The sequence below is a fragment of the Physella acuta genome, unplaced genomic scaffold, assembly GCF_028476545.2.
Source record: "Physella acuta isolate Inbredline_101_S28 unplaced genomic scaffold, ASM2847654v3 ptg000436l, whole genome shotgun sequence".
Lineage (NCBI taxonomy): Eukaryota > Metazoa > Mollusca > Gastropoda > Physidae > Physella > Physella acuta.
This window is the reverse complement of record NW_026731955.1, coordinates 612-105346: the sequence shown is the minus strand read 5'-3', so window position 1 is coordinate 105346 and position 104735 is coordinate 612. Positions and strand designations below refer to the sequence as shown.

The 104735-nt window shown below is 34.9% G+C and overlaps 7 protein-coding genes across 35 annotated transcripts; 3 read left to right on the top strand and 4 right to left on the bottom strand.

Annotated features, from left to right (window-relative positions):
- Positions 1-8806: 8806 nt before the first annotated feature.
- Positions 8807-14765, bottom strand: LOC131942972 (uncharacterized). Its single transcript, XM_059302958.1, has 5 exons — positions 14661-14765; positions 12984-13271; positions 12004-12160; positions 10981-11130; positions 8807-10456 (listed from the first exon to the last, which is right to left on the bottom strand). Exons 2-5 carry the CDS (start codon positions 13149-13151, stop codon positions 10257-10259), a joined length of 675 nt encoding a protein of 224 aa, XP_059158941.1. The 5' UTR covers positions 13152-13271; positions 14661-14765; the 3' UTR covers positions 8807-10256.
- A 2204-nt stretch (positions 14766-16969) lies between these two features.
- Positions 16970-18646, bottom strand: LOC131942983 (large ribosomal subunit protein eL19-like). The gene is made up of 6 exons (XM_059302987.1): positions 18552-18646; positions 18129-18235; positions 17657-17791; positions 17453-17561; positions 17228-17338; positions 16970-17117 (listed from the first exon to the last, which is right to left on the bottom strand). Exons 1-6 carry the CDS (start codon positions 18554-18556, stop codon positions 17003-17005), a joined length of 582 nt encoding a protein of 193 aa, XP_059158970.1. The 5' UTR covers positions 18557-18646; the 3' UTR covers positions 16970-17002.
- Positions 18637-43675, top strand: LOC131942980 (protein argonaute-2). 19 transcript variants are annotated; one of them, XM_059302969.1, is made up of 25 exons: positions 18641-18708; positions 25589-25666; positions 26500-26553; positions 27601-27645; positions 29836-29880; positions 30062-30320; positions 30586-30706; positions 30980-31161; positions 31444-31580; positions 31696-31830; positions 31965-32052; positions 32188-32271; positions 32597-32660; positions 32752-32823; positions 33026-33073; positions 34262-34384; positions 35532-35654; positions 37255-37388; positions 37507-37691; positions 37779-37938; positions 38048-38138; positions 38749-38943; positions 39438-39674; positions 39817-40016; positions 41520-43675. In XM_059302969.1, the coding sequence occupies exons 1-25, from the start codon at positions 18681-18683 to the stop codon at positions 41626-41628; spliced, it is 2997 nt and encodes a 998-aa protein (XP_059158952.1). In that variant the 5' UTR covers positions 18641-18680; the 3' UTR covers positions 41629-43675. The 19 variants fall into 19 exon arrangements, with proteins under 19 accessions (XP_059158962.1, XP_059158966.1, XP_059158958.1 ...); XM_059302970.1 differs by having other exon boundaries at positions 18642-18708; positions 25589-25621; positions 41502-43675; XM_059302967.1 differs by having other exon boundaries at positions 18642-18708; positions 41502-43675.
- Positions 43676-44297: 622 nt separating this feature from the next.
- LOC131942965 (uncharacterized) lies at positions 44298-58309 on the top strand. 9 transcript variants are annotated; one of them, XM_059302946.1, is made up of 8 exons: positions 44298-44443; positions 46284-47016; positions 49284-49343; positions 49661-49905; positions 52655-52738; positions 53403-53521; positions 55164-55263; positions 55451-58309. In XM_059302946.1, exons 2-8 carry the CDS (start codon positions 46300-46302, stop codon positions 56520-56522), a joined length of 2397 nt encoding a protein of 798 aa, XP_059158929.1. In that variant the 5' UTR covers positions 44298-44443; positions 46284-46299; the 3' UTR covers positions 56523-58309. The 9 variants fall into 9 exon arrangements, with proteins under 9 accessions (XP_059158929.1, XP_059158928.1, XP_059158925.1 ...); XM_059302945.1 differs by having other exon boundaries at positions 55122-55263; XM_059302942.1 differs by having other exon boundaries at positions 53403-53608.
- Positions 58310-59723: 1414 nt separating this feature from the next.
- Positions 59724-70924, bottom strand: LOC131942974 (phosphatidylserine synthase). The gene is made up of 12 exons (XM_059302961.1): positions 70723-70924; positions 67829-67920; positions 67672-67716; positions 66431-66549; positions 65768-65926; positions 65160-65311; positions 64818-64877; positions 64533-64727; positions 64217-64282; positions 63836-63935; positions 63549-63614; positions 59724-63406 (listed from the first exon to the last, which is right to left on the bottom strand). Exons 1-12 carry the CDS (start codon positions 70887-70889, stop codon positions 63188-63190), a joined length of 1440 nt encoding a protein of 479 aa, XP_059158944.1. The 5' UTR covers positions 70890-70924; the 3' UTR covers positions 59724-63187.
- Positions 70925-75840: 4916 nt separating this feature from the next.
- Positions 75841-82925, bottom strand: LOC131942969 (zinc finger protein 271). 2 transcript variants are annotated; one of them, XM_059302955.1, is made up of 3 exons: positions 82837-82925; positions 78760-80679; positions 75841-78494 (listed from the first exon to the last, which is right to left on the bottom strand). In XM_059302955.1, the coding sequence occupies exons 2-3, from the start codon at positions 80662-80664 to the stop codon at positions 76911-76913; spliced, it is 3489 nt and encodes a 1162-aa protein (XP_059158938.1). In that variant the 5' UTR covers positions 80665-80679; positions 82837-82925; the 3' UTR covers positions 75841-76910. The 2 variants fall into 2 exon arrangements, with proteins under 2 accessions (XP_059158938.1, XP_059158937.1); XM_059302954.1 differs by lacking the exon at positions 82837-82925 and adding an exon at positions 82444-82630.
- Positions 82776-87828, top strand: LOC131942970 (E3 SUMO-protein ligase NSE2). 2 transcript variants are annotated; one of them, XM_059302957.1, is made up of 6 exons: positions 82776-82892; positions 84129-84292; positions 84981-85087; positions 86118-86262; positions 86659-86860; positions 87341-87828. In XM_059302957.1, exons 2-6 carry the CDS (start codon positions 84160-84162, stop codon positions 87447-87449), a joined length of 696 nt encoding a protein of 231 aa, XP_059158940.1. In that variant the 5' UTR covers positions 82776-82892; positions 84129-84159; the 3' UTR covers positions 87450-87828. The 2 variants fall into 2 exon arrangements, with proteins under 2 accessions (XP_059158940.1, XP_059158939.1); XM_059302956.1 differs by lacking the exon at positions 82776-82892 and adding an exon at positions 83202-83420 and having other exon boundaries at positions 87341-87827.
- Positions 87829-104735: the final 16907 nt, after the last annotated feature.

The following is a 104735-nucleotide window of genomic DNA, read 5'->3' as shown; positions in this document are numbered from 1 at the left end:
ATTACGAGGGATGGCAACTCAGGACATAGACAATATTTGTTATCCATTTTTAATTACTTAAACTTTTTATAATAGAATAGAATCTCGTAAAAAAAAGAATTGCACACCAAGTGAAAAGTTTCCCTTTCAAACCTGACGGTCTATGTGGCAAGTGAAGTAGAGTTCACTTGTTTCTGTGACCTCGGCATATGAAGAGATAGTGTGGTCAGCACTATGCCCAGCCGCCTTTACGTTCCCTAACGTGAGTTAGGTACCCATCAGAGTTGGGTGGACTCAGGGACGGTCTACTGACTTGAACTCCGATTCGAACTCGAGACTAACGGGTTAGCAGTCCAGCTCTCTACCGCTAGACCACTCCGTCCCACACCAAGTGAATGCCTAATAAAATGTGTATACAAGTGCGGGATATTATTAGTACTTTATAAATTTACATGCGTTTTTTGAGAAATCGGAAATAGCGTAAATTAGTACTTCCGGTCAACGAAAATTACTCAACATTTGACAGAAGGTAGAGAATTAGATCTTTTACTTACTTGTGAAATTTCATGCATCTATCTAAAATAGTACGCAACTTATAGGCTTTTGAAAAATTCAAAGTAGAAAAAGTACCACTTCCGGTTATCGGAAATCGCTCAAAAGTTGATCAGGATCTACGATTTTGATAAAATACTTATATATATGAAATTTCATCAACCTAGCTGTATATATATGAAATTTCATCAACCTAGCTGTAACGATACTCAAGTTATCGTGTTTACACACAGACAGACACACAGACACACAGACATACGGACAGAATTGCAAAGTCCAGTTTTTACGACTCGATAACGCATAAAACGCCAAAAGGTTTATATATTTGTATTTATACTTTTTGCCTGATTAAAATAAGTCCTCTATACTCCGGATGTGATGAAGGACTGAGGAGTAAAACGGTGAAAACTCTCAAAATTTCATGTTATTTTTGTGCACGATTACAATACTTTCTCTATACTTCGTATATACGAGAAAGTAAAAATGGTTATAGTAAACACTGTCAAGTACTATCAACATATCACGTTTTACAACAGCTTGAAGAGGATATAATTGGCAGCAATGTATTTAGTTATCTATAATGGGTCTTTGTTTTTAACTGAAAACTTTTCAACTAAACCTACAATAAAGGCTAAAAGGGGGTGTGTTCGTGTTTATACTTCCTACAGTTACACTAATAAACGAATACTACGCTTCACAAGGAAAAAATCAATATCATTAAGTTGGGACGTGACGAACGAGAGGGTGGGGAGGTGACCCCCTTCTCACCTGAGGGGGCGGGGTAAAAAATGATTTCACAAGATACAAATGAAATGTCTTATGAAACACGCCTCCATTGAATATGCTATTCTCATGGTTTCCTCCAGACTTTTTTCTCCGGGGCGACGGACAGACGGGGGGGAGGGGGGGGGGGGGGGGGGGACGGGACGGACAGACGGGGGTCGGACGGACTAAAATTTCCGGGGGGGGGGGGGGGTGACGACGGGACTTTTAAAAGCAGAGGCGTAGCGAGGGGGGGCGGGGGTTGCGGATCGCACCGGGTGACACCATTTAGGGGGGTGAGTGACACCAAGGCAAAAAATAGCAAAATATATAGAGAAAAAGTTTGAGGGGGGGGGGGTGCAAATCGAAAGTTCGAGGGGGGGGGGTGCAAATCGAAAGTTCGAGGGCGGGGGGGGGGGTGCAAATCGAAAATTGAAAGTTTGTCCCTGGGAAGAGTCGCTATATATAAATGCTGTCTAAAAAAAAACACCAAAAAACATGATGTGACGGACGTTTTTTGCAGCTTCAATCTATCAGAGCTTTAAAAACATTTGATGTATTGTGTGTCATACTATATCCGTCTGCATTATGCATTTAGAATTAGATCTATACAAAATGACGGGTGTGTTATTTTTTTTTGGTGGGAGGTGGGGGTGGAGGCGGGGGATGTGTTTAATAACCAGCCTAACTTAAACGCAGTGAGCCGTGTTAACACACAGGAAACTGAGGTCTGCCAATCACCGGGACAATGTCCGAAAGATCCCGAGGTTCCAGCCTGATTCTGCTGGCATCACGCAGACCAGATTAACTCGGGATTCTTCAATTATAACTGGCAAAGATGGCCGCTTGCACGTGTTGGTCGTGTCGAACCGGAAGTCTTCGTTGTGTAGGAAGATAGAGATATGTTTTATTTATTTTTTTAAATCCCCAAAGCATTTGAGAAAATAAAAAATAAAAATATTTCAAGAAATTGAATTCAATTAAAAAAACGACGTATCACTTCAAAATGCAAATGATTAATTAGTTAATTATGTTAGATTTAAGGCAAAGTTGTGGAAGCTAGATATTTAAGGTTTAAAAAAAAACAATAATTTTTTTTTAACTGCGTAGAACAAAAACTGGTGTCTTATATAAGGCCTAATAGCAATATCCATGTATCACTAAGGTTAGTATATCACATACTGATACATAGCAGAACGTTTAGAATTAAGTTTGTGCCTGTATCTAAATATAGTTTATTTGCCTCGGCCAGAGGCTCTCGACCCTTCCCGGCGCCCGGGGACAAACTTTCAATTTGGCGCCCCCGTCGGGAGCAAATTTTCAATTTGTCCCCCCCCCCCTCAAATTTTCGGTTTGCACCCCCTAAACTTTTCGATTTGCACCCCCTCCTAAAACTGCACAAATGCAGCTCAATTGACATTTTAATTTTTTTTTACAACCCATTTTGGCGCCCCCTAAGGTCGACGTCCGGGGACATATGTCCCCCCCCCCTGCCCCCACCCCCCCCCCATGGCCTCGGTAGACAATGGAAACACGCAGGGAATAGGGATCCAAGACGCATACCAGGGCATTCGATAACAGAGATCATGGGTTGTCCATGCATCGTAATCCCCCTCTCGGCCTTGGTGGGTTAGTCCAAATGAATGGTAAAAGTTTCAGTTGAAGAAGTCGCCAAAAGGAAACAAGAGTTGGTAATCCTATCGTCAAAGGGGCTCCATCCACTCCTATTTAATTTCGTTGTTTTCTTTCCTAGAAAAACAAAATTAGAAGGGGGCGTACTTCAATTCTTGGAGGGGGGGGGGGGAGAGGCGGAAGTGGTCACTGGTTTAAGTATATATATTTCCATTAAAAATTTAGTTGTTCTATTTAGTTTGTACCCCCCCCCCCCCCCCCCCCATCGAATATATGTCCTGAAAGTTGAAAGAAACTCTGCCAGGCAGGTATTCAGTCCTCCAAACCAAACTAAAGTTTACTTAACTGTTTTAAAATCATAGTAGAGGTAATAGAGTTAGTTCCCTTACGTTGAGGTCTGTTCTAGGTATCAGCAGTAAACAAAACAAAAAAGTTTAACAAAAGCCGATAATAGAATAATTAAAGACACGACGACTGTTTTTTTATGGTGCCTATTGTCAATAGTCATGTTGTCGGGTATAGCTTGAGTATAAAGGATGGTCATCATGGGGGGGGGGGGGTAAAAATGTGGTAAGATTTAATTTAAAGTACAATGCTAATTAGAAGAAAAAATTATTTTAAAAAAATATTTGCTAATTTAAAAAAAAAATCTATTTATGCTTAATTATTGTTAAGTACTCTCTCTTCTCTCCCCCCCCCCCCCACCCCTTTCTTCCATATTCCACCAGCCCCGACAGATAAAACACGAAGCGTCGAGCAAATCACGTGGATAAAGAATGGAGACAAATGAACATTTGTGGCATATACCCCATCTTCGACCACCCCCCTTCCCCTATCCATCCCCCTTCAAATCTACTCTGCGTGGAATAATAAATAAGAACGTACGCTAACAATATTTTATTAATTTCCTCTTGTATACTTTTGTCTTGCGAGAAAGGAAGCGCCTTAAGAAGGCAGGGATTAAATGTATCATGCTCAACGATCGCCTGCCGGCAGACCAAGTTTTTCATCAATTCAGCCCCATTTCCGTTACATGACTCAGATGAAACGGGTTAAAAATAAATTTTGAAAAGAATGATCGGACATTTTTTTGTAATTATATAATTCACGTGCATTTGGTAGGGACAAAGCATTCGTTTGATACATACCGTTAGTTGTTTGTATAATATTTGTTGGATTAAATATTTGTTGGATACAATACTTGTAGGATAAAATGTTTGTTACATACAATATTTTTTGACACATACTGTTTGTTGTTTAAGTAAGGTTTGTTTGATACAATATTTGTTGGATACAATATTTGTTGCATACAATATTTGTTGGATACAACATTTGTTGGATACAACATTTGTTGGATACAACATTTGTTGGATACAATATTTGTTGGATACAACATTTGTTGGATACAACATTTTTTGGATACAACATTTTTTGGATACAACATTTGTTGGATACAATATTTGTTGGATACAATATTTGTTGGATACAACATTTGTTGGATACAATATTTGTTGGATACAACATTTGTTGGATACAACATTTTTTTGGATACAACATTTTTTGGATACAACATTTGTTGGATACAACATTTGTTGGGTACAACATTTGTTGGATACAACATTTGTTGGATACAACATTTGTTGGATACAATATTTGTTGGATACAACATTTGTTGGATACAACATTTGTTGGATACAATATTTGTTAGATTGGATATACATTTGTTTGACACTTAGCCCTACTAATTTTTAAACTGCGCCAAACTTGATAAACACATAGGCCTAATGCTTGTAGCAGTAATACTTGTACTACTACTTGAACTGGTGAATACCCAATACGATGTTTCATGAGGATTAGCATGTATTGTCTTGTCTCCGTGAGGGTTCCTAGTCATATTATTACATCATGCCTCAACGTAAATATGATTACGCAACTTTTTAACCCATGTTAAGTTCATCCTTACCATATATGGACAAATCGCAAGTGAGCAAAACCCCCAATGTAGACAAATCCCATGTGGTCAAAGTTCCGCTGTGGACAAACCACTTAGGTCAAAGCACCTATGGTCAAAGCCCCTGTGTTCAAATACCTGCGTACCGATCTACATAATTAGCCCACATACTATTTTCTGTTAAAAAAAAACAACTAAAATGTACATTCGTTATCATTTTTTTTCTTAATAAATTATTATAAAATAAATACTTTTCAATTTTCGACGACAAAAATACATTTCTAAACGTGTTCGATACAGATTCAACTAATTTCAATTCCACGCCTAAAAAAATTACCTTCTTTTTAAAATAATACCAGGTATCCAATATCTGAAAGAGGCACGTTTTACGCTAATTTCCCCCGCTATTCCCACACAAATAACTCTGTGAGTTTTTTGCTTTTCGTTTATCTTTACACCAGGGGCAATGGCTGTCTATGAATGTATTGGATCAGATCACAGAAGGGCAGTGGCGTAGCGAGGTCGGGTGTCACCCGGTGCGGCACTTAATGGTGTCACCCCCCCCCCCCCCCCCCAGAGGCGTAGCGACCCTTCCCGGGGACAAACTTTCAAATTTTCGATTTGCACCCCCCCTCAAGTTTTCGATTTGCACCACCCCCCTCAAGTTTTTCTCTATATATTTTGCTATTTTTTGCCTTGGTGTCACCCCCCTAAATGATGTCACCCGGTGCGGTCCGCAACCCCCCCCCCTCGTTACGCCCCTGCAGAAGGGATCTTGCACATAACACATATAACACACTAAAGTCAGATGTTTGAACCACTCCTACCCATATACTATTTTATAACATTTCCATAGTTAACATAGTTACTCTTTGGATCTGGCGGTCAATGGGGCAGGTGAAGTAGAGTTCATCTGTTTCCGTGACCCCTCTACTTGAAGGGACAGTGTGGTCAGTTCTTTTGCCCAGCCGACTCTACTTTCCCTAAAGTGAGTCAACAAACCATCATAAAAATTGTCCTTATAAGATGACGTTATTATTGAGTACCACCACTCACCCCCCACCCCTCAAAATTGACTATTTATTTTAGCAGAAGAAACCATGTAAGGCTCAGAAGCCAGATGCTTCTTTCTAATTCTTCCACAGGCGTTAGTGAACTATTTTTTTTACTCTATCTAAAAAACCAATTTTTTATAAGCTGAACGAGAAATTAACACGGATCAGATTTCGTTTACTTTTTTTTTTTATCAAAGAATTATTTCGTTAACTTGAGAGTTTGTTATAGCTTTTTAAAATCCTTAAAATTCCCACTCCGGTAGAGCGCCCCCCGAAAACAGATCACGCAAGCTCTGATATCTGATGTCCTACCCCCCCCCCCCCCGACCCAACCCACTATTCCTTCCCCGCCCCCCACCGTTGTAAGTATGGAACAATTAAAGAAACTATGTGGATGGGATCATGCACATATAACAAAATATGACTTTTTTTACCACCCGTTTCCACATATATCATTATGTAAGACTTCAAGGCCACCCCAAATCACACATCCATTTTACGACCCCCCCCCCCCCCCCCAAATTCCCATATTCACGGTTGAACTTGGTTAAAAAAAATAACCGTTTTTTTTTCAAACAAATTATGGGAATCGCTTCATTTTATAGAGAATCGATTTTCTTGAGAAAAATTTCATTTGAAGCATTTGCTGAGCCGTATGCTGTGTTTGAAAACAGGCAAAAATAAGAATATAGTTTTTAAAAATCAATGCAAAAGTTATGTAAAAAAAATCTCTACTACCCCAAGCCATGCATTACATAAACAAAAGTATACAAACTCATTGTGTTATGTAGGCTACAACATACGAATTGTCCATAGTATGTGGTCAATAAATCACGTTACGTTTGTAGGGTTGGGTGTAGGCTGGGACCGACTATTTCAGGTGGAACGTGGGTGGTTTAAGAACATTAACATTGCATCTTTATTCATTATTTTTTTAAAACGTTTTCATTTCTATTGAGATTATGGCAGTGGCGTAGCGAGGTCGGGTGTCACCCGGTGCGGCACTTAATGGTGTCACCCCCAAGAGGTGTAGCGACCCTTTCCGGGGACAAACTTTCAATTTGCACCCCCCCCTTCAAACTTTCGATTTGCACCCCCCCTCAAACTTTTGATTTGCACCCTCCCCCTCAAACTTTCGATTTGCACCTCCCCCCCCCCTCAAACTTTCGATTTGCACCCCACCTCAAGTTTTTCTCTATTTTGCTATTTTTTGCCTTGGTGTCAACCCCCTAAATGGTGTCACCCGGTGCGGTCCGCCCCCCCCCACCCCCTCGCTACGCCTCTGGATTATGGGGTTGTACGGGAGGAAGAAGAGAAAAAAAGGGAGTGGTGGAATTTCTAGAAGTGATCTAGCGTAAAGGGGAGTTAATCCCGTTTCGGCTAAAAATTACGACTCCATTTATTATTATAGTTATCGGTGGCTAATATGGGGGATGTACGATGGTGTATTTCCGTTGGGTATGGGGAAGGGAAGTAAGGTGGTTTATTTCCATGGTATTTCTGACATCTACAACTACAAGCAAGGTTTCTTTAAACTCCCCGGGAAGGGTGGGGGGGGGGGGGCATCAATAATTTCCAGAGGAGAGAAGGCCCATATTTTCTATATCAGGTATATATTTGTTGTTTCGTCCCTGGAAAAAAAAACTGTCTACGAGCCATGTATGTACTTACATCTGTTTGTACCAGACTCGGGAGGTTGAGCTAGTATAAAAGAACATGTAGGTCTCTATATAAGGTGGTTGGGGAATCATAGTCAAATGTATTGGTTTATGAGGTTGATATAAGAGGGTGGTTCATAAGGCCGTTAGGCCTGGAGGTATATTTATGTTGTGGAAGTGTGGTTATATTTAGAACCACTGGCGTTAATATTTAGGATGGAGTTCTGAAATTTTGTGACAATAGTTGCCGCTAGGAATCAGAAAAAAATGTATTTAAAATGTTCAGTCTTTTTCGTTTATACAATTAAGCTGTGCTACGAGGGATATAAAATCACTACGCCAACTTGAAGGAATGTTAGAAGAATCCCCCCCTTCTTGCTGAGTCTGTTTAAAGGGAGGTAATGTCTCATTATCTAAGGTAATACTTTGGTTCGAACAGGAGTAGGCCCAATTTTGTAAAATAAATATTTTAAAAATTAATTTAAAAAAAAAATGTTAGGTGTCAGCAAACTTTTAGGATCTTCTACTACTTCTAGAGTTCTTTAAAATTTTTTTGAGAATCTGGAACAATGTGCAACATAACTTTAGATTGTGTCTGTCTTTTTTGAGACCACATGCATGAGTGGTATTGGCATTCAAGTTTAGGCTAAGTGTTAAGCCACAGGCTACCCGCAAAAAGGTTAAAATAGTCACTACTAAGTTGCAGTTGTTTTTTTTTTCAAAATAGGAAAATTTGTTTACATGAATAATATAAATTATATTACACTATAACTTTATTATTAAAAATAATATAGAACTTGTTTTTATAGCATTTGTTCAAAGATTAAAACAACTTTTGTTTGGGCACTCAAAAATTGTTGCAAAGATTAAATTGCAAAATGGCTTTTTTTCCCTATAGATCAGGGGTCTCCAAACTTTTCAGTCCGAGGGCCGCATTAACTATCAAATTTCAGTTGGGGGGCCAGTTTCTTCCTGGCATGTCTTTGATTTTTCTGGACAAAGTTCCTCAGCCATCATCAACAAACGTTTTTTTTTTCCGTGGGCAAAATGATCTCCGCGGGCCGGATGAGAGGACCTCGAGGGCCGCATCGGGCCCGCGGGCCGTAGTTTGGAGACCCCTGCTATAGATAATACAACCCACGGTTAGACATCATCAGTAGTTAGTTTCTATATCCAGATCAATCAGCTACCATATTATGCCAAATAAAGACTTGAAATAATTGGGTAAAATAATTTTATTGTAATTAAAAATAAACTTGGTTGTATAATGTAAAATTATTACAGAATGTGAACTCAGGTAGAATCAGGAATGCTATGTACAACGTTCTCCCTACATTAAAGATTTATCAGTGCAGACCAAGACTTGCCAAAGTGAGTTTTAGTTCAGATACTTCAAACCATGGAAAAAAGTTTTATAGTACAGGGACAGCACTTTCTGTTTTTGTGTTTACAATTGTTAAAAACAAATTGTGATAAATACATATTGTGTATATTATGTTTAAAAACATTATGCCTATATATAAATATGGTACAAATCATTTTTTAAAAAAAAATCACATAAAAATCTAGTGTAACAGTAGCTATTAATTTTGTAATTGTAATTTTATAATTACACTTTGTATTCTAAGCTAACTTTACAAGTTTCCATGGAAAAAAATTAATCTTAAAACAACAGTGTCTTTTGATTGGAAGTTTTCAAAAATCTAACAGTTAAAAAAAAGCACTTAAAATTTAGTTTGCTAAATAAAATTGTATTTTTTTTTTAAATAAAGGGTAAAAATTTGATTGGTATACATGTAAATAGCCAGTAACTCAGAAGCATTTACCTACAGTAGAAAAATAGAAAAACTGCTGCCAGAAATGTATTACAACACCAAAAAGAAATGACAGACACTGATGAATACAGTCATAGGGTACACATGGTACAACTGATCCAGATGGAATGTTCAAGTCAACAAATCAGTTATGAAAAAATATAAACTATACCATTTCAAATTCAGCAGTTTGTTAACTAATGTTAAAATCGTATTTACACTTCATAATAGTCCGTATTCAAAAACATTAGATACACCTATAAAATCAGCTAAAAATATTAGAAGAAGCCTACGATATTAATTGTGGGATTTTAGCTTTTCTAATTTTTCTATACATCTATGGTGAACATTTTTTTTAATCTAAGAAAAGTATTCATATTGAATTTTAAAAATAGCAAACTAATATGCTTGGTAAAGAGATGCCAGCTATGGGCTATAACAAAGTACAGTGAAGACAGTCTTTATTTTCCTTTCATTGTTTTTATATACAGATATAAGCCTTCCTGAATTACATAACTTTTAGACTATTTTATTTTACGGAAACAACTTCTGACTTGTGTTTACATTTAGAAAATTCTTATCTTATTTACAAAAGCATAATTTTTCAGTACATTTTTACTGCTTTCAAAACTATTTACAGTCAATTCAGAGCTGTTAACAATACAGAACATATCTACAAAAAGATCCACCCTCATGTAATTTTCACTCAAATCAAAAGGCACATCATGAAAAAAAATTGGCTAATATCATAACAACCAGTGTTTCAATTTCATGATGCAAACATTCAGGATACATTGAGGATCAATCTTTATCATTTATTATTTTAAAAATAAATGTTAAAGTTTACGGTCTATTAATTATTTTTCCGCAGGTCAACAATCTCCAGGATAAAAGCTCCCACTGACACAAACACAGCAAAGATCTCAAAAATGAAACAAAAATGAAACTCAAATGGTGAATCATCGTAGTCCTGGTCCAGGTATGGGATGGGGAACCTGTCTCGTCGTGGGTGACCCGCGGCAAACACGATGACCATGATCAGGGGTAGCAGGGCTGCGGGTTGAAAAAATGGCAACTCTAATTGAAGTAATAATTACAATAAAAATAATAAAACTTAATTTTTTTAACTGTTCTAATAAATCAACATTACTGACTGCCATGGCGGTGTGGTGGAGTGCTAAGTTTTTTGCTCTTGAGTTTTGCGCATGCCAAATTATAACAAGATTTAAAAAATGAACACAAGTATCATTTTGCAGACATAAAACAGTATTTTTCCCTAAATTTATAATTAATTCTAGAAGGAGTAATGATGTGTCCAGCCCTTACAAATAACGGGTTAAATCATTTTTAGCTCACAATTTGCTTACTCTAAATAAAAAAATATTTCTTAAAAACTACCACTGTATTGAAATATGTTTGTACATTTTTCTATTAATTTTATTTCCTTTATGGTAAACATTTTATACTCATCATAAAAACTAAGAAGTACAATTTGTATCTTGATATTTTTAAAAATGTGTTACTTTTCCAGTAGATATTGTTAAATTCTTTATAAGAAATAAGAAGAAATATTTTACCTGTGGCCAAAGTCAGTCCAAAGTTAAACCACATCAAGCCGCGAAACATCTTCCCCTTGGGGTGCATCGTGTAGAATAAATTGATGAGGAGGGCAGGAATAAAGATGACAATGGAACAGAGACACATGGCTTGTACTGCGGCATACCAAACTAGAAAGCAAAATGGTTATACAATTTAAGCAACTTTGGGGAAATATTTCTTATTTTATAATAGAAAAAATCTAAATATGTATAACAAAACAGTTTTAATAAACTAAATAATTTGTGATTGAGTATTTAACCATAGGCTGTTTTTTTTTGTTGACTAATAATAAAGGGACATAACTGGTTTAAAAAAATTGTTGTCTTTTTCTAAGCTAAACAATAACTAATAACAATAAAATGAGCTTAATAAATAAATAAGGTTGGAAATTATATTATAAGCTAGAAATAGATAACCTACATCTAAAGACCTATTCTTTATCTCAAATGCATTTTTAAAAAAGAAATTAAATGTTTTATAAGTTGAACATTTTTATAAATTGTTTATTTAAAAGCTACAAATTTAAAGCTTATTAAAAATAGTAAAATAATAAGAACAATCCAGAGATCTCATTTGTGTTCAAGGGTAAAGTAGTGTGACAATGAAAAGTGGTTTCCACCCTATTCCCTTAAGAAATAGATGGATCTACTCCACACTATGGGGGAATACTTGTAATCATGTGTAATCTACTCCAACATCACATAAGGGTTGTGTAGGCATATTTGTAATCATGTGTAATCTACTCCAACATCACATAAGGGATGTGTATTTGTAATCTTGAGTAAGTTACTACACACCACATAAGGGATGTATACTTATAATCATGTGTAATCTACATCAACATCACATAATGGATGTATACTTATAATCATGTGTAATCTACACCAACACCTCATAAAGGATGTATACTTATAATCATGTGTAATTTACACCAATGTGTGCTTGTAATCAAGGATAATCTACTCTATCACCTCATAATCCAAAAGAAAAGTATGACTCACATGGCACTCCAGGTCTTGGGTTAAGGTAGTCATAAGCTCCACAGATCCATTTGTTTTCCAGTTCAGCTCTGTAGCATGTCATCCACACACCTTCATGCCATGACATCTTGGAGCGTCGCCAGCCAGCTGCCCAGTAGGGGGCGCCTATAGCAATCACCTGCAAGAAAACATTGGCTTGAGTAGTCAAAACTTATAATCAGTTATTTCTTATTCTACTTGGTAAATAGAATGACCAGTTTAAAGGGAAATAATAAAATTGGTTAAAAAATATACACAAAAAGAAAAAGCAGCCAATTGGCAAAAAAACTATTATTGTTTTAATTATTAGGATTAGTGTACGCAATAGAAAAACCAATAAACACAGCAATGTTCTAGTTTATCTCTTTGCTCACATTAATTAGCAATATAAATAAAGAATCTATCAAAACTAAATTTCTTCCTTATTTTAATGAGGTTCTGTTGTTAATGGTTTAAATTTCTAAATTGAAAAAAAAAATTACTTTATTAATGTTTTTCTTATCTCATTTTAAAACATTGCCAAATTTATTAATAAATTCTTTCAGCACCCCCAGAATTTAAACAACTATATGATCTGGATGGATTTTAGTTTAGAGATTTTCAAAATATCAAGAATTCTTTTTTACATTTTTTTTTAACAAACCATACAACTTTTAAAATAATTTGACTATCTTTTATAAAACATGTCATTACTTTATCAGTCTTTAACCAGTCAGAAAGACTGTTGTTTTGTCTCTAATTTAAAAGGGTTACAGAGGCGTAGCAAAGAGGGGGCGGGGTACATATGGGCCGCCAAAATTGTTTGGAAAAAAAATTAAAAGCTCATTTTAGCAGAAGTTTTGCATTATAAATATAAAAAAATAAAGGGGGGGGGGTGCAAAATTGAAAGTTTGTCCCCTGGCAGGGTCGCTACGCCTCTGAAAGGTTAGGACATTTTATTTGAAAATTGATCAGAAACATACCTGTAATATACAGCTGAGAAACATTAGAACAGAAGACAGCTTGAGAAAAAGTGATCCATTTCCACAAGAGAAACTAATTTTTGTGTCTTCATCATTCACTTGATAGGAGGTCACCTTTGGTCTCTTAGGTTCCGCTGGGTCTACTGTGTATCCTCGCGGAGTTGCCATCTGTAGATTTCTAAGGTAGCGTTTATCCTAAATAAAGTTTTTTTTCCAGTGAAAAATATTTTATGATCACAACTTTAGAAGAGCTCTTCTCATCTCATGTAGACTGATAATATTAAATGGCTGAGGAAAAAAAATAAACAGTTGTATTGAGAAATGATTGTGGATCCATAAAATGTATGTATGTTTTGTATTTATAAGTATTAACTAGATTAGTAGATAAGATCTATATTTTATAGCAATAATTAAAAGTAGTCAGATCTACATTCATTTTTTTAAATGTATTATATTATTTGCAACATTGAGAAATGTAAGTAGCTTAAAATTGCAGTTAGGCTTCCTCAATTGTCAATGGAGGCGAGCGAGTTGACGAGATTCCTTCCATAATGTTGTTGTCATGGAATAAAAACGTGCTTTTTAGATTTAGACCGTAAAAAAAATAAAAAATAAAAACTTAAGCCTAAAATTAATTTAGAAATTTTATATTCTTAGAATAAATGCTATAAAAGTTGCAAATCCAGAGAACTTGAAAATAATTTGTTGAGTTTAAGGCTACATTTCTATTTATTTTCATCAAGCCTAAGTTATAACCGGATGTTTCACTTTCGTAAGACAAATATTGATTGGCTGTACAGTTACTTAGTGATCGATAACTATTTGTTTACAAAACTTTGCAGATCAAGTTTTTAAATTACAATGCAAATTTAAAACCCCATGACCTAGTTTTCTATTTTTAGCTTACAATGTGTACAATAAAATCTATGGCAGCCTATCCAATAGCAGGATGCCATGTTTATGTCGCCATTACACGTGAAAACCAAATTGTTTTTGCTTTTTTTTAAATTTTTATTTAGTTACCGAAAATATTATAAACATCAAATACATCCAATCTTTAGTAAAGTCCGAAAAAAACCAGATAGACAGGATTTTATAACCATATTAATTGTAAATACGCTGTGCATGATTTTTTAATGAATTTATACACCTCTCAAATACCTTTGAGACTTTTCTCGCTGGTGTCCATTAGTGCTCAAATCATTTGAAAAATGCATATTTGTTTGCCTACCATACTCATTTAGAGTAATGAGACTATTATAATATATTATAACTAGTACTAGTAGGCCTATTGCCTATATTTTACTTACTACACACACACACACACTATCATCTAGGCCTATTAAATTATTAATACCTATTATTCTTAACTTCTTAAGTATGGTAAACCATTGGAGAACAAATATGCCCCTATTGGAAAAAACACAATCGCTCATTGAGTCATTATTGCTATTGTTTGTAATGCAGTGTCTTTGGCGTGACAACACAATAAAATAAACTGATTCACTGAATATTACTGAATAAGTCTGTCTCTCAGCAATTCAGTCAGTGATTGTTGTTACATTTTGTAGGATAGAAAGTTAATGTGATTCGTGAATGAACTGCAATAATAATAGACCGAAATCTTTTCCCCATTTAACTACACTGAGTATTCTAAAAATCATTATCTAGATCTACCTGTTTAGTAAGGAGCCAATGTCACAGGCGATATCTCAAGAAGACGGTTAACTATCTCAGAGTTATGGCCACCTCCATATATAATCCAGCGTCGTTTCCTGGTTCACGCAGCGATATCGAAATGTTGAACTTATTTACGATTCCAATACCACGTTCTATTTCGAAACATTTTTGTTATACTATAAACCCAATCTTCGTTAACTGACTGTTAAGAACTGTTCAAAGGTATAATATCGTTAAAAAATACAGATTAACTGATTTGTAAACTACTAGAATCTGTCTTATCTAACCGTATGCCTTTGTTAATTATTTACATACCTGTGTAAGTATCGAGTATTTTAATATTACCTATACAAGTTATTGGTATCGATACTCGAACAGGTAAGAACTCTCATATTGACCCCTTTAGCTTACCTGTTATTGCGCCTTCTTTATTTAATAAGCGATTAAAGGAACAGATGTTAAATTTAAAACAAGAGATGTAGCCTTGCTTTTACTTTAACCTTACCTAAAAGCACATTTTCATATGTACGTTCTTCTAATGAACAATTTTTAACAGGCTTATAATAATAGACTATAGCCCTAATCTACGTTAAAGTAAGGGTCCATAATATTTTAAGTGTTACTATTATGTAACTGTGTTTTACAAAAAGATTATATACCAAACTAAAGAAATCACATAATGATATATATATATATATATATATATATATATATATATATATATATATATATATATATATATATATAATATAAGCTAATAACATTTTCATTTAGGTCTACGAGTTTAAATTATAAAACCATTCATAAATAATTAGCGACTATAGGTTCTAAGTAATACACTAAGTGAAAATTATGAGGTCTGGGTGGGGAGGGGCACTTATGTGCTGAATAGCCGATTTCCAGAGGCGTAGCGAGGGGGGGGGGGGGGGCGACGACATATGTCCCCGGGCGCCGAAATGGCTTGGAAAAACAAATTGAAAGTTTGGGGGGGGGGTAGTTTATCCCCGGGAATGGTCGCTACGCCTCTGTCGATTTCTCAAACATAACCACCACCCATCCGCGTAAAGATAGTGATAGTTCATATTAAGGCTTCTTTCAGATTTATTTACGCGGGGGGGGGGGGGGGGGGGGGAGAAGAGAAAGCTGCACGCTGGACTTTCCTGTCGGGGGCACACTCGTAAAATATTTTGTTTTTTATTATATTATATAAATTCTAAATTCTATTTCGTGAGGGGGAGGGTTTAAAAGAGAGATGAATGACTGAAAGAAACTGCATGGAAGGCTTTGGCTTTCCACAGCACCTTCCAATCAGACTTGCTTGCTTTTATTTTTTTTCCAAACTGCAGTAGGCCTGTCTCCACATTATATAGGCCTATATACTGTATATCTAAGCCAAGACTTGCCTTATTGGCTATTGTCCTTGTAGAATTTGTTTACAATTATGTAGTCAATTAACAGAAATATGATCGCTTCAATGAGGGTGGGGATCAGTGAACGTCAAGAGGTTGTCAGCACCAGGAGACCTTTCCAAGTGTTAACATCAAATAAAAAAATGTACTTTGAAAAGTAGTAGTAGTAGGGAGGTTTCATCCACAATGGTTACAGGTGACACTTGACCCATTAATGTTATTGGTGGGGATGTGTAGACTGTGTCTATCTTTTTTCAGATAAGCTCCGCTAAATAATTTGACATGTACTTCATCTTAATGAAGTGGGTGAAATTGGAACTTGCCATTAAAATTTGAGCTTAAAAGCTGCAGGGTTTAATTTTTCACAATATGCAGTTATGGTGCTTATCTGTAAAAGACTTGAAATGACTCCATGTTATGTGAATTTAGGGGTATCTATGCACGATAATGTAGCTAAAAACTGCCACTGGTCACAAGGAAATAACTTTAAGCAATGCTTATGGATAAATGTTTCAGAATGAACCATTACTTCAGAAGAAATGTATTTTACTTCCATGCAGCTCATTACATATTTAAATGAGTTGATCTACTTATTAAGTACCAATAAATGATGTATACATAGTTTGAAGGATGCATGTAAAAAAAAAAGGGCCTAATTTAACACAAAGTATTGCAGTACCTGGTACTATTAACATTTTTGGACTGATTTCAGACCTAGCAGTAGCTTATTATTCTAGCCAACATCAGCCAGCGTTTGAGCTTATCAACCTACAGAGGATCACACAATCATCTTCCAAAATTGAAGATGCCCCTGCCCCACCAAAAGTGTTCAACAGACACAGCAGCAGCATCATGAAAGGGGAAAAATAAAAATAAAGCACACAACAGAAGATCTAGTTACACTGACAGAATCTTTTAATTACAATCAAATTATTTCTTGGTATCATCAATATTTTTCAACAGCTCTTCCTTCTTCTGGGCAATGCGCTCCTCACGTCTACGACGAGCTTCCTTAACCTTCTGTCTGCGAGCCTCAGCCTGGTCACTGTAAATAACACACATACAATAGTCAGAAAATAGAAATCTAAAGTTAGCAGTACAACCTTTAATGGGGGTACAGGGAGGGGGGTAAAAAAAAAGAAAAAAGACAAGTACCTAAGCAGTTTGGATCTAGCCTTCTCTGCCTTTCTCTTGTGGATGAACTCCATAAGAACTCTCTTGTTCTTGAAACCATTACCTTTGCATTTCATATACAATTCATGGTACCTAGAAGAAAAAAAAACACCAATACATTAGGTGATATCTAGAAAAAGAAAAAATATCAATACAATAGGAAGGAGATTTACCATCATAAATATCTGATATAATATTTATACTTACAAGTGCTTGTCAATCTTCTTAGCCTCACGGTACTTTCTCAGGAGTCTTCTAAGAACTCTCATACGTCTGATCCAAAGTATTTTAGTGGGCATACGGGCATTAGCAGTACCTTAAAAAAATGGCATTCACATTAATGTAGAAAAAAAGGTTCAGTAACTAGGATATATTTGAAACAAAAAAATCTCAAGAAGTATTTTGCTATACCTTTCCTTTTGCCATGGCCCATGTGACGGCCTTTACGGCGAGCCTCTGCATTTTTGCGGACACGGGCACGAGAGTGAACTTTCACAGGCTTGCGAATAATCAAACCATCTTTAACTAGTTTCCTGATGTTTTGACCTAAAATAAGAACACACAAAAACAGACTGTAGACCATACATCCAAAAAACTTTTTTAAAATTAGATTTGGCTCATGGCACCCAAATATGACAAAATAATTGATAACTGTTGGGACATTTCACTAATATAACTAGATCTACTACTTCTTACAGCATCATTGACTTGTAAAATGTAAATGCACATGGATCTGGATCTTTATCTCTGGAGCTATGATGCTTCATTGATCAGTGCATATTGAACTATTTCATGTATAAAAATGAAGCTCTACACAGATCTAAATAAAAAACAAACAAAAAAACTAATATAGAGTTGAAATGCTAATAAAAAATGTACTCACGTGAATTAGCATTGGCAATCTCATTTGTTTCATTGGGATCTAACCAAATTTTGTTTTTGCCACATTTGAGCACCTTTGAAGCCAGGCGCTTCTGGAGGCGGAGTGTACTGAAATTACAAAGTTGAACACTTTAGTCAATAGCTTGTTAAAATAAGACAGAATAAGTGAATTCGAGAAATGTGTTATTTCTTGATTCCATGCCGCCATTGTAAAAAAAAAAAAAAAAAAACTCGACATGTCATCGGCCTCAGATAGGCATCAGTTTAAAATTGTATTTTTAAATAAACCATCCAACCATAAATGGAAATTCAGTTACAGTAGTTTAATAGATATGGTTTATGTTTGTAGATGATTATTTGGTTTAATAAAGTGGTGTGAAATATAAGACTATCTATTTAATTTAACACACAACTACATTACAACCTCATGGTGAAAGGCCCTACAGTGAAAAGGAAGAAAATGCGCAGCGGATGTAATGAGGCTACGCAAGATTTTGTGACAAAAAGTAGTCCGTATGGAATTCATATTTTACTTACGTGAAACTAATTATCCATGCTAAAATATTATAATACCAATATTGGTATGTATTGTAGCGTAAAGCTTTAAAAATGTCTTGAAATAAATAAATTTATACTAAAGACTATGCTACAAAATACTGAATAAAATCGGTATTGGCCTAGCAAAAATAGCCTAGAATCCTAGAGCCAATGTAGAGCTGGCCTATAGCCTAGGCCCATTATTCTACTTCTGTATTACCCCTACTAGAAAATATATACACATAACAGGTGGGGGGAAGCTCCAGTTCAAGAAACCAAATTATTAAGTTCTAGTCATTTAATTTTATTTATTAATAAATATCTGGTGCTATTTTATAATTTAACTTTTTTTTGCGGTCGTGTATCATTAATCAATACTAATACTAGAGACCATCATTTTGTGACGTCCACACGGAAAAAGGGGGGGGGGGGGGTGAAATTGGGGTCGGAAACATTGGACTATTTTTGTTTATGTGGACTGGGAGGATGGGTGTCCAATCCATGTGGGCTTCCACGCGTTAAATTAAACAATAAAATATATATAATGTTACAATAAACACAAAATTTGTAATCTGCATAGAGAATTTCAACATTTAAAACTGCAGTGTCCGTGTAGAAAAAAAAAAGCACACAAAACAAAGTTTAGCATGTAATTAATTCGCCGCATATAAGTTTGTACAACTGTGGTAAACTGTTAACATGAAGATGAGGTTCGTGAACTTGACGTGGTCAAGTTACAAACAAAACTGATCATTTTTTTTTAATTTACTAAATTATAGATAATTAAGCAGGTGCAATAACATTGCGGGAGAAAAAGCAATCGCCGAATGATCAAATTATATAAATTCAAAATAATTTAGACTGAAACTTATCCCCCAAGTTTAATTTCGCGCACCATATATTAATATGCATGCCTTGCGTGTTTTACGTAACTGTGGGGGTGGGTCATCGTACTGAGGGGGGGGGGGGTCAGACTTTAGAAACGATACAGCCTATATGACATACTTTTGCATTTAAAAATTATTTTAAAAATTTAAACCTGAACTATAGGACTTTGTCAAGCACATAGAAAATGTTTGTATGCACATAGTGATAAATAATTGTTGATTATATATTCTATCTAATCTTGTTTAAGCGTAATGACTACTTTTGAAATTGAATATACATTGAATATAAATATTATTTAATGGACTATACTGTTTTTATTATGATGAATAAGCTAATTATTCCAGAGACATGGGCATTTTATATGCTATAACTTAAAGTTCCAAGATAAGTAGGCGTATAAGTCAAAGTCGTAAGCATGATTTATGCGACTTACATATTCGAGCAACTATATCTATCGTATGTTTGTTAAATGTTAGGCCTATAACCCACCCTCCCCCCAAAAAAAGATATCGATATTTTTTACAATTTTTATATAGCTTACATTGTACTTTCATGCTCAGCAGATAGGCCGTTTTTAAACAGTAGAGATTTAATTTTTAGGCTAATAACTCGTATTGTGGAACTAGCTCTAATAGGCTAGGTCTAGTTCGTTTAGAGTTTAGAATCCAACTAACTTAATTTTAATATCATCTAATTTATGCCTATACAATACTATATATATATATATATATATATATATATATATATATATATATATATATATATATATAGGCCTACATCTAGAATTAGAATATGTATGAAATAAACAATCAACATGGTTTCCTGCTCTAGATCTAGCGCTCTACATACTTTTTATTATGTTAAATGGTAAAGAGTTGATAGACTAGTAGTTGAGACAGATACGAGTAGTTTGATTCGAGTAGGCCTAAACATTCTCTGGCTATATTACAGCCCCTAGATTTCTAAATCTAGTAACTAAAATGGCTATTAACTGACTTTTGTTCTACCAAAGCAGATTTTTGGGGTGACGTTAGGCCTACATTGATACATTGACAACGCTACATAATGAGTGTGGTGTATGATTCAGCTTCGTCCCACATATGCTAGGCCTAACTAAATCCTGATTTTACAATAGTAAAGACAATTTCAAATCGAGGCGCCGTGACCCATATTTCCATCGACGGAAGGGAACCCGAACCACAACATATTCACCGCCATGAATATTTTTACTCGGCGGTAGGGTAGAATAACTATTTTTTAATTCGATCCATTTTGATTGGATTCAGATTAAGGAAACTAAGAAATATGTTTCCTATACAACCAGGTAATTTCGCTTTCAAATTACATAGTTTAACATGGCGTCATAATCGAATAAATCAGAGTCTCTTCTTTGTTCTTGGGTAGGTAGTAGCATTGGATTAGAATTATTGAGTTTTATACCTTATAAACCTGTTAGTTACATAGTGTTAAAGGTAAACATGACATAGATACTTCATTTATATTTCTAGCTTAATTAGAAGCTGAGAAATCATTTTTTTTGTTTTTTAATGAGGCGAACAACACAAATATTGTAAAAGGGAGATAACACATAAAGCAAAAAAACAAAAACAGCAAAATGATCTTAAAAATTTTTTATTTGGAAATATTATATCACAATTTATCAAAAATAAAAGTTACAATAATATCAGCCCTGAAATAACACAGAAAATTTAATTACACCTATAGGCCTAATAATTTGGTATTATTTTGCGCATAATTAAAAAATTTAATATTAATACTAGGCCTAAATAATTTTCTTTCAAAATTTAAATTGTTAGGCCCGAGAGAGCACTATCTTTAAAAACTTAAAACTACATTGTGGCTATAATATTACAATACAAATATACAATTAAGAACCCTGAAACGCAAAGAATAATAGTTAACTAGGCTATACCTAATTAATGAAGAGGCCTAGCTTTTTATTTAAAGACATTTTTGATTTAAAATGAGGGGAAAAATTGTATCTTACCTCATGTGTAGGTTCTAATTTACATACAATACAGTCAATACTATCCAGTACATTATATTGAGCTGATTAAAACAATTCAATAGCTGGGTGTTTCAACAAATAATAATAAAATGAATAACTCACCACTAACTATTAATCAAAACTGAGGTCACCGTTTGCAAGATCCACAATTAGAGATTGTACAGGAATCCCAGTCTTCTGATTCAAAAACCTTCTGAAGTAATTGCAGTCCTTACCAGCCAAGTGCTGTCCCTCTAGGACTTTCTGCTCTGCTTCTGACTTCCTTCCCAGCCACTGAAGGGTTGAGTTCAGCTTTGCCTTCACCCTGAAATCCAGAAAACCCAGTGGTGTTTAGAGCTCAGCGCATCAGTCCATATATCCCAGCATCCTCTCAGCATGGATCTTGTGGGCAGGAGCTGAGTCCATTTTAACATTTCCTCAGAAGGGTCAGAATAGCTACCAGTCAAGTAAGGGGATATCTGCCGTTCCATAACATCCTGCGTAGACTGTAAGAGCACAGACAGGACATATCGCAGGAGCCTTTTGTCCACCAACAGATACTGGTGAACCATACCAGCCACTATCTTCTGTCCAAAAACATCCTCATCGGTCCGCTAGCAGCTTTTGGGGTCGAGCTTCATCACTTGATCATTTCTGGGGCTGTCTGGAACAGCACGCTCTGCAAAATTCACAAGATATGTGAAGAAATTTGTAACTTAATTCTGTAAAAGAAAAAATTACTTTCAGTAAATTGCTGACTTCTTTTTGAACATTTTATAATTCTATCACAAGGGAAAAAAAGGTTATTCTGTATAGTTATTCACTTTTCAGCTTCAATCTTCTACTATTTATTAAAGCACTGAGGTTTTGAAATGAGTATATATTTTATTATATATTATCTATTACAGAAACAAGATGGCAGCTGAAAAAGCAGCCTTACTGAGTTAGGGAAAAATTAATTTAAGTAAATTGCTGATGAGTTTTTTAACTTTTTATGATTCAGTTACAAGAATAAATGGTTCTTCTTAATTGATATTCTCAATTCTGCTAAAAGTCTCAGCTATTTATTGCAGCACTAAGGTTTTAAGATGAGTACATTTTTTACTATATTTTCTCTATTGGGGAAACAAGATGGCGGCTGAAAAAAGCTTCCCTACTGAGTTGAGAAAAAAATTAATTAAAGCAAATTGCTGATGAGTTTTTTAACTTTTTATGATTCAGTTACAAGAGTAAATAGTTCTTCTATATAGTTATTCTCATTTCTGCTAAAAGTCTCAGCTATTTATTGCAACACTAAGGTTTTAAGATGAGTACATTTTTTACTATATATTCTCTATTACGGAAACAAGATGGCAGCTGAAAAATGCTTCCCTACTGAGTTAGGGAAAAAATTAATTTAAGTAAATTGCTGATGAGTTTTTTAACTTTTTATGGTTTAGTTACAAGAGTAAATGGTTCTTCTGTAAAGTTATGCTCATTTCTGCTAAAAGAATAATGTTATAATTATAAATGTAATAGGTTCAAGCTTACCTAATGTTTCACTTGAAGTTTTCTTGGTAAAAAAAACATCGGAAAAATGAAAATTTTACTTCATTACAGAGCTGATCCTCTCCTGTTCAAAAAACGTGGTAGAAATGACAGGAAAAAGTAAAGTACTTTTTTATTTCCAAAAAACCAGAGAGTACCCCAAATATTTTTTTTAAAAACACAAAAATTTTTCATGGTGAGATTTTGGGAGTAGGTTGTCTGCCCCTGTCAGAAAAAGCTACATACTATTCTTGGGTGATTTTTTTTGTCTCGCCTTTTGTCCAAATCCTACACACTTTCTTTGAAGCAGTCACACACATAGTTGTCATGTCTGAGAAATCAGACTGTTGAAAGATCAATATACTATCCTGTGTCTACAACCTAAAACTGCTTTGTATAGGTTAGATCTAAATCCTATGTCTTTTTTCTTCCGCTTTTCATTAGGCTACTTTCTTTTCTATGATGGTTCAGTTAGGCTATTTTTTTTACTAAACTGTTCAACTGTTCCCAACAACCAACTTTCCTTTGTTTATTTTTTATTAAGCCTATTTGGGATAATTTTAGATACGGATGTCCAATAATAGACTCTTCCATAAAATAGATGTGTTGGGTTGTTAGTAGTAATTAGTAATAGATCTAGTAGTATTATAATCTCTACTAATTTTATTTTTTGAAATTAGGGTTAGGCGTATGGTAGGGTTAGGGCTAGGGACAAGGTTAGCATTGTTGACATTAGCCTCATTAGCCAGCCATATTAGTGTATTAAAATTAAGTTAAAGGATGATTATAGATACTGGTGTCTGATAATGGAATCTTCTTTAAAAAAAGGGGTGTTGGGTTTTTAGTAGTATTGTAATCTCGACTAATTTTATGGTTAGAAATTGTTATTGTTAGGCGTATGGTAGGACCAGGGTTAGGGACATGGTTAGCATTGACATTAGCCAGCCATGTGTGTTTTTAGTTAACTACCAGTAACCTAACACCCCTTTTTAAAGAAGATTCCATTATCGGACACCGGTATAAAACATTCTAAAAATTCCCCCGTCGGCTTAATTTTTCAATAAGTAGGCCTACTTTTTCTTTCACTTTCAAATGTATGTGCTCACAAATGAATATATTAACTACTTGCTGAAACTTTTGGTGCCTTGATACAAGCATGCATCCATTCATGACATACAATTTGGGGGGGGGGGGTGATTTTAAGTCCATATAGATGTCCACATGTTAAATTTTAAATCAAACAGTATGTTTCTGGGTTATAAAAGCAAAAACCATTCATCCTGCAAAATTGTACGGATTTCATTGGCAGTGGATCTGTTTAAAAGCACTCATTGAGTAATTATTAAGTTGCAATATCTAGTTTTATAAAAGTCTTTAGCACTTAATAACACCCTAACAAAGGAGGATTAATGAGTGCAAATTTGCATTAAGTTTGGTTATAACAATGATTTCAGCTGCCATCAAATATGTAACTTTTAAACAAGCATTTGGAAATACTTCAATAGATTAGGTTTAATTTGAAAATTAAAATTCTTAAACACAAGCACTCATTAATAACTGATCTATATAGATTATATAGGCCTATTAAAATTTAATTACATTTTTCAGCACAATCAAGGTTTATAATTATATGAGTCATATTCTAAAGCATTTCAGTTTAGAAATAAAATGGGAGTGATCTCCCCTAAACTTTCTGGAATATACTTTTATAACACTACGGGGGATGGCCACTCGTGATATTGACATTTTAATCTACTTAAATTACTTAAAGTTTTAAAAAATAGAATAAAATCTCGTAGAAACAAGAATTGTTCACAAATTGAACAGCAAACAATGTGTATATAATTGTGAGGAATAATAATACTTCATGTTTTTTTTTTGAGAAATCGCAAAAAGCGTTAAGTACTACTTCCAGTGAACAGAAATTTCTCAAAATTTGACAGAAGCAGAGAATTAGTTATGTGAAATTTTGTTTATCTATCTGAAACAGTACTCAAGTTTGAAAAACCAAAAGTAGAATTAGTTCCACTTCCGGAAATAGCTGAAAAGTTGATTCAGAACTACAAACTTGAAATAATACTTATATATTTAATTTCATCAACTAAGCTGTAACGTTACTCTAGTTATCGTGTTCACAGACATACACACAGATACATATACACTGACAAAATTGCAAAACTTTGTTTTTTCAACTGCGGGAGGTGTAGGATACAATACTTCCTCTATACTTTGTATACGAGAAAGTAAAAAATAGCTAGGCCTGTATAAATTATTTATAATTCAGTGTACATGAGCATCTGCCCCGTATGTTTTGGGCCCAAATAGGGAAAAGATGATGAGGAAGCATCTTACATGTTGTTATTAAAGTGTATTGAAAGTTAAGTTTAAGATAACTAATATTTTTGTGGATTTCCACATTGGGGTATTGTCTTATATATAGATGTCCTTTAATATATCCCTGTAGAAAATTGTAGATTAATGAAAGCTATTTTTTGTTTCAGGTCATGGTGGCAGCTTTGGGCAGCCCCAAGCTGGTGAGTCTTCCATGTTTTCCTACACTCATTTCAAAAGTGAAGATGGTGAGGTTTTGCTATTGAATTTTAGTGTATGGATGTCATATAGACCTACTTACACTGATTTGTTTGGGTTGTGTTAGTGTTGGCTCTAGTTGATGATTCATATTTCATATTCCATCTCACCATTCATTTAGTTTGTAGTTGTAGACTTGTAGTGCAATAAACATAATTATTTGAAAGTTTTATTTACAATTTTTAGTAAAGAATGTCAACTTTTGTTTGATGTAATTTATTAATGTAATTTTGTTAATGGTCAACTAATTTTAACTTAATTTATACCATTGAAGCATTTAAAAGAAGAAATTTTAAAAGATATTTAAATTAAGCATTGTTAAAAGTGTTAAAAGTATTTAAAATTTTCATTATTTGTTAACTTCCATTCCACTTTGCTTTTTCACTTTCCATTGTAAGCCACAAAAAATCCCAAGTTATTTATGGTGGTAGTGTTTTTTTTTCTTTTTTATTGTGTGGTTTGCTAGTTAAAAGATTTTAAGTTAAAAATCTAATATACATCAATACTTTGTTCTAGACTTAGATGCAAAATATGAATTCCTTATAATTGTTTTCTTCCTAATCTTTACAGTGATACATTTTTTACTTATTAATGATTGAACATATATTTTATTAGGTGTTATCAGCTATATTTGATCATTAGCATTGGGTTTTAATTAGTAATCAGATATGAATGGGAAACAAATGTAATACATTTTTAAAGAACAGAATTGTTGTGTTAAATTAAGATGTTTCCCTGTTAACCCTTTCTGCTTGTTTTTCCCATGTATGGCTGAGTTAGTTGCAATGATTCCACATTTTGGAAAATGTTTAAACATTTGCAGATGATTTCAGAAATTACCAGTTAGGACTGTATAGATTTGGCATGAACTATTATGGTTTGTACATTACAAACAAATAGTGTTGAAATAACTTGTTCATTATTCAAGTTACTATTGACACTAACTTTTTTTAGTAACAAAGTTCACATTACTAAACTGATGTTGAAACATTGGGATTAAACTGTAACACAACTCCTAATTCACATTCAGTTTACTTTAGAAGAAAAGTTGTCTTCTGATTTCTGTTTCTTTACATTGTTTTTCTTTTTGCTTTTTTGTGTGTGCAATTCTATGCCTTGAATGTTAGAATCAAGAAGCAGTGCTTTGTTGTTTGTTTGCTTGAAACCTTACATAACATAACATGTCAAAAACTGGTTAAAATTAACTATTACCTGATCTAGAAAGTTACAATGATTTAAAAGTAATTAAATTAGGTACCGATTAATATTTTTAGAATAAGGTATAAAGAAGTAACAGTCTGTTGAAACTAATTGATCTTCTATTATCACTTTCAAAATGTCAAATAGTAAGATTCATTGTAGTTGCTATTCTTGTGTTGTATGTAAAGTTTCTAGTAACCTTAATTTTCATAAACAGTAAACACATTTGGTTAACTTTTATATAAATACAAGAAGTTAAAACTTTTTAGTTCTTTTATATCTTTCTAACAATAACATTAAAAATTGTTTTTTGTTAATAAATTTCAAAGAATTGTTATTAATTTATAAAATTCACAAAGTACCTTGTAATACCATATTATTTGATTATTTACCCCTTAATTACCTACCTGATCAGACTCATGTTAGTTATTATTTACAGCATAGGTCCAGCAGATAATTACAAGCATTGTAAATTAATTACAAAATCTCTAATAAATTAATAACTTTGGCAATTTTTAAGCTAATAAAAACAAAACTATTGAAGTAAAGTTGGATCAAACTGAGCAGGAAAATTATCAACAATGAAAGTGTCTGCTTTTAAAAAGTTAACTTTTAAAATTACTCAGTTTTTAAAACTTGATAACTGTCAGGTAGTAAGTAGCTGAAGCATGTGAATGCCTTGTATTTAAGCTAGTAAAGTGTGGGTCTTTATTTTGTTTTTAAGGCCAAGGTTTGCCGCCCTCTTTCTTGGGACCGCACTTGGGCAATGGTAGGTATTGACATCTTACATCAGTACCCACACTTTCATTTGGATAAGTTCTCATTGATGTCATGATTTCATTTGATGTTGAGAAAATCATTCATACATCATTGCATTAATATAAATACAGTAGTTGCTAAAGTCCTGTAAATAAATCATTTAAACGTAAGAGCGCAATCATATCAAAACGTCATGCTTCCTCTGTGTTAATTTATTTATGCTTTTTGCCTATCTTACTTATTTAAATATTGGGCAATGCAGTTGGCCAGTGACTCATAGTCAGCTTTCTCGATCGTGAGCAATAATTTTATGTTAGGGGCTATTGTATAAATTTTATTAACAGAAAATGGTGCACATAAAAATAGTAAATTATTTACTTAAAACACTCTTGTATGTAATAGGTAGATAGATCAGTACTTCAACACAAATGAGTTATAGTAGTTGTATTGAAATGATTTCATAGTTATTTTAAAAATAAAACAGCTGGTTTATGAGAAGTGTACACACATATGAATGGTAGTGAAATGGAATAAAATAAACTGTTGCTTAATTAGTTGTCAGTTTGGTAATAGTTGCTGGTCCACTGTTAGTATATATCAAGATAATGCTACATGCTTCCAAATTTTTAAAAGGAGAATTAGACATAAATTTTAACGTTTTGATATTTTTGTACAGTAGTGTACTTTTTGCCACACTAGATACCTTTTAGTGTACTATTCAAATGACATTTCTTACAACTTTTATTCAGCCCCTTTTAGTAAGTTCTCATTGTATTTAATGTTACGTTTTGGAATCTAACATTGTTTTAAATCTTATATTAAAGTATTTTACATCTAGCTTTAAGAACACAAATTTAAAACTTAGTAAAGTTTAAAAAGATTTTGTAACATGCATCCACTCACAATGTATAGAGCATCATGCCTAAGGCCGTGCCTTTAAGCTTCAAATACCCAGTTTGCGTTTATCTTAAACTAACACATCTGCTTTTCTAATTTTAACTAAAATTTGGATTCAAGAACCCCAAGCATTTCTGTTCTGCATGCTTGCCTAACACAAATGCAATTTTAAAAATCTAGAGTTGGAATCTACTGTTCCTTCTAGATTAATTCTTTTATCATAATAGCTTTTGTGTGATTTATGAGTTCTATGTTCATGCATTTAATTTTTTTTTTGTAATGCTTTAGTTTTTGTGCTTTTCTTTCTTTTGCTTGGTAATTTTCATTTCCTTGTTTATCTTATGCACACACAAACCCAAGTCAATCACATGGCTAATAAAATTTGAAGACCACCCTCCACAAATCACATAAAAACACCAGTAACCCTGTGCTCAGTTCTGCTCATAACAGAACAGGCATGATTTCATAGACATTTTGTGGATCATGATACACAATTAAGATTTTACATCATTAGCTATTTAAATAATAACTAATGTTAAATTTGTTCACAGGTTGGCTAATAAAATTGATGATTAAATCTTATTTGATTCAGACTACTAACTAGGTCTCTTCTGGCTAGTTTTTACCAAGCCTACTTAACTCGAGTATATCTTCATCTCAACTCCATGAACTTATTTCTTTTGGAGTAAATTGTATTATAATTTATAGATTCTGCTTTATAATAATTTGCTGCAATAAAACAAGTTTTTAAGAGTTCTATCATGAAATACTGTTTTTCAAAAGCTAACAATAGCTTTACAATTCTGCTCATATACATTGCTTGCCAAATTAAAATTTATTCTTAGGCTTAAGTGCAAAAACCCTAATTTGTAAAGAGTAGATTTTATGATTCATCCATTGATACTACCAGAGGATTCATTAAATTAAAAACTCTTTTCAAGACCACATGTTTCAACAACAAAGAAAACCTGAATCTTCATTAATAATGGTGTTTAAAAAGCTTACATTTACATTACTGTTTGCTAATGTCTATTAAATGCTCAGGTGTTAAGCTGCTTAGACTTATCTGTACATATCACTCTGTGTATATTTCATACCACTTGTGTTCTATCCAGGTCACATGTTTATACTGCTGGCACTGACTTGAATGTTTAGCATAAACACTGTTTATAACCTTATCAATCTTGAACTTATTACATTTTTTTCGTCAATTTCAGTGTTGCGTTATTCCTCAATTATGAGGCCAGCAGAAAAGTTTTAATTTATAAAATTTTAAAATGTTTTATTTGTTCCTTGTGTGCAGGTCAGCCCGGTCTACATTTTCCATTTTCACAATTACCACAAGATGGTAGGTTTCAATGATTTAATTAATTATTAGTCTTGTATTCAGTTCGTACAATTAATGGTTTTTTTTTTTTTTGCTGGTTTACTTTAAAAAAATGATGTAGTAATTTTTTGTTAGTTAAATTTAAGTTTCTACTGCAATATTCTGAATTCATCAACCAATGTAATTTTCGTCTTGCTTCAAGTTCCACCTCCACCAGTAACAAACCCTATTGGCCCACCGGAACAACCACCACCTTCATTTGGACCAGCACCAATAGAAAGCTTTACCACCCCCATAACCCCATTAGCTGATTTTACATCTCCACCTAGACCAAACACAGGCACAGAGGGCAGGACCATTTCACTTAGAGCAAATCACTTTCAAGTGCGAGTTCCTAAAGGTATCATCCATCATTATGAGGTGAATATATCACCAGATAAATGTCCAAGAAGAGTAAACAGGTGAGTTGATTTGGTTAGTGTAGCAAGAAGTTATACAAAAATATGTTAATATAACATACTGAATAGTTACACAATGTGCTCTTTTACCCTAAAACAAGTACAGACTTTAGTTATTATAATTCTAACAAGAAGTTAACTGATTTTTTTTTACAGTTTTTTGTTAGTTACAATTTCTTTTTATCTTCCTATTACAAAGTTTACTCCTGAGGGTGTAACAATGAATGCTCAAACAGCAAAATATTTTTAATACAAGATTCTTTTTCAGAGAGATCATTGACACTATGGTGACTGCTTACCAACAAAAAATCTTCCAGGGTCAGAAGCCAGTGTTTGATGGAAGGAAAAATCTTTATAGCAGAGAGGCGCTTCCCATAGGTTCAGAAAAGGTAAGACTGCTGTCTATTGTTCTCATGCAAAACTTGTTAGCTAGTGACAAACTAAAAGCAAAAAAAATATGTATACACTAATAATTTATATTTTTTCTTTTAAACTTGGTGTTAAAAATTAATATTTTTCATCTCCTAATTTCATTAGCCTAATGAGCTTAGTTAAAATCTAACAATTACTGTATTGTAATATTTTTACTGCCCATATGTAATCAGCTTAGTTGAAAATATTTTGCCATCAGATGTTATGATACTGAATGTCATCTATCTTAGGTTGAACTAGAAGTTACCTTGCCTGGGGAAGGAAGAGATAGAGTTTTTAAAGTTGGAATCAGATTTGTGGGCCAGGTCAGCCTGTTTGCCCTGGAGGAGGCACTGGAGGGACGCACAAGACAAATTCCAATGGATGCAATCCAAGCGCTGGATGTTGTCATGAGACACTTGCCTAGTAAAACGTGAGGATTTATGCTAATTCCTATATAAACAAGCCTGATTATATATGAAAGGCACAACTATTATAGAAAATAAAAATATAATTTGTAATTAGATATGTAACACATTTGAATTTTTTTTTTCGCCTTCTAATTTAATTATTTTTATCTTTGTCTTGTACCTAATTTTTTTTTCTAATATCACATACTTTCACATATTAGCTTACCACATCTGGTCCATTTTTCTGAAGACACGTACATTTTATGTAAATGGTAAAAATGTATATAAATGTTAAAAATTTGCAGATACACGCCAGTTGGTCGTTCCTTTTTCTCACCCCCTGAAGGCTATGATCATCCTCTTGGTGGCGGTAGAGAAGTTTGGTTTGGTTTCCATCAGTCTGTCCGGCCTTCACACTGGAAAATGATGCTTAATATTGATGGTATGTCACCCAAACATTGATTCATAAATAATTATACTTTTGATTTTACTATTGTATGCAATCAAAATGAATTATTTTACAATTTTTAGCAATGCAATATTTATTTTCTCTTCAGTTTCTGCCACTGCCTTTTATAAAGAACAACCAGTTATAGAGTTTATGTGTGAAGTGCTTGACTTGCCAGATATTGGGGAGCAGAAAAGACCATTAGCTGATTCTCAAAGAGTTAAATTTACCAAAGAAATCAAAGGTAAGTATTAAATATATATAACTAACCTAATTATAAAATAACTAATTGACATACTACTATAGTTACTTCAAAATATTTAAGACAAGTCATTTAAATTTTTTTGCTGAGTTATCAATATTATTTACCTTTTGCAGGTCTTAAAGTTGAAATCACACATTGTGGAACTATGAGACGCAAATACAGAGTATGCAATGTTACTAGAAGACCTGCTCAAACTCAGTCGTAAGTATCAACTAGTGAGCTTTAACATCACATTTATCACTTTTACTTTCTTCTTAATAAAACCTTTTTTTTAAAGTTTTTTTTCGTCTTCTTCGTAAAGGAAATATAAAAGTTTGGCATGTTTAAAAATTTCAGATTCCCTCTGCAACTCCAATCTGGTCAAACAATAGAATGTACAGTAGCAAGATATTTTATGGAACGTTACAAAATGAAATTACAGTATGTTCATTTACATTTTAACATGTTGAATCAAATTCATTTATAAAACTTACATTGTTTACATTAAAACAATTATGTTTTTTCTTTATTTCTGTGTCTAGAATTTTTTAGTGATTTGTATTATATAGCACTTAAAATCATTAAATTAAATTAAACATAAAATTTTTACTTCATAATAATTTAGCCTTTTATTAATTATTAAGTTTTGTTTGCTTCCTCATATGGTGACTATTACTATAACTATACTTAGTTTTGTGCTTTTCAATTGAGTTGTTTTGTTTAAAAATTCCATTAACATGATATAACTGATATTTTTAATTAACAGACACCCTCATCTACCCTGCTTACAAGTAGGCCAGGAACAAAAGCACACATATCTACCACTTGAGGTAACTTGTTGTATATTTCTTCATGGCCATCTAGTTACAAACAGTATTAAGTGATAAAATCCTAGTAACTGCTTGTTTTAATTAAATTTAGGTATGCAACATTGTTGGTGGTCAGCGCTGCATTAAAAAACTGACTGATATGCAAACTTCCACTATGATCAAGGTATGTTGACCATTTATAATAAAAATCTTTGAGTTATCTTATATGTCTGGGTTATTAGAAGTTATACTGTTCGTTTTGAGGTGCAATTTATAAGGATTTCGATGAAAAGGGCAAACAGTTCCTGAGCATTGACTATTCTCTGCTGACCTATTTTTCTCATTTTCTTTGTGTTGTTTACAAATTTTATACTCACTTCCTACAGGCTACAGCAAGATCTGCTCCTGATCGAGAAAAAGAAATTAATAACTTGGTAAGTTTTAATGAATTGAATTTAAATAAATGCAGATTGTTGATCCAGTACTTTTGTACATAAAGTTATTAAAATATTAATTTAGCATATTAAAAATTTAATTAAATATTATTAATAAATATATATTTAAACATTAATTAAAATTGAAATACAATGTATGATATAAAAATTGTAACTGTTTTTAAATTGTCAAGTTGCTGTTTGTTTCAGTTCAAAGAGTGAATGTCTTTTCTCTGCAGAATCTCACCATTCAGATATTATGACAACTTTTTAACTCTACCATGTAGAAATCATTTGTTTTTCCTCACCTTATTCTCTTTAGGCCAAAAATTTTGTTGAGCTTTTGTCAGACTCAAACAATTTTAAAAAAAAATTTCTTCATAAGGAAGGGACATCAATTTTGCTGCTGACCAAGAGGACAGTTTGGATCTCTGGATTATTATTAAAATGGAATTAAACCTGCTATAGCTTTGTCCTTATTTCCTCTAGGTGGAAGCTGATGCATCTCTTAGCTATGATAGTTTCTCCTCAAGCTGACCACAAGAGTTTGACAAAAGCACTTGGATAAAAATTGTAGACTCTTTATCAGTGAAATTCCCTTTTTTCAGGATATGAACTTGCTTTCTTTTTCATTGAGATCAGTTATTTAATAAATTTTAACATTTAAAAAAATTTGAAACATTTCTACATTAGGTAATTACCTCTTATAATTAAAGGTATTTTAAAATAAAGAAAGCTAAAGAAAGCAAGGAAACAAATATTCCCTCTTTTTGACCAATCAAATGATTGTGCAGAGATGAGGATCTAATTGATTGACTATTAGAGCTTAGTACATTTGTCATATGGTTTCAACATGTTTAAAATTATTTTTTGAAATTTAACTATAAAGATGTGTAAAATTCTAAAAATTCTAGTGCCACTTGGACAAATGTACTAGCTTTCTATAGTCAGTGTGTGTGTGTGCGCATGCATGTCACTGTTAAGCAATACCACTCAATCAGATTATTTAAGGATGGCAGAAGACATTTAAAAAATTAACTCTTAAAATTTTAACTGCCTATCCTTAAAGCTTATTCTTTTGTTATCCATATCAATATTTTGTCATTGACCATGTTTTATGATTGTATATCATCTGGTCTAGTGCAAATAATAAGCTTGTAGGTCCACCAATGCACACCTCTCTAACAGGTTACCAAAGCTGACTTCAATAATGACGTCTACCTCAAGACGTTTGGTATATGTGTCAATTACGACATGACTGAGCTAAAAGGGCGTGTCCTGCCAGCCCCCAAGTTGCAGTATGGTGGCCGGGTAGGCCCACAAATACTACCTAATATTTCCTTAATGAGACTAACAAAAAAATATTTTAATGGATACTTGATTGTTAACATGGTTTTTTAACTAAACTGCTATTTCAAATTGACAAATTGACACAAGTATTTAAAAAGGAATATTTTTTTGTTGGTCACTTTCACTATTTGCGATTATTCTTGTAACGAGTCAAATAAGAATATTCCATGTACTCCTTTTATTTTGTGTCCCAAATCTTTAACAGTTCCATTAACTAGACATGAACTAGAGTAGACACTGGACATGGGCCAGGAGAATTGAGTTGCACGTGTCCAGTCTCTGCTACAGTCAGAGCTTGTGTCTGCTGTGCTGCTTTATCTCATGTGGTCACGTGTGTCTGGACCTGTCGCATGTTATACATTTATAACTTCTACAAATGCCATGGGTTATGGGAGGGAGAGGGCAGATTTTTTAAAAGTTTTGAAAAAATTCGACTTAAATAGAATTTAGCTAATAATTTAAAATGGGTTTTTATATCTCAAAAATAAATGTAAAGTTAAATCTTTGAAAGCAGTACATTTTAATACCAAATTCCCCACCATTCCTAGCATGCGAAATTAATATCCGCCTTACTATATGAGATTGCACCATAATTTTAACAATACAAACATCCATTTTAGACAGTTGTATCTACACTGCATGACAATGTCCAGATTTTCATTTTGAAAACTATATTCAATGGGAAAATGTGGTGTCACTATCTTTATTTTACTGTAGACTTGTGTCAGTCAAGACTTATTTTTGTTTGTTACTGTGGTAAGCTTTACATTCACTGGTCTGTACTGAGTGGTATTTCACAGGGCTTTTTTCATTTTTAGATTTTTAAAACAAATTTTTTTTCCTCCCACATAGATATCGAGCCAGGTTTATGTAGAAACATTAGTTTCTTTTTTTTTAAAATATTGCAACAAAGGAGATATTTGTAAGATTTTCTTTAGATCTGCCTGGAACTTCAGAATCTATTGAGATCGTACCTTCAAGATGGATCAGCCGACAGCCCTGTCTCATTATCACCTGTTTCCATCTAAATAAAATAAAAATCTCATTGATTATTTGCTCATAAGGCGGTGTTCGCGCTGGCTTTCTCCCTTTCTCTTCCCTTGGTCAGATCCGTAAAGCAAATTTCAATGCGGACCCTTATCTTCAAACATTTGGCATCAGTATTCACACACAAATGATGGATGTGACTGGCAGAGTCTTAAATGCTCCCAAATTGCAATATGGTGGAAGGGTAAGGAAAGAAAAACAAGATTTACCCTGTAGGGAAAAAAATCTTTTAGCTCCTTCTTAATGCAGTGAGTTAAAATTGTTGCATTGGTTATTGTTATACATTATTTTTGTGAAAACTAGTTAAAAAAACCACAGTAAAACCTGGCATAAGAAAGTTCATTTGAAAAAAAAAATTACTAATTCCTTCTACTTAAAGTGATATCTGATAGGGAAATTTAAAGTTTTAAAAACTATCTAAGGAACTTATTGTGCCTGATCTACTACATGTTTAATGCATGTTTTTGTCCACTTTTTTTACCTTGTCATGTGTTTGTACATTTTTCATTTTATTTTGGGAGATAGTAATTTTTTGATAATTACTATTTTATTTAAGTGGCCTCTTGTTCAGACAGAGACAGGTTCGGAATAACTTTAAATTTAAATGGACATTTTTTTATAGCTAATATTTATATAAATAATGAAACTGTGCCTTTATCTCCCATTTAGACCAACTGTATTTTTTTAGAAAATATTTATGCGCCCTATCTGGAAAGCAAAAATACCATGCGTGTTAGGATTTTAGTTCTTAATCAATGCGAATGCCTGGTTAAGAGTAGAATTCTTCGAAACAAATAAAAATGAAACTTCTAGTTCAGTCCCTCAGACTTTGTTGCTAGGGTGTTGAATAGGTATTAGTAACACAAACAATTGGTGGCTGAAACGTGTTTACTGTTGGTAGTTGATGTACAGCTAGAATATTTGTACAAAATGCTGTGTACCAGGATAGCTTTGGTTTTTATGTTGCTTATGTAGTTAAGCACATAATAAAGTTATGAATTATTCTACCACTAGAGCCAACTAGGTTTTGCTTGACCAAGACTTTTATTTTACTTCCACAAGAATCAGGCTACACATTGATTTTTAAAAGAAACAATTTCACTTTTTAACTAAGGCACAATTTCCATAACATTTTTATGTATAAGAAAAGGTGTTAGTGGTTATTTCCTGTTTGATTTGAAGATAAAATTTAATTTAAAAAACAGTGGAGAGAAAGATGTTTTTTAAAGCTTTAATGCTTTGCTAATAATTTAGATTTAAAAAAAAACCCTTGCAGACTTTCAACAGTAAGTCTCATTTGATTAGTATTCTTTATACATAAACAGTATACATAAATTGTAGCATTAATATTGCATAGTCATAAATTTATCTAACATGGCAATAACCATTCATGAGATTTTAAAATGTACTGGTAGTATTTTTAGTAACCTCTTTTGTTTAACATGTATTAACAAAACCCTCAATCCTTTATAACATGTAGGTCCTATATTATCATAACATGCTTTCTAAACTTGTAAGATTGTTTTAGTTGTTTAGAAAGAGATAAGGACATTTTGTTCACTTTTTTAAAAAGATTGCATATTTCTAATTTGCACGATCCTAAGCTGCATTATGTTATATTAGTTTGTAACAAGTTTAAAAAAAAATATTTTAAAATATTTGAAGAAATTAAAAAGTTAATGGAAATAACTATTATGAGCCATGATAAAATATTAAACATAAAAAAATTAAACTTAATGTGTATTTTTAAATAAACCTGATTGTGACGTTTTAACTATAAACAGACAAAAGCGCAAGCTATTCCAAATCAAGGTGTATGGGATATGAGAGGAAAACAGTTTTATCAAGGTATTGAAATCCGAGTTTGGGCCATAGCTTGTTTTGCCCCCCAGAGAACAGTCAGAGAGGATGCCCTAAGGTAGGTCTCATTGCTATTTGTTATTACAACTTCCAAAATATAAAATCATATAAAAAAGGCTTAGGTAACATTGTCTTAGGTCTATCAAACTAAATTATTCATGGCAAACTTTTTTCAGAAACTTTACACAGCAGCTACAGAGGATCTCCAATGATGCAGGCATGCCAATTATGGGTCAGCCTTGTTTTTGCAAGTACGCAACTGGACCAGATCAAGTGGAGCCTATGTTTCGATATTTGAAGAACACTTATCAAGGGCTGCAACTCATTGTGGTTGTTTTACCTGGCAAGACACCTGTATATGGTGAGGATTTTAATAAAATGTTTCATATTTTTTAATAAATATCAAAATTGAATTATAGTTAAAATAATTTTTTTCATCTCTCTTCAGCTGAAGTAAAGAGAGTTGGTGACATCTGTTTTGGTTTAGCTACCCAGTGTGTACAAGCTAAAAATGTGAACAAAACCACCCCACAAACATTGTCCAACCTCTGCCTTAAGATCAACGTCAAGCTAGGAGGGGTCAACAGTATATTAGTGCCCAGTATCAGGTAAATTAATCAAAATATCCAAGTGTCGACTGTCTGGATAAGAAAAAGTTGTGATTAAAATGTTAATTAATATCTTTCTTTTACAATGAACATTGAATATATTTTTCAGGCCTCATGTTTTCCGTGAGCCAATCATATTCCTTGGTGCTGATGTGACTCATCCTCCAGCAGGAGACACACTGAAACCTTCTATAGCAGCTGTAAGTGTGCTTATTATGATGTTATTTAAGTTTTTTACAAGCTTTTACTTGTCTGAGGTGGGTGGGTTTGTGGTCAAATTAAGTATATTATTATTCTATCAGTCATCTGAGCTATTTTTGCTGGTTTTCAAACCTGAAAACTGACCCCAACTATAAGATAGGGCAAATAATTGTTTAGAGATACTGTTAGGGTTTTAAAGAAAATAATTTTTAGTCGTAAGGGTTTGCTAAATTAAATTTAACCAAATCAAATGAATAAAAACTGCACAAGTTATTTTGTAAACTTGAGTATCAACTTATATATTTATCAAATACTAAAAATAGAGGCATACATAAACATCTAATGCCCCCTAAAAAATAGTTAGTTAAATTTAATAGTAAATTTAAAATATAACTACAATTTGTTTATTTACTTGTCTTTATTGTATTTTGAACCTTATCATTATAAATGTTTATTTAAATTTATTTTGTTTTTCAAGAAAGTTAGATTTTGTAATATTTACCAATATTAGGAACTAAAGGCAAAAAATTAATACATTGTTGCAAGTGTTTCTGTTAATGATTATCACATAATTATAAATAATCCTAATTATAATTTAAAATTTTGCAGGTTGTAGGTAGCATGGATGCACACCCTAGTCGATACTCTGCCACAGTGCGTGTTCAAGAACATAGGCAGGAGATTATTCGAGACCTTGCCACAATGGTCAAGGAGCTCCTTATCCAATTTTATCGCTCAACTAGATTCAAACCCACCCGTATCATTTTTTATCGTGATGGAGTCAGTGAAGGCCAATTTAGTACGGTTAGTAGACATACAAAATGTTAGTAGCAGTGCAACATTTTACAGAGTGGTAACTTTTCTGCATTCTAATGTAATCCTGCCTTTTCCATTTGTCAACTAAAGAATCCATACTTTCCTCACCCCACTTTTTAAAAAAAAATTAAAACTTTTTGCTGGTCATTTTTTTTTCTATTTCATTTTGAAAAAAAAAAAAAGCAAAAGGCATCTTTTATATTATAAAAAAACAGAAATATGCAGTTTTTTAATTATGCTTTCTGGACACTTGCTACATGCATCTCTGATTAAAGTAGCCCCTAATCCTAATAAGTAATGACGGTGAGACCTGTGATGTGCTAGATGGACAAAGTAATGTTGAGGCGGTGTTAATTCTACCTGCACAGATATTGATTGATATCAGTATTTTAATATTAGTTACATTTCTGATTTTTGCTAATATTAAGTAAAAGTGGCAATTATGTTGTGATTTGTTTTTACGACAAACATTTTTATTGCAGGTGCTAAGCCATGAACTGCGTGCAGTGAGAGAAGCATGCATGAAGCTTGAGGTTGACTACCAGCCTGGTATAACATTTATTGTTGTACAGAAACGCCACCACACACGCCTTTTTTGTGCTGACCGTAGGGACCAAACTGGTCGCAGTGGAAACATCCCTGCAGGGACCACTGTCGACCAGGGAATCACCCACCCAACAGAGTTTGACTTTTATCTCTGTTCTCATGCTGGAATTCAGGTAACATTGGAGTATGAAATATAGTTGACTCTTTTATGCTGTTGTAGATCATGTTTGTGTATTTAACAAGTGAACTGATAGATTAGCTGGAAAATATTATGTAAAGTATAGAAATTTAAATGATTAAATTTTTTTTATTTAGGGCACAAGTCGTCCATCTCATTACCATGTACTGTGGGATGACAACCGCTTTGGTGCCGATGAACTCCAGATTCTGACATATCAGTTGTGCCATACTTATGTTCGTTGTACCCGTTCTGTATCCATCCCTGCTCCTGCCTACTATGCTCATCTGGTAGCTTTCAGAGCAAGATACCATCTAGTTGAAAAGGAACATGACAGGTGCGTCTATGGGAGGTTTTTTAGTTTTAATTTATTATATTTTCCTAGATTTAATGTATTCGTTACCGCTCACATCCTAGTGGATCACGAAGTAAATTTCAAAATATTTTATGAACACAAATTTTAGTTTGTTTTGTTTGCATCTAGTCAGATTTGTTCTTATTGTGTAGTTACATTATACTTCAGCCCATTTACATAAAATCACAGTATTTTCTCTATCAGAATTATATGGTGATTTTCTATTCCTACAGATAGGTTAAAGTTCTTTAAAAAAATTAACTGCAAATGTTAGAAAAACATTAAGATAATACAAATATAATTGTGCTTATAGTAGAAATCAGTCAATTATTCAGTCACTTAGATGAATAATTCTTTTGGTAGCTGGTGGCTTTGTTAGACTAGTAAGACAATACTTATTGATGGCTATGAACTTAAGGCCAAGCATAATCATCAAATTAATTTTTTAATGTCCAGACATTGTTTAATGTGGTCAATAGATAAATTTAGTTAAGGCCACTGATACAAAATATAAGCTTTACACTGCAGGTATATAATAGGCTTTAAGTTATATGTCAGTAGCCTGTGATAAGAGGAGCATCTGTGACTCAACAGTACCCTTACTTACAAGTTACCTGTTCAACTCCTCTATTTATTTTAAATTTTATATGTACTTAAACAACCGTAATCATCCTTTTTTTTTTAGCTCAGCCAGAAGGTATGGTTTTGTTAACAATGAATGCTCTCACTATTCTTTTAAGATATTTAAATTAAATATTCATCCTTAGATGATTATTTAACACAAATACCTGGCACACATTGCACAGTATATACATTGTGATGCTAGAATCTCAATTTGGCACGCTGTAACTCTGCTGAAATTTCTTTTAAAATATACCAGTACTAAAGTAAAACTGAAATCACCAGATGTGGTTCACTTCCAAGAACTCTGCTCTTGTTTTAGCACCAACGTCAGAACACTGCTAGTAACACTCAACAAACACCAATATCTTCATTTTATTTACACATCTTTTTTCAGCTTTACTAGGATGCATGGAATTATATTGTATGAAATTATTTAAAACATCAGCTTATTTTTTATCATAAGATGAACTTGACTAACCGAATATGTTTTGGATAGTAGGACTAACACCTGCCAATGTTGGGCCAAGGGTAGTAAAAGCAAATTTTTTAGATTCACAATTGGTAACCTACCATTGTTAGGTTGAGGCTAATAAGAGGCTGTATGGTCTAAATGTAAAGTAAAGGATTAATACAATTTTTATATTGTCTCAAATTTAAAAATAAAAATGTCGAATGAGATAACTTGGCTTGGCATAGATCAATGTGATCTGTCATCTATTAGGGTTTTCTGTTTTGTAGCGTCACACACACTCTCACACCCACGTTTGTTGTGTGGTGTTGTAGTCCTTTGTCTTGGGTGGGGGGTCTGGCCCCGCCCCTTTTCTAACGACTCTCACGTACCAGTGATGACCTATTTTCCAGTGGCGAAGGTAGCAGACACTCAGACAACAGCGAGGACCGTAACCCACTCTACCTGGCGCGAGCAGTGACAGTCCATCCAGACACATGTAGGGTGATGTACTTCGCCTAACAGACAAGAACATGTTTATGTTTGTATGAATGTTGGGAAATTTAAGCAATAGAAAGAACATTTTAGAATTGCATGAATAATTTTATCTTAGATTTTATATGCTGGTATGAGTGCAAAAGAAAATTGTTAATATAATGATAAAAAGACGAATAATTTATTTACTCTATTCTTAGAAAAAGTTTTTTTCAAGAAGTTAACTCTAAAGTATTTTTTGCCTTGTTTGTATACAAGTGCAGCAAATGTGAGGCAATGTAGAATAAAGTTTTCTTTATTAATTTGACATCTATTAGACTTGCTAGTCTTGTTTGGTCACATTCATTGAATCTAGTTTGTTGCTCCACTTTTTTGGTGTGTCTCTTTTTGTCCATCTCTTTGTGACATTTGCAATTCTCAATTTTGCCTTGACTCGTTATTTTCATTGTTGGTCTCAATTACCACATATGTAGTGAAATCATTTTTATCCTGTTTTAACATGTATGCTGTTTAATTTTAGCTGTCATTTACTGTAATACTGTTGATTTTTTTTTTGGGACATGGAACAATATTTATATATATTTTTTGAATGTTTTGCTTCCCATGTTAGAAATCATTTTATCAAGTACCAAAAAATTCCTGATAGTGCTGTTTTTTAAACATGGATAGTGAATGAACAATTTCTTCTTTACATTATATTTCCTAACTTTTGCATTAAAGATCAAAAGATTACTACACTGTCTCTTTTTCATGAAAATATGAAATCCCTTTTTATTGCAAAACCTAATATAGCTAGTGAATCACAGTACCCCTACTCCAAAGGTTTTGTAAACTCTTAGTTATTCCATAGTCTTTCTGTGATTTGATTACCAAAACTCCATTAAGAAAACCACCAGATTTTCTAATCTTTTTGTATGTATAATTTCTTTTTATTATAACAATCATAAGAATGAAATTTGTTTATCCCATCAAGTAAATCCTCCCCAATAATTGGCATAAAAAAATGACCAACTTACTTGTATTTATTTGTAGAGCTTATTGATTTAAAAAACTCCATTTCTCAATGTTATTTTGAGCACCAACAAAATATCAATCAAAGAGAGAAGAGCAAAGTGTCATTGGTCTATTGTTCTTTTTCTTAACCACTTAACAATTTTTCAAAAAAAAATTCTTGCATATGATGATTAGATACCAGACATAATCTTGTATATTTTTTTTTGTATTTTAAAAGACAAAATCAAAGTAGTATTTGATTTAAAATCTCCAAAGTATTTGATCAAACCATCAAGACCTTTTTATATTATGGTAGTCTTTTCTAATACTGATGCCAATACTGTATAAAAACAACACTTAAGTCAAGTTTCTTCCACATGCTTAGGATTGTGATCTTAATTTTAAAAAAAAATAACACATTGAAATTATAAAATGTAAATTTTATCATTTGTATTCTGGATAGAATATCTTTTTCTTATTGCTCTTATTGTAGTCCAATGCTGCTTTTTATGTAAAAATCATGAAAAATGTCTGTTTAGCGAACTTTTAAACCATAATTTGGAGGTGGAGAGAATGAAGTGAAAGAAGGCTGTGACGAAATGACACATTATTTATCTTGTGTATTGTTGGATCATATTCTCTTCTGTAGTTTCTTACACATGTTGCATTGTAAACAAATTAAATCTTGATACATTTTATGTTAAAATAAGATTTAAAAGGTACAATATACTGCCATTATTACACCAATTTTGAGTACAGTTTTAAAAACATGTGCAAATGGAAAGGTTGAATTACTTGTGCCTTCCAGTTGTAAACAGTTGCTAGTTGTTAAATTAGGTTGTAAATGCAACTTAGTTAATGTGAGATCTCACACTCTCCACATGAGTAAGTTTTGTTGTGGCTAATGAAGTATGTTGTGATTTAAGGGGCGAATGTTGGTTTAATAAATGTGTTTTGTTGCTGATCAGAAGTCGATTGCATCCTGTCTTATGATCAAACTGATAAAAAAGCTTTTATTTTTAATTGTAGTCGTCTTTTTTTTTCACCGTCTTTTCTGTAATAAACTTATTGTTGAAAATGATGAGTATTTTCTTTTTTTTTCGCTAATGGGCTTGCACATTATAAATTAACCACATTCTGCCAATTTTAAAAAATTCTTATGGTTAGTTATAGTCAGAGCACTGTAACTATCAGTCACAATGAATCAACTGCATGTGAATGAAATTTAATTTTGAACCTTTCCAAAAAGAAATGCTTTCTAAATTAACTAAATACAAAGATCCAATTTGTTTTTTTCTTTTGATTAAAGTTTCAAAGATGTATGCCTTACTATTAGTATTTACATAAGCTTATAGGATAAGTTAAAGCCACTAATAGATGTGCTTGTGTATACTATTCTAAATTATATAGTTTATAGGCTACAGTAGATCTTGTAGTAGAATCTATTATTAGAATATTAAATCTATATAGGGGCCTACTATATAATGAACGTATTCACTTTTAAAAATCAGTTGATAAACAAAGTAAAATTAAAAAAAAAATTAGTCTATTTGTATTTAAAGAAATTGAGTTAGAAAATAAGACCGGATCGCCTGGTATATAGATCTATCATGCTATTTCTTGGTCTGTGCCTGTACTATAAGTTATTTTTTTTCGATAGGCTAACACTTGACCTGAACTTCCGGCATGTAAAAAGTAGTTCCGACATTAAGAAAAATGGCGGACACCCCGCTTATCGTCCAATGGTAATTTATGCTATACCAATATGACGCTTTGAAATTTTACGAAATATGGAACATATGGAGTGTTCCATATTGTTTTTCGAACTAATAAGCCAGCATCTCAATCTGTAAGTTGAATAAATGTAATTTTCCATTTCAATTTTGAATTTTAAAAGTGCCCCGTAATTTCGTAATGAAACTTAAAAAAAATTGTTCAGAAAATCAGAAATGGCAATGATGAACTGAAAACCTTTCTATTTTGCATTATTATTAAAGTTAGACCTAACTCATCGCCAATATAACGATACAAGTATCGACTCCTATTGACAAGTTAACATGGTACGATTGTCAATGATGACGTTAAACAGCATAAAGCCTACAAACTACAGATCCAGATTTAGAAGTGGTTTATCAAGAATTCTAGTTTGAGTACACTTGACCACTTTTGTAGTAATATGGTCTAGTAGATCTAGAATCTATTATAATCTACTCTAGATCTAGTCACTGTAGTAAAGATCTAGATCTAAAGCTAGATCTAGATCTATCTTCTAAATAAAATCTAGATCTAACTAAATCTAAATAACTTGAAGAATTCTTGAAGACTGAAGTAGAAATCAGAAATAGTCAATTTATTTTAATTTTTAGTCACCCAATTTGGCCCAATCAGCCCAATGTGTTTATTGAGTTTTCCTACTTAAATCAGTATCTATATAGATCTATATTATATAGATCTAGATCTAGTAGTAGATCTATATAGGCCTACTAGATCTAGATCTCTAGTCTAGTGCAGGTTCTAGAATCCAGCTATATGGTCACTAGAGTAAATCTAGAAACTAAAACTAAGTGTAAAACTACTTTAAACTAAAATGCAAGTGTCAGTCACTTGAATGAGATCAATTTTTATCTGTTGTTTTGTTGACTTCTATCAAGTTCTGTTTTACATGTGAATCCATATTGTACTTGTTCGTCTGACAACTTTTTTTTTTGACATAGCGTGAAGGGATTAAAATTAAAAGAAATCACTTGACAGTCACAATTCACTTAATGGCTAACGGGCCACAATATAGAAATAAATAGTATGTTCTTCACTGCAAGTAATTTATACATGATCAATACATGCCTGTTGGCCTATATGTGGGATTGACATGTTGCGTGATATTTGTTCATTGTTGCTCGTAGGGTTTCATGATTTGAAAGATGACGAAACTGATTCGTGTTAAGTCGCTCTGGCCCACTTTATTACTGTCTTACTGTCATGCAGTCATATTTGAACTGTCACAGCTAGTGCCATTAGCTCTTTCATCCGCACTGACAAAATCCGATTCCAAATCATGAGTTGGATGTGTGTCTTGATCTCCACCAAATCCCTGAAACTGACTCCTTAGGTTTGATTGAACCCAGTTAAGAACAATTGTATATACTCTATTCTGTAGTATAGCAAATTATATATGAAATCAGGAGTATTTCTGCTAGCAGTGTGTCACGTCAGATAATCACTTAAAATACTTGAAAGTAGTTATGTTAAGCTATTAATATTAAATTTTTGTAGTACTCAGGATTTGCATTCAGTAGGATTTTGCAGTTAAGTTTGATTAGGGATAGAGCTGCAGTGGGCATTAAAGTAAAAGTAAAGTTCTCTTTTCGAATCTGACTGATTAGAAGATTTGCAGGTAACTAAATATTTTTTAATAGTCTACATAGGACAGCTACTAGACATGCATATTTAGTTTTATTTGTCTCTTAAATACTGTTGAAATAGGAGGCTAATGAAGTTAAATACCATAAGGCCTTTGTAACTGATCACACATTTTTTTAGACTAGAATTCAGACTAAGCTTAGTAGTACACACCTAAGCACGAGGCCTAAATATTAAATAGTTGTGATCACTCCATTTTAACATGCAGTGCCATTTAAACAAAGACATGTATATTAATTTTCTTTACTATTTTGTGTGTGGTTGTGATACAGATAAAAATCTGACTGGATGGAGACAGGAAGAGGTAATGAAACAAGTGGAGATGGAAACATGAATACAATTAATATGGGCTCGGTTGGGATGGCTTTACCTGTAACATCTGGGATAGATCCTTCAGTTAATACAGGAACAATTTCTGTGCCATGTAGTGTTGGGGATGCAGGAACTCAACAACCACAGCACATTCAGATACCCGGAACCGCTATGTCTATTGGCAGCCTGGCTGTTGCTATGGGATTATCTGGAACTAACACTGACCCTAACAGCTTGACTTTTACCAGTAACGCCCTGGCTACATTAAGTGCCCGCATGGGCATGAGCTCAGTCGCAAGTACAAATACAGCAGGACTTATGGCAACTGGTAATAGTTTACTTACATTTCCTGGCAATTTAGTGCCTGGGGTAGGGATGAACATCCCAGGCGGAGGGCCTGGTGTCAGTATTGTCGATGGGAGTGGTCTTAGTATGGCTGTGGCTGGAGGCTTAGCAATGCAGGCATCAAACGTCAATGTGGTTGGCGTGCAAACCTCCAGCAACCTCAGTGGATCACAGCAGCAGCAAGGAAATCTTCTTCAAAATAGTGTTCACATCCATTCTGGTAGCAACAATCTAAGTTTGATGAACAGTGCTTCAGGAAGTCATTCAGCAGCATGCTGTGGTGGCTGTAGGACAAGAGTCACTGTCAAGGATCAATCTTCACAGACAGATTTATCCACTGTAATACAGGTATGAGTATCAATCACATTGATATTCCTGTATGCTTTTCCTTGGTATATGATTTCTAAACACTCTGGGTCTTTATTTTTTGGCTATTTCTTTTTTAAAAAAAAATAAAGTAGTTGATTGTAAAGTTTTACACATGCTTAAAAACAAAATGTAATTAGTGCTTTGTAAAATGTAGATTTATTTTCCATTAAAATTTTCACTTTTAAATTAATGACAAAAACGGAATAGCCAAATTTGAGCCCTTTGCAGTATGTATGTAGAAAGTGCAAGCTCTGTTTTTCATCCCTTCACCGCTTTAGTTTTTTTTACATCTGCTGCCATATCTTTTTTATTTGTATTCCCCTTGCTATTGCTATTTTCCTTTCATTTGTTTAGTGGGATATTTATTCATAATTACATTTTTATGCACTAAATTTTTTTTAATGAATGTATTATCTTAAATTATTCATTAAATTCAGTTTTAAAATATAAGAAAAAATAATTGTGAAACCACTCCCATCTTTTGACAGGATGTGTTACATTCTAGAGTGTAAGACTGGACATTTTAATTTGGTTTAATTTTTTAAAAGTTTTTTTTTTTAAAATATTCATTGTTTGAAGACACACTCAAGAAAATAACATGAACTAAAGTTAGAACATTATTCATATAATGATAGTAATTTATATAACGTGTTGATATTAAAAGACCGTGGTGGCTATTAGTCTAAACTCGCTAGTTTAAAGGATGTTCTTTAACTATATATATATCATAAACCAAAATATTTATCTTCAATCTAATTCTGCCACATACATTTTTAAAAATCTAAGGTTTTCTTTAGCAAATCTACCTTAGTCCACAACAGTTTATCATATGGCTACTTATTGCCATGTTCACTTAATTTACATAAATTCTCTTTACTCAATAAGCTTAAAATTATAAGTAGGTAATATAAACTTTTTTTCTTACAATAGTATATGCATCTAATTTGTTAGACAAAAACATTCATTCTCTGCATTATGAGTTCACGCTGCTTTCTGTGGAACTTAATTAAGCAGCTTTTTTTTGCGTGCAGTTCCATCAGTTAATTATTTAGGAATACTTCTTTACCTAATCCAGTCCAGTATAATTCAATTAAAGTTTGTATTGCAGAAAACAGGAAGTTTTTATGAATAAATTTGTAAAAAGTAATTAAATAAATATTGATATAACTAGAGATGTTTCCACTTAAATTTTGCCAAATATAAAAAAAAATATGCAGAAACATAATGAACCGTGTCTCATGGTCACACTGACAGTGAGATAAACAATGTTTCTAATTCTGACCATTTGAGCACAGACATTTACAGGCAGTCTCAATTCTACTAGTGCTAGTATCAAAATTTATGATTTTAACTGCGTGGTTTTCATAGGTTTGACGAAAGGTGAAAAGGTGGTTATTTAATATAGTGTAAGATTAACAATACAATAAGACTGTAATGCTACTGTAAAATAGTTATCGTAAATTATAGGGGCCCGGTTATTTTTAAATGTATGTTGCAATTATTTTATTGGAAATGCCCACAAAAATTTATCCACCTGGAAATACTGTGATTTGGTTGAGAATCCCTTAGTAAAAAACTTTTTTTTGGGCGGGCGGCTAGATTTCTGTATACGTATTTTGCATTTTGTTTTATTCTTTTTTAAAACAATGAATTCAAAATAAAATTTTAAAATTTCTTTAATTTTGTTGAAAAAAATGATTTTATATTTTCTTTTTTTCTGTCATTTAGAAAACTGGGAAGTTTAGCTCATTTTAAGTAGCTTAGAAAATATGATACTAATAGATTTTAATTAATATAATGACTGTAGTTAGTCTGTATTTTTATGGTGTTGTTATTACATTAAATCATAACTAACAATCCCTTGAATGGTTTCATTTATTCAACAGTTGTAATATGTTGTAAATGATTTGCTTTGTCCATTGGTATCGTATCTTTGCCTATCTACCTTTCTATTCTGATCAGTACAGTTGGGTTGTTATGAGTATGCCAAGTCTATAATGTACTTCTAACCTACACTTATTAAAACTAATAATTACTAACTTATTTTCTGCCCTAGACTTATAATTTAGATACTATTTCATTATACAAATGTCTTTAACAAACCTGTTAGAATATCCTATTTATTCTTTATATTTTTACAAGGCAGGAGAAATAAATCTTTAAAATGTCCCTTTTAAGTTAAAAAAACAAGAGAATTTTTGCCTCCCCTACCACGTAGGCATGATTTTACCTCCATTCTTCATCAGAATCGAACAGTAACTGACCACTATGTCCATTACCCCACAGAGATACCATCGGAGTTGAGTGTGAGTTACCATCTTAGCTTGATACGCCAAACTTAGCTGTCAATGAACTATTTTAGTACTTTTTGCTTCAAGCTTTATATTGTTTTAAAATTTCATTCTATTTAGCACTACATATTTTATTTTTATAAAATGTCTCCTTAGATTGTATATTATCTTTATTTCTTTTAAATCAAACCATACTATTTTATCGTAACTAAGCATCACAAAATGCATATATTAATCAGTTTTATGCATATGCCTTTGCTTGTTTCTCAGGCCTCTGTTCCTCTTTTGTAGCCTACTATACAATAATCCAATAATTTAAAAATGTTTTGAAGGTTAAAGCTGAGGAACGACTGGCTAGGAGTGGTTTGATGCCAGGCGCCCGCCTGATCTCTCACAGCCCAGGCTCCACTGTAAGTCATGCTAACCCCAACAGCCACCATGGACCCAACTACCCATGTAGCTGTGACTTCTGTGGGAGGATGTTTGCCAAGAAGGAATATCTGCGAAGGCATGTAAGGATCCACACAGGGGAAAGACCATACAAGTGTGTCATTTGTGGACACAGTTTTAGACGCAGGTTAGTTGCTTTTACATTAAAAATACATGTTTTCTGTTACCTAGTCTTCAGCACTCTGTGGCTTTTGAATGAATGAATGCAACCCTTTTAATCAGACGTACAAAGTTTTTTCTCAGAAAAGAGTCAGTGCATTTGTAACCTTCCACAGCTGTTAAAGTTGTTGCACAGAAGACTGATGTTGAGTTTTTCGGTTAAGTTGTATAACATTTTTAACACTGATTTCAATGGAGAAAACAGTTTGGAAATCAGACCAATAGACCCCGAATAATAAAAGATTAGCTTTTATTCCAATTCTAAACCAGATTCATTGAATTTTCAAATTTACTATCTTGTATGTTTATACCAAGCTAGTTGACTTCAAAACTTTTAAGTTGAACTTTTAAAAAACCTCTAATTCGAATCGCAGACCAGCTGGCAAAAATTGGGGGAAAGAAACCACAACCGGAAATTTCGCTACACCCAAAAGAAATAAAAAGAATAATTAAACACAAACAAACGCAAATGTGGTCTGTCACACACCCTCACTACATTAAAGACGACGGCTATTACAATTTAACACGAAAACAACAATACATAATCTTTCGACTTAGAACAGGCCACAACAGACTAAATCAACACATGCACAAAAAACTGAAGGTTGGGTGTAGCGAAATGTGCCCTTGTGGCAAGGCCCCGGAAAACACGGAGCACGTACTCCAGGATTGTACTCTGTATGGCCAGGCAAGAGGCAGACACTGGCCCCAGCCCACCCCACTCAGGGAAAAATTATATGGGACACCTGACAAACTGGAAACCACAGTCCGGTTTGTCCATGAAGTTGGACTTGTTGTCTAATCCTCCACCATATTCAAAAATTAAGAACGAAGAAGAAGAAGAAGAAGAATGTGTGTACATAAGAACAAAAAATTTGAAATAACTAAAATCCCAAAATTGATTCCCTATGCTCTACTTGTATTTATAGTTTCAGTTTAAAACAGTTTTAAGTGCACAGCAACTCTGAGTCATAGAGGAGTCACATATGTTTTGAAGTAGTCTCAACTATTCATTATGACCTAAATTTAATATAGACTCTTCTGATGAAAAAGTTACCAAAGTTCACCTCAGTAAATTATGACCACACTTGCATTGCTATTCAGCTCTAACATTTATTTGCTTCAGCTATAATATGTTGTGTATTTTGTATAATTACATTGATGCTATCATCATTTTAAAATTATACAAGTCTTCTTTATTATAACCCAAGTAATTTTCTATTGTGCTTGAGAAGATCTGTGGAAAAACAATTATTGGCATTTTTTGATGTTATATATAGGGGTCCTCCATAATTGATGTCACACTCGTGGGAGGGGGGGGGTGTAATTTTATGATGGTGTGTGATGAGGGGGAGGGGTGGTTCAGATGGTGTGACATCACACTTTTGCATTATAAAAAAGCAATGTTTAAAAAATTAATTTTAGCCATTATTTTGCATTTTAGAAAACTGTTTTAATTAATTATAATAGGGGGGGGGTCTGGCTTTTTGTGACTGTGTGACGGAGGGGAGAGGTAAAAATCATCAAAAAAAGCATGTCTCATTTATGGATGACCCCATATACAAATTATCAATTGAGCTTTAATTTCTCTGCTGACTGCCCTGTGATAACAAATACTCAATCCTGCTCAAGCTTGGTGTGTGTGTGACTAACGCTTCAGACATAGCATTCTGTTTAGGGTTATACATTAAGTGAGCGCATATGGTGACTTAACTTGTTTGTTAAATATTGTAAAGGCACATGCATAACACAAACACACTTGCTTATTTCATTATCAAGCTACATGTACTTTGCTTTAAGATCAGCTGGTTATTTGTTTTTGTGGGAGTGGATGGAGGGACCATTTTTAGCATTTAGTAAACTGTCTACCTATCAACATCCATAAAGTAAACTATAAAGACAAAATTTGAGCTGCCCCATTGAATATCTTACCATGCTGAGAAGTTACTTAAAATGTGTCCTTGTTAGTTAGGTGATGAAATACAGCTTTACAAAGTTGCTTAACTATTATTAACGTCTTACTAGTTTAGGCTACAATGTTTCTGTAAAAGTGATGAGTTTCATTATGAACCACAAATAATTATTTTTAAAAAAAAATAAGGTGCTCTATAAGATTATAAAGTTGCTGTCAAAACAATAGTTTTGACTCTGTAAAAAAGTAAAGCCAGGATAAACATTTTTGGGCATCATGGGCTGATAACACTTTCATACAAGCTTTTTAATCAGAATACATTTTTTTTTTTACATCTGTTGAATATCTTAGTGTTTTAAACTCACACATAACAAATTATGTTCTAGCTTTTAAGAATTAAATAAAAGGCAGCTTCTATCATTGTCTTTCTTTGTTAGAGATTAGAGCCTTGTCAGTTTTAAAAAACATGACATCATGAGTTGTTTTTAATGATATTAAATTTTAATTAAAAGCTTTAAAAACATTGACACACAATTTTTCTGAAATCTTAACATAGACACTTTTGTAATAGCTTTAACATTCTAATTTTGTTTGAAAATCAGTCACTTTTTCTTTAGAAGCTGCCGAGATATGTTTTATGTGCAGAACAACTGATCCTCTGTCAGATACTAATAGTGGAGGGAAAAATCAATACTACAAAGTAATGTAGAAGTTGGTTATCCCTTACAAATTAAATGTATCGATGGGGTGATGTTTTTATAGTGTCGCTTGTCATTGTTAATTAGTGTTTTGCTCATTGTTTCAGCCATCACCTTCGTTGTCATGAATTGACGCACACAGGCACCAAACCTTACACTTGTGGCATTTGTGGGAAGGCGTTCAACCTGAGGTTTGTCTTTCATGCAGGGTTGCATGTTTCCTGATAGTCTTGGCAGAGCTTGTAGATCAAATATTTATCACCCATTTAGATGACTAGACATGAATTTTGGGAGAAAGTTTATTGATTTCTGTTTTTGGTCACAAAAAGGTTTGTGTCTTGCAGAAAAAAAATATAATGTTGAACACCCTTACATTTTTGTGGTGATAAAATCTGATGGATATAATTTCCCACCCATTTAAAGCATTAAAACATGTTTCCTGCTATAGGTGGTAGGAGGTCTAGGCTGTAGTTTCATGTAACCCTGCAGGCACAAACCTTGGATTGATCTTTGGTCTCATTTTCTTTTGGCCTACCTTTTCTTATGGTTTCTAGCCACACTTTGAATAGTTTTTTTTTCTATACAATTTTTTTTTTGTAATAGATGGTTTTAAATTTTTTTTTGAATAATTTATTTATACTATTAACATCAACAATTTTTTTTTTTAATAAAAAATATTTATTCATTCATACCATCTTTTTTTTTAAATATTTTTAGAGAAAAATTTTGCATTCTATGATACTTCATACTTTTTAAATACAATCTTCTAAAGTTTTTAAAATTTTCCAGCGGGTTATTTAATTTCCCTGGAAGCATCTATTATTTTCTAATAATTTAACAATTATCAATCTGCAGTCATCACCTGCGACGCCATGAGATGACCCACACAGGGGAAAAGCCTTACGCCTGTACAGAGTGTGGCAAGGCCTTCACTCGTAAACAGCACCTGGATCGTCATTACAAGACTCACACAGGCGAGTACCACCGCACCTTCAAGTGTCCGTTCTGTGAGAAGATGTTCTTCCGCGCTCACCACAGAGACAAGCACATGAAACGCCATGGTGAGGGTGAGGATTTGTGCACCAATCAACACCCATTTCACTTTTCTACTTGAATAGTTTCAATTCATGTCTTACCCATCATGATGGATGGAGCTTTTTGCACTTTTTATTGTTTCCTGTGGGAGTTTTGTTTATTCCCTGCAAGATCCTTGTAGAAATGGATAGTAGTTATCCTTTAAGTTTACTTATCTGATTAACTCATTTAAATCAGGTGTTTGTTGGCTTGATTAACAGAGAGTTGTATAATCCTTATTTGAAAGTCTAGGTATCATGTGTGATATATAAGTTTGGACACCAGAAATGACCACTTCTGTAAATTTTATCTGCATAGGTCTGATTTGTTGGTAACACTTATTTGCTGTAGGTTTCATGTAACGACCCAAATGTTAGATCTCAGTTGCTTTACAACAGCATTAGGCTAATACAGCTGAGGTGAATAGAGCGTGTGTCACAACAATAATGTAACAGCCCATTTGTACAAGTTAACCAACATTTTACACCAAAAAATAGACTAGTTTCTGTTGTGTAGTTTGTTCCACCAGAATATGCCAGATTTTTAGGCCTTGCTGTCTGTTTTGATGGGCCAGTTGTTACTGTCAGTGCTAAAGTTAATCTACATTATTACATATATTGTCAGCACATACAAAAATCTCCTTTGTCAAATGCATGTACAACATTTTTAGAACTAGTTTTATTTGTTAAAAAACATACTTAACTGCATTGGTGTATGTTTGTCATGGTAAAATTCTCATGTCTGAAGACTCTATAGACTAGTGGTGATTTTTGTTGTACAGTTGGGTTTTGATAGAAATTATACAGTAACTAACAAATGTTATAAGTACCAGTGTAAGTTACATGCCAAATGACTCTACCCTGAAATGAGCTGGTCAGGCCAATGCCAATAGATCATGCCAGTCACTTTCATCATCTACATTCATCTTAGAAAAGTTCAAATAGAAAATATAAATACTAGATACACTTTAATGGTCATGAAGTGAAATTTCTGAGTCAAGGAAAAATCAACTCTTTGAGTTAATGGTATGAGCATTTTGATGTTGATCTAAAAAGCCTCTATTGTTATAATGAAGTAATTTGCCCTGCTTACCATGAAACGACCACTAAAACTCTGCTTTAGTTGATTTTGTTGTTGAAATTATTTACTAGTAGCATCTAATATATGTCAGGGAATCAGTTTCTGTTTTGAACTGTCATTATTTGTTCTGTTAGCTCTTCACTCTTAAAGGCTTTCATACATTTGGCTTTCTTGAAGACATGGATGTACCCCAGCTAGAAAGTATCTGTTCCTTTTAGCAATAGGCTGCTTGATGACTGCCCTTTGGTTACTTCCCTTGTAGGACTTGTTTCAAATAAATTGTGGACAGCTTTCAATAGCTGGTTACATCAAGGCCTATAAGGCAATATCTATCTTTGTGTGTGTGTCTATAAGTAGATACATAGGTAGGTATATGGGTAGGTAGGTCAAAGTTTTTATTTCCTGCCTTTTTTCTTTTAGTATTGACAACACCAGATTTGACTGCTGCTACTTTTTCTCCAGTCAACAACATGAACCTGTCCATTCGAGCTGACGGAACTTTGCGCGCAGACGGACTCTCTGCCTCACCTATCAGCGTGGCCAGCAAGGATGAATCACATAGGTACTAGCTTCTCTGGAAACCATTTGTGGATAATATGGAACTATTCCTTTCTCTAACCATTTTTTGACTTTCTCTACTCTCTGTTGAGTTTTAGTAAATTTAGAGTCAAGTCTTAGCCATCCTGACATTAGAGAAATGATTGTTGTAATGTTTAAAAAAAGAGCTCTCTATTATCTTGTCATTCCAGTTCAGAAGACTATCTAACCTCTGATGAAGAAGGTAAGATAGATAATCCCAATAAGCCTAAAGAAGGAAGTAAAAAGAGGAAGGGGACATCACCAATGAGGCTAAGGTTCCCGTATGATTATAATGCAAAAGAAGGCCATGAGGGGATGAAAATGGCCAATATGGATATGGTAGGGATGAAGAATATGACATTCCCACTCCCACAGGGGGTGGCTGGCCCCAGTTATGGGCCAGGCATGCCGCCACAGAGCAATACCATTTTGTCTACACCCACGCGAGGACGGCCTAGGGGAAGCAAGAATAGGGGTGGGGGAGCGATTCGGGGTAAGAAAAAGGGTGAAAGGTCACACATGATGAATCAGCAGAATATGGAGATGAAATCTGAGAGGATGGATATTGATAGAGATGGATATGGAGTGATAAAGAAAGACGATGATAACATGGTTGGAGGGGGTGTCTATGGAGGGAAGACAATCCCCTCGATTCCTCAACAGTTTGTCTCGGAATCTGTCGTTGTGAGGCATTCATTGCAGCAGCAGGTCGCCCACGATAAGGGCATGTCTGTTAAGCAGGATGGATCTACACCTGGCCCAGTGCCAACCCCCACGGCAACCCCCACACCCGATGGGAGGGGGCAACAACTCCAGTGGCAGCAACAACAGCAGGTGGGCATGGGCGGGAACGGTGAGTACATGCCAAACATGAACCGGCAGCTCCACACACCTGGGCCGACCTCAGGGGTCAACTCTGCCGGGGCCAGCAATGGAGGATCTGATGTCCAGCAGACCATGCACTACAAGCCCCCAGGCACACCCGATCAAACCATTCACCACTCTTGGTCTGCTGTAGGCAACTGGCCTCGCCTCTCATTGACCTCTGAACCCATACCTAATTCCTACAACCAGGCCGATGCATCTCGCTTTATGAATATTTACAGTGCTTCTAAAGTTATGGAGATGAGGATGGCAGATTTGAGGCCACCGCAAAATTTTGATAGTCAGTGGAATAATCAAGGGCGCAGAGATCAGGGGCAGGAGAAGGGGGATAATAGAATTTATACCATGCATCAATAGAGTGCTGTCCCCTCACAATTTTAATCTGATGCATAACAAATTATGTACAGAGCCATTAATCTACTTCTGTATGACTAATCTTCGTAAGAATATATATTTTTTTCTCTTTTTACATTTGTTTTATTGTATACATTTTAATCTAATGATGGATACTGGACACTGTTTTACATGTTGATCATGGTATGCTAAAGTAAGCCATTTACTGTTTATTGGGAAAGTGCCTTTAGCACTGAGGAGATTTAAAAGGGGCTAAGGGTGGAACTCCCATTAGACTACTTGGAGCTGTGGGCAGAGTTGTATGACTTGAAGGTGAGAATTTTTTTGTTTCTGAGTGATATTAGTTTACCTATGTGGCTAGGTGTCAACAGAGCACCTCACCTGTTGCTATGGTTATACTTCTGTAAGATGAGTGTAAAATACAGAGTGGTTTATTGTCAACTTTTTTTTTTAAGGTTTTAAGTTTGAATTGTGGATTTGATTTTCTGGGTGATATTAGTTTTTAATGTGGGACTAGGTGAAAAACAGATCAACTGTTTGAAAGATTACATTAGTGAGGGGTGAAAGGAGACAGTATGTTCATTATTGTTTGACGATTATCGTCAACCGTTTATTTCTTAAAAGTTTTAAGAATCACAAAGTGAGAACAAGTTGACAAGTTTTAATCAATTATTTTTATCATGTCACAGATCTGAATTCATGTATTCTTTTTTTTTTTTTAAATTGTGAATGTTGAGTAAAATATGGGGGGCAATTTTTCACCATCTCTAATTCATGTTATAGCTACTTCCATAGGCCATTATAGAGGGTGAGTCTTGTGTTGCACAAGTCAACAGCTCTGTAAATATAAGATTGTTGTGGCATTTGTAGAAAGCTTAGTGGATTTGTGTTAACTCTGTCTTCCCTCAAGCATCCAGAAAGTAATCTTGGGTCCAAACCTATCCTGTGTGGGAGCTGTTTGTCTTGTTTTTAACTCTCCAGGCTCACATAACAGCAAGTATTGATAAAAAAAATTGTATTGTCAAAAAGACCAACTGATAGTTTGGATGAAATCTCATAGATTTTTATATACACATAATTTTATTGTACAAATGTGCCATTGTATTTTTATTTGATGGAGAAATCTTTCAAATTTACAAAGCAAACTTTGCTGTTATTTGAATGGAATGAGACATATTGGATAGTCACTATAAAGATTGTATATATTGAAATCATTGAAAACTCATTAAAGGGACATTATAATGGATGTTTATTGCTACACACAACTTGTAGAACAAATTTTTTTGTAAACCACACCAAGTTGATGCATGATTCACTAACTAAATGCATATCTACTTATTTTAGCATTGTTCAGTGATAACCTTTTTTTTTTTTTTGTAAATAGAAATTCTTTTAATCATTCTTGTCTTACTCAAAAGTTTATCATGCAAACGCTTATATTTAGAATACATTTTCTATTATGTTTTCATAGTATGTATAAGGCATCTTTATGGGTCTAATAAAGCTGCCCATGTTTTATTACCTTTTTAGGCGTGTGCCCTATTTCCCCCAATATAAAATAATAGCTATTTTGATAGATCACATCAAGGCTTACTGTTGGGATATCTTTATGGGTCATTTATTCTAAATAAATTCTTAAATGGGCCATATTAATGCCCTTTACAACCGCAGTTTTTATGGATCATATGAAGGAGTTCCCTGGTAATCTTTATGGATCATTTAAAGGTGCCCTCTCCTATTGTCATTGTGCTATACAGAAATACTTGTACACAATAAATATTATGAACATTTGATCTTGTTCTGTTAGTGATTTATTGCATTATTTTATTTTCTAGTAATTAGAGATAACCAAAATAGGATTTCAAAAAATAAATTTTCTGTTTTAAAAAACTATGATTAAATTTAAAAAAAAACTACGATTAAATATAAGTTTGTAAATAATTAGAATAAGATGTGCTAATGCAGATCACCTATACATATTTAGGTTGGATATTATCAAGCAGTTAAGCATCATATTTCTTTATTAGCATCCTTAAAATTAAAATCCTGTGTTGGGTACCCATTAGAGATGGGTGGACACACAAACTTCCTAAGTACTCTCTTCCTAAGTACTACACAAGTGAACTGAACTTGAGGCTTTAGGAATAGTAATTCTGTGCTAAGCTGCTTGACCATGCTGTTCCAGATGAACTACATTATTTTCCCATGCATTCGACTTTTTCGCTAATTGTTTTAGGCAAAAAAAAAAAGGGGTACTAAGTATTTCGGTATTGGTTTTTAGTGCTTATTTTAAAATCTTTATTTCTGCAGATTAGCAGAAATATTGCAAAAAAATTGTCTACAAGCTTAGATCTTTCTTTAGTAATTGATACCCACTAGTATGGAATTTTTCAAACATTTCTTCTAGCAATGACAGGACCACAAATTAAATTATTTCTCTGGCAAATTCTATCTTCAACATGTAAGTTTAGAAGAGGATAAATCACAAATGTCTAAGCAGGTTATCTTGTATTCCTTTAATAACATTTTGATTTAAAACCAAAGGTTTATAGAACTAAACACAAGCCTGCCAGATGTTCTAAGGCAGGGGTTCCCAACCCCGTGCCATGTCGCCCGCCGAACGATTCGTATGTGCCCGCCTCTCACTATTCGACAGAGACAGAATTTTTTAATAAACATTATTGAATGGTTGAAGGGGATGGAAATCGAAAGTTTGAGGGGAGGGGGGTGCAAATCGAAAATTTAAGGGGGGGGGGTGCAAATCAAAAATTTAAGGGGGGGGGGTGCAAATCGAAAGTTTTGTCCCCGGGTGACAGGAAGGGTCACTACGCCTCTGGAAGGAGTTTGTCGATTTAAAATAGGTGGTGCCCGCCACCCTACCGATATTTTAGAATGTGCTCTAGAGTCAAAAAAGGTTGGGAACCCCTGTTCTAGGGAATTCAGCTCTGAAGAAAAATAACTAGATGATATTTGCCTTTGTGCTGGTCTCTGCATGGCTACAAGATTTGACTTTCAGAAACTAGTGATGATTTAATACAGCACTGTGTTCCCATTAGAGTATTTGACTTAAGTGTGAGTGACATGACATCTGGTTTAGTATTTATAGTAGGCCAGTGGTATAAGTATTGCCAGAAAATAAAATAAAGCCAGTTGCATGAGGAGATATGAACATGGTACAAGAACAAACAACTCAGAACAAAGTGATCTCCAAAAAAGTGAAAACTTTTAATTGAAATGTACTTTCAAAATAAAACCCATGATGACGGGAAATACAAATTATTATCCATTATAAAGTAAAAAAAAAAATTCTGTGTATACATTTTTAATTTTTTTATGTAAAATATTTTGTGACAATGGTCCATTCTGATTTTGTCAAGTCCAAACTCTTGAGTTTTACACTTTGGCCAGAAGCTTAAGGGAGCCCATAACCCTTCATTATGGTGACACATGTCACCCAGCACTACAGTAAATAACATAGAGTTAAGAGCAAGTTTATTGGAAGTCAAATCTCATCAAACTATCCAACTGTTTTTAAAAGAATAAGAGAAGTAAAAACATTTTACTTCACTGCTTTCTTCTCAATGCATGAACATTTTTTGCTGGGTGTAAAACGAATTATTTAAGGTTTAGATTACAACAATAATATTATAAAAAAAAATATACAAATACTATTTGTAAGTTTTAAAGCTAGGAAGTTAAATTAAAAAAAAAACAGCTTTTACTTTTAACTTTCAAATAACACATACAGAACATGGAGCTACAATATTTAAAAATGTAAAAAAATAATAATGGAGACAATGCAATTTAAACCGGTAGCAAAGTGTTTCAGATTGTGGATGGTTCAACCGTATTGAGGACGACCTGTATGCATTTAATTAAATTTAGTGGTGGTTAGGGCTAGTCAACCATCAATCTGTTGGTTATTTTCATTGTTTATAATACATCGATATTTTCATAAGTTAAAACATATTTCAATGTTTTCTAGCATTTCATTTTTTTAATGTCTTCATTGCATAAAAAAAATACCATGACAATAACAATGTTAACATCTGAGGACCAATCTATTGGGCTGAACCACTTGGGGCCAAAACTCATGGAGTTAAAACCATAAAGTGTCTATACGAATGTTAACATTTTGGACTTAACCTGCAAACAAAGATTTAATACTACATACAATTCTATGTAAAATAATATCACAAAAACGGCACCAGGAAACCAAATAGTAACAATCTAAAAATAGTTCTGTGGACAGTTTTACACATGCCAGCAGACTAAGAGCTAAAAAAAATATCTAAAAATGCTTGATGTTTTATTTACTTGCATGGAATGAGATTCTGCTAGTTCATGATACTGCCAAGAAATACTGAATAAATAATGTAACCGGTAATACAAAAATAAATTGAACAACCACAGCAGAAAATAGAAATGTACATGATATAATGCTAACCATTTAATAACCACAGAAAAAAAGGGAATTTGTTTTCCATGATGAATAAAGAATGCATAGCTATGTTTCTGATTAAAAAAATCAGGTGTTTTTTTTTAAGGAAATATTTACTAATATTTTATGAGAAGAAGCTTAAATCAATTTTTTTCAAAATTTCACACATCAAAATGGTTGGTAGAATACTTTTATTTCAAAGGGAAAAATAAGTTTCATAAAAAAAATGTCTAAATTTTACTGTAAAACCTGTTGCAGAGAAATTGTATTTCTCTTTGCGTTAGGTCTGCTTTAATTATCTGTGGTATTCAAAGTATTAATTTGCATTAGTTATTTCCCTGTTTCTTGCTTAACAGTGAGAAATACTTCAGAAAGATAAAAAAAAAAAAAACAGAATAAAGGATACTTTATAAAAAAATAAAACAACAACCTGGGTTTCATTTGGATAATGCTGCAAATGTAAGGAAGTCTAATATTTAAAAAGTCAAACAAAAAACAACATTCATTAAAGCAAAATACTATTCAAATGCAGGATGGGATTATTTTTTTTCTATGTGGAGTATTAACAGTTATAAAAAAAAGGAAAAGAATTTTGTAACATGTATTTTACAATAATGTAAGTGATCTGAGGGTTCAGACTTAACTATGAGAATATTTTTTTTTTAAAGAGGGGGCTACTCATTACACAGACAAACACAGCATAATCCTTTTTTCCCATGCTTTAAAGTAATTCTTTCAATAATGGATAATTTCAATAAATATTGTCAGGTATTTTTACTAAACTTCCTAAAATAAAGTTACAAAAAAGGGCCACTTAAAATGATCTATCTGCTCATCTTGGCATGGAAGGTGGTAACGCCACATAACAAAAGATGGCAAATGTATGGATATTCTTTGTATCAATGATGGTAGAGACAGGCTAGTCTATTTAAGTGTGTAAACTTTCTAAATAAAACAATGCCCAGTTCAAAGTTGTTTTTAAAACAACTTCAATAAAATGACTGTGGTTTGTTAAAAAAATCCCCTAGAACCAGATAATAAATGAAAGCAACACACTTCAACACATGCACACACACAACTGACAATAGATTGAAATGTACAGCAGCTGCTTTTACCCCATGAATTGTAAAGTCACTAAAAATAATTTAACTATAAATTCAGATAGTTTAAAAACTAAAATTCACTTTTTGCATACAAGCTGCATGATTAAACTTGACCGCACATGTTTACATAATTTATTTTATTAAATTAACAGACATTAAAATAATAAGTTTAAAAATTGAAATATTGATTTTATAAGTACACAATAAAAATAAATAAACAACCATTGTTAATCTCTATTAGAGTATATACAAAAACAAAAACCATTTCAATGTTATGTATTTGATTGCACACACCACCATACAATTACATTCAAGCTATTTATACTCCCATTTTTAAACAAACACAAAATCACATGTACATAAACCACACTCATCAACAATGTTGGGACTAGAACTATTCTAATTTTTACTGAATTTGTCATTTAAATATGCAACCAGTCAAATTCGCAAACTTACGCGCATAATATTCATGTCCCACCAAACTTGTGACCAGTGAATTCTTGACCAAACTAAAAAAAAGAACAACTGCCACCATCTATGTCCCCTAACACTGTGACCATCAACATTCTTGACCAACCAACCTAACTAAAAAAAGAACACCCCCATCTATGGCCCACAACCTTGTGACTATCAACCAAACAAAAACACCAACATCTCACACACACGGATGGCCCACCACACCTGGCCCACCTAACAATCAGACCATCAACTTTCACAGCTTACCCTAAAGGTGAGCATACAAAGTTGGCACCAGTCACTCAAACATAGACCAACACAAACAGACCAACCAAATCTATAAACAACAACCAGCACCTTCACTAACATTGATCATTTCTACAGGTGCCAACAAGGGAATAGTTTCTAGAATGAAACCCGATGTGACTTAAAAATGATTTTGTGCTGATTAAAAGACATAAATATTTTATTGAGTACTCACAGGGTAATAATTAGTGCTAGAACTGCACATTTGTAGCAGTTTAAAAATATTTGTAACCTGAAGAAATCATCTAAAACTACAGCACTAACACCAGAAAACCGCAAGTCAAAAAGCTGCTAAGCTTCAATCAAAAGCTAAACAGGGAAAAACTTGTAAGAACAGTACAGCCAACTGAAATTTTGAAACTTTAGGAACTACCATTGACTGGAGATTTAGATGGGCTTGATGTACTGCTGACATTCTTTGACCTCCTGCGTGGTGACCTTGACCGTAGCGTGTTGCCATTGGCCATGACGCGGTCGGTACTCACCGGCACATTCTCAGATGAAAGATCTTCAGAATCCTCTTTAGTCTCTTCCAGCCTGTATCTGGTAGCTCTGATGGGAGAGTCTGCGTCATGAAAGTGCTGGAAAAATAATTTGAAGAGTTGAATATAAACAAGAGAGGAACTCAAATAGAAACATTTCTTAATCCATTACCCAAGGCTAAGTACAAGACAGTTGTCTAGCACTGTCCTGAGGTAATCAATTGAGTATCCCTTCACTGACCTTCCATTTGTTCCAGCGTTCAGCAAACAGTGCACACAGGTAGATGCATATAAAGCTACCAATCATCTGAAGTACAAAAAAAAAATATAACTGACCCTTAGATCTACAAATTAATGGACTAGCTTTGTGTATAAAGTCAAGTTTAAAAAGGTGGAAAAAAAAACAACGGGTTCTTGAATCTCCTAATGGGCTAGCTTTGTGTATCTTACTTTGTGTATCTTAATAAATAGTTGGACTCTAACAAGTACACTATCTTAAAGCCAAATTTAAAAAGGTGGAGAGTCTACCTGTACACAAAGCCAGGTGATAATGTAGGTGGCCACAGTCTGTCTAAACATCTTCAGGCCAAACTTGATGCATATGATACTCTCAGTCAACATGATTGCACTATAAAAAAAAATAATTAATCAGCAGTGTTAACACACAGACAAGGATGCAATATTTGTCTTTCCTCCCTCAAACTAGGCAGCTTTTTTTTCTAATGTTTAAATCCTCTAATTTAAAACTGATTTTGTCTAGTGCCATGACAATTATTAAAACATTTTATAGATTTAAGATGAGCAGTAAGAAGCCAAGATCCCTAAAAAAATGTTTAGTAACACAAAGTAAATTGGTTTATTTATCAGTGACACCACCTTAAAGAAATTTAAAAGAAAAAAAGGACTTACCAAAATACCCACAATTGTGTTCCTACTCTTTTGCACCTAGTATCAGTGACATAAACGTAGTACTGCCTGAAAAACAGAACAAAGCAGAATTAGGTTAGATAGCACGATAACACAATTCAGGTACCCAGCAGAGCTGAGTGGACCAAACTTAGAACAGCAGCTATTAACTCTGCCGACCAATGTAAAGCTTAAAATACTACATTGTATCAAGCCGAAATTAAAGAATAAAATTGACAGAAAATGTAACATGATAAGATTGAGTTCTAAAACATGGAAACCACATTATTACAAAATGCATCAACAGCTTCAGACTAACCGTATAGTGGGTGCTGAAATGAGGCAAATCAACAAAAGCCTGATCAGGTTCAACATGTGGGAAGGTGGAATGAAGAAAATATGCTTGAGGAAAAATGTGTTGAGCTCAACCATTTGCCAGGCCACAATCAGTATCCACACTGCAATGATTCTCATCATGGTGGAGTTGGGGTCCATCCAGCGCACATACAACCAGCTGTTGACAACCAAAACATAGGAATCAGTGCGTGAGCTGTTATAACAGGAAAACATAAAACTAGGGTTCAGATGTAAACTAAATGTTTACCTGACTGGTGTAAACTGGAGGACAGCTCGACGCAACTTGCCTGTTGTTGAGTGAATATCTCTGAAAGAATAAAGCAAATATTAAAACTTTCCTTGTAAAAAAAACTAAAGACACATACTAAATCAAAAAGTTATAAACATTTTTAGAAACAATGTTAAAACATTTCATACATTACTGATAAAACATTGTCTAAAATCAAATATTTTAATTATTAATAAAATTTTGATGTACATATATTGGGAAAGATTTATTTTAAAATTCAGTTTCCTTTTAAATCTATAAAATTTGATATATTGTGCTAGCCAATTTAATATTTAAGTCTACGAATGATAAGATCCTTACTTGATACTTTCCCAATGATAATCACGGATTTCCAGCTTACGGCAGATCCACATGCCTATCCATATGCCGAGGCCATTACAAAGCAAGACATCTAGGATGATGGCATCCCACCAGCACTCAGCAAAGTTGGGCAGGAGATGAGCAAATGCTACCTGGTAAACAATGGCAGTGGATGTAAGACAACAATATAGCCACCAGAAACTTCAAACAGTAAAAAATGTAGTCATTAACACAACAAAAGGTCTACATGCAACTTCAACTAGGGTTATAATTTGCACAGATTTAAAGAAACTCTATCAATAGTAAAAACTTAGATATATTCTTAAGTATGAGAGAAAAAAGAATTTTTTAAAATAATCAGCTTCTATCTTTCAATAAAATTTAGCAAATAGCATAATCATGCTGGTTTATTTTAGAACAAGTAATGGAGCTTAGATGGAGTCAACCCAACTCGGCTGGGCATAGTGTTGACCACACTATCTCTTAATATGCCGAGGTCACAGAAACAAGTGAACTCTACTTCACTAGCCCTATAGACTGTCAGGTAGAAAGGGAGCTTGGTGGATCTGAGTATTAGGAGATGGGGCGAGTAAGAAAACAACACCCACCTCAGTGATTTCCCACATGACACTGATGGTCCACAGAATGCCATAATGGCGGATAAGGAGAGCCTTGGTGACCCAGCCAAAGAAATGGCACAATATAAATACATCAACACTGCTTCGAAGTCTTTGAATGCTGATCTCGGAGCAATTCACTGCATACTCCTACAAATAGAAAACACATGAATAGTTTTCATATTTTCAATGGCAATTTACTTATACCTTATATCTACTGGTCAATTTACCTCAGTTATGGCCCATTAACCCCCAATAGCTGTGTGTAATAAAAAAAAGTGTCATTAAGTAGATTAATTTTTTTTTATTTCCTGTGTGCAATAAATCAATGTTCTAATTAAATTTAGAAAAATATTTTCCTGGAATAATCAAGGTTAAACAGGAAAGATTTTCTTTTAATTAATGCAGTGTTATTCTTTTTTAAAATCCCAAGTCGATACAAGAGCCTACTAATAAGAGAAATTCTAAACTATGCAAAACAGTTTTTAAAAAGATTTTTAATAAAGATTAAACTAGCTACAAAAAATTATTCCAAATAGCAGAATAAACATAGAAGCTCCATACTAGTTTCCCCATATTAGTTTTTAATTCAAGCACTACAAAAAATAGACGCTCTAAAAGCTTGTATCCCAAAGAGTAAGAAAAACATGTTACCTTCTCATCAGGACCCGAGTCTTTTAACTCAGGATAGAGCCAGATCATCATGTTCCTGACATCAGTTCGGGTTTGGAAGAGAAGAAACAACAGGAGCAAGAAGTAAAACACACTGAGACCTGTAAGAGAAGAAACAACAGGAGCAAGAAGTAAAACACACTGAGACCTGTGGGGAGATAACAAGAAGGGGGGTTTGGAAGAGAAGAAACAACAGGAGCAAGAAGTAAAACACACTGAGACCTGTAAGAGAAGAAACAACAGGAGCAAGAAGTAAAACACACTGAGACCTGTAAGAGAAGAAACAACAGGAGCAAGAAGTAAAACACACTGAGACCTGTGGGGAGATAACAAGAAGGGTTGTTGTAAACATACACTGGGGGATAACTCTCCACTTCTCTAACATTATACTGAAGAATTAACAAGGTTAGAGAAACAAAAGGTATCACAAGACTTAATGTTTCTGATTACTATGTATAATATAATGTATACAATTAAAACTTAATTTTTGAAGAAATTTTCATTTTTTCTGAAATTCTAATTGATAGAAGATTTATAACACTACTTTGAAAGCTCCTGAAAGTACTCATTTAGAATTCTATTGCTTATTTTTAACTTTTCTTATGAAGGGATAGTGTAGTCAACATTATTCTTAGCTTTAATTACTTCCATAAAAAAACAAACCAAGTAGCCATCTGGTGGAATCTGGGGCAACCTACTGAAGCAAACAGGCTATTAATAAGAGAATATTAAGTAAGCAACAGCGTGTCAACAACTCAACCAAGGGGTCCACACATTTGTTTATTGAAGCAGTATAGCAGTGTTCACACTTCAGCCAGTCAGACAAAAGTAACTAACATGAATACATGAGTCAAAGGAAGCTTAACCCATGACACAGGTTCAAGTATGTCAAGTGGGTGTTCAAACGAATGCATTCATACCATTTTTTAACTTACTAAGCAATCCTATGACTAACCAGACTGACACTGACACATGTAGCTAACAGTAATATGACAAAAAATATCAAAGAGGTTAAGCTATGACTGTGTTCTTGGTTGGACGAAGACTAAGGAAGCAAATCCAAAAAAAAAAAAAAGCAGGCTGAAATAGGAATCAATAGCCAAAATGGCACATAACCATGACATGTATACTAAAATTAAGAACAAAAAAGAAGAAGCTTATGACTCCTATAGCAGGCTTATGTCAAATAAATGTTCAATCAAACACAGTGTACTTTTACTTACCAAAGACAATCCTCCAAATTGCAGGATGTGGTCTGGTAAATGGGCCTAAAAATATAGATATGTGAGGTATTACATCTATTTAAATAGTGGCTTCAAACATTCACTTTAAATTGGGAAGATAGCTGTTTACAAATATTTTATAATGAACGTTACTTACCATTTGGAAAAGCTAAAACACTTATGATTAAGAAGAACAGCAAAACACAACTCAATCCGTTCCAGATATTTTCTTCTTGGTTGCTGTCATCTCTAAATAAAAATGAAACATTTTTTGTAAAGTTCTCCTCTCATGGCCTGGTTACAAGTCTCAAGTTTCTTTCACTTGGTATATTTTTCTAGGTTACTTTAAGTTAGGGTAAGCAGGCGTTTGAAAGATTTTTAAAATCAGATATGTAACCACCTGCCTAACAGTAAAAGAGGTGTTACCTATAGGCCTACAACTTGGCATTGTTTTTTTTTCCCTACATGATGTGTTTTCTGTCTTCCTGAATGTAATTGTTCAGGTAAGCAACCATGTGCTATCCCAACCAACCATACTGGCCTTTAAACATACTAAAGACAGTTACCAACCATTATTTTACCACTTAAATCAGAATTAACGATTTACAGCACGTTGGTATTACCAATGTTTGGCAATATTATCTTCTGAAAATATATAAAATAGTTAGAGCCTAAGTTACGTTGTTAAGGGACGGCCTGACCTAGTGGTAGAGAGCTAGCCTACTAACTCGAAAGTCTCAGTAAGTAAAACGTCCCTTAGTCCACCCTGCTCTGGTGGGTACCTAACTTGTTTAAGCAAAGGCTGCTGGGCATAGTGCTGGCCACACTATCCCTTCAAGGTCCATGAAACAGATGGACTCTACTCCATCTGCCCCATGAGTCTTGGGCATGAACAGGAAAAGATGATGCTGGTACGTTGTTAGTAATTTGTAATCTCAAATTTAGTGTTTTGATCATAAATTGGGGGGAGTGCTATGTAAGAGCTTGGATAAGGGATCGTCCATAAATGTCATCAGACTTGTAGGGGGGAGTGGTCTGTACTTTTTGATGATGTGTGATCAGGGGCAGGGGAGGTCACAATCTTGAATGTTAGAAAATGAATTTTATCAGTTTTTTTTGCGTTTTAGGTCACCGGCCCTATAAGTAGGCCTAATTAATAATTATTTAATTTAAATAATAAGGACCCAGGTCGGATGATTTTAGAAACTGATGTCCGATAATAGACTATTCGCCTTAAAATAGGTGTGTTGGGTTGTTAGATCTTAAATCTAGTAGTATTCAGAAAGTATTGTAATCTCGACTAATTTTATGGTAAGAAATTAGGGTTAGGCATATGGTAGGACTTCGGTTGGGGTTAGCATTGGCATTAGCCAGCAACTAGTAACCTAATACCCCTTTTTAAAAGAAGATTTTATTATTGCAATACCAGACACTGGTATAAAAATCCCCCCCCCCTCCAATAATTAATCTCCCTGGCTAGGATAAAGTCTCAGTTAAGATAAGAGTTAATTAGTTTAGTTAAGTAAGAGTAAGCGTTAAGACAAGAGATATGTATTGTAATTTTAGGCTATAATCTATATTTATTATTTAACTAGGCATGCTGCCCAGCTTCGCTTAGGCTTTCGAAAACATTGAGAATTTGAATGCTTAATTAATTCGCCCGAAGGTCGGTCTACGACCTCAAGAGTTATGAAGAGGTTCCTCCGTGGACATTTTTTTCGATTTATAGCTCATATAAGGTACCGGTCAGTCGAGGTCAGTTTTGACCCCCACATCGTAGACTTTTCGGCCAACCGGCCCCCGTGTTCTGTCGCCCCAAGGCAAGATCATGCCAAATTTGAAGCGCCTGCGGCGCCGGGAAGTGCCCTATCGGACACCCGACAATCTAGATCTAGATTCCTAAAAGAATTTTTTTTTAAGTTTAGCCCGAGCATAATAAAAAAGAATACATTAACCAATTTGACTTGCTGTGTCTCGAACCCGCACCACCTGCGTGGTTTAATGTACACTAACATCTCCGCTATTTAGGCACCTTATAAAATACGGAGAATGAAACACGTATTTTAAAGTCTTAACTTACGCGAATATGCCTATTCTTTCAAATTAATTTTTTATCCCAAATTAGCCAGTTCATAACAAAGATTTTGTATAAAATAAATAAGTCTTGAAATAGTTTAGTCCTAATATAGAAATTTATTTTTGGAATTGATTTTAGAGAAGTTAGAGTCTAAATCTAGATCTTAGCGTCTACGTCTAGATCTAGTTATTGCGTAGATTTAGATTTAGTCTAGATCTAGAATCTCTAGATCTAGAATCCAAATACATAAAATAAATTTTATGAGTTTAGGCCGGAAAAATTGTATTGTATACATTTCATAGTGTACGTAGATCTAAATCAAATTTGAATGAAATAGTTCATTTCTTTTCATTCTAAACACGGCAGATGACGTCATTAGTTAATGTATAAGCAATAGTGACGTCACAGTTTTATGCGTTCTTTTTCACATATATTAATGCTTTTCCGGTTGCATAAATAATACTGTTTCTCTACATTCGAATACGCCTTTAATTTTTATTTTTCTTCTTTAACTAAAATTGTGGTTATACATTTAAAACATCTAACATATTATTTTCAACAAAAGTCCGTAAAAAGTTCTTCATATATCGCTGCCGATTCTGACGTGATGTCCGGCGAAAATATTTTGCGGGCAGACAGAGAGAGAGAGAGAGAGAGATGTGCGAACGTGGGGATTTATATATTAGGATATTTTATAGGGGCCGGGCCCCCCTAAGCCCCCTCCAATCAATTAATTAATTAATGATTTTAATGGATTACTTCTAGATCTACCTAGAATCTAGATAGGGATCTAAATTACTTATTCTAATCACTGTATAGATCTAGATCTAGAATAGATCCAGGCTAGAATCTAGATCTAAATCGACTAGTGACTAGATTCTATATTAATATTTTTTTAGTTTATTTCGTAGCGCGCCGCATTCGACCCGTGGATCGGTCACAGACTCACACATGTGTAAAAAAAATAAGCCTACCTTGTGAAAGCAAAATATAAAAGACCTGAAATGCAAGTCACTAGTAGGGTAATAGTATGAGGTTTGTAAAAGAAGTCTAAAGAAATATCATCGACACTTCTTTCGTTAATAATAACTCTAAAATACTGATCATCTTCAATCACACTATCCCTAGCGGACGGTGCCATTTCAACATACGATAAAGCACGGTCATTACTCTTCGTTGTTAAAGAGCACTATGCAAATGAGAAAGGGAAACTACTCTATAAAATAAATGAAAAAGAGGGAATATAATAATTTATAACTCTCTCCCTTTAAACTATAAATATGCTTTATTTTTGCCTAGTTTGGGAAGGGGGCAGAGGCGTAGCGAAGGGGGGGGGGGGGGGGGGATGCGGACCGCACCAGGTGACACCATTTAGGGGGGTGACACCAAGGCAAAAAATAGCAAAATATATAGAGAAAAACTTGAAGGGGGTGGGGGTCAGCTTCCGCATACATCTCGTCTCCATATTGTATTTATTCTTTCTTACAACAGCTTGTCTAAATCTTTATACAATTACAATAGGCTATTTATTGAGCTGAGTAAAAAAACAACAACCGGTAGCTTGATCAATTTTTATAACAATTTACAAAAAAAAAAAACATAATCCAAGACTGCTAATTAAATTTTCAAAAATTCGTTTAAAAAGTAAGTTGCATCACACATTCTTACCCCGAACCCTATTCACCCAAAACCTTCTTACCCCTCGTCACAAAAGTTCAACACCCCCTTACCCCTCGTCACGCACCGTCACAAAACTTCACCCCCTTACCCCTGGTCACAAAAGTTCAACCTCCCTAACCCCGAGTGTGATGTAATCTATGAGAACTATTATCTAGGCCAGAGGCGTAGCGATGGGGGGGGGGGGGGGGGCAGGGGGGGTACATATGTCCCCGGGCGCCGAACTTAGGGGGAGCCAAAATGGGTTGTAAAAACAAATTAAAATGTCAAATTAGCTGCATTTTTGCATTATAAATAGTTTGAGGGGTATGCAAATCAAAAATTTGAGGGGGGGGGGGGGGGTTGCAAAGCGAAAGTTTGGGGGAGGGGGGTGCAAATCGAAAGTTTGAGGGGGGGGGGGCGCCAAATTGAAAGTTTGTCCCCGGGCGCCGGGAAGGGTTGCTACGCCTCTGCTCTAGGCTTATCAATGTGTAGGCCACAACCTTTTTCTGATATAGATGTGCACGGGATCAGAGTTCCCTCCCAGTAGCGTAGCGAGGGGGGGGGGGCGGGGGGACATATGTCCCCAGGCGCCGACCATAGGGGGCGCCAAAATGGGTTGGAGAAATAAATTGAAAAGTTGAGGGGATGCAAATTGAATTGAAAGTTTGAGGGGTGGGGGTGCAAATCGAAAGTTTGAGGGGGGGGGGGTGCAAATCGAAATCTTGAGGGGGGGGGGGGGTGCAAATCGAAAAGTTTGTCCCCGGGCGCCGGCCGGGAAGGGTCGCTACGCCTCTGTTCCCTCCAGACATCTCTTCGAACGAAATGGAATTTATATAGAAAATATTTACTTTTAACACTGTCCGCACTCCCCTTCCCCATAGAAATGTTAGTCGTCGCACCCCCCCCCCCCCCCCCCCCCCCGCGGAGATAAAAGTATGGAAGAAACTCTGCACGGGATAGAAGGTATGGGAGTTAATTAAGCTTTTTCTTTTATTTTATTTTTTTATAAACGAATTAATGTCTATAATTGTAGGCCAACCAACGAAAACCTTTACTGGTGAAAATGGCCATGGGACATTGTTAAGTGTTACTGTTAGGCTGTTAGGGCTCGTATTGGGTTCAGGGTCAAGGCTAACGCCACGGGAAGGTTCATAATTACTAGGGATTGGGGTCAGGGCTAGGGTCGCCAACCTGCTACATGGAAGACATGCGAATCGTCTTGGAAGAAATACTTGGATTGGATATAAGAAATTGAGAAAAGATTAGGTAATAGTACACGTACTATTTTTGCTTAGTTTCTGTACTATGTATGTGTAGTATAAATATATAGGCCTATAATACATTAAATTTAGCTACAGGGGAGAGGGGGAATCCATAATGACGTCACGTCATTGTAGACAATGTTTACCAACCAGTGTCTCTTCCAAACTTTTTTCTCCGGAGGGGGGGGGGGGGGAGGAGAAATGGACACTTGAAATTTTCGGGAGGGGGTGGACTAAAATTTCCAGGGGGGGGGGGGCGGACACTGTTAAAAGTATATATTTTCTATATAATTTTGTTCGTCGGGGGGGGGGGGCCTGGAAGACATCACTCCTCACCCTCTTAAAATTATTCAACTCGCTCCTATTTCCAGACAAACATAATGTCCCACTTTTAAAATGAGCCACGGCATATTTGCTATTGAGCCCGGTATAGTTATCGGGTGTCCATACCCGCTCAAGGGGGACGGGGCCGATAGAACGCACGCATGATTGCTCACATGAAAATCTCGAGTTCGGATCCGCAGGACGTCACCAAAGGCGTCGTAGCTAGGGGAGGGCGGGTGGGGCGGTAGAAAAAAATGTAAGCTCATTTTAAGCTGGGGGGGGGGTTCACTAACACGATATTATAATATACATGGGAGGGGGCACAAAATTGATAGTTCACCCCGGGCGCCGGAACGGGTCGCTACGCCTCTGGACATCATAGAGTCAGTTTAGTCTGAGTTTAGCTCTGTTCACAGAAGTGTTCACAGAAGCACTACTGAATAGTAGTGTACACTACTGAATCTGCCCTAGTGACAGAGTTTAGCAAAACTTAAGCTTTCAAATTAAGGATCGTCCTTAAACAACGTCATACTTCAATAAAGAGAGAGGGGTGGGGCTCAAATTAAATAAACTACCCCTATCCATTTTTGGCCTGTCGTTTTTTTAAAAATAAAATAATACAAGAAATCATATAATAGTTAAATTTTAATTGAAAAATAATATATTATATCTATTTTACATAGCAATTTCAGCAAAGTGGTTTGCCTTTAATTTCCATATTTCCTGTTTCGACAATACGGGCCTCAGAAATTTCGAAACTTCCTGTTTCGGCAGTACGGGTTTTACACGCTGAGCTAAGCCGGCTCGTGAGTGGAGGGTAGTGGTGGGTGAATCATCAGCCGCGCTCTGGGATGAGGGGCGGTAGCCAGTTGTCCTTGTCACGGCTGGGGTTGTGGGTGTGTGTGTGTGGGGGGCTGTGGGTGTGTGTGTGGGGGGGGGGGGTGGGGTGGAAGAAACGAGGCAGCTGTCATTGACCTCGCCAGGTTCGAGCAGGAGAAATCAATATTTTTTAATAAGGGCCTGATCGCCAATGAGATATTGGATGGGCTGTAATCGAGACGGATTTTAAAGTTTGATTGCAATTAGATTGCAAATTAAACTGACGGAAAAAAGGATTAGTATTGATGTTGACATTGAACACCTTTACAAAAGATTAAACAAAGGATGAATAATAGTGAATCGGCTTATGTTGATCCTTGCTTTCTTTAGCACAAATAAGGCTTTACGGTGTGCAGTGGTTTCTAGAGAGTAACATTAAGCGATATTCTATTGAATAATAGAACTAAGAATTGATTAATTGAAAAGTTCAAGTTACACAAAAAGTTGTAAGGGAGGAGGGGGGTCTATGGAATGGTATGCATATACCTATGGAGTAATCCATAAATGATGATTCCCCCCCCCCCCCCAATAAGCCAGCCCCTAAAATGACATCTCACCTCAGCCTGCAAATTCCCCCCTCCCCTTAAAATTAGAGATGAGTTTTTTTTTTTTTAAAACAATTTTTTTCTTCTAAAGTATTGACAAAGCAATTAATTTTAATTGATCAGATGTCTATTACAATTTATTACTGCAGTTTTCTAAACCGTGCTAATATTTAGTTTCTAATATTACTATTACTGTTTTTAAAATGCATGATTGTGACGGCATATTATCGGAACACCGTCTCCCCATCACAAAACAAAGACACATTCATTTTTTTTTAAAAATATTTTTAATTAAAATATCAGTATTAAATAAATGTACTACTGGGCAAAAATATAATAATACTGATTGTACAATACATGAACAAGTTAAATGATGAACATAAAGCTGGTTTACTAAAATAATTTGCTAAGATTTATGTTCTGATTTTTAAAAAGTTAAAAATGTAAAGAAATAAACAAAAAAATTAATTTCCTTGGTTTGGATGCAGTAGCATTAAGTGGTTCAAATTAAAAACCCCTGAATACAAAAAACAGGAACAAGAGATGCCTGCTATAGATCTACAGAGAGGGTAAACAAAAAAGTTGCGAATAAAAACCTTACCCTGTAAAAATATGAAACAAAAATATAAAGATAATTAAAAACTACCTTTAGTTTTTTTAAATGTGTTTTAGTAACAAAATAGTGTACAGCCACACCTCTTTGGTAAGCATAATGTTGCAATTATTTGTTATTTTAAAAGCAATTTTTTGGTCATTCTTCATTGTAAACTTTATGCTTTAAGTTTTTATATTTCTTTCTACAAATACCTCATTTTCATTCTAAACTTATACATTAAGATTCAAACATTTCTTTCTATAATTAATTACCCCAATCTTTACTAATTTAACCACAACAATTGGTGATTAATTGTTTTTAACAAGTAGCTCAATGTAAAAAAAAAACCAATTGTTTAACTCAGTGTTACTAAAATTAATTTTTTTCTACCTCTACAGGGTAAAAAGATCACAACAGATGATAGTACAGTGTTACAGTCTTTTTTACAGTTTTTGTTGGCAATCACAAACTGTCAAATGCTTATATATTACATCAGATCATAATACAATAGTTACATATATGGTATCACAAACTGTTTGAACACATGCAAGCAGCATCACAAAAAATTCAGTTGTGCCACAAAATCTCTTTATGGTACAATACCATAACATTTCTTCTATATTTGGGTACATCACATCAATTATTACAACCAAATAGCAGGATGGAGAGATTAATTCCAGCAGTGCGGCATTAATTATTTGGTGCAAATAAGCTATAATAAGTCCTATTAAAAAAGATTGACTTATTTTAATTCACCATATAAATACTTCTTAATTCATGAACACTTTAATCATGATATATACAGTAAATTCATAAAAAGCTAAAAAAAAATTCCAACAAAGGCTAATATTTGTAAATAATACATATTGTCTATCAACTTAGTATATTATAATATATTATATGAACACCACAGTGAATGATGACAGGGAAGCAACTAATTAAAAGATCTAAGAGTGGCAGGAGATAAAACTGTATTAGATAAAATAAAATATACAATAAATTCTTCACATAAAGAAACAAACAGCATTGATAAGAACTATTTAGACTTTTCTAACAACTATGTACAAGAAATATATCACCGAGATTTCTGTTCCAATAATCATTTTGAATGATTGTAAATAATAGACTAATTTTTGTAATGGTCTATTATAACTTAAAAATGTGAGTAAAATTAAAAATATCAGCAATAAAATAATTGTTAACAAAAATGGAAAGTTTAATTTTAATTTGTAAAATTATTTTCATAAAGCCATAGACATGTCAATGCATTGTTATGTGCTGTTTTTTTTTTTTTACCTGACAATGCCTTAAATTCAAGGCTTAAGGTATGTAGTGATGCTAGTTTAAAAATAAATAATCCTTAAAATGTCTTCTCTGACAAAAAAGTAAAAAAAAAAAATCAAACAACATCTTTCTTTACATACTGTATCAGTACAATTCAGAATAAAGAACATTTAAAAAAAAAAAAAAACTACTTGACTAGATTTACTACATGTGATTTTGCACATGTAGTGATGATGCACTTTTTCTTACCATTCATACATTCAGCAGTGAGTGTATTGATACACAGCAGTAAATAGATTCACATGCACATCAGTAAATAGTTCTTCCTGCATACTAAATAGTTTCACAAATTATAGTACTTTGTTCCCCATACACAACAATAATTAGTTCTACATGTCCAGCAGTAAATAGATCAGCTTGCACATCACTTAAGTAGTACTCCTTGCACTGCAGTAAATAGCTCCACATATACAGCAGTAAATGAAGATAGATCCACACACAAATTCAGCAGTGAATGCTATCACATTTAGCAGTATAAATCACCTTTCCCACAGCCAACATTTAAAACAGATAATTTAATTCAATAAGTATCACAAAGTATCTAAAGTGATGATCTATTTTTTCTGTGTATGAACATGTGTTTTCATATGTAGTTTGTGATACAGTCTGCGAGAAAATGTAGCATAACATTGTAGACAGTGATAATTTTTGGTTCGCTTTAAATGTCTACTAGATAACTTGTTGGCATGAGATGTTTTCTGGTTACCATTTAATGTGATTGGAGCAACCTCACTAACTGCAACGGCAACTTCATCTATTTTCTCTAGCTGAGCCACCGTATTATTCTCAGTACTTTTCACCTCACCGTCTGGCAGCGTGTTGTTGTTTTTCATTTTTATATTGTTGTTGGTCTTCTTTTTCTTCTTCTTGCATGGCCTACGTGTTTTGTTGTTCTTACCACATGACCCATTCATGTGACGCTTCAAGCTGTCGGCGTAGAAAAAATCCTTCCCACACACAGTGCAGATGAAATTTTTAACCCCCTCATGTATCAGCAGATGTCGTTTTAAACTGGAGGTGTCTTTGTACGCTCTTTGACAGACGTTGCATGAAAATGGCCGATCCTCACTGTGGACATTCATATGTCTGACGAGAAGGTAATTTTTAGAAAAGGTTTTAGTGCAGATCTGACAATTATAAATAATTATTTTTTCAGGTGGTTGTAAGCTCTTACAAAGAGAATTAGCAGAAAGGTGTCGTTTTAGACAAGCCAGGTTGAGGAAACTTTTTGTACACCCTTCACACTTAAAGGGTTTGATGACGCTGTGAGTTTTTACATGACGTCTCAGAGTGAACGCTTCTGTAAACCTTTTATTGCAAAATTCACAAACATGAGGCTTGAAGTTCAGGTGAAATCTTTTATGCCTCTCCAGGTAAGATTTGGTTGAGTATGTTCTTTTACACTGAGGACATGCGTAGCCCCCGTCTTTACTGACTCCTAATGGGGAGCCTGAACAATCCTTCACCAGGTGTTCAGTTAAAGTTTGTTTATTTTTAAATTCCTGCTCGCACCCAGGACAAATAAGCGCATGTATGCGCTGATGACGCTTCAGATTAAATGCCTCCGAGAATCGTTTTAAACAGACGTCACATTTAAATTTCAAAATACCTTTATGGATTTTTAAATGTTCTTGTAAGTATTCCAGATCAGGGAACACCCTGGTGCACTGGGTGCAGGGGTGAAGGAAGTCTGGCGGCACCAGGAGCTCGGCCAGCACACATCCACGAGACTGGTGTTTCTTTAAGCTCCAGTTGTCACAGTACCCGCGCTGACAGTACTGGCAGACAAAGGGGCGTGTGCTGGCGTGGATGCGGACATGGCGCTTCAGGCTAAAAGAATCCGAGAAACTTTTACCACACTCCGGGCAAGTCATCTTCGCCTTGCATCTATGGCTTTTCATGTGCTTGTCTAAGCTTTGTTGACTTTCAAAAGTTTTCCCGCATGTTAAACATGCCAGACTTTTCTTATCATCATGATTGGTAGAGTTAAACATTATAGATTCTTCCTCAAATTTTTGTATTTCCATAAGTGGTGCAGGTTCATACTTAAACTCAGTAAGAATTGGACTAATATTTTCCATGCCATCATTAATTAAAAGTAAGGGATCAACTAAGCCTGTTGCCCACACCACACAAGTCTGAAAGAAAAAAACATGACAATTTTTTAACTACTAGTATTATGTAGATATGTTATATGTAATATTAATATGTTTATATATTTACTAATATTATAAAAAGGCAAAATAAAAAAAAATGGTTTAAAAGGTATTAGTATTTGAAATTTCCCCCTGTTGTGAAGTTTGAAAAACCAAACAACAGCTGGTGGTTAATAATGGTTAGGGTTATTTTGTTAAACTTTGGCACCAAAAAAATGTGTTTTTCTGTTTCAAATTTGGAACAAACCTTTTTATGTTTTGAGAAGTTGGAGGGATCCCGGAAAGATTTCCTACAATGAGGGCAGGTATATGGCTTCTCACCTGTATGCACTGTCATGTGACGTTTGAGGCTAGGAGAGTTTGTGAATGTTTTCCCGCAGACCATGCACTTGTAGGGAGACTTCCTGTGCAGCTCGAGGTGCTGGGAGAGGAAGCTGGAGGAGGCAAACACTTTGGTGCACAGGTGGCACGGAAAAACTGAGGGGATGTTTGGGTGGTCGTATTCCAGCTTGGGCACTGTCACCTGTTTCTGGTTTTCTGAATCACTTTGTGAATCCGGCATTTTATCAGGAACAATTACATTCTGTTTGAACTCAGCTGGCTCTGTTTTTATAACAGTCTCTTCAAAAAAATTATTTCTTATTGCCTTTGTATCAGAACAATGATTAATTTCAGTTTTCACCTGAATATCAGCTACTGAATGACTGACTTCAGCTGTCAAAACTGGAGGTTCTCCATAATCCTCTTTTTCATCCTCACAGTTCATACACTTCAATGAATTTTTCACTTTCTTATCACTTTTTCTAAAATTATCCCCTTCTATAAGAGGTTCTCCACACTCGAAGCACAGCAACTGGTCTTCTACTTTATCATAATTTAGTCCGACATCCAGCACGCTCTGACCTTTTTCACTACACAAGTCTAACATTTCCTCATAGGAACCTATACTCTCAACTATCTTTGATATATCACCAAACAACTTGGGATCTCTTTTGAGAAGACTACGGAAAGATAAGCCATCATCTACAGAACTTTTGTCATCGTCAACTGGTGGAGCCACGCCAATGCTGTACATTCCTCTGTCAGTAGTATGAGATTCCTTGAGTTGGGGACTTTCAAAATCTGAACTATTTCCAGATTTTTCTGCCCCCAGATTACAGCTGTCAGAAGAATTTTGACGAGTGCCGCTGTCGTAGAGCTCTCCCTCACTTCTGTGCTCATCTTTTCTATACCTCGTGCTACTGCATGAGTCCTCCTCGTTACTGCCAAACTGGTGACCATTGCTGACCCCATCAATGCCACTGGAATCACCGTTCGCCATTCCACACACATTTCTCTGGTGTCTTCTGAGACTCTGTTTTTCCAGAAAACTCTTCTGACAGACAGAACACGTAAAATTTCTAACTCCTGTGTGGATTTTCATGTGGCGCCTGTAGCTTCCAGTCTCACTGAATGTTTTCAAACAAACCCGACACTGAAACGGACGAAGCCCCATGTGGGTTTTTTCATGCCTTTTTAATCCATGCTTATCTGTGAAACTTTTGTCACATAAAATACAATGAAAACTCTTTTGGCGTTGGCTGTGAATTTTTTGGTGCCTAAGCAGAGCAGGGTTATCTCTGAATGACTTAAAGCACACATCACAAGTAAAGGGCCTATCCTGAATATGTGTTCTTGTATGCCTTTTCAAAGTGCTTTTTTCAAGAAATGCCTTCCCACACTGCTGGCACTTGAACTTCCTGTTGCCAGAATGAGACTTCATGTGCCTGCTGTAGGCAGCCTGGTCCACACAGACTTTGTAACATTGAAGACATACAACACAACTGTCCTGTTTATCTTTGTTATGTTTAGTTATATGTTTGTGCAGTTCTGTTTCTGTTGCTAGAATAACTTTACATAAAGGGCATGTTAACTGCTCATTTTTTCCATTAACTGTTTGCTTTTTAGCCCCAGAATTTTTCTTCACTTGGTTAGCCACGGCTGAGGTGGATGGTTTACTCTTAACATCTCCCTCCCTACTGAGACCTGATTTCACCTCATATGTATCATCACAAATATCCATTGCAGTTTCATAATCGAAATCATCCTCCAAATAACTTGTCCTATTTCGTGATTTAATACGGCTCGACTTTCTTAAACCTGAATCCTCCATGGTGAAGAAATGCAACTGAAAGCAAAAAGACAAAATTTTAAAATGACCAATCTAGGATAAGTAAAACAATCAATGCTGGATGAAGCATGTTCAGAAAAATCTTTTGGTATTTAATTTCCAGTAGACAAAGAGTGAATGAATTTTGTAGAAGTGAACAGATTTGCTACACTAGTTTAAATAAAATATTTTGTATTGCACCCAAACAAACAATTATTAGCAAATTTAACACTTACTTATTCTAATACTAGTTTACATTACTAACACAACAGAAAAAAACAAATCCCTCTGATCAAACTGCATGCGTTGACAGTTTTAAGCTTAAAAACTTAGAAAAGGTTAATTGTAGTCATGAGCATTAAATCAGAGAGATAGTTAATAACTTTTTTTGATTTCAAGAAATCACATTAAAAATAATCTTTTTATCTGATACCCATGTAGGCCTACATGCACTATATAGAATTATACTTCTCTAAACACATCCATTTGTCTCCCAGGGCAAAAGGCAGCCATGTAAATTAATAATATGCAATATGAATGTAGTAGAATACCTTCAATGTAGTATGAAGGGGGGGTGTTGATCATGACAGATACAAGATAATGTTGTATGGGAGTTGTCATACAAGGAGGACAACAGACCAACACTGTTTTGTTAGTACAAGATATGACATAGGTCTACCTACATATTACATTTTTTATGTGTAGACACTTTAAATGTTTGATACCATTACCAAGTGGGCCTATTTATTGTATGCACAAATGGTAATTATCTGGCATAATTTTTTTTATCTTAGCTTACAACTGTGATGGCCAGATTTACCAAACCACTAAAGTAAAAAAATACTATGATATGATTAGCAGTATAACTCACTATATCATTAGTTAAGCCCTAATGTAAATTGTGATCTGACTTAGTTGATTAAGACCATTTGATTACTGTAGATAAACATAAATTAATATAGTTAACATCCCTGCCTACAATTTTTTTAAAGTAAAATTAAATGATCTTAAATTATTAACAGCAATTTCCTTCATAAAAAATAAATTTAGCTCATTTTTTTAATAATAAAAATTTGGGAAGTAGACCTATAGATAGGCTTTAGTAATATTCTAAACTCTAAAGCCATTGGCCAGGCTAATAGATGAATTATGCTACTAGGCTAATGGTAATAGTAAAAGGTAGATCTAGTAATATCTATAGCTTACTTAAATAAAACCTAATAATTGATGGCCTAATTATTAGATTTCTAGGCCTACATTTATTTTATTGCTCAATATAATAAATATAAATGAGGCTATTTATAATTTAGGCCATATTTATTAATTAATTATTTGTTAGACTAATAATCTTTAACTAATCAATTGCTTGCTATGAACTGGAGACATAGCTTAGAACCAGACAGACTAAACAGACCATAATAAAATTATGTTGTATACAATGTATAATACTTGCATAGGCATAGCCACACAGAAATAGAAAACTAGATCTAGATTCTAGATCTGGTCAAAATGTTGAAATAGACCTAGAATCTAGATCTAGATATAGAATAGTTAAGAAAGAACAGATCTAGATCTAGCTAAATCTAGATAACTGATAACTAAAGACCTAGATCTAGATCTAGTCTACAACTCCTAGAGTGGGACCTAGAGGTAAAGAGAAAGACGGGGCCTACACTACCGGTATCATAAACTTAAACACAGATCTAAATTCAAATTATAGGCCTATAATCACGATTATCATGTAATATGCAGCCTAATCCAAACTAAAATGAGATAACCTACAATCAATATTAGATCTAAATCTACGTCTTGCTCGGTTATTTATTTAAATTTAATGACTAGTTTCTAACTCCACATTCTCCATGAAATATTGAAAGGCTACGGCTGCAACGACACTAGCATTTGATGACGTTGTACACGGCAACCTTCGCCGCCAGCAACGTTACAACAGCAGCACACCACAGCACCATACACGCGTTGTAGCTGTTTGGTTGGTTGGTTGTGATGGCGCATTTCATACACACTCCAGCAACACCAACACATTCTCTTCCAAATATTGACGAAATTTTATTACATTTTTACATTCTTAAATAATTAAATTAAGTATTTGATTAAATTTCGCTGTGTTGCTGTTAGCTTCAAGTACAACTAGAACATCAAAATGAGCTTGTTTACAAATTTTGTCTGTCACGCTACTTTGAGTAGGCTTGCCTAAAATAGCTGACCCGATAGTAAGTCTATCACTCATTTTAACTAACTTCTACCGTTTCTATTGCTTCCAATTTTTATATTATGGTGTAGTACTCTCCAGTATTCTAAGAAGAAAAAAAAGTTTATAGATTCTAGATTTTTTTAGACAGACCTAATCAACAATCACTATCCGCTAGCCTAATCTAGTCTAGATTCTAGATTTAGATAATCTAGATCTACTACTCGACTGTAGATTCTAGATCTAGATCTAAAATCTAGTAGTCTAGATCTAGTAAAGATTGATTCGATCTTGCTATTTTATTCTAGATTTAGAATCTAGATTTATTACTAATGAAGTCTTTTAGTAGTTAAATTACTAAAATTAGTACTACAGTTAACTACAGTTATTTCAGTTAACAACAGTAAAGAACAGTTCTAATTCCACTTCCAGATCAAGAGAATCTCTTTCTTAGAGATCTATTCTAGCTAGACTTTTGATAGACTAAACTAATATTTATATAGATCTAGATCTAGAGTCTAAAACTAAAAGTCTAATAAAAATTAAAAAGGTACGCCTTTCAAATTTGCAGATTAAATACATTTTTAGGCATTATTTAACCAAAATATCAATGAATTATTTAAAAAAAAAAAAAAAAAAAAAAAACACTACTGATTAGGCCTACTGACTGACTGACTTCTATCTGAGTATTACAGTACAGTTTCTGGGGCGCACTGAGAATTTTCTGGGGACTATAACTGTTGTGACTCAAGAAATAATTAATTAAAATAATTTTGAGTTGGCCCACATCATAGATTAAGTTTTTATAATAGCCTAGAGGCAGCTAGAGGTTACAATTAAACAAAGTAGAGCTAGATGCCATAATTTAAAATGAATAATTATAGTTAGGCTTATAGGCTATGAATTAATATGAACTTTAGCTCTATTTAATAACAATGAAACAGTAGGCCTATAATTTAATAGGGCCTATACTACTATAAATGAATATTTTAAATTAAGGGCTTATTTTTAGCCTTAAACTTTAAACTAGCATCTTCTTACAGGTGTATATTACAATTAGTCCAAAGCATTATAAGAAAGTTAAATTTCAACTCATATTGCACTAGATCTTTTGAATGTTAAAAAAAAAATGTTTATATTTGTGTCTAAGAGCATAAATATATTTTGCATGCATGTTGGCTATATAGGCCCCTATAGGTTATTATGGTGAATATTATCTTGCTGATACTGATGTTTTCTTTTTTAAAACATTTTCTAGTATCCTGTGGTGTGCCTGGTGTTTAAAAAAAATGGCAAGTAATAGCTATCTGCATGAAATTGATTCTGACCTGCACATACTGGAGCAGAAACTGACAGAGTATATTAATGTTTGTATGGACAATACTGTGGATGTTGCCCAAAATATTGCAGATTATTGCAACAGTAAGTGGCGAGTTTATTTAAAAACAATTTTAGGATGGCATGAAAGAAATTATTTGTTCAGCAGTACTTACTCTTCCTGTTACTGCCAACTGGATTAATTATGGAAGATGGGACATCACATTCACTGAGTTAAAAAGCTTTCAACACTGCCTTATTACAGCAGGAGGTGGGAATTTTATGTGGCAACACCATGCCCAGTGGCAGTGCTCGGAACCCTTTAAAACTGGATTAGCTCAGGGTCTCAAAGAGATTGAAGTCAGTGTTACAGGGTACCCAGAATTTGAACCTGTCACACTGTTTTGCACCCCCCCCCCCAACACATCTTATTTATTATGCATAAAAATGTCAGTGTGGTCAGGTGGTTGATCACACAGCTGCTAACCCAAAAGTCTTGAGCTTGGATCCCGGGCTTGAGTCTGTAAGTCGTGCTTGAATCCACTCAGCCTTGATGGGTACCTGACTTACATTAGGAAAAGCTAATGTGGCTGGGCTTAGTGCTGTCTCCATACTATCCCTTAATAGTCACAGAAATAAATGAACTCTACTTCATCTGCCTCATGGACTTCCAGGTTCAAAAGGGTAACTTTATAAGTATAAAAGTAGGTTGTTGCAATTTAAGTGCACTGTGCTTTGTTTAGAAATGATCTCTTGTACAGTATCAAGTAACAATAAGAACTTTTATCTTCAGAAAATGCTAAACTTTCTAAAGACACAACAGATATTATGAGAGGCTGGATAACCATGGAGAGTGATATTAAACATCATGTAAAAGCCCTTAAACACATAAAATCATTGGTGAGTTTACTTAGATGATTTCTTTATGAAGGACAAAGATAGATATGTTGTCATGTTGATAGTTACTTTCCCCAGCTTCATTTGTTATCTCCCCTGTTAGCATAATTACACAGTTATTTTACTTTGGAAAAAAAAATACTTCACATCTTGAAATGAGCCAAAAGCATTTTAAAAAAATAATTTTTTTTTATTTTTCTTCTCTAACACTATTTAAAAAGTACTTTTTCACATGTAATGGCAATTTAGCTGTTGAAGTAGCCAGTGTTTCTTTCAGACATTTTTCCTGGTTACACATAAGTTAAAGTATGACTTTTCTATATAAATTATATATATTTTTTGTTAGGGGGTTGGGTGGGGGTCACTCCCCCTCTAAACAGATACCTGAATGTCACCAGCTGACCATCTGAGTTTTGTGCACATAAGGATTTTTACTCAAGCCTTGATTCTGACCAACTCCTAAACATTATTATGTTTTTCCCTCTGAAAACTAACAACTCTCCCATTAAAAAAAACAGAAAAGTACTTAGGTTCAGTTGCAATTAAACTTTGATTAATAGCAGACTTTATAAACTGTTTTCTTTACCTCCGGCTGACCAGGTTTGCATTGATGATCTTAAGCATTTTATTCACCTTTTATCTACGCATTCCTTAAAATTATGGGCTAAAATTTTTAGAGCTTACTTACATTAATGCTCTGAACCGAAATTTAGAGTTGATAGATTTTTGTTTTTCATTTAGTGTTAGATTTCTGCTCTTCAAAAGACTTTATAAGAAGTTTTTTTTTTATTGTTAAAAGATTTTAAAATGTTTACCGCATATTATTATATGTATAACTATTAAGATATGCTTTAAACTAACTTGTCTTGGGGTGATAATGCTGAGCTATTTTGTTTAGTCTTGAAGTTGTCTGTTTCTGCTGGAGTAGTGGCTTGGGATGTTTCATGATTCAAATATAAAAGTTTAAAATGTGGTATACTGTTGCTAGTACTCTTAAGTCAATCTCTAAAAAGTATTGATAAACCTTTGACAGGGAAGTAAATCAAGCATTGGTCTAAATCTGAGTGAAGAGTTCCAGAAGAAGTTGTCGGAGCTTGAGAAGAATGACCAGTCTAATTACAAAACACATGCTAAATTTAAGGAACTGGAAGAGGCTATGAATGACGATGGAACTTTGGGTACAACTTATTTTTGTTTACAAACTTGGAAATAAATATGTTAAGTTGCTATTTAGAAATCTTGGATGGCAGTAAATCCTTTTTTTTATGTTCAGATTTTAGCAGTACTTAAGTCTGTTTATAGCATCATAACTAGATTTATTACTATAGCATTATAACAGGTACCATCCTTATTTTTTCAGATAAAATGTTTGTTAAAAGATCACTGTATGATTTAAAAAAAACTCTTCTGTGTTGAACATGATTTTTTAAGAACAAAGCCTCTATTTAAAAAAAATTATGTTATTTTAATTGTAATTTTTTTGGTACAGTTTTATTCTTGCTTCTTTTATGCTAAGACTTCTAAAAAAGCCTCAGAAAACTGAGTAACAGAAAATGAATTTTATCATTGAATAGAAGAGCAACTCTCTGCACTAAAAACATCGCTAGTGCCCTCGCAGAATGATGATGACATAGCCATGATGCAAGTTGAAGTCAACATTAAGTGTCCGTACACTGGTCAGACAATGGTCAACCCTGTGAGGAATACCATATGCAAGCATGTCTACGACAGGGAGGGAATCATGGACTACATCAAGCAGAGAAAAGCTAAAGCCAAGTTGGTCACGTTTTGTCTACCTTTTGTTTGACTTATTTTCTATCTTACATCTTTCTATTTTTTGATTATCTTATTAAAAGTTATTTTTTACCTTATTTTCTGTCCCAAGTTATGTCTTTTGTATTTGTATATCTTATTTTCTGTTGTTTTCAGTTTTCAATTCCTCACATTGTCTATTTTGTTTTCTCTGTTAACTACTTTAACTCAATTATTTGATGCTTTTTAAGTATGTGACTTGAGAGCTATTATTATCACTATATTTGTATCATACATCTACATGTCCATATCTCTATAAATTTATGTGTAAAATCTTGTTGGTTATAAACAGTTTTAATAGTTTTATACTTATTGTAGTTGAAATAGTGACTCAAAGATGTATAACAGTTAATACTACTATTTTTTGGATACATTTTAGAGGTTATTTTATTCTGCTTAGAGTTGCTTTGAAGAGTTAAACATTTTGTTGTTGTTTTGTTTCAGATGTCCAGCTGTGGGGTGTGGGAATAGTATACCCATACAGCCAGAAAATCTGGAAGAGCACACCAACATGAAAAAATATATTTCACTCTTGAAAAAATTAAACAGATGATTGTCGTAGATGAAATAAATTATGTATATATGTTACTACTGAGACACCTGTACAGACTGGATTATTTAGCAGGTTTTAATCTTTGGAAGGCTTGATCTGTGAAAAGTGTAAACAGAACATTTTAAATCTGACTAAATTAATATTGGAATAACCTCAGCTGGTACTCCCACAAAGACAAACTGCAAGTGCTTTGCTCCAGGATTTACTGTGGTAGAACAAAATGGATTGTTTGTGGATACAGGTTTTATGAGAGGACCAAATCTGATGCATTTTACTTTAAACAATGTGAAATTTTTGTTTTTCAAATTTGTATATAAACATTTTTATAAAATGTCTCTTGTTAATAAATATTTTGATCAAATGATGAATGTTAACAAGGATGTGTTATTCTTAATTAAACAGGTAAAATAGTTATTTTTGTGTGTCTTCTTCTGTAAATAGAGTTTTTGTTTAAAAAAAATGTTTTTGAATCTGCATGGGTTAAATCAGACAAAGACTGGCTTATAAAACTTCTTTCATTGGCTGCAAGTGTCATTAGGTCAGCCAGATTTATCGCTGTGTTGTTCACATACACCACTAGGCATCATGCGTGTTATCTTGAGTTAATTATTAAATACAGATCATTTATATCTTTTCATGTAGCACGGCTTGGCCTGAGGCAGAGGGTTAGGCTGTTTACCACAGTCTTGAGTTTGAATCCGGGTCCACCGCATAGCTCTGATAGGTATATAACTCATGTTAGGGAAAGTAATGGTGGCTGGGTAAAGTGCAGACCACACCTTCCCTTCATATTTCATATGCTGAGGTCAAGATACATGATCTATTTCATCTGCCCAATGGATTGTTAGTAATGTTAGGTCTAAAGAAAATTCTTTACTTTTTTATATCTTTTCGTACACCTGCTTGATCATGTGTATGTTGTCTATCAAGTTTTGTATGTTGTTTATTATAACAGCAGTTCATCTTGGGTATGATGTGACAGACAATTTGTCACATACTACATACTCACAACAGTCCATGTTTTTAAAAAATAATTTGTTTTTATTACTAAAGTACTGTACTGTTATTAGGTGTTGTTTCATGTATCTTGCAGGTCATGTATTTCTCATGTGGCATTTGTAAAATATGACATATATTAGACAATACATTCCTTTATTCATACAGATAATGTTATTTTGATATGTTTCATATTAAATACAAATTCTTTATTTAATTTTAAAAAATTTCCTTTTTTAATACAGATAATATTTGTGATAAGAAATATTATTTACAAGACAATCCATGAAGTCAACAAGACCTGTCATGCCTTTTGAAGACATGTCATTTACTGAACGAGTCATTTAGTAGATATTAACATGACAGGTTATGTCATGCATTTGTCAAAGCTTGCCATTCACCTGTAAGTTACACCAGGTAACAACAGGAATCACTACCTGCAACACATTTTTGTTCATCATAAAATACAGTTATACCTTCAGACTTGAGCCACTTTTAAAACATTTTAAATTATCTTTCAAATGATTAAATAATTTCAAGCTCTTTAGAAAATACAATTATAATAATGCACCTACACAACTTATTAAAAAATTACACTTAAATAGATAGTAATCTACAAAAGATTTTTATATGCTTTGGATAACCTACCAAGTTAAGGGACATAACTGCCATTATTATCACCATGAACTATCATCAATCATACCCAAGTCAATAATTAATTGATCTATTCGTCGTTTTCACGCAGTTGTAAGAAAAATCATTCATCCCCCCCCCCCCCCTCCTCCCGTAAATGTGATACTGATAACACATGCGCTTTCTTAAACGAAAATGTTTTTTTTTAAATAGCAAATGCTAGATTGTCTTACTTTTTATCATATTTTCCCTAAACCTTCATTTACATGTTTATTTAATGCACGATCCCTTGTTGAATATTTAAAACTAAGGAGAGTTAAATCTAATCTTGAATGAAAGCCTGTAAAGAAAATAAACGCTAAGCCTATTTGAAAAGTCCAGCTGCTACAATCATATGTAATGTGTATGGCGTTGCAACAGACGGCATTGATGGCTTTGTGGAAACAGTTAAGCAAAAGTAAAAAAAAAACAAAAAAAACAAACGACAACCAGTATTCGCTAACTCTGATCAATAAATATTTACAGCAGGAGTTAGGCAAATTAATGACTATTTTTTTGTAATGAATCTTTGTGTGTAAATATTGTTCGTCAACAGCTAAGGAAGGGGGTGTAAGAGGTTGGGCTAGAACACCGCCAACGTCATTTTGACCCCCCCCCCCCCCATTCAGTGATATAATTATACGCGAGAGGGATAAAAAAGACTATTTTTAGGCGTTGAAATATGAAGCGAAGGCAATGTAAATTGAAATGAGCTGGTCTTCCCCGACCAACGAAATAAAAACCTCTATGCCCTTGCACAAGTTGTCTAGTGCTGCTGTCCTGACACTAGACACCCGCCAATTTCAGTTCACAGACGCCCCACCGGTTTGACTGGCGTTACTAACCCCAATCCCACCAAAGAAACAACAAAGTAAGCCTATAATAGACCGGGAAACACCCAACTTCGAGATCCCTCTACACAAAGCATTTTCGTCCTGCTCATTACTTCTATTCATTGTATTCACCTAACATTTAGCCGAGCTTGTATATCAATATTAACGCTAGCAAAGTAGTCGTTGGGCTACCAGTTAATATTTTACACGCGTCAACCTCAGAAACAAACAATAAAGTAATTAGTTTTATGGGCCACGTGTTGCAAAGCGATATTTTCTTCCTTCTTCTAAAAGTTAGTTTTGATATTAGCCTTTAGTATAGCCTAGAAACGAAGGCAATAATAAAGAAATCAATAACACATCGGTTAAAAGTTTTATAGCAACGCTTTTTTCCATAAGCGGATCTAGTTTGGGTTAGTAGGTGAGTGGGGGAGGTGGGCTATAAATAGAAAAGTAACTATATATGGTAACTGTAATAATAATAACTATATATAGCAACTAGGCATATATATATATATATATATATATATATATATATATATATATATAACGATATATATATATATAACGATATATATATATATAACGATATATATATATATATATAACGATATATATATATATAACGATATATATATATATATAACGATATATATATATATATATATATATATATATATATATATATATATATATATATATATATATATATATATATATATATAGGCGTAACCCCTCCCCAAAGGCCAATTCCTGCATACTACTGACTAAAAATCAGCAAGCACCATATAAACATTAGACTACCTTATCCTGGCGACAAAATAATAAAGTAAATTTCGAATGAAACTTTGTAACGGCGAGTGACGATAGCAGGTGTACTATAAAATTTGTCGTAAAAAAAGTGACGCGTCACCATCGTTCGATCCTTAACATGTAGATCTACAAAAAAAACATGCAGCTAGCGCTTTTTCTTTATTAAACCTAGACGCCAACGGGTATATTTAGCCACAATTAGTTAGAAAACCAGTTCGTGTTGAATGTTTACCTCTATCATATGTGTACTTTTCCTATTTTTTTATGTGTAGGGCCTACCCCCCCCCCCCCCCCCAGGGTGTACTTTGTACGACCTGCACCCACAGCATCCCAGTAAGCGACTTAACCATGCACACAAGATCTAAGCCGTCTTAAATAGACGCAGTGTGTTTGTGCAGTGGATTAACGCCCCCCCCCTCTCACCCAGCCCACCTAACCGGTTTTAACACGACCACGCCTATGTCTAGATCAAACCCAAAGCATCTTTGGCTGGTTTACTGAGCCTAGAACTTTCTTCTACCACCCATAAAAGGGGGTCGTTCTGAAAAGACATCAAACATCGGGGCGGGGGAGGGGGGGGAGGGTGAAAAGATTTATAATGTCTAGTGGACAAGGGGTAGTGGACAAGGTTTTGACGTTATTCATCATGTGCTATAAAAGGGGAGGGGGGGGGGGGTGAAAGGATTTATATAAAGCTAATGATACAAATTATGAAAAGCATGTGCTTTTTTTGTTAGATTTTTTAAACCCAATTTTGAGACTTCATTTGGGGGTTTAGGTCTGGATTTATGTAAGGAAGTGTAACGATACAATATCTATGGTGGAGGGGGTATTTACTGAACTGTCATTTAGGTGGTGGAGCATTGACAGAATGTGATGTGACAAGTGACAGCATCGAGTCTTAGATGGTGGGGCATAGACAGAATGTAGTGTGACAAACAGCACCACCATGTCTACGAAAATAAAATTAGAATGAAATGAGTAAATCAAACGTGTGAGGAACATGTTAAGTTTATTTTTTAATCACTTTCAACACAGGAGTAGCAGATGTTTGAACAACGTAAATTAAAAGTAAAAAGTTATGGTGTTATTAAAACATTCCTATATGACGGAAAGTGTAATTTGTAACGTTCAAAAGATGTATACAGGTACTCAGGTTCAAGACACTCCAGTGCCCCCCCCCCCCCCGCCCCAATCCCCTACATTTTTTTATGACGACAAGTGACAGTTTAACTATTTTGACACCTAGTTACAACCGACGTATTTATTTTATCACGTGACACAAACGTAGGTACACAGTCCCACACCCCTGTGATGTCACAAACAACAGGTAACTCGGCACAATAGGTTAGACAGGTAAATCGTTTACCTTTAAACACTGAGCTAGGTGACTTTATATCCCCTGGGCCAGAGGCGTAGCGAGGGCGGGGCGGGGGCGGACCGCACAGGGTGACACCAATTAGAAGGGTGACAACAAGGCAAAAATAGCAAAATGTAACAAGAAAAATGCTTTTTATGCCAGTTCCATTAATGATTAATTTAAATTAAATAGTCTTTAAAGTACAAATCAACAATTATTACAAAGGGGTGGGGGTGACACCATGACGTGAACGTGCTAACTTTAGAGAAACCAATGCTACATCCATCTATATTATTAACAGACTATAGATAAACATAGTTACTATTACATCTGCAGTGATTAAAGCTTATACACATACATGTTCGCGTATGTGGCATGCATTTAAATTATAGGCTTATGTAGGCATATATATATATATATATGTAACTGGGGTAGGCCTAACCACCAGTTACAAATGATAACGAACGAGAAGCCGCGACGCAGTATGAAATCTGACGCAACCATAACAGGTGGCTTATTGGATCGGTCTGATAACAATCTCAAAGCCAACGCGTGCTATTTTGGGAAACGGTACGAGAAGTTTCAGACGAGCTGTCAACTTTGATGGATGGGACGCAGATGTTTTAGTGAATCGGACGGTACGTCAGAAACTGCGACATTAGTATTCGGATACATCGATTACAAGTATCGATTACGGAAATGGAGACAAGTACGACTACGATTTCAAGGCATAAATAGGAGGGGACGGCAGAACTCGTCCTCTCTCTTCCCGTTTCGAGGCTCTTGCCTCTTTCATCGCTCGCTTAGATCAGTCAGTCTGTGTGACTATGTCAAGTCGGTTATAGAACGGGTTAGCCGTATTGTGTTAAGGAGGATTATAGACATGTGGATTCAGTTATATGAAGCCTAGTGAAGGACTGTTAGGGGTCAGTTGATTCAGACTATTATTGAGAAGCATTCCTGTTGATTTATTGTGTTATTATGAAGCATTTCTTGATTCATGTAATAAAGGATCAATAGCGAACCTGCATCTTGAGTATCTATACTGTGGTCAATGTTGTCTAGAATGAGTGGTTAAACTCGTTAACACGTGGCACTACAGGCAATTAGGTCTCATTACATGTGGCGTTGCGAGCATGGTAACTGTTGGCTCGTTACAATTGGCGTTGTCGGCAGGATAAATGTTCGCTCGTCACAATTGGCGCTGCGATCAGGGTGAATTCAACTAGACTTGCCGTTTAAGGCACCTATAGTCAACCTTGTGCATAACTGTGTTTAGTGTGTGTGTGAATTCGGACATTCAGGAACTGTGAAAATTGAGGAACGAGGAAAAATTTTTCATACACACACGGTAAGAAAGAACTCTTTTTTTTTAGTACTTAAGGAAGAAAATGTCTACTCTGGACGAGAAGCAGACCCATATAGTGGTCCTACCCAGAGAGTCCCATATTAACAAATTTTACGGGGACGGAGATCCAACTTTAACCAACAGGTTCAGTGAAGAGGTCAAAGCGGCCTGGGCCTCGAGACATATGTCACCAGAGGAAAGATTAAGACTGCTGATGGGCAGTATAGGTGAAACGGTTAGGGCAGAGGTTAAGTGCCACGATAGGACCGTCCAATCAGAGCCAGATAAGGTGCTAGATCTGATTATGGAGACCTTTGGGGAGAGACGGTCGGGAGTGCAACTGCTATCGGGATTCGTGGGCTTAAAGCAGAGAATGGCGGAGAGTGTGATGGAGTACTCACACAGGATGAACAGGGCCTTTGATTCGGTAAAGGTCAAAATACCGGACATTGATGTACGCCTACTGAGGGACCAGTTCATCGAGGGGCTAGCAACCCCGATCCTAAGAAGAGAGTTGAAAGAGGAGGTCCACAAAGACCCGCAGTTGACCTTCCTTCAGGTCAGGAACTCAGCGATCCGCAGGTCCGAGGATGAGGACCATTCGAACTGTTCGGTGGACAAAGTCTCTGTGCCTGAACAGAGACAATCCCCACCCACAGGGGCCGACACGATGGAGACCATGATGGCTCAACTGTTGGCCCACCTAGAGAAGGTTGACCAACGCTTGAAGTGGTTGGAAAGCAGGTCAACAGCTGAGAATCAGGAAAAGAACGGTACAAAACAGGGACGGGTTGGACGGCCGCGTCCTGCCAAGCCATCACTCCAATGGACGGCTGATGGTCGACCAATTTGCGTGTCCCGCTCACAACCCGGACATATGGCACAACACTGTCCGGTGAAACGATCGCTCTCTGTAGGGCAGGTCAAGGTTACAGAGCGGCGAGGTAATGACTTGGTAAACAAAATGACAAAGAAACACAGTAAGGAGAAAAAGAAAGGTAAAACACAACTAATGAAAAAAATGAACTGTGAAATGAACTTGAATGTTGAAAAGTTTCAAGTGAACAATTTGTTGGCTAAGAAAAATGATGATAAGGAAGAAATTGGTAGACTTAAGAATGAGATCTCAATGTTAACCAGGAAACTGGATAGGGAAAGTTCATGCAAATTAAAAGCACAGGAGAAATGTTCATCTTTAGAGTGTCTGTTATCGGAAGAAGTAAATAAAAATAGTGGACAACAGAACAGTGTTGGCAAACTAGAAAAATTATCAGATATTGAAAAAGAACTTCAAATTACAGCAAAGTTGGGATCCATCGAACAGCGATGGGCAGCAGAATTGGCACTCTTTGACCTGGAGAGAAAATATCGCCCAGGGCAGTCCAATGGTAATGCTGACGCGTTATCAAGGAATCCTTACGAGAGACCGGGTGATGAGGAAGAAACGCTGACAGGAATATGTGAGGTCAGAGCGTCAACAGATATCCCTCATGGGGTACAAGTGATGCAGAACGGGCAGACCGGGGTGGAGCACATATCCACAGAACCCGAACATATGGACAGTAGTGATTTTAATTGCCTTAATCACAAAAAGATAAGAGATGCCCAGAGAACGGATAGTGGCTTACAACCGCTATTGAAATACGTCCAGGAACAAAAATTCCCAGGAAGAAGGGAAAGAGAACAATTTGGTCGAGAAACAAAGAAAATACTGAGTCAGTGGAACCGTCTCAGTATAAAGGATGGTGTTCTCATGCGGAGAATTCATGACCAAATTGATGGCACAATACACCAGGTGGTGGTGCCGGGACAATTACGAGAAGAAGTGCTAAGGTTGGCACATGACAGGGCAGGACACCAAGGTCAGGTGGTGGTGCCTGGACAGTTAAGAGAAGAAGTGCTAAGGTTGGCACATGACAGGGCAGGACACCAGGGTCAGGACAGGACGCACAAAATATTACGACGGAGGTGTTACTGGCCCAATATGGAAATGGAGGTCAAACGCCATTGTGAGGCTTGTGTGAGGTGTCAGCATGCGAAAATGCCAGTGGTCAAAATGAGACAGCCATCAGGACACCTACTGGCGACAAAACCACTAGAGATTGTGGCTATGGACTTTACGTCGTTGGAGCAATCATCGGATGGGACGGAACATGTGTTGGTAATGACTGATGTATTCACCAAATGGACTGTGGCGGTGCCCACACGAGATCAGACTGCCAAAACAGTGGCAAAGGTCTTATTAGAACATTGGTTCATCAAATATGGCATACCAAGACAATTACACTCTGACCAAGGAAGGGCTTTCGAGTCAGAAGTAATTAACCAACTGTGCAGCCACTACGGGATCAACAAATCTAGAACAACCACATTTAATCCGAAGGGAAACGGACAGTGTGAACGGTTCAACCGCAGCATGCATGATTTGCTGCGTACGCTAGAACCTGAACAGAAAAAACGTTGGCCTGATTTTCTCCCAGAGTTGGTATATCTATACAACTGCACACCCCATGCCACAACCGGCTTTACGCCATACATGTTGCTGTTCGGACGAGAGGCTCGACTCCCTCTTGATTTGTTCCTAGGAAAAAGGGAGAGTATGACTGGCTCATACACCGCACTGGAATATGTGAATGAACATATGAGAAGAATTAGAGAAATGTACAGGGTAGTACAGGAAAGACTAGAACATGAATCTCGGCGAAGGGAACCGCCGATACAGACGAAGGACCCGCCACTCAAACTGAATGACAGGGTATTACTGCGTAGCCACCCGTTAGGCAGAAACAAAATCCACGATCTCTGGGGACAGGAGATATGGCAAGTCGTGGAGATGCCTAAAGCAGCAGGTGGCCCCTTTAAGATAAGACCCATCGATCACGCCAAACCGGATCGGTGGGCGAATATTGCTCAATTAAAGAAATATTGGAATAGGCAAGAAGAGCAGTTACACACAGAGAAACCCAAGACAATTAGGGAACCGGAAGTTATAACGGAAATTCACATACCCATTCCGGAACCATATCACCATCAACAGAACAACCGCGATACGCAAGGGGAGGATACCGGCAACAATGAGGATCCCGGTCCCTCCAGAAGCAGAGAGACAGTAGACCATCAGATAAGTGGTCCGCGGAGAAGTTTAAGGAACAGAAGGAATACGAAATTTTTTGTCAGCAACCATCAATTCTTTCATGGTCGCGCTGGTATGAAAACAGACTGTTCAAAGAGCTATAGAAGTGAACTGGTGAAGGCACCAAATGGAAAGGGTGGATGTGAATTCTAGAACTGTTTTGTGTCTCAGGAAGATGATGTAGACACAGTTGATAGGTGAAATAGGTATAACTGTCAATCGTATACGAATGGAACGTCGTGGACAGTGAGTGGAACAATAAATTTTTTTTTACGATGATGCGATGGACATTTAGGAAGTGCACCTGCCAGGCGTTGTTTGTGGTTGAAAACACACAAAAAAAGCAGGGGTGGATGTAACTGGGGTAGGCCTAACCACCAGTTACAAATGATAACGAACGAGAAGCCGCGACGCAGTATGAAATCTGACGCAACCATAACAGGTGGCTTATTGGATCGGTCTGATAACAATCTCAAAGCCAACGCGTGCTATTTTGGGAAACGGTACGAGAAGTTTCAGACGAGCTGTCAACTTTGATGGATGGGACGCAGATGTTTTAGTGAATCGGACGGTACGTCAGAAACTGCGACATTAGTATTCGGATACATCGATTACAAGTATCGATTACGGAAATGGAGACAAGTACGACTACGATTTCAAGGCATAAATAGGAGGGGACGGCAGAACTCGTCCTCTCTCTTCCCGTTTCGAGGCTCTTGCCTCTTTCATCGCTCGCTTAGATCAGTCAGTCTGTGTGACTATGTCAAGTCGGTTATAGAACGGGTTAGCCGTATTGTGTTAAGGAGGATTATAGACATGTGGATTCAGTTATATGAAGCCTAGTGAAGGACTGTTAGGGGTCAGTTGATTCAGACTATTATTGAGAAGCATTCCTGTTGATTTATTGTGTTATTATGAAGCATTTCTTGATTCATGTAATAAAGGATCAATAGCGAACCTGCATCTTGAGTATCTATACTGTGGTCAATGTTGTCTAGAATGAGTGGTTAAACTCGTTAACACGTGGCACTACAGGCAATTAGGTCTCATTACATGTGGCGTTGCGAGCATGGTAACTGTTGGCTCGTTACAATTGGCGTTGTCGGCAGGATAAATGTTCGCTCGTCACATATATATATATATATATATATATATATATATATATATATATATATATATATATATATATATATATATATATATATATATATATATATATATATATATACTTTGTTTCTTGGGGGGGGGGGGCAACATTACAAAAAGCCGCAACGGGTGAAACCCGACATAGCGACGCCACTGCCTGGGGCTTCCATCAACAAGAAGAAAGAAACTACCCACCGCGCACTCAATATTGGCAGGTAAGCCGTTAATCCCTAAATAGTCAACTTATTGTTGGCAGCCAACACTTAAGTGATATTACCACCGGCAGGTAGGTAGGTAGGTAGATCTACAATACAGTCAATTTTAGCAGGTAAGCCCTTGATCCCTAAATAGTCAGCTCATTGTTGGCAGCCAACACCTAAGTGAAATCCACACAGGCAGGTAGGTAGGTAGTTGGGAAAGTAGATGGGTAGGTAGTTGAGTAGGTAGGTATGCATGTGGGTAGGTAGGTGGTTAGGTAAGTAGGCAGGTAGGTAGTTGGGTAAATAGGTAGGTATGTATCTAGCCGGTAGGTAGGTGGTTGGGTAAGTAGGCAGGTAGATGGTTGGGTAAGTAGGCAGGTAGGTAGTTGAGTAGGTAGGTAGTTGAGTAGGTAGGTAGGTAGTTGAGTAGGTAGGTAGGTAGTTGAGTAGGTAGGTAGTTGAGTAGGAAGGTAGTTGAGTAGGTAGGTAGGTAGTTGAGTAGGTAGGTAGGTAGGTATGTATCTAGCCGGTAGATAGGTGGTTGGGTAAGTAGGCAGGTAGGTCTACACTACCTTTAGTTTGGGAAGGTGAGTCCCTCACCTTTAAACGTAAAGCTAATGGTTCTACCGCATCGTTAGCTATTTTTAGGTACGGTACCAGAACTAAGATTTAAGCATAATTCATACGATAATTCACAATACTATAGGCTTAGCTTAATGAATATACAGTATTTCGTATATACTGTTTTAACTACGGTAGCAGAACTAACATTTTTAATGTGCATACGAGAATGAAGTATGTCTAAAAAAAACTACACCGGCTTTATACTCAGGCTGCAAAATATTGTCTAGGTACCAATGAACTATGATTCCAGTGCTTCAGGCACCAGTGAACCGGGTTCACTGAACCAAGAACACCCCCTGCACAGAAACTTACATAATAGAAACAGCGCCGCCCAAGCTATTTTTGTTCAACCATTGTCGCAGCGCTTAGTGGCTATTCTTATACAAAAGCAATAACGCAACAGAGAAGTATTCATTAGATCGCTGAAGTGTGTGTTTGCTGATGCATACTTTGATACGTGTAGCCACAGGTGCTCTGAGCAACTGAGCATATATGTATTTATTTGTGTGGAAACTGGGCTTAGGAAACTGGTTTCACTGTACATATCTTGAGCTCATAACTCCCTGCAGGTCTATACATTGCTATTTAGAAATTAAAAAGTTTAGAGCTTGATTACACACACACATACATTATATATATATATATATATATATATATATATATATATGTTTGTTTGTCAAATAGAGGTTGGGAGGTCATCCATAAATGACGTCATATTTTAATCAGATTTTCATCATCACCACCCCAACTGTTGGGTTTTGTGATGTTAGCTAGATGTGGTCGGAGCCTTGTAGCGCACAGGAAAGGTCGTGTCACATAGCACTGGGAGGATTCCACTCACCCCTCCTCCAACCCGAGTCAGATAGGGTATTCTTCCGACCCCCCCCCCCCACGCGCAGGATATTGCATTCACTTAGTTCATTGCACTCGCCCCCACCCCCTTCCTCCTCCCCCTATTTTGTGTGTGTTGTGACATAAGCCGTACATTTACTCAGCCCAGCATGGTACCACTTAGTGGAGAGAAGTGGATAGACGTAGATCTAGTACATACAATAACAAGATGTTTTTGTTTTGGTATGAAACGTAGATGAACTCTACTTCGTCTGCTCAGTTTAATCAATCCATGTGCGTCGACGATGTCACTCGACTTTTAAAATAGCATAAAAATCAATTCAATGTACAGGAATTTTATGTAGCCCATTAGATCTAGAATCTATATCTTATAACAAAAACTTCCAAATTTATAAACTCGACAGTTTTATTTATTTTGTAAACCCTAGTCTACAAAAGTTTGATTTAAATAACAGCCTTGGGGCTTTAGCCTAACTAGGTCTTACTAGAAAATCAATTAAAGTTCGCTAATAAGAATACACCTTATTCATTAACAATGTCCCAATAATACGCATTAACACAATTTATTATTTTAAAGCAACTATAATAAATATGTAGTTATCGTCAGAGGTCGATGTCGACAGTAAGCGGTCTCGAACTTTGACCTCCTTTACGACGACGAACTGCGGGAGTGTTTTCCTTTTTTTAAAATCGTTTCAACCGGTGTAACCCTTGATTCGTTGCTGATATGTGACCGCGTACAGATGGCCAGCTATAATGTTTTGTGACAGGAGACAGATGTCCTAAAAATACTGGTAGGTAGGCCTACACATATGAAATCATTTCCTACATAGGAGGAAGGCGTATTCATTTTGCTCGCTCGTATGTGTGTTACTGTGTTCGTGTGATCAGGCAGTAGATAGATCTAAATTAATCCGACAAGACAAGAGAGTTCATTTTATTCCGTTAGAGTCGTTATAGTGTGTTAAACCGGTTTTGCCTAAATTTTGTTACTGTACAGTTGAAGTTTATGAATAAAAATACATAGATCTAGAATAAAAAAGAACGGCCAATTTTATTATATAGGCCTAGATCTATATTCTAATTAAATTTAAGCAAACTGAAATATTATATTAATATCACTATACTTTACTATTACGTCTATTAGCCTATTTTAGGGCTTTAGGCCTACTCAAAGGCCTGAACTATAATTTTATACTATTTTATACTATTACTAGTCTAGAATCTAGACTCAAGATTAGTAGGCCTAAATAGTAAAAACTAAATAGATTCTAGATTTAGATCTAGATTCTAGTTAAAATAATATTAATAGGTCATGTGAGCTAGATTCTAGAATCTAGAGCCTAGGGCCATATGATCACGAATGGGGAAATTTTATTAATAAAAAACAACACAAAATTGTGTTCTATTTTATTTAGATCTAATCTAGATCTAGTTTTTTTTTTAGATAGACTAACATTGCCATTGAATGACGAAGCACATGAAGATAAACGCACACACTAGATTAGCTAGCGAGTCCACTTAATTTTAACAATGGTTAAATAAATAGGTTAGACCAGATGTCTAAAATAAAGCTTATTATTTTAGAAACACAACACAGAGATTGTGCTCTTCTATAATGAAATCACAAATAAACACGACCTACTTAACCGTGTATTAATTTAGGCCTTTCATTGGAGAAGAAAATTCGGTTGGGCAAACGTGACCTAGATATTGTCGGCAGTTTCTACTGCGTGTCGCACCTCTCTTATCATCCCGTGTATGATGGGATGTCACTGTGTCATTCATCCCCGATCAATCGCTTCTCTCTGTGAGTGCATATCGATGTGATAGGCGTTCGCTGCATGTGCTGTGTAAGGGGTACTCGAATACAACTGAGGTAAGAACTTTTTTATAGCTAATAAACACACTTTTTTATGTCTACAATAATTACTAGTAATTAGTAGTAGATTTCTATAGGCTTTATTGATAAAAATTTATTAATATGCATGTAAAAAAGTTTAATTTGTTTTAAAGTTTAAAGACAATCTAAATTAGAATCTAGATTTTATTTATTATGCTAATGCTTACGTCCGAAATTAGATCTAGATTTATAATAATTTAAATAGATATTTATTAGAGATTTAACTGTTGTTTTTAAAATACTCATGTTCGTTTAAAAAATTGAATATCATTATTGTGTATGTATTGTAAGGATTGTTCGTTTTAAAATTGTATTTACGAGTTACCAAAATTAAATTAAAAATGTAGTTTCATAGCTTAGGAATAAAAAAATTTAGTACGCTAAAATAAAAAATATAATATTATAATATTTATAAAATACTTGTGCTTTAAACAAACTGAAAAAATAAATTAAAACTTATAAATAAGTTTTAGTAAGTCAAAATATATTAAAGTGCCGTGGTTTTCTAAATTCGGTGATAGTTATGAATAATTGTGATTAATTTCTTGCATGCTTTTCATAATTATCGAATTTGTAAAAAAAATAATATAATTCAATCACCTATTAAACAGCGCAATGCTTTCCCAATTTTCAAATAAAATAATCACACCAAATATTACTTGGTTAGATACAATTATTTTACCACGGCACGCTTTTCACACCTAAGAACTTACGTCACTTAAGAAGGACCTCGGGTTAGCTTTGGTTTTACTATGAGATATTTTTTGGCACATTAGTGAAACCACGCTTTAAAGAGCCATTATTTTCAATCAACTAGAGGGATTTAAGCAAATAAAGCGCCAAAACTTAAAAACATAAAAAAAAGTCCCAACATTTAATAATGAAATCATTAAAAAGCTGAAATATTTCTCCGCCATCATAGGTCTTATTTAATCGGACGATGCCCTTTTGTTAACATTTAAAAAACAAGAAGTTCTTAGCAATATTTCCATGTAGGTCTACATAGACAAGGCGATACGATATATTATCGACTTTTTTTTTTTTACCATTATCGATGTTTAGATTAAGGCTAAGCAATAGCATAATTATGGCTATTGGTTAATTATATGCGATTAACCTCCCCCCCCCTGGGCGAAATAAAATAAAAATAATTTATATAGAAACTATAATTTTAACTACTTCCCCCTCGGAGATAAAAAATTACTGAAAGAAACCGTCGACACGTTCCTTAGTCACACCAAATAAAAAATGTGTTCAACATCTGGGGAGGGGGGGGGGGGCGACATTTGTTCATTTGCAATTATGTGACGTGTTGGCTAAAAAGATGGTCTACCCTGAGTTGACGGTTCCCAGAAAAATGCGCAAACGGAAAATCGAAAACAGCAAAATGCCCAAAATACAAACTAATTATACTGATATACTTAAATTTTTTCAAATTTCGTGGGAAAATGTTTTATTATGTTACAATGTACATGTGGTCTTTCTTTGTTAACGTCTATAAATCCTCGATATAAAAAAAAAAAATTATATTCACACGCGCAGTTTTCCGTTGCGAATTTTTCCGTTGCGAATTCTTCCGTTGCGCATCTTACTGGTCAACTGCGTTGGCACAGATGCGTCACTGATCTGTCTGTAGAATAAAATACATACCACTATATTTTGACAGATGTGCAACGGGGTTTTATTAGTAAAAATGTCAATTCTTACCTGAAGAAATGCGTGTAATTGGGAGGGGGTAAGTGGTGTTGTAACTAGACACACGGTGGTATATGTGAGTGTCTAACTCTACCCCCTGTGATATATGGGAGTGTCTAACTCTACCCCCTGTGATATATGGGAGTGTCTAACTCTACACCCTGTGGTATGTGGGAGTGTCTAACTGTACCCCCTGTGGTATGTGGGAGTGTCTAACTCTACCCCCTGTGGTATGTGGGAGTGTCTAACTCTAGCCCCTGTGGTATGTGGGAGTGTCTAACTCTAGCCCCTGTGGTATGTGGGAGTGTCTAACTCTAGCCCCTGTGGTATGTGGGAGTGTCTAACTCTACCCACCGTGGTATGTGGGAGTGTCTAACTCTACCCCATGTTGTATGTGGGATGTCTAACTCTACCCACCGTGGTATGTTGAGTGTCAACTTCGACACTCCGTTGTATGTAAAGTGTCAAATACGACACCAAACTTACAACTTTGTCTTTCTATTGTGTCAAAATCATTTGATGTTTATTTTTTTAAAAATTCAAATCAGTGTAATTTTTTTTTCATGTTTACAAATAATTGGCTTTGTTTGTGTGGCTTTGTTGAATTTTAACCAGTATATATTTGCGAAACAATATTTGTCTGCTTTGTGCGACAGTCAGGGTTGTGTTATTGAAGTGTTGGGACCAGTGGCGTCACAAGGCGGAAATCGGGGGGGGGGGGGTGGTAACACCAAAAGGAAAAATAGCAGATTTTTATGACAGTCTTGTTTTCCCAACTAGTTCAGTAGCTTCTCAAAGTTGGATGCATCATTGGGCAGGCACAGGGTAGCGAAGGGGGGTGACGGCCCCGGGTTACCGCATCGAGTTTCACCCGACCTAGCGACGCCCCTGGGTGGACCGGGTAGCTGTTTTTGAAAGTCCGGACCACAAAAATTGTCCATTGGTGTCCGAAACTTTTTGTCGAAATAGGAGGGAGTGAAAACACGGGGATATTTGCTCTCTAAAAATATCAATATGGTTGCCATATTGAAGAAAAAGACGCAACCAAAACACGCTAACTAACATTTATCTTAACCATAAAACCTTTAACACTGTCTCTTACGAATGCAGATAATAATCGCCGACTAACGAACCGACTCGTCAAATTCTAGATGCATCAAATCGATTTTCTTTATTAATGTTATTGACAGTTATAATAAAAATTTCGCCCGTAGGGAAGCCAACATTAATATAAAAAATTATACCCTTTTTTTGTACGTTAAAATTTAGCATTCCTGGCGCCACCGGATGTTCATGGACACGCCCAGTTCTGTATTGCCTGTTAAGCTATTATCGACCTTGAAACCGAAGCCTCCCTAGATTCTCTGGCCCGTTTCTTCTTGTACACCCGCTTTTGAAATCCCCGACTCTCCTCGACACCAAATCTCTACCGTATACACCACATAAACGCCCGCATATACACGAAGCATACATCATAAAATAGACCACAAATACACCACGCAGAGGGCTGTATTCTCGAGATACGAAATGTCGTTATTCACATGCTAATGGAGTCGGACGAGAACAATCTCTGTTTGCCCAGCAAATGGAAATGAGAAGGGTGAAACCAGTTCAAGCGTGACGAACCAGGTTGAACGACCCTCAGCCTCAACTTCAGACGATCTTTTCACTGTCGGTCTATACTAGTCTATTGACAGACTTTTAATATGTT

What these genes read in the sequence shown, in the direction of transcription:
- LOC131942972 (XM_059302958.1), bottom strand. Translation starts at nt 13,151, where the DNA reads ATGGCAACTCCGCGAGGATACACAGTAGACCCAGCGGAACCTAAGAGA. An exon ending in TTCTCAGCTGTATATTACAG is followed by an intron (nt 12,161 to 12,983) that starts GTATGTTTCTGA and finishes GTTTTCTTGCAG; the next exon opens with GTGATTGCTATAGGCGCCCC. An exon ending in TGGACTGACTTTGGCCACAG is followed by an intron (nt 10,457 to 10,980) that starts GTAAAATATTTC and finishes TTCAACCCGCAG; the next exon opens with CCCTGCTACCCCTGATCATG.
- LOC131942983 (XM_059302987.1), bottom strand. An exon ending in GGGCCATGGCAAAAGGAAAG is followed by an intron (nt 17,562 to 17,656) that starts GTATAGCAAAAT and finishes CATTTTTTTAAG; the next exon opens with GTACTGCTAATGCCCGTATG. An exon ending in GCTAGATCCAAACTGCTTAG is followed by an intron (nt 17,118 to 17,227) that starts GTACTTGTCTTT and finishes TGTTATTTACAG; the next exon opens with TGACCAGGCTGAGGCTCGCA.
- LOC131942980 (XM_059302967.1), top strand. Translation starts at nt 18,681, where the DNA reads ATGCTAAAATATTATAATACCAATATTG. An exon ending in GGGACCGCACTTGGGCAATG is followed by an intron (nt 27,646 to 29,835) that starts GTAGGTATTGAC and finishes CCTTGTGTGCAG; the next exon opens with GTCAGCCCGGTCTACATTTT. An exon ending in AATTGCAATATGGTGGAAGG is followed by an intron (nt 35,655 to 37,254) that starts GTAAGGAAAGAA and finishes AACTATAAACAG; the next exon opens with ACAAAAGCGCAAGCTATTCC.
- LOC131942965 (XM_059302939.1), top strand. Translation starts at nt 46,300, where the DNA reads ATGGAGACAGGAAGAGGTAATGAAACAAGTGGAGATGGAAACATGAAT. An exon ending in CATGAAACGCCATGGTGAGG is followed by an intron (nt 53,615 to 55,121) that starts GTGAGGATTTGT and finishes TTTTTCTTTTAG; the next exon opens with TATTGACAACACCAGATTTG. An exon ending in AGCAAGGATGAATCACATAG is followed by an intron (nt 55,264 to 55,450) that starts GTACTAGCTTCT and finishes TTGTCATTCCAG; the next exon opens with TTCAGAAGACTATCTAACCT.
- LOC131942974 (XM_059302961.1), bottom strand. Translation starts at nt 70,889, where the DNA reads ATGGCACCGTCCGCTAGGGATAGTGTGATTGAAGATGATCAGTATTTT. An exon ending in TGTTTTAGCTTTTCCAAATG is followed by an intron (nt 67,717 to 67,828) that starts GTAAGTAACGTT and finishes CTATATTTTTAG; the next exon opens with GCCCATTTACCAGACCACAT. An exon ending in AATTTGGAGGATTGTCTTTG is followed by an intron (nt 66,550 to 67,671) that starts GTAAGTAAAAGT and finishes CTTCTCTTACAG; the next exon opens with GTCTCAGTGTGTTTTACTTC.
- LOC131942969 (XM_059302955.1), bottom strand. Translation starts at nt 80,664, where the DNA reads ATGGAGGATTCAGGTTTAAGAAAGTCGAGCCGTATTAAATCACGAAAT. An exon ending in ACTTCTCAAAACATAAAAAG is followed by an intron (nt 78,495 to 78,759) that starts GTTTGTTCCAAA and finishes TTTTTCTTTCAG; the next exon opens with ACTTGTGTGGTGTGGGCAAC.
- LOC131942970 (XM_059302957.1), top strand. Translation starts at nt 84,160, where the DNA reads ATGGCAAGTAATAGCTATCTGCATGAAATTGATTCTGACCTGCACATA. An exon ending in TATTGCAGATTATTGCAACA is followed by an intron (nt 84,293 to 84,980) that starts GTAAGTGGCGAG and finishes TTTTATCTTCAG; the next exon opens with AAAATGCTAAACTTTCTAAA. An exon ending in CAGAGAAAAGCTAAAGCCAA is followed by an intron (nt 86,861 to 87,340) that starts GTTGGTCACGTT and finishes GTTTTGTTTCAG; the next exon opens with ATGTCCAGCTGTGGGGTGTG.